Source organism: Eucyclogobius newberryi, unplaced genomic scaffold (genome assembly GCF_026437365.1).
Source record: "Eucyclogobius newberryi isolate DKJ021-1_F unplaced genomic scaffold, fEucNew1.0.hap1 SCAF_13, whole genome shotgun sequence".
In the NCBI taxonomy this organism is placed as follows: Eukaryota; Metazoa; Chordata; class Actinopteri; order Gobiiformes; family Gobiidae; genus Eucyclogobius; species Eucyclogobius newberryi.
Window position 1 is genome coordinate 16,477,430 of NW_027315757.1, and position 141,140 is coordinate 16,618,569.

General features: G+C 45.8%; 9 protein-coding genes and 1 long non-coding RNA gene across 10 annotated transcripts in view; 5 read left to right on the forward strand and 5 right to left on the reverse strand.

Moving 5' to 3' along the window:
- The window catches only part of ppfia3 (PTPRF interacting protein alpha 3), a 41,670-nt gene extending 34,010 nt beyond the window's left edge, over positions 1–7,660 (reverse strand). Inside the window, exons 1-7 of the mRNA XM_072442721.1 lie at positions 7,309–7,660; positions 5,765–5,866; positions 4,707–4,946; positions 4,585–4,644; positions 3,584–3,712; positions 256–348; positions 58–110 (exon numbers count right to left, since the gene is read on the reverse strand). Of these exons, the coding sequence (XP_072298822.1) occupies positions 58–110; positions 256–348; positions 3,584–3,712; positions 4,585–4,644; positions 4,707–4,946; positions 5,765–5,866; positions 7,309–7,635 (1,004 nt within the window). The 5' untranslated portion in view covers positions 7,636–7,660. The remainder of the gene's footprint in view (positions 1–57; positions 111–255; positions 349–3,583; positions 3,713–4,584; positions 4,645–4,706; positions 4,947–5,764; positions 5,867–7,308) is intronic.
- Positions 7,661–19,639: 11,979 nt separating this feature from the next.
- Positions 19,640–32,750, reverse strand: nucb1 (nucleobindin 1). The gene is made up of 14 exons (XM_072442722.1): positions 32,679–32,750; positions 31,063–31,186; positions 30,570–30,677; positions 29,555–29,687; positions 28,677–28,780; positions 28,532–28,600; positions 27,846–27,962; positions 27,590–27,680; positions 24,873–24,931; positions 24,165–24,257; positions 23,824–23,913; positions 23,241–23,411; positions 20,613–20,709; positions 19,640–19,780 (listed from the first exon to the last, which is right to left on the reverse strand). The coding sequence occupies exons 2-14, from the start codon at positions 31,180–31,182 to the stop codon at positions 19,707–19,709; spliced, it is 1,326 nt and encodes a 441-aa protein (XP_072298823.1). The 5' UTR covers positions 31,183–31,186; positions 32,679–32,750; the 3' UTR covers positions 19,640–19,706.
- Positions 32,751–34,327: 1,577 nt separating this feature from the next.
- ccndx (cyclin Dx) lies at positions 34,328–38,006 on the reverse strand. The gene is made up of 4 exons (XM_072443825.1): positions 37,665–38,006; positions 36,442–36,657; positions 35,518–35,826; positions 34,328–34,480 (listed from the first exon to the last, which is right to left on the reverse strand). Exons 1-4 carry the CDS (start codon positions 38,004–38,006, stop codon positions 34,328–34,330), a joined length of 1,020 nt encoding a protein of 339 aa, XP_072299926.1.
- Positions 38,007–46,997: 8,991 nt separating this feature from the next.
- Positions 46,998–62,348, reverse strand: tbc1d17 (TBC1 domain family, member 17). Its single transcript, XM_072442725.1, has 17 exons — positions 62,254–62,348; positions 59,912–60,007; positions 59,295–59,372; positions 59,022–59,133; positions 58,310–58,493; positions 57,516–57,624; positions 56,939–57,106; positions 56,677–56,802; positions 55,604–55,707; positions 54,759–54,853; positions 54,298–54,414; positions 54,120–54,220; positions 53,598–53,697; positions 52,769–52,866; positions 52,398–52,514; positions 49,730–49,816; positions 46,998–48,316 (listed from the first exon to the last, which is right to left on the reverse strand). The coding sequence occupies exons 1-17, from the start codon at positions 62,278–62,280 to the stop codon at positions 48,206–48,208; spliced, it is 1,830 nt and encodes a 609-aa protein (XP_072298826.1). The 5' UTR covers positions 62,281–62,348; the 3' UTR covers positions 46,998–48,205.
- A 2,952-nt stretch (positions 62,349–65,300) lies between these two features.
- Positions 65,301–78,961, forward strand: akt1s1 (AKT1 substrate 1 (proline-rich)). Its single transcript, XM_072442726.1, has 7 exons — positions 65,301–65,445; positions 66,614–67,103; positions 67,646–67,766; positions 69,501–69,744; positions 73,632–73,715; positions 73,778–73,950; positions 75,541–78,961. The coding sequence occupies exons 2-7, from the start codon at positions 66,850–66,852 to the stop codon at positions 75,676–75,678; spliced, it is 1,014 nt and encodes a 337-aa protein (XP_072298827.1). The 5' UTR covers positions 65,301–65,445; positions 66,614–66,849; the 3' UTR covers positions 75,679–78,961.
- A 3,701-nt stretch (positions 78,962–82,662) lies between these two features.
- Positions 82,663–93,038, reverse strand: LOC140358077 (tripartite motif-containing protein 16). Its single transcript, XM_072442727.1, has 5 exons — positions 92,958–93,038; positions 85,030–85,119; positions 84,448–84,587; positions 83,476–83,652; positions 82,663–83,082 (listed from the first exon to the last, which is right to left on the reverse strand). Exons 1-5 carry the CDS (start codon positions 92,977–92,979, stop codon positions 82,849–82,851), a joined length of 663 nt encoding a protein of 220 aa, XP_072298828.1. The 5' UTR covers positions 92,980–93,038; the 3' UTR covers positions 82,663–82,848.
- An 18,268-nt stretch (positions 93,039–111,306) lies between these two features.
- On the forward strand, positions 111,307–112,845 carry LOC140358078 (zinc-binding protein A33-like). The gene is made up of 2 exons (XM_072442728.1): positions 111,307–111,774; positions 111,892–112,845. The coding sequence occupies exons 1-2, from the start codon at positions 111,343–111,345 to the stop codon at positions 112,843–112,845; spliced, it is 1,386 nt and encodes a 461-aa protein (XP_072298829.1). The 5' UTR covers positions 111,307–111,342.
- A 1,420-nt stretch (positions 112,846–114,265) lies between these two features.
- Positions 114,266–116,237, forward strand: LOC140357631 (uncharacterized). Its single transcript, XR_011926657.1, has 3 exons — positions 114,266–114,334; positions 115,057–115,196; positions 115,861–116,237. It is a non-coding gene; the product is annotated as an uncharacterized lncRNA (long non-coding RNA).
- Positions 116,238–117,681: 1,444 nt separating this feature from the next.
- On the forward strand, positions 117,682–124,118 carry elob (elongin B). The gene is made up of 4 exons (XM_072442752.1): positions 117,682–117,777; positions 118,994–119,128; positions 120,099–120,207; positions 120,515–124,118. The coding sequence occupies exons 1-4, from the start codon at positions 117,775–117,777 to the stop codon at positions 120,625–120,627; spliced, it is 360 nt and encodes a 119-aa protein (XP_072298853.1). The 5' UTR covers positions 117,682–117,774; the 3' UTR covers positions 120,628–124,118.
- A 5,355-nt stretch (positions 124,119–129,473) lies between these two features.
- LOC140358080 (armadillo repeat-containing protein 5-like) overlaps positions 129,474–141,140 on the forward strand; it is a 14,424-nt gene continuing 2,757 nt past the window's right edge. Inside the window, exons 1-8 of the mRNA XM_072442730.1 lie at positions 129,474–129,754; positions 130,261–130,474; positions 130,648–130,792; positions 135,473–135,503; positions 137,081–137,191; positions 137,590–138,349; positions 139,038–139,262; positions 139,468–140,180. Of these exons, the coding sequence (XP_072298831.1) occupies positions 130,281–130,474; positions 130,648–130,792; positions 135,473–135,503; positions 137,081–137,191; positions 137,590–138,349; positions 139,038–139,262; positions 139,468–140,180 (2,179 nt within the window). The 5' untranslated portion in view covers positions 129,474–129,754; positions 130,261–130,280. The remainder of the gene's footprint in view (positions 129,755–130,260; positions 130,475–130,647; positions 130,793–135,472; positions 135,504–137,080; positions 137,192–137,589; positions 138,350–139,037; positions 139,263–139,467; positions 140,181–141,140) is intronic.

Below are 141,140 nucleotides of genomic sequence, written 5' to 3' on the forward strand. Positions count from 1 at the left end.
TATTATCCATGAACTGAAACGTCTCGAGTCCGTTTGAGGCGTGAGGTTTAAACAGACCTGCGCTCCAGAGTGGTGATGCGCTCCTCCATGTCCTCCCTCTGACACAGCGCCTGCAAATCACACAAACACAAACAAATTACACCTTCTTCTTCTTCTTCTTCTTCTTCTTCTTCTTCTTCTTCTTCTTCTTCTTCTTCTTCTTCTTCTTCTTCTTCTTCTTCTTCTTCTTCTTCTCCTTCTCCTTCTTCTTCTCACCTCTTTGACGTCGCGCTGCAGTTTGTGGTTCGCTTCTTCCGATCGAGCCAGTTCTCTGCGCGCCGACGTCAGCTGCTCCTCGATCTCGCCGACCTGAAACAAACAGCCGCTTTACACTTCGTCCAGCGAGCGGTGGCGCCCCTAAAGGAGAGGACAGAGCGGTGGCGCCCCCGGTGGCGCCCCCTAAAGGAGAGGACAGAGCGGTGACGCCCCCTAAAGGAGAGGACAGAGCGGTGGCGCCCCCTAAAGGAGAGGACAGAGCGGTGGCGCCCCCTAAAGGAGAGGACAGAGCGGTGGCGCCCCCTAAAGGAGAGGACAGAGCGGTGGCGCCCCCTAAAGGAGAGGACAGAGCGATGGCGCCCCCTAAAGGAGAGGACAGAGCGGTGGCGCCCCCTAAAGGAGAGGACAGAGCGGTGACGCCCCCTAAAGGAGAGGACAGAGCGGTGGCGCCCCTAAAGGAGAGGACAGAGCGGTGACGCCCCTAAAGGAGAGGACAGAGCGGTGACGCCCCTAAAGGAGAGGACAGAGCGATGGCGCCCCCTAAAGGAGAGGACAGAGCGGTGGCGCCCCCTAAAGGAGAGGACAGAGCGGTGGCGCCCCCTAAAGGAGAGGACAGAGCGGTGGCGCCCCCTAAAGGAGAGGACAGAGCGGTGACGCCCCCTAAAGGAGAGGACAGAGCGGTGGCGCCCCCTAAAGGAGAGGACAGAGCGGTGGCGCCCCTAAAGGAGAGGACAGAGCGGTGACGCCCCTAAAGGAGAGGACAGAGCGGTGACGCCCCTGAAGGAGAGGACAGAGCGGTGAAGGAGAGGACAGAGCAGTGGCGCCCCCTAAAGGAGAGGACAGAGCGGTGATCCCCCTAAAGGAGAGGACAGAGCGGTGAAGGAGAGGACAGAGCAGTGGCGCCCCCTAAAGGAGAGGACAGAGCGGTGATCCCCCTAAAGGAGAGGACAGAGCGGTGGCGCCCCCTAAAGGAGAGGACAGAGCGGTGGCACCCCTAAAGGAGAGGACAGAGCGGTGGCGCCCCCTAAAGGAGAGGACAGAGCGGTGGCACCCCTAAAGGAGAGGACAGAGCGATGGCGCCCCCTAAAGGAGAGGACAGAGCGGTGGCGCCCCTAAAGGAGAGGACAGAGCGGTGACGCCCCCTAAAGGAGAGGACAGAGCGGTGACGCCCCTGAAGGAGAGGACAGAGCGGTGGCGCCCCCGGTGGCGCCCCCTAAAGGAGAGGACAGAGCAGTGGCGCCCCCTAAAGGAGAGGACAGAGCGGTGACGCCCCTAAAGGAGAGGACAGAGCGATGGCGCCCCCTAAAGGAGAGGACAGAGCGGTGACGCCCCCTAAAGGAGAGGACAGAGCGGTGGCGCCCCCTAAAGGAGAGGACAGAGCGGTGGCGCCCCCTAAAGGAGAGGACAGAGCGGTGGCGCCCCCTAAAGGAGAGGACAGAGCGGTGACGCCCCCTAAAGGAGAGGACAGAGCAGTGGCGCCCCCTAAAGGAGAGGACAGAGCGGTGGCGCCCCTAAAGGAGAGGACAGAGCGGTGACGCCCCCTAAAGGAGAGGACAGAGCGGTGACGCCCCTAAAGGAGAGGACAGAGCGGTGACGCCCCTGAAGGAGAGGACAGAGCGGTGAAGGAGAGGACAGAGCAGTGGCGCCCCCTAAAGGAGAGGACAGAGCGGTGACGCCCCTAAAGGAGAGGACAGAGCGATGGCGCCCCCTAAAGGAGAGGACAGAGCGGTGGCGCCCCCTAAAGGAGAGGACAGAGCGGTGACGCCCCTAAAGGAGAGGACAGAGCGGTGACGCCCCTAAAGGAGAGGACAGAGCGGTGGCGCCCCCTAAAGGAGAGGACAGAGCGGTGACGCCCCCTAAAGGAGAGGACAGAGCGGTGGCGCCCCCTAAAGGAGAGGACAGAGCGGTGGCGCCCCTAAAGGAGAGGACAGAGCGGTGACGCCCCCTAAAGGAGAGGACAGAGCGGTGACGCCCCTAAAGGAGAGGACAGAGCGATGGCGCCCCCTAAAGGAGAGGACAGAGCGGTGGCGCCCCCTAAAGGAGAGGACAGAGCGGTGACGCCCCTAAAGGAGAGGACAGAGCGGTGACGCCCCTAAAGGAGAGGACAGAGCGGTGGCGCCCCCTAAAGGAGAGGACAGAGCGATGGCGCCCCCTAAAGGAGAGGACAGAGCGGTGGCGCCCCCTAAAGGAGAGGACAGAGCGATGGCGCCCCCTAAAGGAGAGGACAGAGCGATGGCGCCCCCTAAAGGAGAGGACAGAGCGGTGGCGCCCCCTAATATACGCGTATTTTAAACCTTAAGCCAAGATGAATCCTTTCAAGGTTGTATTCACTTGTTATTATAGTTCCTGCACATGTTAGTAGTTCTCTGTGATGGTTCCTGCACATGTCAATAGTTCTCTGTGAAGGTTCCTGGGCACATGTCAGTAGTTCTCTGTGAAGGTTCCTGGGCACATGTCAGTAGTTTTCTGTGATGGTTCCTGCACATGTCAGTAGTTCTCTGTGATGGTTCCTGCACATGTCAGTAGTTCTCTGTGAAGGTTCCTGGGCACATGTCAGTAGTTTTCTGTGATGGTTCCTGCACATGTCAATAGTTCTCTGTGATGGTTCCTGAACATGTCAGCAGTTCTCTGTGATGGTTCCTCTGCACATGTCAGTAGTTCTCTGATGGTTCCTGCACTTGTCAGTAGTTATCTGTGATGGTTCCTGCACATGTCAGTAGTTCTCTGTGATGGTTCCTCTGCACATGTCAGAAGTTCTCTGTGATGGTTCCTCTGCACATGTCAGTAGTTCCGTGTGATGGTTCCTGCACATGTCAGTAGTTCTCTGTGATGGTTCCTGCACATGTCAGTAGTTCTGTGTGATGGTTCCTGCTCATGTCAGTAGTTCTGTGTGATGGTTCCTGCACATGTCAGTAGTTCCGTGTGATGGTTCCTCTGCACATGTCAATAGTTCTCTGTGATGGTTCCTGCACATGTCAGTAGTTCTCTGTGATGGTTCCTGCACATGTCAGTGGTTCCTGCACATGTCAGTAGTTCTCTGTGATGGTTCCTGCACATGTCAGTGGTTCCTGCACATGTCAGTAGTTCTCTGTGATGGTTCCTGCACATGTCAGTAGTTCTCTGTGATGGTTCCTGCACATGTCAGTAGTTCTCTGTGATGGTTCCTGTACATGTCAGAAGTTCTGTGTGATGGTTCCTGCACATGTCAGTAGTTCCGTGCGATGGTTCCTCTGCACATGTCAGTAGTTCTCTGTGATGGTTCCTGCACATATCAGTAGTTCTCTGTGATGGTTCCTGCACATGTCAGTAGTTCCCTGTGACACAGTACCTGCCGACACATGAGGGCCAGTCGCTCCTTCAGCTGCCCGAGCTCTGACCGCTGCCTCTCGATCTCGCCCTCTCGCTGTCGCTCCAGCTCGCCATCGTCCAGCAGCGACGACGGGCCATTCGGCAGGCGCTGAGGGACAATCACAGGGGGACAACCACAGGGGGACAACCACAGGGGGACAACCACAGAGGACAACCACAGAGGACAACCACAGGGGGACGACCACAGAGGACAACCACAGGGGACGACCACAGGGGACGACCACAGGGGACGACCACAGGGGGACGACCACAGGGGACGACCACAGGGAACAACCACAGAGGACAACCACAGGGGGACAACCACAGGGGACGACCAAAGGGGGACAACCACAGGGGGACAACCACAAGGGACAACCACAGGGGACAACCACAGGGACAACCACAGGGACAACCACAGTTACAACACATGAAGAATAAAGAACTTTAGAAATGTTACAGAATAAATATGTCTGGGGTAAAAGGAGGGAGTACTTTTAGCACTACATACTTGCATTACTCTTGCAGTACTTTTGCTGTAAACGTTGTGGTTTATAAGTGACATAAGCTTCATGATTACACATCTCGAACAGTTCACAAGTTCACCATACTTTTAAATACTAAGTAAGTATTTAAGTACTTTGTCCTCATAAGGGGGTCAGAGTAAGAGTGATAGTGCTCATGTTTAAATACTTGTGAGTACTTTGTCCACATAAGGGGTCAGAGTAAGAGTGATAGTGTTCATGTTTAAGTACTTGTGAGTACTCTGTTCTCATAAGGGGGTCAGAGTAAGAGTGATAGTGCTCATGTTTAAGTACTTGTAAGTACTTTGTCCTCATAAGGGGGTCAGAGTAAAGAGTGATAGTGCTCATGTTTAAGTACTTGTAAGTACTTTGTCCTCATAAGGGGGTCAGAGTAAAGAGTGATAGTGCTCATGTTTAAGTACTTGTGAGTACTCTGTCCTCATAAGGGGTCATGGTTCACCTCTTTGCCGTTGTCCAGACCCTGCTGCCTCCGTTTGATCTGCTCCCGGAGCGTCCCAACCTGAAACACCAGATTCACTCAAGAACATGATCCAGATGCTGCTGTGGATCAGGAGCTCGTACCTCCTGAGAAGACGACTGCAGCTCCTCCTCCAGCGCTGACACTCTCTCTAGCGCCACCCGCAGTCTCTCACGGACCTTCTCGTCCAGAGCTTTGTGGTGCTCGAACAGAGACTTTAGAGCCTTCAGGACCTCCACCTCACTGGAGACTCCAGCAGGACTCTGCACCAGCCTCTTCACCACCGTCATCCTCAGACTGCGCTCATGACGCGCCACCAGGCACTCCAGGTGCTCCAGGAGGAGCTGAGGAGAACCAGACCAGGTCTAACACAGGTCTAGACCAGGTCTAAACCAGGTCTAAACCAGGTCTAGACCAGGCCTAAACTAGGTCTAAACCAGGTCTAACTGAGGTCTAGACCAGGTCAAAACCAGCTCTAGACCAGGTCTAGACCAGGTCTAAACCAGGTCTAAACCAGGTCTAGACCAGGCCTAAACCACGTCTAAACCAGGTCTAACTGAGGTCTAAACCAGGTCTAACTGAGGTGTAGACCAGGTCTGAACCAGGTCTAACTGAGGTCTAAACCAGGTCTAACTGAGGTGTAGACCAGGTCTGAACCAGGTCTAAACCAAGACTAGACCAGGTCTAACCCAGGTCAGGACCAGGTCCAAACGAGGTCTAGACCAGGTCCAAACGAGGTCTGGACCAGGTCTAGACCAGGTCTAAACGAGGTCTGAACCAGGTCTAGACCAGATCTGAACCAGGTCTAAACCAGGTCTAAATCAGGTCTTAACCAGGTCTAGACCAGGTCTTAACCAGGCCTAACCGAGGTCTAAACCAGGTCTTAACCAGGTCTAACCGAGGTCTAGACCAGGTCTGAACCAGGTCTAAACCAGGTCTGAACCAGGTCTAAACCAGGTCTGAACCAGGTCTTAACCAGGTCTAACCGAGGTCTAGACCAGGTCTGAACCAGGTCTAAACCAGGTCTGAACCAGGTCTGAACCAGGTCTAAACCAGGTCTGAACCAGGTCTAAACCAGGTCTGAACCAGGTCTAAACCAGGACTAAACCAGGTCTAAACCAGGACTAAACCAGGTCTAACCCATGTGTGTTTATTGTCTCACTCTGGTGTTGTTGCGCTCGGCCTTCAGCTCGGCGATCTCTTCTTCTCGCTCCAGAAGCTGCTCTCGACACAAGTTCAACTCTTTTGTCAGAACTGCAAACTCCTGCGCCGCCACCAGAGGGAGACAAAGTGTCAGTTATATCTTTAAACAGAACTGTGACCAGACAACAAATACTATAAACATAAAAACACACAATGATGACAAACATAAACAGCACAATAAAGTCATAAATTATATTATGGTCTGTTTTTGTGTCACATGTTTAACGTTTACCACTAAAAAGGAGAATACATTTATCACGTTTCATCTCGTATTTAAATCCTAATAATACTTCAGTTATAATAGTTGTTTGGATATTCTAGCCGCGATGGCCCAGTTGGTGCAGCCCGTCGCCCACTGACCACATGGTTGTGTTTACATTTCCCCGTGTCACAAACAGACGAGTGAGAGCGTTTGTTTTGGAGTCGTTCCTCTCGCTCTTTCGCTTCGTGTCTCGCTCTCTCGCGGCAGCAGACGGACTCGGTGAACTCTTTACTGCTCATTTAACAGCACATTATGACACACTTAGCATTTTAGAGGAGGCAAAATCCAGATTTTTAAGTTTTAAAAAAGTGGATAAATGTATTTTTCCATCCTTTGTCATAGGAACACAAACTAAGGGACATTCTAGAGCTTCAACTACAGATTATTTTACCAGTGTTTCTATTCTACGTAAAGACTCTTTAAATAGATTATCATCCAAATACAAGTTGAAATATGGAGACTGAAGGTTTCTGGATAAAGAATATTTACAACTAAAGAATATTGTTGAGAACAACGTGTTTATTCCTTTAAGACAGTTAGATTGTAGTTATAAAAGGTCTTTTTGCTTGTGTTTTAGGACAAGTTTGAGTCTTAAAGTACATTTGGTTTGGTCCCGCTCGAGACCCACTCTGGTCCTACTCCAGGCCCGCTCTAGATCCCACTGTGGCCCTGCTCTAGACCCGCTCTAGACACACTTTAGACCGCACCTGTGGCATTGCAATGACCTCTGCAGACTATCCTTCTCTAGACCCACACTTGTCCTGCTCTAGATCCGCTCTAGACCCGCTCTGTTCCTGCTCTAGGCCCGCTCTAGACCCACTCTGTTCCTGCTCTAGACCCGCTCTAGACCTCACCTGTGGCAGGAGAGTCTGCAGAGGCAATGATGGCAGTTGCCTCTGCAGACTCTCCTGCTCTAGACCCGCTCTAGACCCGCTCTAGACCCGCTCTGTTCCTGCTCTAGACCCGCTCTGTTCCTGCTCTAGACCCGCTCTAGACCTACTCTAGACCCGCTCTAGACCCACTCTGTTCCTGCTCTAGACCCGCTCTAGACCTCACCTGTGGCAGGAGAGTCTGCAGAGGCAATGATGGCAGTTGCCTCTGCAGACTCTCCCGCTCTAGACCTTCTCCTGCTCTAGAGCTTCTCAAGACCTGCTCTAGACCTGATGATGGACAGTTGCCTCTGCAGACTCTCCTGCTCTAGACCCGCTCTAGACCCGTTCTGGACCCGCTCTGGACCTCACCTGTGGCAGTGCGATGGACAGCTGTCTCTGCAGACTCTCTTTCTCGTGGCCCAGCTCCCTCATCCTCAGATGGGCCGTGGACAGACTGTCTTGTGTGTCCCTCAGACTCTCCAGAAGACGTTCTCTCTCCGTCAGCATGTTCACCATCAGCGACTCCAGATTCCCCGTGCTACTGTTGCCCTCCTCGCCTCCTCCTCGGGGACCTCCAAAAACCCCTCCCACACCTCCTCCGCCCAAACCGCCGCCCCCTCCTCCGGCCGGCGACGACTGCCCGCCCGTGCCGCCTCTGCCGTCCTCCGAGATCGTGGGCATCACTTCGCACATCATCTTTGCGACGTTCACGAGTCACAATCCCACTCCAGATAATCGCGATAAGAGTTTGGGTCGACTCGGCGCTCGTTGGACGTTTACACCGCTAAACTAATCCAAGAAGCCCGTGTGTTTCATGTCGAGGTCTAAACTACAGCGTCAGCAGCTTCTGGTGGAGACACAGCGACACTGCAGTGACCCGCAGAGGCCTGCAGAGGGCATCGTCAGCCGATAAGTGGGATTTTGCTTTGTTGAACTTCACTTTGCGCCAACAGAAAGTATCAATGTTGTAATCGATTCAAAGGGTCAAAGGGTGAAAGAGAAGAAATCGTGGGCGTGTCTTGGGCGAGTCGTGGGCAAGTCTTGGGCGAGTCATGGGCAAGTCGTGGGCAAGTCGTGGGTGAGTTGTGGGCGAGTCTTGGGTGAGTTGTGGGCGAGTCGTGGGCGAGTCTTGGGTAAGTCTTGGGCGAGTTGTGGGCGAGTTGTGGGCGAGTCGTGGGCAAATCGTGGGTGAGTCTTGGGCGAGTTGTGGGCGAGTTGTGGGCGAGTCGTAGGCGAGTCTTGGGTGAGTCTTGGGCGAGTCTTGGGTGAGTCGTGGGTGAGTCGTGGGCGAGTGGTGGGTGAGTCGTGGGCGAGTCTTGGGTGACTCGTGGGCGAGTCGTGGGCGAGTCTTGGGTGAGTCGTGGGCGAGTCGTGGGCGAGTCGTGGGCGAGTCGTGGGTGAGGAACAGGAGTGAGAGGAGGAGGAGGGAGAGAAGGGGCAGACGAGAGGGTGAGGAGGGACAGGTCACGTTTTTATTGCGATAAAACCTGCAAAAGACGAGAAAACAAACACATTCCATTAAAACGCAATGAACACGATTATATTTCAGATTTGACTCAACATTTGGCCCGGTTGTCCCAGTTTGATAATTTTCTGTAAAGTTTATAATTGTACTTCCTGGTTGGAGACGAGCACAAATATGACATAGAGGTGATGTCACAGCTGTTACTTAGCAACCAGACTGTAAACAAGAGCCAAACTCCACATAAACTACACAACAGTTCTGATCTGACACACAATAATACCATAAAACACCTTTATTTAGTCCAACCATGGTTTGGTCACTGTGTCGCACACTGATGACATCACAGAGGGATTCAGCTCTACTTCCTGTCATTTTAAACTCTTATTTTTTGTTTTTTCTTCACCAAAGGCCACTTAACAGATGTGATTCTGTGTTGACTGAGTTAGTAATGAGCTGTAAATGTGATGAAATGGAAAGTAGCGGCTAAATCTGGTCAGAAACTCTTTTCTTTGGAAAGATGAATGACTTTGTACAAGTTTAATGACACATGAAGTCAGAACTAAACTTAAAACATCACAGTTGTTGCACCTCGTCATCATTTTGAGGGACGGGAGAAAAGGACACATGCAGAACATGCAAATCGCACACAGACCACCCAACACTCTCACAGTCACATGTTCCTACGGCGATGATAACGAGCTTTCAGCCTCGTTTACACCGTTTCATCGTCTGGCTCGGCGTGTTTGGCTGTTGTCAGCACGACGGGGCGGGGCTTTGAACAGGAAGTGCAGGTTCTACATCTTTAGATCAATGCTGCAGTTTACAACGAAGAACATATAAATAATGGTCTATTTATGTTGTTGTTTCTCACTAAATCCCCAGACAACACTCATATGTCTCCTTTAATGTTTGTGATGAGTTTGGACCCTTGTGACATCACGTGACGTGAGCCCAGTTCACAGCGCGTGCACATGTGATGCTGCTGCACTTCTCGCGAGAGTGCGCACATCATCAGCTTCTCTCACATCATCCATCAGTCACCGCGCGTCCGGCCGCGTTTGCGTGAGGATTCTGTGCGTGTTTCACGGCGCCAGACGCGCGTGAGGCAGCGCGGTCTGCGGTGCGATTCCCCGGCCTCACGTCACACTCTGACGCTGCGGGAGGAACAGGGTCATTACGAGACCAATTTGGCCTTTTGAGCGTGTGTAAACGCGACATAAACGCACATATGCGCGTGTAATCCGGAGCGCGGTGGCGGAAAAGGCCGAATGAGCCGAGATGAGCCGCTGTCGTGGGGGAACACACGTTAAACCGGGAGAAAAACAGGCGTACCGGGAGCGGCACGGAGCGGCGCGGCGCGCGGAGGGAGGCGCCAATCATCTGGAAATGATGGAGGCCCAATTAACGCGCTTTTCCGCTCGGTTCCGCGCGTCCGGGACAAACCGCAGATATGGCGTGTTCTTATGTGTAAAAGGGTTTATTCCGCCGCTCCGCCGCTTCCACCGCGCCCCGCACACCGCCCTGCACCCCCCCCCCCCCCCCCCCCCCGCCCGTCCGCCGCCGCGCGTTAAAACAGCTGTGCCGCTCAGCACCGCTTCCGTCGCGCGCGGATCCGTCCGGGCTCGTGCCGCTTACCGTGGCCATGGCTCACGAGGAGACGGTGACGGCGGAGTCCCGGGTCAGTCCATCGGTGGAAGGAGCGGCTCGGTACAGCCCGGTACAGCCCGTTACAGCCTCATCCTCCTCCCTCTGCGCGCAGGAGCGACGCTGCGTAAAGACGCACTCAGCACGCACGCTCACGTCCGCCTCAGACTGTCACGAGAAGAGGAAACACAAAGCAACGACAGGAAACGCACCGCGGACTCTTCACCAGGTGGAGCCGGTGTCAAACTGTCATTTTCAGGCTGTTCCCAGACTTCCCTCTCCCCAGACAGGCCGGATGTGCGCGTGAGTCCCGCAGCTTCACGCGCCTCTTGCTCCGGCTGACGTAGATGTGTGAACATGAAGTGTTTTTATGTTTATGACAAACACAAAAAGAGAAGATGAAAATATGATGCTTTTATTGTGTCAAAGACGAGAGAGAATTCTGTTTGTCTTGCTCAATAAATCATGATATTTAATAAATGATAAAGTGTTTACTTTGTCATTGATGCAACTTTTGTTCTCAAAGAGATTTTCCTTTTCCGTCTTCTTCTTTTACATGATGAATTTTGTCCTGTTTTGTGCTGTGTGAAACGGGGATGAGAGCGGGAAGGACATTCAGCACACGCTGCGGCTTCAATTCACAGTGACATTTCTGCTACAGTTTCTATTTATTCTAATTCAGTTTGAATTCAATAATTGAATTTCGTTTTCTGTTTTAATTTATTCAAGACTGTAACACTGTGCAATACAACACTGTGCAATACAAACACTGCAATAAACACTGTGCAATAAAACACTGTGCAATACAACACTGTGCAATACAACACTGTGCAATACAACGCTGTGCAATATAACTCTGTGCAATACAACACTGTGCAATACAACACTGTGCAATACAACGCTGTGCAATATAACTCTGTGCAATACAACACTGTGCAATACAACACTGTGCAATATAACACTGCGCAATATAACACTGCAAAATAACACTGTGCAATATAACACTCTGTAATACAACACTGTGCAATATAACACTGCAATATACCACTGCAATATATCACTGTGCAATATAACACTGCAATATACCACTGTGTAATATACCACTTTGCAATATAACACTGTGCAATATAACACTACAATATACCACTGTGTATTATAACACTGTGCAATATAACACTGCACTATGCAATATAACACTGTGCAATATAAGTGTTATTACTGTTCCTCTCACTTGAGTTATATATTGTACAGTGTAAAACTACAGAGTCTCAAACGTCTGAAAAATCCACTTTCTTTATAAAGTTTCTGCACTGTACTAGTTACTACACTGTACTAGTTACTGCCTTGTACTAGTTACTGTCCTGTACTAGTTACTACACTGTACTAGTTACTGCCTTGTACTAGTTACTGCCCTGTACTAGTTACTACACTGTACTAGTTACTACACTGCACTAGTTACTGCCCTGTACTAGTTACTACAGTGTACTAGTTACTGCCCTGTACTAGTTACTGCCCTGTACTAGTTACTGCCCTGTACTAGTTACTACACTGCACTAGTTACTGCCCTGTACTAGTTACTGCCTTGTACTAGTTACTACACTGTACTAGTTACTGCCCTGTACTAGTTACTGCCCGGCATTAGTAGTTACTGCCCTGTACTAGTTACTACACTGTACTAGTAGTTACTGCCCTGTACTAGTTACTACACTGTACTAGTAGTTACTGCCCTGTACTAGTTACTGCGCTGTACTACTAGTTACTGCCCTGTACTAGTTACTGCCCTGTACTAGTTACTACTCTGTACTAGTGGTTACTGCCCTGTACTAGTTACTGCACTGTACAAGTTACTACACTGTACTAGTAGTTACTGCCCTGTACTAGTTACTGCCCTGTACTAGTTACTACTCTGTACTAGTAGTTACTGCCCTGTACTAGTTACTACTCTGTACTAGTAGTTACTGCCCTGTACTAATTACTGCCCTGTACTAGTTACTACACTGTACTAGTAGTTACTGCCCTGTACTAGTAGTTACTGCCCTGTACTAGTTACTGCCCTGTACTAGTTACTACTCTGTACTAGTAGTTACTGCCCTGTACTAGTTACTGCCCTGTACTAGTTACTACACTGTACTAGTTACTGCCCTGTACTAGTTACTGCCCTTTACTAGTTACTGCACTGTACAAGTTACTACACTGTACTAGTAGTTACTGCCCTGTACTAGTTACTGCCCTGTACTAGTTACTACTCTGTACTAGTAGTTACTGCCCTGTACTAGTTACTACTCTGTACTAGTAGTTACTGCCCTGTACTAATTACTGCCCTGTACTAGTTACTACACTGTACTAGTAGTTACTGCCCTGTACTAGTAGTTACTGCCCTGTACTAGTTACTGCCCTGTACTAGTTACTACTCTGTACTAGTAGTTACTGCCCTGTACTAGTTACTGCCCTGTACTAGTTACTGCCCTGCACTAGTTACTACACTGTACTAGTTACTGCCCTGTACTAGTTACTGCCCTGTACTAGTTACTACTCTGTACTAGTTACTACTCTGTACTAGTAGTTACTGCCTTGTACTAGTTACTGCCCTGTACTAGTTACTACACTGTACTAGTTACTGCCCTGTACTAGTTACTACTCTGTACTAGTTACTACTCTGTACTAGTAGTTACTGCCCTGTACTAGTAGTTACTGCCCTGTACTAGTTACTGCCCTGTACTAGTTACTACTCTGTACTAGTAGTTACTGCCCTGTACTAGTTACTGCCCTGTACTAGTTACTACACTGTACTAGTTACTGCCCTGTACTAGTTACTACTCTGTACTAGTTACTACTCTGTACTACTAGTTACTACTCTGTACTAGTAGTTACTGCCTTGTACTAGTTACTGCCCTGTACTAGTTACTACACTGTACTAGTTACTGCCCTGTACTAGTTACTGCCCTGTACTAGTTACTACTCTGTACTAGTTACTACTCTGTACTAGTAGTTACTGCCCTGTACTAGTAGTTACTGCCCTGTACTAGTTACTGCCCTGTACTAGTTACTACTCTGTACTAGTAGTTACTGCCCTGTACTAGTTACTACACTGTACTAGTTACTACACTGTACTAGTAGTTACTGCCCTGTACTAGTTACTACACTGTACTAGTTACTGCCCTGTACTAGTTACTGCCCTGTACTAGTTACTACTCTGTACTAGTAGTTACTGCCTTGTACTAGTTACTGCCCTGTACTAGTTACTACTCTGTACTAGTAGTTACTGCCCTGTACTAGTTACTACACTGTACTAGTTACTACACTGTACTAGTAGTTACTGCCCTGTACTAGTTACTACAGTGTACTACTTACTGCCCTGTACTAGTTACTACACTGTACTAGTTTCTGCCCTGTACTAGTTACTGCCCTGTACTAGTTACTGCCCTGCATTAGTAGTTACTGCCCTGTACTAGTTACTACACTGTACTAGTAGTTACTGCCCTGTACTAGTTACTGCCCTGTACTAGTTACTGCCCTGTACTAGTTACTGCCCTGCATTAGTAGTTACTGCCCTGTACTAGTTACTACACTGTACTAGTAGTTACTGCCCTGTACTAGTTACTACACTGTACTAGTAGTTACTGCCCTGTACTAGTTACTGCGCTGTACTACTAGTTACTACACTGTACTAGTAGTTACTGCCCTGTACTAGTTACTGCGCTGTACTACTAGTTACTGCCCTGTACTAGTTACTGCCCTGTACTAGTTACTACAGTGTACTAGTTACTGCCCTGTACTAGTTACTACACTGTACTAGTAGTTACTGCCCTGTACTAGTTACTGCCCTGCACTAGTTACTACTCTGTACTAGTAGTTACTGCCCTGTACTAGTTACTACACTGTACTAGTAGTTACTGCCCTGTACTAGTTACTGCCCTGTACTAGTTACTACAGTGTACTAGTTACTGCCCTGTACTAGTTACTACACTGTACTAGTAGTTACTGCCCTGTACTAGTTACTGCCCTCTACTAGTTACTACAGTGTACTAGTTACTGCCCTGTACTAGTTACTGCCCTGCACTAGTTACTACTCTGTACTAGTAGTTACTGCCCTGTACTAGTTACTGCCCTGTACTAGTTACTACACTGTACTAGTTACTGCCCTGTACTAGTTACTGCCCTGTACTAGTTACTACTCTGTACTAGTAGTTACTGCCCTGTACTAATTACTGCCCTGCACTAGTTACTACTCTGTACTAGTAGTTACTGCCCTGTACTAGTTACTGCCCTGTACTAGTTACTACACTGTACTAGTTACTGCCCTGTACTAGTTACTGCCCTGTACTAGTTACTACTCTGTACTAGTAGTTACTGCCCTGTACTAATTACTGCCCTGTACTAGTTACTACTCTGTACTAGTAGTTACTGCCCTGTACTAGTAGTTACTGCCCTGTACAATTTACTGCCCTGTACTAGTTACTACACTGTACTAGTTACTACACTGTACTAGTAGTTACTGCCCTGTACTTGTTACTGCCCTGTACTAGTTACTGCCCTGTACTAGTTACTACAGTGTACTAGTTACTGCCCTGTACTAGTTACTGCCCTGTACTAGTTACTACAGTGTACTAGTTACTACACTGTACTAGTTACTGCCCTGCATTAGTAGTTACTGCTCTGTACTAGTAGTTACTGCCCTGTACTAGTTACTACTCTGTACTAGTTACTACTCTGTACTAGTAGTTACTGCCATGTACTAGTTACTACTCTGTACTAGTAGTTACTGCCCTGTACTAGTTACTGCCCTGTACTAGTAGTTACTGCCCTGTACTAGTTACTACTCTGTACTAGTAGTTACTGCCCTGTACTAGTTACTGCCCTGTACTAGTAGTTACTGCCCTGTACTAGTTACTGCCCTGTACTAGTTACTGCCCTGTACTAGTAGTTACTGCCCTGTACTAGTTACTGCCCTGTACTAGTAGTTACTGCCCTGTACTAGTTACTGCCCTGTACTAGTAGTTACTGCCCTGTACTAGTTACTGCCCTGTACTAGTTACTGCCCTGTACTAGTAGTTACTGCCCTGTACTAGTTACTGCCCTGTACTAGTAGTTACTGCCCTGTACTAGTTACTGCCCTGTACTAGTAGTTACTGCCCTGTACTAGTTACTGCCCTGTACTAGTTACTGCCCTGTACTAGTAGTTACTGCCCTGTACTAGTTACTGCCCTGTACTAGTAGTTACTGCCCTGTACTAGTTACTGCCCTGTACTAGTTACTGCCCTGTACTAGTAGTTACTGCCCTGTACTAGTTACTGCCCTGTACTAGTAGTTACTGCCCTGTACTAGTTACTGCCCTGTACTAGTAGTTACTGCCCTGTACTAGTTACTGCCCTGTACTAGTTACTGCCCTGTACTAGTAGTTACTGCCCTGTACTAGTTACTGCCCTGTACTAGTAGTTACTGCCCTGTACTAGTTACTGCCCTGTACTAGTTACTGCCCTGTACTAGTAGTTACTGCCCTGTACTAGTTACTGCCCTGTACTACCCGCCTCTGTCTCCTGGACTCTTCTTCTGGAGGTGCTCTGTTCCACCAGGAGGTGGCTCCACATCATTATCCATCCATCCATCCATTTTCTACCGCTTGGTCCCTTTCGGGGTCGCGGGTGACTGGAGCCTATCCCAGTGACTTCGGGCCTTATGTTCAGTCAAATATAGCCACAGTCACGTGGGCAGGTGCATGGAAATAAAATATAACATTCTGTATAAAATAGTTCTAAATCTGCATCAACATTAAAAGATAAACCTGCTTCATTTAACCACGTGTAGACCGTGTCTTTTTACAGTGTCATATTTCAGACAACTTTATGCCTCTCTCACATTACGTCATCTTTCCTCAGCCCCAGCGCTAGGCCCCGCCCCCACAGTCCTCTCTGCGCTCTGATTGGTCGTTCTCAATAATCATCTGGTTTTCACTCATTTTGACAGATTTTAAGATAAGATATTCCTTTATTGTCCCACATGGAGAAATTTCATTGATACAGCGCAGGTAGATTTTCTGATAAAAGTCAGATTATTTTAAACATTTGGTCATTTCTTCTAAAAGGGAAAATATGCACAACTTTCTCTCAAATGTTTAAGGCAAGGCAAGGCAAGTTTATTTGTAGAGCACATTTCATACACAAGGCAATTCAAAGTGCTTCACACAGCAGGAAAAAATGCATTAAAATCACAAAGAGATTACAGAAACAGAAATACAATAAAATTCCAACTGGTTGTCTAAACTAATAAAATCACACACAAACAAAACAAAAGAGAAGAGTGCAAAGAAAAAATCCTTTCAGTCATATGCGCAGCTAAACAAAACTGTGTCAGAGTAGAAGCCTGTCTCACATCTTCAGGAAGACTGTTCCAGATTTTAGCTGCATAAAACTGAAACGCAGATTCCCCATGTTTTGTCCTGACTCTGGGCACCAGCAGGAGGCCGGTCCCTGAGGTCCTCAGAGTCCGAGATGGTTCATATGGCACTAACATATCCAAGATGTACTTTGGTGCTAGGCCATGGAGAGACTTGTACACAAGCAGAGCTGCTTTAAAGTCTATTCTCTGAGCCACAGGGAGCCAGTGCAGAGACCTGAGAACAGGACTAATGTGATCATACTTCCTGGTTCTAGTCAGGACTAATGTGATAGTACTTCCTGGTTCAAGTCAGGACCCGAGCAGCAGCGTTCTGGATGTACTGCAGCTGTTTTACAGCTCGTTTGGAGAGACCAGTGAGCAGGCCATTACAGTAGTCTAATCTACTGGAGACAAACGCGTGGATAAGTCTCTCTAAATCTGGTTTTCACACTATATTTTTGATTTTGTCAATGTTTTTTTAGATGGTAAAAAGCTGCTGATGTTATTGATTTGACGTGGCTATTAAAGTTCAAGTCTGAGTCCATTATTACCCCCAGATTTCTAATTTGGTTTGTAGGTTTTAGAGCGAGACTCTGGAGGTGACCGCTAACACTTTCTCTTTGTTTCTGTGGGCCAAAAACAATTATTTCAGTCTTGTCTGAGTTCAGCTGGAGAAAGTTGCTTTGCATCCACAAACTGATCTGTTGGATGCAGTGAGTGAATCTACTGGTCCATAGTCACCTGCCGATAGTGAAACATAGATCTGAGTGTCGTCTGCATCATTGTAATAGGACACATTTTCACTGCGTATCAACTGACCTAACGGCAGCATGTAGAGGTTGAACAGAAGGGGACCCAGGACTGACCCTTGGGGCACTCCACAGGTCAGGGTCATGTGGTCTGAGACACAGCTACCAATTTCAACAAAGTACTTCCTGTATTCCAGATAGGACTTTAACCAGTGATGCCCACCCAGTCCTCTAGTCTCTAGTTGACAAGAGCAGTCTCAGTGCTGTGATGAGGTCTAAAACCTGACAGAAAATCATCAAATTAGTTGTTTATTAAGAGGAAATCTGTGAGCTGTTGGTAAACAACCTTTTCAAGGACTTTGCCCAAAAATGGCAGATTAGAGATGGGCCGGTAATGACTCAATACTGCAGCATCAAGACTGCTCTTCTTTAGGAGAGGCTTTATGACCGCAGTTTTCAAAGACATTGGGAATGTTCCAGATTGAAGCGACATGTTGACTATATGAGTGAATGGTGCTAACAAACTGTTCAGCACAGACTTTAGAAATCTGGTGGGTAACACATCGAGGCAGCATGCAGATGAACTCAGACTGGTGATGATCTCATGGACAGTTTTGTCAGTTACAGGTGCAAAGCGAGTTAGCTCTAAGTGTCTAGGTGGTTTTAGGATAATTTTTTGCATTGTGGGATTTCTAGCATTTTTAATGCCCTGAAATTGTCATTAAAGAATAATGCAAACTCATTACACTTGGATGTGAGAATGAGTTCTAACGGCAGCTGAGCTGGAGGGTTTGTTAATCTGTTTACTGTGGCAAACAGGACACGCCAGTTGTTACTGCAGCTTCCAATTATTTCAGAAAAATATCTTTCCCTAGTTCTACATAAGATTAGGTTGTACATGTTCAGCTTCTCTTTGTAAATCTCTTTTTGAACCTGGAGCTTTGACTTGCGCCATTTCCGTTCGGCCCTGCGGCACTCCCTTTTCTGCGCCCTGACCGAATCATCATTTCTCCACGGCGCCTTCTGCTTATTTTTAACCATTTTAGCCTTTATAGGGACGATGGTGTCCAGAACATTCAAAACACTAGATGTAACAGAGTTCAACAAATCATTTACATAAGAACATGAGACATTTTCAAACTTTATCATTTCCATAAACAGTGCACCTGTGCCATCACTTATGTGTCTCCTCTGAACAACTGCAGGACCAACCGGAGGTTTGGGAGAAACAGACAGGTCAAAGAAGACACAGAAATGATCAGACAGAGCAACATCGACCACATTAACATTTGAAATATTTACCCCCTTTGTAATTATGAGATCTAGAGTGTGTCCTTTGCTGTGGGTGGGGCCTCTCACATGCTGAGTAAGACTGAAGGTTTCAAGGACAGCATCAAGCTCTTTAGCGTTTCTGTCACAAATATTATCAACATGCACATTGAAATCACCTGTAATGACCAAACCATCAAAGTCTGTGCATACGACTGAAAGCATCTCAGTAAAATCATCAATAAAACGTTGGCAGTGCTGGAGAGGCTTGTATAAAACAATGAAGAGAATGGATGGAGACCGTTTTAGCTCCATTTTAAAGGATACATACTCAAATGATGAAAACACCCCAAAAGACAACCTGCGGGTAATTATTTCATCTCTAAAGACAGCACAGACTCCACCCCCTTTTTTGTTTTCTCGTGTTTCAGATTCAAACTTAAAGTTGGGTGGAGCAGATTCTATCAGAACTACATTTCCTGTGTTTTTGTCAAGTCATGTTTCAGTTAAAAACATAAAATCAAGATAATAAGTAGAAATAAAATTATTAAGTTGAAATAAAATTATTAACTAACTCCTGACCACAGACCGGGAGCCTAGTCTGTGGTTAGGAGCCTGGTCTGTGGTCAGGAGTCTGGAGCCCGGTCTGTGGTCAGGAGCCTGGTCTGTGGTCAGGAGCCTGGAGCCCGGTCTGTGGTCAGGAGCCTGGCCTGTGGTCAGGAGCCTGGAGTCCGGTCTGTGGTCAGGAGCCTGGTCTGTGGTCAGGAGCCTGGAGCCCGGTCTGTGGTCTGGAGCCCGTCAGGTTGTACTTTGTGTATTTTCCGTGTATAAATACCTGAACACACTATGTTACTGTTGTTCTTGTCCAGGTCTAAAATAAATAGATAATTAATGCCACAACAAGAAGACTTCACTTTAAAAAACTTTATTGACCTTGAATGAAACGCGGCGCACAAACACGACACGACACAGAAACTGAAATCGCACAGATTTTGACCCTCTAAACACAACAGTTTAAACTGTTTCCAGAACAGAAATGTCCGTTTCTTTTTCTATCACAAAGTCCAGGGAACAATCTAGAATCCAGTTGGTCATGTTCACACTTCTGGAAGGACGTTTGAAGGTCCAGATCTGAGCGACTTTAAACGACTCGAACAGAAAACATGAACCTTATTGTTTCAGGTTCTTTTGACCCGTTTAGACTTTATTCATGTGCAACAAAAAACACGCGAGTTCAGCTTAAATGTGACGAATGTGGACAAGGTTCAAGTGTGAAGAGGAAGATTCTGAGGAGGAAGATTCTGAGGAGGCTCCAGCAGGACGTCTGTGCCGTTCTCCACTGGAAGAAGAATAGAAGAAGAAGAGAAGGAAGAAGAGGAAGAAGAGAAGAGAAGGAGAGAAGAAGAGGAAGAGGAAAGGGAAGAAGAGAAAGAACAGGAAGAAGAGGAGGAAGAGAAGAGAAAGAATAGAAGGGACAGAAAGAAGAGAAGAGAGAGAGAAAAGAAGGGACAAGTAGAGAAGAGAAGGAAGAGGAAAAAGAGAAGGGACAAGAGAAGAGAAGGGACAGGAAGAAGAGGAAAAGAGAAGGAAGAGTAAGTCGAGAAAGGACAGAAGGAAGAGGAAGAAGAGAAGGGATAGAAAGAAGAAGGAGATAAAGAAGAGAACAGGAAGAAGAGAAGAGAAAGAAAAAAAGAATGAAAAGACGAAAGAGAAGAGAAAGAAAAGAAGGGGAATAAAGAAGAGAAAGAGGGTTGACAGAGAGAGGGAGGGATGTATAAAAAGAGCGGGACATGTTAGCAAAACAAAAGTACTTGAATTCAGAAAATTGCTCTACAAGTTCTTCTCATCATTATAGTCGATCATTATCTAAATTAGCGCTAAATGCTTTACTGCGGAACATTCCAGTCAACGCATTAACATCTCCATGGAGATGCTAGTTACTTTAACGTTTACATGAATTCTATTAAAAATCAATCTTTTTGTCTAAACTGCCTCGTTTGTCTGGGAATTATTAAAGCAAAATGTCATTTTTTTTTTTTTTAATTCCTATTTTCTGCTAAAATGCACTTTAATCCAAAATATTTTCCATCTAGAATCCTCCAGTAGCCATAGTTACAGAGCTCGCTTAGCGCCCCCTGTATGATAGTGTCAGAGTCATAATTAGTTTGTACCTTTGGGCGGCGGCTGGAAGTGCAGTTCTCCGTTGGGACCAGCAGGAGGCGCTGCGTCCTCAGGCTGCTTCTGCCTGTGAGACATCTCCAGCACGGCCTGAAGAAGAGAGAGTCCCAGCTTTAAACTGTAACTGACGAAGTAAAACACTCTCTGGGCCTCTCTCCTCTTGGTATTCCCTCCTCTGGGCCTCTCTCCTCTTGGTATTCCCTCCTCTGGGCCTCTCACCTCTTGGTATTCCCTCCTCTGGGCCTCTCACCTCTTGGTATTCCTCCTCTGGGCCTCTATCCTCTTGGTATTCCCTCCTCTGGGCCTCTCTCTCCTGTTGGTATTCCCTCCTCTGGGCCTCTCTCTCCTGTTGGTATTCCCTCCTCTGGGCCTCTCTCTCCTGTTGGTATTCCCTCCTCTGGGCCTCTCTCTCCTGTTGGTATTCCCTCCTCTGGGCCTCTCTCACCTGTTGGTATTCCCTCCTCTGGGCCTCTCTCCTGTTGGTATTCCCTCCTCTGGGCCTCTCACCTGTTGGTATTCCCTCCTCTGGGCCTCTCACCTGTTGGTATTCCCTCCTCTGGGCCTCTCACCTGTTGGTATTCCCTCCTCTGGGCCTCTCACCTGTTGGTATTCCCTCCTCTGGGCCTCTCACCTGTTGGTATTCCCTCCTCTGGGCCTCTCACCTGTTGGTATTCCCTCCTCTGGGCCTCTCACTTGTTGGTATTCCCTCCTCTGGGCCTCTCACCTGTTGGTATTCCCTCCTCTGGGGCCTCTCACCTGTTGGTATTCCCTCCTCTGGGCCTCTGACCTGTTGGTATTCCCTCCTGTTGGTATTCCCTCCTGTTGGTATTCCCTCCTGTTGGTATTCCCTCCTCTGGGCCTCTCACCTGTTGGTATTCCCTCCTCTGGGGCCTCTCTCCTGTTGGTATTCCCTCCTCTGGGCCTCTCTCCTGTTGGTATTCCCTCCTCTGGGCCTCTCTCCTGTTGGTATTCCCTCCTCTGGGCCGCTATCCTGTTGGTATTCCCTCCTCTGGGCCTCTATCCTGTTGGTATTCCCTTCTCTGGGCCTCTCTCCTATTGGTATTTCCTCCTCTGGGCCTCTCTCCTCTTGGTATTCCTCCTCTGGGCCTCTCTCCTCTTGGTATTCCTCCTCTGGGCCGCTATCCTGTTGGTATTCCCTTCTCTGGGCCTCTATCCTGTTGGTATTCCCTCCTCTGGGCCTCTCTCTCCTGTTGGTATTCCCTCCTCTGGGCCTCTCTCACCTGTTGGTATTCCCTCCTCTGGGCCTCTCACCTGTTGGTATTCCCTCCTCTGGGCCTCTCTCCTGTTGGTATTCCCTTCTCTGGGCCTCTCTCCTGTTGGTATTCCCTCCTCTGGGCCTCTATCCTGTTGGTATTCCCTCCTCTGGGCCTCTGACCTGTTGGTATTCCTTCTCTGGGCCTCTATACTGTTGGTATTCCCTTCTCTGGGCCTCTGACCTGTTGGTATTCCCTTCTCTGGGCCTCTATCCTGTTGGTATTCCCTCCTCTGGGCCTCTATCCTGTTGGTAATCCCTCCTCTGGGCCTCTGACCTGTTGGTATTCCCTCCTCTGGGCCTCTATACTGTTGGTATTCCCTTCTCTGGGCCTCTATACTGTTGGTATTCCCTTCTCTGGGCCTCTCTCCTGTTGGTATTCCCTTCTCTGGGCCTCTCTCCTCTTGGTATTCCCTCCTCTGGGCCTCTCACCTCTTGGTATTCCCTCCTCTGGGCCTCTATCCTCTTGGTATTCCCTCCTCTGGGCCTCTCTCTCCTGTTGGTATTCCCTCCTCTGGGCCTCTCTCTCCTGTTGGTATTCCCTCCTCTGGGCCTCTCTCTCCTGTTGGTATTCCCTCCTCTGGGCCTCTCTCTCCTGTTGGTATTCCCTCCTCTGGGCCTCTCTCACCTGTTGGTATTCCCTCCTCTAGGCCTCTCTCCTGTTGGTATTCCCTCCTCTGGGCCTCTCACCTGTTGGTATTCCCTCCTCTGGGCCTCTCACCTGTTGGTATTCCCTCCTCTGGGCCTCTCACCTGTTGGTATTCCCTCCTCTGGGCCTCTCACCTGTTGGTATTCCCTCCTCTGGGCCTCTCACCTGTTGGTATTCCCTCCTCTGGGCCTCTCACCTGTTGGTATTCCCTCCTCTGGGCCTCTGACCTGTTGGTATTCCCTCCTGTTGGTATTCCCTCCTGTTGGTATTCCCTCCTGTTGGTATTCCCTCCTGTTGGTATTCCCTCCTGTTGGTATTCCCTCCTGTTTGGTATTCCCTCCTGTTGGTATTCCTTCCTGTTGGTATTCCCTCCTCTGGGCCTCTCTCCTGTTGGTATTCCCTTCTCTGGGCCTCTCTCCTGTTGGTATTCCCTCCTCTGGGCCGCTATCCTGTTGGTATTCCCTTCTATGGGCCTCTATCCTGTTGGTATTCCCTTCTCTGGGCCTCTCTCCTGTTGGTATTTCCTCCTCTGGGCCTCTCTCCTCTTGGTATTCCTCCTCTGGGCCTCTCTCCTCTTGGTATTCCTCCTCTGGGCCTCTCTCTCCTGTTGGTATTCCCTCCTCTGGGCCTCTCTCACCTGTTGGTATTCCCTCCTCTGGGCCTCTCTCCTGTTGGTATTCCCTCCTCTGGGCCTCTCACCTGTTGGTATTCCCTCCTCTGAGCCTCCAGAGCCTTCCCTCGCTCCTTCAGCACTTCCTGTTCCTCGGTTAAAGCCGCCGCCCTCCTCTTTAGCTCCTCCTCCTTGTCTCGTAGCTCCACCTCAAAGTGCTGTAGCTCCTCCTCCGTGTAAACCTGCTTCGTTTCCAGTGTCTGAAAAACACATCGTGAGGTCAAGTTAAACGACACAAATGATGAAAGAACATTTAAGCTCAAATATTTATCTTTATTTGAATTTAAATTAAAGAAAGTCACTGCATTTCAACAGGTCAAAAAATGTGAAGTTATCAAATGTGAATATTGTACACACTATGACGTCATTGCTTTAATGGCATGTTGATTGTGTTTTCCATGACATTTTTCACATGTATGTTATATGCATCATTTTGCTCAGTCATTGGACCGATGCCCAGGACCAGTGGGCCTCAGCCCGTGAGGTCCGTGGGCCTCAGCCCCCCGTGGGCCTCAACCCCCCGTGGGCCTCAACCCCCCGTGGGCCTCAACCCCCCGTGGGCCTCAACCCGTGGTCATTATGAAGTCATCATAACAAACATGGGCATCTCACCTCCCACTCTCTGTGGCTGTTGAACTCTTTCTTCTCTGTGGATTTGAGGAACTCGTCCAGACTCACCAGACGGTCTTTGTTCTGGTCCACCTTCAGACACAGAGAGGAGGACAGAGTTAAGAGGAGGAGGAGGACAGAGTTAAGAGGAGGAGGAGGAGGAGGAGGAGGAGAAACAGGACAGAGTTAAGAGGAGGAGGACAGTCAAGAGCAGGATAGTGTTAGGAGGAGGAGGACAGTCAAGAGCAGGATAGTGTTAGGAGGAGGAGGATAGAGTTAAGAGGAGGAGGAGGATAGAGTTAGGTGGAGGACAAAACAGAGTTAGGAGGAGGAGACAGACTCACGTTGTTCATGACGTGTTCTCTCATCCTCAGACGCTCCTCCTCCATCTCCATCATGTCGTCCTCCTCGTTCTTGGGGTTGTAAACCTTCTCCAGCTGAAACACATGAACCAGAAGCTTCACGAGAAGAACCACGACACGATTGTGTGAGCGCAACAAAAGAGACATGAAGATGAGACGAAGACGAGACATGAAGACGAGACATGAAGACGAGACATGAAGACGAGACACGGAGACGAGACACAAAGACGAGACGACATGAAGACGAGACGAAGACAAGACGAAGACGAGACATGAAGACGAGACACAAAGACAAGACAACACAAAGACAAGAAATGAAGACGAGACATGAAGACGAGACATGAAGACGAGAGACAAAGACGAGACAACATGAAGACGAGACACGAAGACGAGACATGAAGACGAGACACAAAGACGAGACACAAAGACGAGACAACATGAAGACGAGACAACATGAAGACAAGACAACATGAAGACGAGACAACATGAAGACGAGACACCATGAAGACATGACACCATGAAGACGAGACACGAAGACGAGACACGAAGACGAGACATGAAAACCAGAAGACGACGCAAAGAGATATAACGAGACACGAGAAACGACCCAAGGAGACACGAAGCATGAAGATGACACGAAGACAACACGTCAACGAGACACAACGAGACACAGAGAAGCAGAAACACGACCTCTTTGGTGAACAGAGCCTCCAGTTCCTGCTCGTCCAGAACGCCGTCTTCATTTGCGTCTGTCAAAACAAACACATTCAGAGGATCAGATGTCCCTCCAGGTGGACAATGTGGACACGTGTGTAATGTGCTGACGAAGCAGAAGTGTTTTGGACTTGAGGCTAAATCAAAAAGTCGTTTACAGACGCTTTCTAGTAGAGCAAGTATCCTGTCAATCAATCAATCAATCAGATTTATCTAGCAGAGTGAACATGAGATTTGTACTAAAATTGAGTGAGACAAATCTACAGCAATTTTTCTAGGGGAACACCTACACCTACATCTACACCTACATCTACATCTACACCTACACCTACATCTACACCTACACCTACATCTACACCTACACCTACATCTACACCTACACCTACACCTACACCTACACCTACACCTACACCTACATCTACACCTACATCTACACCTACATCTACATCTACATCTACACCTACATCTACACCTACATCTACATCTACACCTACATCTACATCTACACCTACATCTACATCTACACCTACATCTACACCTACATCTACATCTACACCTACACCTACATCTACACCTACATCTACACCTACATCTACATCTACACCTACATCTACATCTACATCTACATCTACACCTACACCTACATCTACACCTACATCTACATCTACATCTACACCTACATCTACATCTACACCTACACCTACACCTACACGCACAAACAGCACTTTAGAACTGGGACTAGACCAGGACTAGAACAGGACTAGACCAGGACTAGACCAGGACTAGAACAGGACTAGAACAGGACTAGACCAGGTCTAGAACAGGACTAGAACAGGACTAGAACAGGACTAGACCAGGATTAGAACAGGACTAGACCAGGACTAGAACAGGACTAGAACAGGACTAGACCAGGACTAGAACAGGACTAGAACAGGACTAGAACAGGACTAGAACAGGACTAGAACAGGACTAGACCAGGATTAGAACAGGACTAGAACAGGACTAGACCAGGACTAGAACAGGACTAGAACAGGACTAGACCAGGACTAGACCAGGACTAGACCAGGACTAGAACAGGACTAGAACAGGACTAGAACAGGACTAGACCAGGACTAGAACAGGACTAGAACAGGACTAGACCAGGACTAGACCAGGACTAGACCAGGACTAGACCAGGACTAGAACAGGACTAGAACAGGACTCAGGGCCGGCCCAGCCTATAAGCGAACTAAGCAGCCGCGTAGGGCCCCGAGGCGTTGATAGGGCCCCCAATCTGGCAACCCGTCTTATGCGAAGTGCAAGCACAGCGTGCGCATGGATGTATTATGAGCGCGCGCCACTAGTGTAGCAGCGCGGCAGCGCACACAGCGGTAAAATATAACGCACAAATCACATTTTTTTTGTAATGACAATCTGGCAACCAAGGCACCAAACCTGCGCTGATTGGTCAACTCCATTGTGCGCGAGGAGATCGAGAGCAAAATATAAACATAACGTGGTCCCTGCGTGGTCCTCATGTCCAGAAGCCAAAAAACGAAAGAAACGACTTGACGATGTAAAGAAACAGCAAACGCAACAACACTTTCCAAGTATTGAACTTATCGTACAAAGAGACGCTTAATTCTGCTGTTTCAAAGTACATGAGTCTGTCATGTTAGTTGCTCAGCCTGGAGGTGTTACGAGAGCTCTTAGCGAGCACCGCGCATAATATGTCTGAATGAATTTTTGTGTAGTTTTATGAGCGTTATCAAGCAAAGCTTATGCCATTTGTTTAATTTAATATAACTTGTTTTGTCACTTTGGCAAGAAGGAACAGTTGGGAACAGTAAAAGATAAATTAGTAAGGATAACTATTACTTTTATATTTCAGTTAAATAGAGAATGTAGATTTTAATGTATGTCATATTTGTAGTTCTGCTGATGTTTGGTCAGTTTTTACTTGACCTTCCTTGTGTTATGTTATGATGAGTGAGCGCTATTGCAGTCCATTCCTCCATGTTAAGTGGTGATTGCTTTAATTGTCTAATAAGAACATTAGTTATCAATGTTAATTAGTATTAACAAATACACTGTGGCCCTCCGGTGGTTCATAGTTCGTTATGGTATTTAACAAATGGAACAAAATTATGTTTTAGGTACATTTATTTTGTTATGAAAACAATTCGACCATCATTATTTTTCATAGCCAATATTGTATCGAATAATTAAGTACACTAATGTATTAATAACTGGCTTTAGTTATTTTAGTCATCTGGCACAGTTTCATCTCATCATCATTTTATAGCATTACAACCTCAACATTTTACTCTTACTTTAGCGGCTGGACCACATTAAAAGGCACCAGAATACACGAAAAAGGTTTGAAAATCTCTGGGGGAGGGCCCCCAGACCCCCCTGTTCATTCAATTAAACTGCTAATGTGGCTGTAAACCCTTAACGCCCACAAACATAACCTAGAATAAACCTAGATGGCAAACAGATGCCCTGGCGTTCTGGTGCTCTTTGTTTGCGTTGAAGAAAGTTCCCATATGTGAATTGTTCACTGACAATGGCAATAAAACTGATTCTGATGACGTGGTGAGGGGCCCCCAAAAATATATTTGCTTAGGGCCCCCTGAAGGCTTGGGCCGGCCCTGACAGGACTAGACCAGGACTAGAACAGGTCTAGACCAGGATTAGAATGGGGTTCAAACCGTGGAGTTTGAAGAAGGTTTTGGGGTTGAACTCTTTGGGGTCGAGTCCGTCCGTCTCCTCCCACACCTCCTTCAGCTGGTCCACGCTGCCCTGGAAACACACCTCATGTTTATACTGACGTTTACAGGACTCAAAACACTTCTTTAAATCATTAGGTTATTAATGGGTCGAAGGTGTTTTACTCCGTTTTAGACTTATTTAAGGTGCATTTATCTTCCTCTCACAACGTAACCTGGGTGACTTGTGTGTTGTTACCGGGGCGTTGACTTTGGGGTGTTGTCTGTGTTTGTCCTTCAGCTCCTCCAGCCTCTTCTGCTCCTGCTCTCGTTTCTCCAGGTCCAAACTCTTCAGATACTCACGCCTCTCGTGCTCCTGTCAAACCAGTCACAGGTTTACTCCTCTGTCCTCACTCTGCCTCCTCACTCTGCCTCCTCACTCTGCCTCCTCACTCTGCCTCCTCACTCTGCCTCCTCACTCTGCCTCCTCACTCTGCCTCCTCCTCCCTCCCTCTGCCTCCTCCTCCCTCCCTCTGCCTCCTCCTCCCTCCGCCCTCCCTCTGCCTGCTCCCTCCCTCTGCCTCCTCCCTCCCTTTGCCTCCTCCCTTTACCTCCTCCCTCCGCGTCCTCCCTCCGCATCCTCCCTCCGCGTCCTCCCTCCGCGTCCTCCCTCCGCGTCCTCCCTCCACGCGTCCTCCCTCCACGCGTCCTCCCTCCACGCGTCCTCCCTCCACGCGTCCTCCCTCACTCCGCGTCCTCCCTCACTCCGCGTCCTCCCTCACTCCGCGTCCTCCCTCACTCCGCGTCCTCCCTCACTCCGCGTCCTCCCTCCCTCCGCCTCCTCCCTCCGCGTCCTCCGCGTCCTCCCTCCCTCCGCCTCCTCCCTCCCTCTCCTCCCTCCCTCCGCGTCCTCCCTCCCTCCGCGTCCTCAGAAGTGAAGATCACCTTTAACATCTCGTATCGCTTGAACTCCTCGTGTCTCTCCGCGTCGTAGTTCTCCAGGTCTTTGGTCGCCTGCAAACAGAAGAGCGTAAACATATAGATTATAATCTTCTACCGTGAGTCGTGTGTGGACTCATGAGTCTGTTACCGTGGAGATGAGCAGCTCCAAGTCTTTGGCCTCGAATGTGTTCTGGTTGTGTGGGTCCAAGTGTTCGAACTGTTTGAGCAGCGACGTGTAGTCCATCTGTAAACCTGCAGGGGAACAGCCACAGCCACGGGAACAGCCACGGGAACAGCCACAGCCACGGGAACAGCCACAGCCACGGGAACAGCCACAGCCACGGGAACAGCCACAGCCACGGGAACAGCCACAGCCACAGCCACGGGAACAAAAGAAACAGGAAGAAAATTGACTTTTCAGACATAGTGAGACCAAGTGACCAGGACTAAACCAGGTCTAAAGCAGGTCTAAAGCAGGACTAAAGCAGGACTAAAGCAGGACTAAACGGGTCTAAAACGGGTCTAAACCGGGTCTAAACCAGGTCTAAACCAGGTCTAAAGCAGGACTAAACCAGGACTAAAGCAGGACTAAACCAGGTCTAAAGCAGGACTAAACCAGGTCTAAACCAGAACTAAACCATGTCTAAAGCAGGACTAAACGAAGTCTAAAGCAGGACTAAACGAAGTCTAAAGCAGGACTAAACCAGGACTAAACCAGGCCTAATCCAGGACTGAACCAGGCCTAAACCAGGCCTAAACCAGGTCTAAACCAGGACTAAACCAGGTCTAAAGCAGGACTAGAGCAGGACTAAACCAGGACTAAACCAGGTCTAGAGCAGGACATCAGAGCTGTCCGGTGACAGTGGAACAAAGGCCCTGCTGTGGAGGCAGCGCAGTTTGAACATTATTGATTATTTGAGCATTTGATTGACAGATGAACTGAGGCCTCAAACAAACAACTCTCAAAGTGTCACATTTTTCACATTTTTCACATCCGTCTGAGAGAATGCTGGAGGAGGTTCTCACTCTGAGTGTTTGTGCTGTCCAATTTGGCCCTCAGCAGCATCCGGAGTCGGGACACTTCCTGTCTCTTGAGCTCATCCAGGCGAGTGCGGACGTGATGACCAACCAAGTCCAGCTCTTTGCTCAGACGCCCACTCTGAAACAACACGCGCATGGCAACGGGTCAGGAGGAGGTCAAGAGGTGGTCAGGAGGTCAAGAGGAGGTCAAGAGGTCAGGAGGAGGTCAGGAGGAGATCAGGAGGAGGTCAGTAACAGGTCAGGAGGAGATCAGGAGGAGGTCTGTAGGAGGTCTGGAGGAGGTCAGGCGATCAGGAGGAGGTCAGGAGGAGGTCAGGAGTAGGTCAGGAGAATGTTTCCTGTCACGAGCATTAGTCAGGGTAAAAGTGGGTAAGCGTGGTAGTCAGGGTAAACGTGGTAGTCAGGGTAAGCGTGGTAGTCAGGGTAAACGTGGTAGTCAGGGTAAGCGTGGTAGTCAGGGTAAGCGTGGTAGTCAGGGTAAGCGTGGTAGTCAGGGTAAACGTGGTAATCAGGGTAAACGTGGGTAAGCGTGGTAGTCAGGGTAAGCGTGGTAGTCAGGGTAAGCGTGGTAGTCAGGGTAAGCGTGGTAGTCAGGGTAAGCGTGGTAGTCAGGGTAAACGTGGTAGTCAGGGTAAACGTGGTAGTCAGGGTAAGCGTGGTAGTCAGGGTAAGCGTGGTAGTCAGGGTAAACGTGGTAGTCAGGGTAAGCGTGGTAGTCAGAGTAAACGTGGGTAAACGTGGTAGTCAGGGTAAACGTGGGTAAACGTGGTAGTCAGGGTAAGCGTGGTAGTCAGGGTAAGCGTGGTAGTCAGGGTAAGCGTGGTAGTCAGGGTAAGCGTGGTAGTCAGGGTAAGCGTGGTAGTCAGGGTAAGCGTGGTAGTCAGGGTAAGCGCGGTAGTCAGGGTAAGCGCGGTAGTCAGGGTAAGCGCGGTAGTCAGGGTAAACGTGGTAGTCAGGGTAAGCGCGGTAGTCAGGTTGAACGGTGATGGTCGCTAAGCACCTTGATGTCCTCCGTGTTGGCCGTCTGGAGTTTCTCTCTGAAGTGAGAGTCCGTCTCCAGGACCTCGATCACCTCGCGCAGATATCGGTCGTAGTACAAACCCGTGTCCTGGAACAAAGAAAACCTCATTTAAAAAGAGAAAATATATGAATCACACAAAAACATGGTTGGTCTTTATTTGGCATAATCAAGGTTTTATGAGCTCTATTTTACAGCCTAAAAATGTATTTATGTCATTTAGACACGAGATGCAAACACCACAGTCAAGGCTAAAATATAATTTAATCTTAGATTGGGGCGTGTCAGATTGGGGCGTGTCAGATTGGGGCGTGTCAGATTGGGGCGTGTCAGATTGGGGCGCATCCCGGTGTAAGGGCGCGTCACGGTGTAAGGGCGCGTCCCGGTGTAAGGGCGCGTCCCGGTGTAAGGGCGCGTCCCGGTGTAAGGGCGCGTCACGTGTAAGGGCGCGTCCCGGTGGAAGGTGTAATGTCACCAGGTTCTCCTCCTGTGGCTCCTCCTTGGTTTCCTGGACCACTTCATTGCGTTCGATGGGAACGGAAAAGACGGCGACAGAAAATGTCAAGAGCAGCAGAGAAACACCTTTACTGACCATCCTCCTGCGGTCAGAGAGAGGAAGGGTCAGAGAGAGGAAGGGTCAGAGAGTGAGGGACGGTCAGAGTCGATTATTCTGTCGACTCGACGAGAAAACACACCATCGAAAGTGTTTGGGCTGAAGATTCTTTATTTTATTAACTTAATTAATTACATTTATTTGATTTATGTATTTTATTAACTTATTCAATTAATTCAACTTATTTTATTTATTTTTTATTTATTTCACTAATTTTATTAACTTATTTTTTAATTTTATTTTGATAATTTAAATTTATTTATCTTATTTAATTTGCTTATTTATTTCACTCATTTTATTAACTAATGTATCTTATTTATCTTATTTGATTTATTCTACTCATTTATTTCACCAACTTATTTTTTCATTTAATTTTATCTTATTTAAATTTATTTATCTTATCCATAAAGTACGGCGCACATTGATGACATCACAGCATTGATGAACAACAAATGAAGCACATAATGGCACTCGCTCTGATCCAGAAAGACGGAAGAAGCAGCAAATTTATGCAAATATTTCTAAAAAAATTGCATATTTAAGAACTCCTAAATGTGTTTTTGTCCGTCCAAAGTGAGAGTTTAAAAGGTTTAAACATCTGGTTCGTCTCATCAAATACAGAAATAAATAAATTGTGTATTTGTGGAATAATTATCTATGTTAACAGCAAATATAATATGTACAAAATAACTGACGGGAAATGTCGGTCAAATCGATCATAAAACTACAACTGAATCTTTATCTACAATTAATCACAAACGTTCAGAAGCATTTCCTTGGGCTCTTATTTGAGAGTTTGCAACAAATCTCTCTTCAGTTTTACGTTACACAGCGCTTTTCATTCAAATATATTACTATAAACGATAAAATATTGAAATTGTGCACATTTTCAGGACAAAATTCACGATATTTCTCAAATTCTATACATTGCAAATCGCTATCTTTTAACGTATTTGTAATTTGATCATGTCTGGACTTAAGTTTAAGCACAAATAAAAGTCCAAACACGTCACAGCGCAAATGGAAATATAAAAACTGAACTTAGGAACAATATAGAGCCAGATTTAGACATATTAAAAGGCCACGAGCTAGTGCAGCGAATGCGGATGTAAATGACGCATCTGCAGAAGAGAAGCCCAAGAAACTCAAGCAGCGGCAGAAATAAGACTTTACAGCGGCATTGGGTCATTTTAAACAGACAAAAGTGAATCTTATAATAGATCTATAAAGTGAATAATAAATCTATAAAGTGAATGATAGATCTATAGAGTAAATAATAAATCTGTGCTGCAGCGGTGACATTAGCGTAACATCCGCGTCGCTGCAGCATCATGATGCCCGCTTCTATGTCCGCCTCTGCCGCTTCTTCTTTTAAAATCTCCGTTCGACCCTCGCGTTCGGGGCCACCGCGGGGGTCGTCGTGGGCGAGCGCGGGTCCGAAACCCCCCGTAAACACGCGCCCGGAGCCGTTTTCGTACCTGTTTACGCCGCTGCCCGATCCGCTGCGTCCAGGCTGCGTGCGCGTCGAGGGATTATGACGTCAGGAAAAAGGTCGACTCGGATTTTTATTATTTATTTATTTGTTTATTTTTGTATGTTTATATATAGTTTAACTACATTTTATTATTTTCTACCACATACATGTTTCTAATATAATGTTGTTTGTCATTCATATTTATATATCTATGTATTTTTTTATTGATTTCATTTTACTTTCATTTAATTATTTATTTATTATTATCTGCCAGAATTTTTTGGTGCAATATTCAAACTCCTAAAATTTGCCTAGAATAATACAATTAAAATAGATAATTAATATATACAAATATATACAAATCAGTTATTAATGTATTTAAACTGCAATATAAGCGAGGCCTAATTATTCAAAAATAAAACCGATAAATATAAAATCTATATAAGCAGGAAAATAGCATATACTGGTTCCTTATATGAAATGTGTGCGTTAAAGCATTAAATATGTCCAAAGTAGTGAATATTGACACTGAAACACACCAACATTTAAAAACCCTTTTATATTATATACAAAACAGTTTATTTATTTTGAAAAATAGATTTGCTGCGTAAAGTATTTAAAACAGAGCACAGACTCAACGCAAAAGGGAATAAATTAACATCAAACCAAACAACAGTAATTGCACATTGTAATAAATAAAACACATAAATAATCATTACGTAAAAAGTCAATTCAAATAGATAGTAATAATAATAATAATAATATAAAGGATATGGCACGTCTCAAAACAATGAACAGAGAATAAATTAAGCACAAAATAATAAATAAACATCACACGGTAAGAAAAGTATCTGAGGCTCTGATTGGTCACACGAGGCGCTGCTTTTGGAAGAAAAATACAAAGTTATGATCCACAAACGTTTGTCCTTCTCATATTCGTTTGGTTTTGACTCCACAAACTCGTCACGTTCACCTCATTATGGCTTTAACGTCTTTAACGCGACGTTCCGAGGCAGTAATTACAGAGATATGAACCAAAAACACCACAAACATCTGCATTTCCACAGTTCAAGGGTAAATTCTCCCGTACAAAAGTCGCGCGGCCCCGACCTTTTTCCGACCGACTGTAAAAAGTATAAATCTGTTCATATTTCAATCGTCTCCCAGTGCAGTAAAAACACTCAAATAATAAATACAAATATACCAGACGAACAAGAAGAGATTACAATTTCGGAAATTCAAGTAGAACAAAAACGTGCCCGAATTTAAGAAAGAATAAATAAATGATGAGGAGACAGGTCTGTGCTCCGGGAGTGCTTCAGTTTTGTCGTCATAAAGATTTTTAAAGGTTTTTTATCTGTCATAAATCAGCCAGTTTAGAGCTTTATTCACTCAATCTAAATGATGTGACTTGTATTTAAATACATTTTCAAGATAATTAAAACAATGCAAGATTAAAAAGCTGTTTTTGGACATTGTTGGACATGGCATTGGTCATTGTTGCTTCACAAATGATCTGCCCAAAAAATAAGATTTGGATGTTCAATTAAAAAACAAGTAAAATAATTTATATATTTCTGTTTAAATCAGGATTAAAATTCTGATTCGCAGTCGTTTCAGCTCGTGCGGATCGTGGTTTTGCGGTTTGGTCCGTTAAAAGTCGATCTCGGTCATGTCGGCGGGCGTCCCGGGGCGAGGAGGCTCCGTCAGTTCCTCTTCCTTCTGCGAGGGGGCGCTCTGGAGCCCGCCGCTCAGATGCTCGCGCAGAACAAACTCGATCATCTCACTGTAGCACTGCAACACGGCCTGAAAGAAGAAGAGGAGAAGGTCAGAGGGGCAGAAGAGGAGAAGGTCAGAGGAGCAGAAGAGGAGAAGGTCAGAGGAGCAGAAGAGGAGAAGGTCAGAGGAGAAGGTCAGAGGGGCAGAAAGTCAGAGGAGTAGGAGGTCAGAGGAGCAAAGGAGAAGGGCAGAGGGGCAGAGGAGCAGATGGTCAGACGAGCAAGAAGTCAGAGGAGCAGAAGGTCAGAAGAGCAGAGGAAAAGGTCAGAGGAGCAGAAGGTCAGAGGGGCAGAAGGTCAGAGGAGCGGAGGAGAAGGGCAAAGGGGCAGAGGAGAAGGTCAAAGGAGCAGAGGAGAAGGTCAGAGGGGCAGAGGAGAAGGTCAAAGGAGCAGAGGAGAAGGTCAGAGGGGCGGAAGGTCAGAGGAGCAGAGGAGAAGGTCAGAGGGGCAGAGGAGCAGAAGGTCAGAAGAGCAGAAAGTCAGAGGAGCAGAAGTTCAGAGCAGCAGAGGAGAAGGTCAGAGGGGCGGAAGGTCAGAGGAGCAGAGGAGAAGGTCAGAGGGGCAGAGGAGCAGAAGGTCAGAGGAGCAGAAGAGAAGGTCAGATGGGCAGAGGAGAAGGTCAAAGAAGCAGAGGAGAAGGTCAGAGGGGCAGAGGGGCAGAAGGTCAGAAGAGCAGAAAGTCAGAGGGGCAGAAGGTCAGAGGAGCAGAGGAGAAGGTCAGAGGAGCAGAAGGTCAGAGGGGCAGAAGGTCAGAGGGGCAGAAGGTCAGAGGAGCAGAGGAGAAGGTCAGAGGAGCAGAGGAGAAGGTCAGAGGAGCAGAAGGTCAGAGGGGCAGAAGGTCAGAGGGGCAGAAGGTCAGAGGAGCAGAGGAGAAGGTCAGAGGAGCAGAAGGTCAGAGGGGCAAAAGGTCAGAGGGGCAGAAGGTCAGAGGAGCAGAGGAGAAGGTCAGAGGAGCAGAAGGTCAGAGGAGGTTTTGTAGTTTTTCCTGGAGGGTGGGTCTAAGGACAGGGGACCCTGGGAAGTCCCTATGAACATTGTTTAATGGAGCAGAGGAGGAGGACTCACTGGGTCGGTCTGGCACAGGTGGGCGATCCTCTCGGTGGTCATTTCCAGGGCCTGGTTTGTCCCGAGTCCCTTCAGGGCGCAGCACAGGGCCCCGGCCGCAAGCAGGGACGGAGGGGCCCCCAGGAACCTGGAGTCGCACACGCACAGAGCCGAGAGCGTGTCGCTGTGTCTGCGCACCGTTGATGCCAGATCTGCACCGTCGCACGATGATGATGTCACCGCCGCAGACACAAAGTGAGGCAGGAAGTCCTGTGGCGTGACGGAGGCCAGGTCCCAACGCAGGGTCGCCACGACAACACGCTCCATGTCCTGAAAGAGACCAGAACCAGGTCAGAACCAGGTCTGAACCAAATCAGAACCAAGTCAAAACCAGGTAAGAACCAAGTCAGAACCAAGTCAGAACCATGTCAGAACCAGGTCAGAACCAGGTCAAAACCAGGTAAGAACAAAGTCAGAACCAGGTCAGAACCAAGTCAGAACCAAGTCAGAACCAGGTCAGAACCAAGTCAGAACCAGGTAAGAACCAGGATTGAACCAGGTCAGAACCAAGTCAGAACTAGGTCAGAACCAAGTCAGAACCAGGTCAGAACCAAGTCAGAACCAGTACCACTAAAGAACCCTCCATCTCATGAAAGAGTCTAGAGATCAAAACCAGGACTGAAGGAGGACCAAAACCACAGCCCTCCACCTCTCTTTAAACCAGGACTAAATCAGGAGCAAACCTGGACCAAACCTGGACCAAACCAGGACTAAAGCAGGTCTAAAGAAGGCACTAAACCAGGACTATATTTGAAACAAACCAGTAGAAACTCACAACAAAATACACTTTTCATTATGTATGTAGTATTCTTAGGCCTATAATACATTTCATACTTCTTCTCTGACCATAAGCTGCGGTCACAGTGAGATGAGAGCGGCCCTCACCCTGAGGCTGTGCGAGCTGAAGCTGTACTCTGCAGCGGCGCACAGCGTGTCCACGGGCAACGTCTCGCACTCCGACAGTTTGGACGCCACCAGAACACACGCCGCCGCCAGGCAAAACGGAGACGCAGGGATGGACAGGGACTCGCTCAAGAACCGGTCCAACAGGGAGACGGAGAGAGGGAAGACTTGCTCCTCACAGCCGCAGTCCGAGCACACCTGAGGAGGAGGAAAGAGGAGGAGAAAGAGGTTATGAAGGAGTCTGAGCACACCTGAGGAGGAGGAAAGAGGAGGAGAAAGAGGTTATGAAGGAGTCTGAGCACATCTGAGGAGGAGGAAAGAGGAGGAGAAAGAGGTTATGAAGGAGTCTGAGCACATCTGAGGAGGAGGAAAGAGGAGGAGAAAGAGGTTATGAAGGAGTCTGAGCACACCTGAGGAGGAGGAAAGAGGAGGAGAAAGAGGTTATGAAGGAGTCTGAGCACATCTGAGGAGGAGGAAAGAGGAGGAGAAAGAGGTTATGAAGGAGTCTGAGCACATCTGAGGAGGAGGAAAGAGGAGGAGAAAGAGGTTATGAAGGAGTCTGAGCACACCTGAGGAGGAGGAAAGAGGAGAGAGAGAGAGTAGATCATTTTGAAAGTTTTTTAATATTTTAATTTTGTTTATACCCTCATTTTAAAGAAAAAAGTTTTTTAGTGTTAGAAAAATAAATAATTGCATATTTTCTCACATTTAAACTGGGAAAACTCCTTAAAAATGTATTTTACACTGCGAAATTCAGTGAGAAAATTGCCACCATTTGAAATTCATAATCTGATGAAACAATACTAGACACTAACACACCATGAGATTAAAAAACCTAAAAAACAATAAATCATAACATCATCACAAAACTATAGAAAAACAGAACATTTCACTGCAAATTCAACAGGTCAAGTTAACTTTTCCCCCCATTTTTTTTAAACATAAAACAACAAAAACAAACCAGAGAGAACAATTCAGGAAGAAAGGACTTTTATTTTGGATTTGTGTGCCTTAACTTCCTTTTCTTTGGATGCTTCACCTTCCAAATATGAATTATAATGGTTTATACATTTAAAATCTCTCTAAAATGAATTTTGGGGATTTCATGTTGTTTACTTTGAAATCAATTCAGTAAAAACACGAGTGAGATGCAAAATATGATTCAAATGTAATAAAGATTTGAAAGTAAAGTGAATGTGGCTCACCTCCATGGCCCACTTGACCAGCTCGTCCCTGCTCTGTGGCGCCCCCTGGATCAGACTCACGTACAGCACCGACGGCAGATACTTCAGCTCCAGCGCCAGGAGCCTCGCCACCGCCCGCTGTCCCAGGACGGACGGATCCCAGGCGGCCGGCACCTCGGACCGCTCCTGGACCTTGAGCGGGGTCTGGATCTGGGTCTGGGCCGGGGCCCGGACCGGGGTCAGGACCGGGGTCTGGACCGGGACCCCAGACGCAGCGTGGTGGTCCTGCTTCTCCTCCAGGAAAAGACAGTGTGCATCTTCTGCCTCTTCACACCAGAGCGACACCGACGACTCCTGAGCCATCTTCACCCAGTGTACTTTTACTGCGACTACTGCGACCAAAACTACTACGACAACCACTACAAATACTACTACGAAAACTACTACTAAAACTACTACAAAAGTTATGGATTTGTGACTCGTCCTGGAAATAAAAAAAAAAAACAGTTTCTACCTAAAGTAAAGTTATAATTACTACTACTACTACTACTACTACTACTACTACTACTACTACTACTACTACTACTACTACTACTACTACTATTTCTACACCTATCACTATTTTTACTACTACTAAAAGTACTGCAAAAGTTTCAAAAGTGTGACGTTTTGGGACATCACACCCTAAAGTTACGGTTATTACTACTGCAAGTTTTACTTCTATTTCTACTACTACTACGACCACTTCTAATACTACCACCGCTACTTCCAAAACTATCGTAAAAGTTTGAAAGTTCTGGCAAAATTCCAAAACTTTCTTCCTTCCGATCTCGCCGAGTAAAGTTAGAAATACCGCGACTTTTACTTCAAAAAGTTAAGTTTAGTGACTTTTCTCGCTTCAAAAATGTCCTTTTTTTGCTCCAACTTGTTGAGCAAAAACTCTTATTTCCATCGCAGTTTCGGATCAGATCCCGCTCTCTCCCTTCTCTCCGGCGGCTCGGGTGGTCGTGAGCGGCGAGTGGCCCGGCGTGTTTTGTCTCTGGGCTTTTATACCGGCGGAGGGCGTGGCCGGAGCGGTGAAAAGGCTGAAAACACTGGGAGGACACTTCTGGAGGCGCGAAACAATGGACGGAGACAGCGACAATGTGCCACAATTGTCCCCGACAGGTGGGGAGAGGAGAGCAGAGGGCGTGGCGGGAGGGGACGGGCGACAGATTGCGCCCGAGGACGAGAAAGGCGAGCCGGGACGGAGAGGGGAGGCGGGTCGGGAGGCGGGGCGGGAGGGGGAGACGGGGCGAGCGACCAGTGGGAAATCAGAACAAGACGGAGACTGTTTAAGCGACCGGCGTCTGAAGGGAACGTTCTGGAACTCGTTTGAGCGACATCGGAAAAACTACGCTGTAAAAACGCACAGGACCGATAAGTTACACAAAAGTAAAGCGCCCCCTACAGGTCGGGCGACTCATTGAGCAAAAATGCAGTTAAGAAGAATATAGTTTGAAGTTTGATTAAAAAAAAACTGTAAAAAAACATAAACAATCCCAGAAAAGCTCTTTTTTAAGGGTTTTTAATTTCACTTCCTGTTTGTAATTGATGACATCACAGTAGGAAATTACCCAGCAAAACACTGGGCCAAAACACATCTAATGTTCTTTTTTTTATTTGACAAATACAAATTCATGAGAGCAATTTGTTGAATTAATGTTTAAAGAGTAAAAAAAAAGTAGTTTCTTTGTGTAAATTCTGCATTCTGGTGTGATGTCACTTCCTGTCATTTTCTACAGATTTCTTTACTTTTCTCCACAAATACCTGCTCGATTGGTGTAAAACTCTCATTTATATGCTCAACAGGTATAAACACACCAAATAAAGTAAAATTTAAAAAGTTGTAAAAACCTGTCATGGGCCCTTTAAATACTTTGATCAAACTGGACAGTGTGAGTCATAGAGTTTATGAGACTTAAACTCATGAGTCTGAGTCATAACTAAATGTCTGCTCTCGACTCACTGTTGTAAGTTTAAGTGTGACTAGAACAGTTTAGTTGTTGTAAATAATAACTGTAAATAAGTTCTTGGCAAAACGTTATTAGTTCACTTTATATACAATTTAGATTTATGTTAAAACAACTCAAATATTTACTTTAGCCCAGTCAGATGTTATTGAAATATTGAAAATTGAAAAATTTTAAATTGAAAAATCGAAAATTATACTATTTAAAAATAGTGTTTTTTGTTTTTATGGTCTGTATTTATCTTTCCTTAGAGCGTTGTACGGGCTCAGATTTGACATGAAATTGCACATTGATGAAACAATAAATAATAATTGACTTTTGCCACGAGATCGTTCCATCTGACCTTGTGCAGTTTGCACACATTAAAATCATCTTTAATAACGTGATTTTTGTGCATCAAAACGCTGAGTCTGTGCCATAATCTGTGTTTAAGTCCAGAGTTAAAGTGTTTGAAGCAGCTCTGACGTCACGCACAGTCCGAGGCTTTCACTGACTCTAAACCACCTGGAAAGTTTGTGATATTCCATGTTTAATCTATAACTTTTAAAAGATTGATATTCTCGTTGAGAACCGCCGCTCTAATGTCATCTCTCAAACTCTTCCAGGTCTAAACCAGGTCTTGAGTTGGAATACACCATCGTTACGGCTGTTTTAACAGAGGAATTACTCCAAAATGTGAATATAATGTACTCTAAACGACACCAGAACTGAAAAGGTGTCGCCGCGTAACCCGAGAACAAGCTAGCGTACCTAAGTTTGAGAAACAGCTTCAATTCTAGACAACATGCTCCATAATCTCTCTCTAAAACAACAGCGGCGACTGTAAACATGTTCTGAGGGTGAGGTCGGGGGACTCGAAGGTGGACGGGGGACTCGGAGGTGGGCGGGGCTCGCGGTGGGTGGGGCTGGTGGTGGGCGGGGCGGAAGGTCATCTCCACTCTCAGACGGTGACAATGGGGTCGGATCACAAAGGCCGGGCTTGTTTACGGCCCCGCTCCGAGTGAAGGGCCGGTTGCCGTAGGTCGCTCGAGGGTCACCGGGGGTCACGCGAAGGGAGGGGGGGCGGGGTCACCGGGGGTCGATCGGGAAACGCTCATGAAACTGTAATAGACACGTAACGGGGCCAACACGTTAAAGAGTAACTCGCGCCGGCTTTGAAGACGCTAATCCCGATTTCCACTCCCATTTTGTCAACCCGAGTCACTCCCCAAAAGGAAACGACAAAAACAGATGGATTAAATAGGGCTAATGACGTTAGCTTTGTCTTATCAGTCTGTTTGTCGATGCAGTGGCAGAGGGTCCGGTTTACAGCGAAGTCTCACTCGTTCAAAGCTTTAAAAACACGGCAAAATCCTGATAAACCCTTTGCAAAACGAATTTATGAATTTTTGTTGGCAATAAATGGCAATTTATCAACGTTCTTGTTCCTTTGTTGGCGTCGTGTTTTAATAAGTCTAAGTTTAGAAAAAGAGAATTGTAACTGGAGGATTTAGTGCAATATAAAAAGTGATCCAGAAATCTTGATAAATCTTCTTTGTTTATGAAAGTTGCTCTTGAAAACTGTTCTTTTGTTCATTGTTTCTGAACATTAAATATTTATTGCTGGAGCAGTGACCCAGAAACCATGTGTCAAAGTCAGAGACTGATGAGTCTCAGGGGAAAAACCAGGACCAGGACCGGGACCGGGACCAGGACCAGGACCAGGACCTGGACCTGGACCTGGACCTGGACCTGGACCTGGACCTGGACCTGGACCTGGACCTGGACCTGGACCTGGACCGGGACCAGGACCAAGACAAATAATTAAGCAACAAGATAAAAGTCTTCTTGTCTCTTCATAAATAATCTAAATTATTTAAATCCACTAAAACTAAAACTGGCTTAAAAATGTGGGTTATAAATCGAAACTTAACTACTAGTGAATCTAAATTTAACTAAACTCAATCCAAACTCAGCCTAAACTCTGACAATTCTGTCTTTACTAAACTCAACTCAATTAAACTAAACTGATTCTAAACTTAACTAAACTGAATATAAACTTCACTAAACTGAATCTAAACTTAACTAAACTGAATCTAAACTCAAATAAACTGAATCTAAACTTAAATAAACTGAATCTAAACTCAAATAAACTGAATCTAAACTTAAATAAACTGAATCTAAACTTAAATAAACCGAATCTAAACTGAATCTAAACTGAATCTAAACTTCATTAAACTGAATATAAACTGAATATAAACTGAATATAAACTGAATATAAACTGAATATAAACTGAATATAAACTGAATCTAAACTTCATTAAACTGAATCTAAACTGAATCTAAACTTCATTAAACTGAATATAAACTGAATATAAACTGAATCTAAACTTCATTAAACTGAATCTAAACTTAAATAAACTGAATCTAAACTGAATATAAACTGAATCTAAACTTCATTAAACTGAATCTAAACTTAAATAAACTGAATCTAAACTGAATATAAACTGAATCTAAACTTCATTAAACTGAATCTAAACTTAAATAAACTGAATCTAAACTTAAATAAACTGAATCTAAACTTAACTAAACTGAATCTAAACTTAACTAAACTGAATCTAAACTTAACTAAACTGAGTCTTATCTAACTTTAACCTAATAACTACTCTGATAATGATTTTAACTCTTGTTGCCGCCACTTTCCCGTCGCGTGCCGATCGATACAATTCCACACATACATTTTCACTCGAGTGGTTTAGCTAATGTAGCTAATGTAGCTAATGTAGCTAATGGAGCTAATGTAGCTAATGGAGCTAATGGAGCTAATGGAGCTAATTGGCTCACATGTTTGTCATTCTCCTCCTGTGGTCTCCAGGGAGCGGCCATCTTGTGTGAACCTGCTCCTCTTTTGACAGCAGACAGGAGCAGCGGGCGCATTGTCTCTTTAACAAACACCAGCCGGGCCCCATGCCGGGCCCCATGCCGGGTGCTCGCACTCACAGTCGGGTGGTCCCTCGGGAGACGCCCCTCCGCACAATGACTCCACAGAGGGAAACACGTTTGGTTAAGTTTAAGCACCGAAAACACAGAATGTCCAGTTAAAACCAGTCAAACTTAAGACGTGTTTTCTTTGTCTGGACACTTTTCTTATTCCAATGACAAATGAGTCCTGGTTTAGACCTGGTTGAGAACTATTTTAGAGTTATATAAACCTAATTTAGTCCTAGATAATCCTGGTTTTGACCAGATTAAGTCCTGTCTTGGTTTTATTCAGTGCCACTTTGACTTTAAACCTTAAATCTGACTCCATCCTGGACTCACAACTGTTGCTCACACTTCAGGCTCGTCCCGTGGGAGACTCCCCCCTCCTCCCCCTGCCACGCCCCTCGGCACAATAGGGCAAATAGATAAATGTTTATTTGGACTGAAGCGTCTAGAGTGCTCTGCAAACATGAATGAATGAACTTAATTTGAATAATACATTTGTAATAGATTTTTGACTTGTTTCAAAGTATTTGGTTTTCTTATTTCCCCATGTGGGACAATAAAGGAATATCTTATCTTATCTTATCTTATTTGTTGTTGTTTTTTAGCCCTGGTTTAGACCCAGTTTAATCCCCTTTAGACCTAATTCTAAAATATATATTTTTTACACCAAAACTCTCAAGCTCATTTCACACACACACGAAAGTTAAAGAGCCACAGATTATATAATATAATATCACAGAGGTTATTTATATATTAATATAACAACATGATCAGATTCAGATGACACACACAGTGGAACCAAAACATGTCAAAAAAGGTTCATATAATTTTCTTCAGTAAAATAAGGTTCATATCATGTTGTTCAGTAAAATAAGGTTCATATAATTTTCTTCCGTAAAATAAGGTTCATGTCATTTTCTTCAGTAAAATAAGGTTCGTATAGTTTTCTTCAGTAAAATAAGATTTCATCTCAGGTGAAAATCAAGTAAACTTGAAATTTAAATAACTCATATCTTAAATAACTACAAAATTATTCAACCGTAAACTGACTATTTTTACTGAATAAGTGAAGGAAAGTAGTGGCTAATTGAGGACTAAACTCATAAACTTACAGTGAGAGTTTTAAAAAGCCCAACTTTGCCGGACATTAGCTGTAATCGAGTACATTTTTAGTCATGTAACTTAACTTTTACTTGAGTACAAATGTTAGTTCTCTTTCTCCACTTGGAAGGGGAAACAACAAACATTTTTTAGCCTTAAAATTGCCTTATAGCCTTAAAAGATATTGCAAGCTCAACATTTCTGTGAGTACTTGTCCAGTGAAAGTTTGTGTCCTAATATGCAAATATTAAATGTTAAATGTCCAGTAAATGCAGTAAATTCTCTGACGTCGCTCACGTGCGTCACATTCAGAGTTAATCCCAGTTTCACATCATGTTCCTCTTCACGTCTTTAACTCAGACCAAAGCTTTGTGTTTGGATCTCTGTGTTACGCCCTCGCCTGTGGCAGACACACGTCGAGTGCTCGGCGTCAGGTGCTCGGCGGCAGGTTCAGTGACGGGTTCAGATTTCAGGTAAAAGGAGTTAAACAATACGTTTAGAGCCCAAAACATCAATAATTCAAACGTGACGAGAGAAACAGCTGCTCCTGATTTAAATCTGAGTCACAGAGACAGAGAGGTGACAGGGGCGACAGGGACGACAGGAGAGCCAGGGTGACAGGAGAGGTAGGGTGACAGGGGTGACAGGGGTGACCGGGGAGGCAGGACAGGCAGGGTGACAAGAGAGGCAGGGGTGACATGGACGACAGAGGTGTCAGGGGCGACAGGAGAGGCAGGGGCAACGTGGGGAACAGTAGAGGCAGGGGCGACAGGCGGGACAGGGGTGACCGGGGAGGCCGGAGAGGCAAGGGGGACATGGGTGACAGAGGTAAAGTAAAGTTTTATTTATAAAGCAAACACCACAAAGGCCCAAAGTATATAAAACACAATAAAACACACACATTAAAAAAACAAGGTAAAATAACCTATAAAATGTTCTGCTCATCTTGTGTTCAGAGCCTGTGTAACAAAAGGTTTTTAAGAAAGATTTAAAAATATTCAGACATTGGGCTGTTCTAACGCTCTGAGGAAGACTATTCCAGAGTCTGGGACCAGCAAAGGCGCGGCCCTCGGAACATCCAAGGCCCAAGTACAGAGCCTTGGGGAACTCCAACTGGACATCCTAGATACGTGGCTCCGGTGCAGATCGCGGAGCCGTAAAAGTGGCTCCGGTGCAGATCGCGGAGCCGTAAAGGTGGCTCCGGTGCAGATTTATGGCTCGTTTGAGGCTCATCAGATTCATGCGACACCAGCTGCATTCACACCACACAAGAGCTGCCGAGGAGTGTGCCACGCCCCTTGTTTTACACGCCATTTACCCCAAAGACACGGGGGGGAGAGAGACGGGGGGGACACAGGGGGGAGAGGACCTTTAAACACATGTCTGTCACCGGAGCAGAGACACACACCTGCTGCTGGAGACACAGACAACTCTTTACACTGCAATAAATCACAAAGCACCAATTTGTCATTTAAAATCATAAATGTCAGTTACACATTGTTCTGACAGGACAATGTGAGTTTAAAACATATTTTTGGACTCATTGTTTAAAGCTTTGTTAATTCATCTTTCAAAAGGCAGAAATTCAGTGAGCCAAGAGCAGACATTTCACATTTACTTATAACTATGACATGAGTTTAAGTCCTCTGTGACATCAGATGAGGTTTTTCCCAGTGTTTGCTGGGTAATTTCCTACTGTGATGTCATCAATTTCAAACAGGAAGTGAAGTGATTAACCTACAAAATGTGCTATTCTGTGATAACATATTTATTAAAAATAAAAAAAATGTTTATATATTAATATATATATATATATTAATTTATTTATATTTATATTATTTTAATGCATTATAGTTCAGTGAGCACCTGTAGGGGGCGCTTTAAGTTCATATAACTTTTTTTAACAGTGTAAAAAGGACATAAAAACGTGTACTGCACCTTTAAACATCTTAACTTTATCTTCATGTATTTATTTTTGTCCACATCAGATGAAAGAAGTATCAAGTTCCTGGGAAGGCAACAGTGGAAGTACAAAAGTAAAAGTACTCTAAGGTTGCTAGTATCTGTACTTACTCCGAGTCCTTTGGCGAGATGGTCCCGGCAGCAAATATTTATTACAGTTTCACGTCAGTCAAGTTGCAGTTTGTGAGGAAAGATTTACAAAGTGAAGTTAAAAAAAGGACACAGGAAGTAGAGCTGAATCCCTCTGTGATGTCATCAAAAAGCGCAACTCCAACGAAAAATGCACAGACAATTTAAACGCAGCAAAAACACATTTTTCTGACATTAATTCAACAAAATAAGTGCGTTATCAGGCGTTATTATGTGTCAAATCATAACCATTGTGCAATTTACAGTGGAGAAAAGTAACAAAGTGCTAAAGTACTGTATGTTTTCAGGTATTTGTATTTACGGTATTTACTTAAAAAGTCCTTGAGAGTGAAAGTTCTCACGTTCCTCTGAATTTGACCTCACTGGCGAGATGGCTCCAGCCACGTTGCAGTTTTTGAAAGGAATCTTTTTTTTTTAAAGGACAATGGAAGTAGAGCTGAAACTGCCATTCCACAATTTAAACATTAATTTCACACAAAAAAGTGCATTATCAGGCACCGTCATGTGTCAAATCATAACCATTGTGTAATTTACAGTGTAGGAAAGTAACAAAGTGTAATAGTAAAAGTACTGTGAGTTTTCAGGTATTTGCATTTACGGAATTTACTTAAAGTCCAGTCCAAAGGTTCTCATGTTCCTCTAATTTTTGCAGTTTTTGATTTAAAAAGGACACAGGAAGTAGAGCTGAAACTGATACCCTCAGTGATGTCATCAAAAAGCGCCATTCCATCAAAAAATGACAACGGGACAATTTAAAAGACATTTTTCTGACAATTTAAACATTAATTTCACAAAAAAGTGCATTGTTATGTGTCAAATCATAACTATAGTTTAATATGTTTATGTTTTGTTGACGGTTTTGTCTTTAATCGTTTGTGTTGGACACGTTTTACTTTCACGCCACTACTTGAGAGCAGGAGCTGTACTTTTTGTACTTAAACGACACACTTTTCCGACTGTTTAGAGTTTGTACTGTTAAACCATCATCACAACAACTGGTTGCTAGGTAACGGCTGCGGCATCGCCTCTACCAGGAAGTACTCACTCAAATGTGACCACGCTGTCATGCAATATATCAAACCTAAAACACATAAAAAATCCTTCAGCCGTGAGTGTTTTTCAGCAGACGTTTATTACGGTGCGACTGGGTGAAATGTTTTTATCACAAAGGTTAAAATAAGAGCGGGTTTGTACGAAGCGTGCGCACGTTTGCATAGGAATGACCTCTCCCTTTTTTCAAACACAAACCGACACGACAAAAACGACAAACAAACAAACAAACAAACAAACAAACACACACACACACCTTTAAATGAACAAACACACCTTTAAATGAACAAACAATAGCAGCTTTAAAAGGATCCGGTAGAAAAGGAAAAATAAAACGATTCTTCGACGCGACACGGCCGGAGAAACAGCACCACCCGGCTGTTTCTGCAGGAACAACAGTCTGAGAGAGTTTTATCTTATACGCAGAGTTTGAGGAGATATTTGAAAGTATTTCGGTCTTATTTCATCCGATTTATTCCAAGTTATTAGTTTTCAACTTCACTAAATCATCTTTTTTCCATCATCAAAGGTCAAATATCTAAACTAGTCAAACCATGAAACTATAATCGAGACACGCTGCAGGTGAAGAGGGTAAAAAACACGTACATTTAACTCGTTTACTCACATAAACGTAAGAAAGAAATGTATTTATGTCCTTGTTTTTCATCATGTCATGTTTTCATTTAAAAATAAGGCATTTTATGTGTAAAAACAGCCAAAATTACACATATTTGGGACATTTAAATCTGAAAAACACAAATGGACAGAGCAGGGTTTAAACGTCTTCCTTCATTTTGTCGACACATTAGAGACAAAAACATTCACAGAGGGGATTTTGGATTTGGACTAAACTCCATCCGACCACGAAAACAAAAAGAAATAAAGAGTTTAAAGATAAATTAAAAAAGGCAGCAAAGGGAGCGGATCGGACATGGAAAGAACACAAACGCACAGTGGAGTTTTACAAGTTTGTGGTTCGTTTCATGCTCCGCCCGCTTTTAGTCTGATGCTCAAATCCCGACAAAGACGTTTAAACACATTTTAAACACATTTTAAACACATTTCCGATGGGCTGCCGTGAGATCGTCTGAATATCGTCACCGGGAGAAGCAGAAAACACGTCCAGTTCTTCATTTGCGTCAAAGCGACACATCACTCTCTGGACGCGTCCCGCAGTCGTCCCGTATGGCTTTTGGCGCTCGTGGCTCGTCCTCGTCCCGCGGCGTCGGGCTCGTTTCTTACCGTTAATTCTTTGCCGGCGATTGCACTTTGGGCTTTAGGGGGGGTCGGGGTGGTTTTGGTAGTTCCCGGGGGGCGGAGTTACTGGCGGAGGAGGCGCTCAACCTCGCTCTTCTCGGACTCGGGGCTGCTGTCGGAGCTCGGGGCGGCGACGCACAGGCCCAGGACCTCCTGCACCTTCACCGGCAACTCCTGTGAGACGGAGGAGGAGGAGAGAGGAGGAGGGAGGAGGAGGACGAGGAGGAGGAGAGAGGAGGAGGAGGAGGAGGAGGACGAGGAGAGAGGAGGAGGAGGAGGAGAGAAGAGGACGAGAGGAGAGAAGAGGACGAGGTAGAGGAGGAGGAGGGAGTGAAGTGGAGGAGGAGGAGGGAGAGGAGGAGGAGGGAGAGAAGTGGAGGAGGAGGAGGAGGAGGAGGAGGAGGAGGAGGAGGAGGAGGAGGAGGAGGAGGAAGAGAGAGAAGAGGACGAGGAGGAGAGAGAAGAGGACGAGGAAGAGGAGGGAGAAGAGGAGGAGAAAGAAGAGGAGGACGAGGAGGAGAGAGAGAAGAGGACGAGGAAGAGGACGAGGAGAAAGAAGAGGACGAGGAGGAGAGAGAAGAGGAGGAGGAAGAGGAGGAAAAAGAGGAGGAGAAAGAAGAGGAGGAGGAAGAGGAGGAGGAGGAGGAGAGAGATAAGGGGAAGAAGAAAGAAGAAGAAGAAGAAGAGAGGAGAGTGTGTGCGTGAGTATTGAACCCAACATCAAACTACTCATGCGTCTGAAGTGATGTGACACACTCGTTGCTACTGCCATCTGGAGGACAAAACCAGCATGTTCACTGTGGGCGGTGCCAACCAAACAAAGGATTCTTCCTCTTCTGCCACGCCCCCAAAGACCCTGTGTGTCCAGAAGTGTGTGACTGTGGCCAGGGGACTCACAGAGGTCACTCCAGACTGAGCGGTTTCAGGTCGTTAGCAGCTAATGTTAATGCTAGTGGCTATGCTAAAAAACGTTAGCCGACTGCAGACAGTTTTAAGGTCCGGGTGTTATATTTTTAGATCAGACACAAAGTCTGTGCTCTTGAGAGCTTTGAGGGCGTGTCCGGTGCAGAGGGCGTGCCCGGTGCAGAGGGGGGCGTGCCCGGTGCAGAGGGCGTGTCTGGCGTAAACAACATTATATAGTTGCAGTAGGACCATAAATGACTAAATGTAGTCCGTAGCTAAGTTAAACAACAGTCAAATATCTACCTAATTACCGTATTTTTCAGAGTATAAGTCGCACCAGCCAAAAAATGCGAAATAGAGAAGAAAAAAAACATACATAAGTCGCACTGGAGTATGAAAAGTGTGAAAATAACAAATAATATCATACATCGGTCGCTCCGGAGTATAAGTCTATAAGTATAAAAGTTTGAATATAAGTTTAAGTCGCACCCCGAGCAAAACTATGAAAAAAGGTGCGACTTATAGTCCGGAAAATACGGTAAAATGAACCAGAGTTTTAGCAGCTTTGATTTACGTCCGATCGTGTCGACAGAACAGCGCAGCCAATCAGAGCACTGCTTTTCCCTCCCGGGTTCACGAGACATAAAGTACTATCAGGATAACATGAGAGGGGCGTGTCGTTACCTTGCAGGAAACCAGCTGCAGGTAAATGGCCTCGGCTCCACAGAGAACGCTCTGGAGGTCCAGCTTCATGGTCAGCTCGTTTATGTGCTGCCAAAAGAAAACACGTGTGACAAAAACGCCCAGAACGCCTCAAATAAACGTTCATATTCAGGATTTATGTAAATCTGCCGTCCTCACACATTTTGATCGTTTTGTCGTGTCTTTAAGATAAGATAAGATAAGATCAGATATTCCTTTATTGTCCACACATGGGGAAATTTCATTTTTGCAACGCAGTTGATACAGAGGAAAAGGACAGATAACTTATAAGAAGTTTAACAAACACTCTTAATAGAAGAACTCTTATAAACAAAAACTCTTATAAACAAAAACTCCTATAGACAGAACCTCTCTTTTCTTAATAAGGAAAGGAGGGGAAAAATAAATATTAAAATAAAATAAAAACAGCTAGCATAAGACAAAATAAAATAATAATAATAATAACAGTCAAATAAACACTATTTACATCGGTTATATGCACTTGAATATTACAGTATTGCACATGGTTAAGTAAGTATTGCACATGGTTAAGTCAGTATTGCACATGGGTATGACAGTGTTTGTTGTAGAGTCTGACAGCAGCAAAAGGAAAGTCCTGTGAAACGTCTCCTTCACACATCGAGGGTGGATCAGTCTCTCACTGAAGCTGCTCTCTAGAGCGGACAGAGTGTCCTGCAGGGGGCGACACTCATGGTCCAGCATAGATGTGAATCTAGCCAGGACCCTTCTGTCCCCCACCTCCTGCACCGAGTCCAGAGCACAGCCCAGGACGGAGCTGGACTTCTTGATGACTTTGTCCAGCCTCTTCCTCTCCCTCTCTGTGATGCTGCTGCTCCAGCAGGCCACACCTACAGGAGCTGATGCCACCACAGAGTCGTAGAAGGTCTTCAGGAGTGGCCCTGTCACTCCAAAAGACCTTCTCAGGAGGTAGAGCCGATTCTGGGGTGGCGTCTGTGGAAGTCCACCACCATCTCCTTGGTCTTCCCCGCGTTGATGAGGAGGTGGTTCCGCTGACACCAGTCCACAAAGTCCTGCTCCAGTCCTCTGTACTCCGCATCACCGCATCATCGTCGTCCGTGATGAGTCCGATGATGGCAGAGTCGTCAGAGAACTTCTGCAGGACACAGCTGTCCGTGTCCTGTCTGAAGTCTGCAGTGTAGAGGGTGAAGAGAAAGGGCGCGAGGACAGTGCCCTGGGGCGCCCCCGAGTGTCAGACACACAGTTCCGGGCTCTCACAAACTGGGGTCGGTCTGTGAGGTAGTCCAGGATCCACTCTTCCAGGTCATACTCCACACCAGCAGTCTCCAGCTTGTCCCTCAGGAGCAGCGGCTGATGGTGTTGAAGGCGCTGGAGAGATCGAAGAACAGGATCCTCACAGAGCTGCCCGGCTTTTCCAGGTGAGAGAGAGAGCGGTGCAGCAGGGAGATGACGGCGTCCTCCACTCCGATGCCAGGCCGGTATGTAAACTGCAGCGGGTCCATGGCTGAGCTCACGGTGGAGCGGAGGTGGTCCAGGACCAGCCGCTCCAGTGTCTTCATCAGGTGGGACGTGAGAGCCACCGGCCTGAAGCTGTTGAGGTCTTTGGGGCGCAGTGTCTTGGGCACAGGTACCAGACAGGAGGTCTTCCAGACCTGTGGTACCACCCTCAGCTTCAGGCTCATGTTGAAGACATGCTCCATAACTCCACACAGTTCATCTGCGCAGGACTTAAGGAGCCTGGGGCTGATGCCGTCAGGTTTGCGTGTTTTGTGCGTGTTTTTAATCATACTTAGTGTCTTTTGTGCGTGTTTTAAATCATACTTTGCGTGTTTTGTGCATGTATTTCATTATACTTTGCGTGTTTTGTGCGTGTTTTATCATACTTTGCATGTTTTGTGCGTGTTTTTCATCATACTTTGCGTGTTACTTTGCGTGTTTTGTTTATGTTTTTCATCATACTTAGTGTCTTTTGTGCATGTTTTAAATCATACTTTGCGTGTTTTGTGCATGTATTTCATTATACTTTGCGTGTTTTGTGCGTGTTTTATCATACTTTGCATGTTTTGTGCATGTTTTTCATCATACTTTGCGTGTTACTTTGCGTGTTTTGTTTATGTTTTTCATCATACTTTGCGTGTTTTGTGCATGTTTTTCATCATACTTTGCGTGTTTTGTTCGTGTTTTTATCATACTTTGCATGTGTTGTGCATGTTTTTTTATCATACATTGCATGTGTTGTGCATGTTTTTCATCATACTTAGCATGTGTTGTGCATGTTTTTATCATACTTAGCATGTGTTGTGCATGTTTTTCATCATACTTTGCATGTGTTGTGCATGTTTTGTTTATCATACTAAGCATGTGTTGTGCATGTTTTTCGTCATACTTTGCATGTTTTGTGCGTGTTTTTATCATACTTTGCATGTGTTGTGCATGTTTTTTATCGTAATTTGCATGTGTTGTGCATGTTTCTCATCATACTTTGCGTGTTTTGTGCGTGTTTTTCATCATACTTTGCATGTGTTGTGCATGTTTTCATCATACTTTGCATGTTTTGTGCGTGTTTTCATCATACTTTGCGTGTTTTGTGCATGTTTTTATCATACTTTGCATGTTTTGTGCGTGTTCTTGACGTGTTTGGGGGCGTTACTTTGAGGATGGTGTTGAAGTCGTGGTCGGAGCCGATAAGTTCCCCACGCTGAGACTCCAGGATGGAACAGGCCACGAGGAGATGGAAGTTCTCGCAGGGGAAACGAGTCCACAGAACCTGAACGAGAGAAGGACGGCGTTACAGTACTCATACTATACTAATACTGCATTTCACTTTTTACCAGTACTACTATTATGACTCTATGACTTCCAAGAGAGAAACAAGCACCCGAGCCACAGAAAAATCAGTTTAAAGAAAAAAAGGGCAAAATTACGACTTTTATGACTAAGTGACGCTTGAAGGAAGTCGAAGAACACGCATCCCGAGACTTTCAAAATAAGATGTGGTTACAAAGCCCCGCCCCCTCTCACCTCCCACAGAATGAGGATGTCCTCGAAGGAGAACTCCCTCTTGAACCAAATGAGCAGCCAACGGAAACAGAAGCAGAGCGAGCCGCTGTCCTGGGAGTCTGCGGAAGACCATAAGGGATAAACATGAAGACAGTGTAAAATAAGGGATAAACATGAGGACACCGAGGTAACATAAGGGATTAAAAAGAGGACACTGAGGTAACATAAGGGATTGAACAAGAGGACACTGAGGTAACATAAGGGATTAAAAAGAGGACACTGAGGTAACATAAGGGATTGAACAAGAGGACACCAAGGTAACATAAGGGATAAACAAGAGGACACCGACGTAACATAAGGGATAAACAAGAGGACACAGAGGTAACATAAGGGATAAACAAGAGGGATAAACAAGGGGACAGAGTATAATAAGGGATTAACAAGGGGACAGAGTAACATAAGGGATAAACAAGAGGAGGGATAAACAAGAGGACAGAGTAACATAAGGGATAAACAAGAGGACAGAGTAACATAAGGGATAAACAAGAGGACAGAGTAACATAAGGAATAAACAAGAGGACAGGATAACATAAGGGATAAACAAGAGGACAGAGTAACATAAGGGATAAACAAGAGGACAGGGTAACATAAGGGATAAACAAGAGGACAGAGTAAAATAAAGAATAAACAAGAGGACACCGAGGTAACATAAGGGATAAACAAGGGGACAGAGTAACATAAGGGATAAACAAGGGGACAGAGTAACATAAGGGATAAACAAGGGGACAGAGTAACATAAGGGATATTCAGATAATCTTAAACCTAACACAAAACAGAATCCATGACAGACCGAGGAAGTCGCAGAGCTCCGGGTCGAGCGCTCGCAGCAGCAAACTGAGCTGCAGCAGCTGCTTCTTCATGGCCTCCTGAGACTCCTCAAAGTTCTGGTGCTGAAAAACATCACGAACAACAGGAATGAGCAAGGATTTCTACAGAATGTCCTTCTGAGTCTGTTCATTTAGTAATGCCCCAGGACCGGCTGAAGCAAGATCTCCAGCTCAAACCTTTCACTTTTTTCTGTTAAATGACGAATTGTAATATTATATTACAAACAGCAGAAGATTCTTTGAGCCACATCACAGATCAAGAAAACGTCACACACCGGAGAGGATGATCTAACCAGGATTCATCAAACTAGTGTGAATGAAGCTAAACGCGACTCCAGGTGTGTTTGTGGCAAGGAACAATGTTAGAAAAAGGATAAAAGAGAGAAAACATTTAAAACAAGAGTTCTGTTTCATCCCTACAGCTGACCAACCAGCTGGCAGAACTTTCAGAGCCAGAGCTTTTATTAAACTAAACCCAAACTCACCACGAGCTCCATGAAGCCATTCAGACACCAGAAAGACTCCACCTCGTTCTGCGTGACGAAGAGCAGCGGAGCCAAGAGGTCACTCATGCCCTGGACGTAACCTGAACACAAGCACGACACAATGTAACTCTAAAGCGCAGCATAGTCACAATCGAGAGCGGCTCGAGTTCAACCGTACCGAGGTCAAAGTTGTACATGCAGTAGGTCATGAGGCCGTCATGGAGCAGCGTGAGGCCGGGATTATCGCTCCCCGAGAAGAACGTGTTGTTTCTGTCCGTCCTGCTCACGTCACGCTCTGAAAAGCACAAGCAGACTCACGCCACGGCAACGGAAAGAACACGCAACGCACAGAAAAGCACATTTCCCTTCGATTCGAGAGGCAGTTCAGTCAGAATCTTGTAAAGTTTGGCGTAGGAGCCAATTTGAGGTCTGATCTTTACGTGTTTGTGGGAGGAAGTGGATTCAGTGGAAGAATAAAACATCTTGAGGTGAAGACACTTTTGTTGTCCACGTGAAAGTATATGTCTGGAGAGAGAAAACTGACCAAATAATTGAAAGAAATGACTTTTGCTCCAGATCCCTCGACTAAAACACTAAAACACGTCTGGTCTGGAGGTCAGCGGAGACATTTGGACTGACCGATCAGGTTCCTGTATCCGCGCAGCAGCGAGTTCCTCATCTCCTGCTCCTCGCTCACCGACTTCCACTGCACCTTCATCCGGAAGTACTCGTCTCTGCGAAACAACAAGAGCGAGTAAAATAAAAAGGGGGATTTGAGCTTCAAGAAAGATATAACGTAGCAAATGATAGTTTCTGAATGATGTAAACTGTTCACTAAGGCAGAGCAAAAAAATATGTCTGTTTGCCGTAACCCGACCGACCCGGTAAAAAACTAGCCGACTGAAAAAAACTGATCTGAATTTTGTCAAAATGATCCCAAATATTTTTTTTCTCTCTTATATCTTGACAACTCACGGACCGTTTTTTCAAAAAAGCGCCGTGTTGAATAATTTTGTATCACTGGAACTCGCTAGAAATATTTTAAAGCCGAAAATGTTGCAAAAAAACGTTGAGAAATGTAACTTAAAACAACGTCTGAGAGAACGTCTCTGACTGTTGAAGCCCAACCCCTGGCGGTCACTGCGGGTCACTGGCAGAATCAAAAATGGCGACGATTTGGATATTTTTTTTTGCCTTCAAAGTAAAAAAAGAAAATAATTTACCTACCGACCCACTTGAAAAATGTTGGGTCGGGTTACAGCAAACATACAATTTATTTTGGGCAGCCTTATGTCTTATACCGTATGCTTTTCTACAACTGTTCAACCCATTTTCTTCTAGAAGACTCTTTACTGAATGTTTTTAACAGTATATTTTGTCATGAACTGAACTAGAATACAGCTGAGACACAAAACGATGGGGGGGAGATCATCAGAATGTGCGTCCTGTAACGATCCAGGAGCAGAAGAACGCGGCGTCCTCACGTTTTGGCCCTCAGGATGTCCTCTCTCTCGGAGCGCGTGCTGTTCCACGGGTAAAAGCCCAGCATGAACTTCCACAGCTCCTTCCTCAGCGGCGCGGCGATGCCCTGAAACAGAGCGGCGGTCAGACGTTTAACCGGGGCCGGACGGAGAGAGGCCGAGGACGCCAGGTCGTTCTAGACGTCGGCGCCTCGCAAACCTTCTACGCTGCAGCCGTTTAAGAGACGAAAGGGTGTCCACGTCCCCCACAGCCCAGAGAGAGTATAAAGTACTATATCTGATGATCAAATATACAGACGCCTTGAACTGCACAACACGGAGACTGTGGGAAATATAGGGGGTGCCACAGGGATCGGTTTTGGGGCCGCTCCTGTTTATCTTACATCGATGACTTGGGTCAAAAGGTTATGTTGTAAACTTTCAAATTAGGGTATAAAGTTATATTCCTGCATTATTATGATTTATTTATCAGACATTGCACATTTGTTCTATAATTAAACCTCAACTTATACTTTTAAACATCCACATCCACCACGAAAACCGCAATAAAGCACACGCCGCGTTCCATTGGTCCCCAAAGGTAGGTACCCAGACTTTGGAGAGACGTTTTCTCAGAGTTGTCGGACAAACAATGATTAGTGAATTACAGTTTATGAACGATAATGACACAAAACACCGGGAAGAGGCCCCGGGGAAGACCCAGGACACGCTGGAGAGACTATGTCTCTCGGCTGGCCTTGGAACGCCTCGGGATCCCCCCGGAGGAGTTAGAGGAAGTGTCTGGGAGAAGGAAGTCTGGGAGTCCCTGCTCAGACTGCTGCCCCCGCGACCCGGCCCCGGATAAAGCGGCAGAAGATGGATGGATGGATGACTCAAAACAAGTCATACAAACCAGGAAAGTGTTTAAATCTGCCAAAATACTGATCCAATTTAGTTTATAAAGCATCAACTAAGAGTGAATGTTTGCGTTTTGACGTTAGCAACATTAGCATCACAGCGATCTCCGTCCACATTTTGAGAAACTCTACAGTAAAAACGAGCTTGGCATCTTCTTTGGCTTGTATATTCAGACTCACCCCTCTGAAGACGCGCTCTTTGAGCTTCTCTGGCTGCAGCACTCGGCCTTCAGGGTCCAGCAGGTCATCCCATCGCTCCAGAGGCTGGCCCCTGGTCACCTGCGGCCGGGGCCCCAGCTCCACGCCCTGGAAGTAAAGACGAGTCAGTCTGAGGTGCGGCTCAGGATAAACGTGAGAGAGTGTTTGGGACGAGCTGGAGACGGCTTCGTGCAGCGGTCGCTCTCTCCATCGTCAGAGATGTGTCAGAGGAAATGACCCTTACACACGTGATGAGCTCAAACTCGGGCTCGTCCTCGGGGCCAAGGCGCTGCGAAGGGTCCAGGCTTCCTCTGGGGTGACGCGCCTCCGCGGGTTTGAGCGCCGCGCGGAAAAAGGTGGTGACTTTGGAGAATCCGCCGAACGTGGTGGCGTAAGGATCGTGGATGAACCTCTGCGGGGACAACGGGGACCTCGTTTATGCAAAGCTCAACGAAACGGGACTGAAACCTGCTTCATTAAAGCCGTTTTCAAATCTAAAATGTACAAAAGCAACAAGTGAAGCCTGGTTTTCCTCTAGGTCTCTTTCCCTCTTCAGGGCTAGTTGTGTTTTTGTCATTTTTAGTATATTTCTTTCACATTTATGCTCTACCCCCGAGTCATTTTTAATCAAAACTACTGGACCACTGGTGTATTCCCGATTTCAACCAGAGTCGGGTTTTTGGGACTTTGGGTTAGTTTTTATAGCACAGAAACAAAGGGCTCCTGTTTTTAAAGATAAACTCCCACATTTGAAAACCAAATAATAACCAATAAAACACTGATTCTTGATGCCGAGTAAATGAACGTCAAGCGCTCCTGACCTGGACGAGATCGGAGCCGTCGTCGAGGAGCTGGAGTCGGTCGAATGAAGGGGAAACGTCGCCCGAGTCGTTTGGAAAAGCCAGGAAGAGGCGGGCGTCGACCGGAGACCTGAGGAACCACGGCGGTCACACTTTATTTCAAGGCATTTCTGAGCTGTGAAAACGGCCTTTAGGTGATTCTAAACTGCTCCAGGGCTTTGTTTTAACACATTTTCTCATTTTGAACTGCAAAAAACAATAACTGAGCTCTGGTTTTCCACTAAAGACGATTTACAGACTTCAATTATCAAATTCCTGTGCCCGATAACCAATAGGCATTCAAAATCGATATGTGGAAGTAGGATGTGTCGCTGCAGAAAAACATATTTTAATCTACTTCAAGCAACTGAAACGACAACCCAAAAGCAGGATAATTCCAGCAAACACTTCCAAACGCATAATATTGTAGAAAAACACGAGTTGCAGTAAATAAATGACAGACTAAACACTTCAGTGCTTGTTTAGTTACAATTATTGTCATAAAAGTTACTTAGTCGGCTTAAATATTACCAGAACGTTTCATTTGTGGGCCGTCTTTCCCTTGAATCACCTGGTGGAATAAAGGTTAATAAATAAATAATAAACTGTACATTAACTAGAAAGCAATGACATGTCACTAAGTTAAAGATATATTTGTTCTCGATGTCATTTGTGTCACTAGAACTCGACTAAAACACTAAAAGATCACTTAAATCTTAACTAAAACCAAGGATCGTTTGTAAAAGGCTAAAACCAGACATAAGTGTGTGACTCACGGGTCCAGGATGATGTAGCGGTGCATGGCCCTCAGCAGCTCTCGGGTTCCTCCTCTGTGGAAGTGCAGCGGAGGCAGAGGATGGCCCCCCCTGCTGGTCAGGACCAGGAAGTTTCTGCCCAACGAGAAGCGAGCGCGACGCAGCGAGTAAAGCTCCGAGAGCGGGAGAGAGAAAGACCACTCCCCTGAAACACAACGAGCGAGCGGACCGGAGGGGGTTATTTAGAACTTCAAACTTTGCACAAAACTGTTTTCAAATTGTATAAAATGAAATAGCAAATACACATATACATATAATTTCTCTGTCATGTAGCAAAAAACACTGCTGGATAGCTGGTGTTTTCCCGCTAAACCAGTGGCGCAATCACCCAAGCACAACTTTTATGTGGTTAAAAGTTGATTTTGCATAACAGGTCTTCTGTAAACACATTAAAAGACAAATATATGCCTTATTGGTTTTGCTTTCAGCCTTTAAACTTGTTCTTAAGTACCTTTAATTTGGCATCTCATGATTTAGAACAAAAAAACAATTGCTTATTAAAAAAAAAGCCATTTGCATCTGCTGTTTCCCATGGCACTAACTGAGTTTTGGTGCCATCTACTGGCAGCAGAGGGATTTACACAGGTGATAATACACAGTGGAACGTTCTCTCTGAGCTGATGGTGATGAGACGAGTCTGGAGATGCTTCTCAGAGCCACGTCGCAGACTCACCCGACGCCGTAGTTTGGACCGGCTCTCGGTTCTTCTTCACGGTGCTGATCACGGCCCAGTCCGGCTCATAACCCGGCTCAAAGTGTGTCTCCTCCAGGCCTCCCTCGCCCTCCTGGAAACACAACAGACAAACGATCAACAGACAGACACACAAATTAACAAACACACAAACAGACAGAAGGACAAACAATAAGTCACACAAACAAACAGACAGGGAGGGGCACAGAGGGAGGGGCACAGAGGGAGGAGTCAGTGTAGGCTAAAGCGTGAGACCTTTTTGCTGAAAAGCACGGCCGGAGCGTCGCGTCCCTCGTCTTCCACTGGAGTCCATTCCAACGCTGGGATGCCGGCCTGGACAACGGCAAACACAACCAGAGTCACGTGAACGCACACACAAGCATGCTTTTAGATAGAGGGCAGTCTTCCCGTATTTTGGACGGGGTATTTTAAAATGTGGACGGGCATTTTCTAGTGCAAGGACGGCTATTTTATAAATAAATCTTGTCGAAATTGTCGACTTTTCTTTGTCACTGTGAAACTACGGGGACTTTCTGTGATAATTAGACAAACGCGAGTCATGAGTACTTTAAGCTAAGAGTTCACACTGTACAGTTCAGGAAATATACAGACAATTAAATAAATTCAGGAGACTTCAAGACATGTAGTTTAGTTTCTGATGAGTGAAACAGCTCTTTCATACTCTTTACTGTTAATAGCGTCATTTGTCTGAAGATTTAATGTTTTATTTTCATGTATTCTGTATTGTGTGCTCTGTTGCGCTGCTCTTTCCGAACCAGAAACTCGCCGTAAATGAGAATTCGTTTTCAATCGACCCGACCAGATCACTTCATTTTACTGCGTTTAAAAATGTGTTATCCCCAGTGACTCACGTGCTCGACGATGCGGATGAAGCCCGGGATGCTCGTGTCCAAGCTGCTCTTTTTGGCGTTTGTGTGAAGGTAAACACCCTCCTTTTCAAATATGAGCTGAGGAAAGACAAACAACAACGCGTCATGACAACAAATGGGGGTTAGAATACGGGACGGCGCAAACAGTCCAATCACAGCCTTTCAAATGACGTGTAACTCTAGAGCAGGGTTTATACTTAGGACCACCTGACAGTCTGAGGGGGGCACACACCGGAGCGTTCTTCACTTCGCTCGCATGAGCCAATCACTTTATTTATACAGCATAATGTATAGAAACTGAAGCGTTGCACACAAAACGTTAAATGCACTTCCTTTACCAGTGCTCTAATCATAATGATGAAAAATATATAAAACAATAACAAATGAATAAAATAATTATATTAATAGTAGTAATAAGAGCATTAAATAACATTAAATACAAATGAAATGAAATCGTAAAATAACAAAAACCCTAAAACCATAAATAAATAATCCAACACAATAATTGTTGGTCAAAAATAACAAATAGAATAAAACTGTAAAAGATTTAAAACAATTAAAAATTATAAAATACATTTTTGTGTGTGTTTTTAAATAGAAAAAACACAAAGAACCACATAACTCTCGGTGTTGATAACCAGAGAATAAAAGTGGGTCTTAAGACGAGACTTAGAACACTGCGGGGGCTGTTCGGAGGTGAGGGGGGGCTTGACACATCTATTTTTAGGAACTGTGGAAGTCACTATTGTTAGTATGGTGTCCAAATCAGTATCGAGATTCAAGTCTAGGGCAGCGATACCTTAGTTAATTCATCACTACTAAACTATACGTAGAAAATTCTCATATTCACTGGCTTCAAACAAAACAAACATATTTTCACCATAGCGACGGTGACACGGGACAATTAAAGTTAGATTTGTTTTCTTAGACATCAGGGTGAGGCTTTAGAAGTGAGGGCGTGTTCACTCTGTCCTGATTTTGTAAAGGTTTGAGCACATTTTAGTCCAGATACTTGGTTTGGTCCTGTTCTAGTCCTGGTTTTGTCCTGGTCTGGTCCTGTTCTGGTCCTGTTCTGGTCCTGGTCTAGTCCTGGTCTAAACCTGGTTTGACCCTGGTCTAGTCCTGGTTTTGTTCTGGTCTGGTCCTGGTTTGACCCTGGTTTGGTCCTGGTTTGACCCTGGTTTGGTCCTGGTCTAGTCCTGGTTTTGTCCTGGTCTGGTCCTGGTCCTGGTCAAGTCCCTGGTCAAGTCGCTGGTTTGGTCCTGGTTTGGTCCTGGTTTGGTCCTGGTCTGGTCCTGGTCTTGTCCTGGTTTGACCCTGGTTTGACCCTGGTCTAGTCCTGGTCTGGTCCTGTTTTGGTCCTGGTCTGGTCCTGGTTTGACCCTGGTTTGACCCTGGTTTGGTCCTGGTCTAGTCCTGGTCTGGTCCTGGTCTAATCCCTGGTCTAGTCCCTGGTCTAGTCTCTGGTCTAGTCCCTGGTCAAGTCCCTGGTTTGGTCCTGGTTTGGTTCTGGTTTGGTTCTGGTTTGGTTCTGGTTTAGTCCTGTTTTAGTCCTGGTTTGGTCCTGGTTTGGTCCTGGTTTAGTCCTGGTTCAGTCCTGTTTTAGTCCTGGTTTGGTCTTGTTTTAGTCCTGTTTTAGTCCTGGTTTGGTCCTGCTTTGGTCCTAAATTTAAATTTAAATTAAAACACTAGATACTTTGAATGTATACACACATCTTATTCTACTTTAAATGTATTTATTTTTTAAACAGGAGTACAATTTTTAGTATATTTTGATGCATGCCCCATTTCATATATTTACTATTATTATGCTATTATTATTTTATATAAGGCAATAAACCTTTGTCTGATTCCAATTCAGGTTAAAAAAAAAAAAAAGAAAACAGAATGAGACGTGAGTGAATAGCAGTGGCATGACTGTGACCTCCAGTAATAGAAATGTAATAAATGTGTTGTTATTTTGTTTGTTTGTCTAAATCAATCTTGATAAACGGATCAGAAACTGTCCACAGTCACATGATTCTGATGTCCCGAGACAAATCAGCGAAATGGAACCATCAAAGTGAGTCATTTTACTGAAAAGACAATATAATAAAGTCCTAAATACTTTATGTAACCGAAAAATAAAAACGACACGTAGAAACTTTATATTCGGGCTGTTTTCCAGGCGCTACGAGCCGAGCTAGCTTTCCCCTTTCTGTCTGAACATCTGCCGATTACCGCCAATTATTTCACTTCACAGACCAAACTTTAACATAAATAACATCAGGAAATGTTTAATCATATTACTGCGGTTCATCTGTAGTGAAATCAATCGCATTTACCTTGAAGTCCGGCGTCATCTGGGCCATTTTACGTCGTTTGTGTTTCAGCTGTTCCAAAACAAACGTTACGTCATACTTCCTGCTCCGAGCCGCGCCCCCTTCTGCGTCACGGTGCAGGCAGCCAATCACAGCCCGCGCACAAAGACAGGGGTTCTATTTAGGGGGAAATTAAAGAAAAAGAAAAGGTTAGTTTATTTTAGCTTTCTTCATAAATCAAATATTTTATCTTGGAATTAAAAGCACCAACTTTCAACGAGACTATATTTTATTCATTTTATTCATTTTATTCATTTTATTCATTTTATTCATTTTATTTCATTTATTTCATTTATTTTATTTATTTTATTTATTACATTTATTACATTTATTACATTTATTTATTTATTGAAAGTCACCAAATTTTGAAAGTGTAAATAATAACCAGCATTTTAAGCAATAATGAAAACATTAATAATAAAAATAATAATAATAAACTTTTGGTCTTTGTGCTATTCTCAGTAGTGAACCTTTTCTGTCACAATGTCGATGCCGCTGCTGCTTTTGTGTAGGAAGTGTGTTTTTTGGCAAATTAAGCACGCATACTCCACACAGGTCGTGGACATGAAGAAGAACAGGATGGACAGGATGGACCTCCACAAGAAGCCTTCACTACAGGAGAAGATGCAAAACACTGTGATCATCTGAAGCGAGAAGAGAACTGCATTCTGTTTGTTTCTGAAGCTCTCGTTTGGCTTTTACCTGATTATTCAACATGTTTGCTGAAAACACCAGATCATTCACTGCTTGATTCTTTACAGTCACAGTGAGTCAGCACAGAGTCAGATAAAAGCTTCAGCAGCTTTGCTCCAGTCAGTGGAGCAAAACACTGAGAATATTTAAATTCAATTATTGTAAGTCTTTTAATGAATCCAAAGCACTTAATAAAGACGGTCCAAGTGCTCATGATTTGATTATATATTGTGTGTGTTTTTATAAATGAGTTTTATTTTCTCTTGCGGTTGTTTATGTGTTTTGTTTCCTACAGGGTATTCATGTCATTCCCCCCTCAAAAAATGTCAAAAAATAAATGTTTTCTTGCTTTTAACACTTTGTTGAGTTGTCGGGTCCTTTGTGTGTGTTTTGAAAAAAAAAAACTCGTTCCCTTTTCGTCACTATTTTTTGGTTTTGCTTTGAATTGAATTGGACAAAAAACACTTATTAAAGTTAAAACTGTTCTGCATCAGCCTCAGGCTCATGTTGAAGACATGTTGGAGCATGTCTTGTGCAATACTGCAATACTGACTGACTTAACTATGTGCAATACCGTCATATTCATGTGCATATAACTCATGTAAATAAGATAAGATAAGATAAGATATTCCTTTATTGTCCCACATGGGGAAATTTCATTGGTGCAACGCAGGTAGATACAGAGGTAGATACAGAAGAACAGATCACTTATAGGAAGTCTGAAAAACACTTTCAGTAGAAGATCTCCTATAAATAAATAAAAACTCCCATAGACAAATAAATAAATAAATACATAAATACCATTGCATGTGATCACGACAGTAATTGCACATGAATATGTGCCACGACAGCACATAGGTTGCACATGAATTGCACATGAATTCCAACAGCAATTGCACATATGACAGAATTGCACATCAGTATTAGGTTAGGTCAGTATTGCGAGTGTTCAGTACTAACAGTTTTTGTTATAAAGTCTGACAGCAGCAGGAAGGAAAGACCTACGGAACCTTTCCTTCACACATCGAGGGTGGATCAGTCTCTCACTGAAGCTGCTCTCCAGAGCGGAGAGAGTGTCCTGCAGGGGGCGACACTCATGGTCCAGCATAGATGTGAATCTAGCCAGGACCCTTCTGTCCCCCACCTCCTGCACCGAGTCCAGAGCACAGCCCAGGACGGAGCTGGACTTCTTGATGACTCTGTCCAGCTTCCTCCTCTCCCTCTCTGTGATGCTGCTGCTCCAGCAGGCCACACCGTACAGGAGCTGATGCCACCACAGAGTCGTAGAAGGTCTTCAGGAGTGTTTACTTTACCATTATTATCATTAGTAGTATTATTTGTCTTATGCTAGCTATTTTTTATTATTATTATTTTATTTTTATCTTTATTTTTATTTTCTTCCCTCGATTCCCTATTAAGAAATGAGAGGTCCTGTTAACAGGAGTTTTGTTAATAAGAGTTTTTGTTTTTGTTTTTAAGAGTTCTTCTATTAAGGGTATTTTTTAAACTTCCTATAAGTTTTCTGTCCTTTTCCTCTGTATCTACTGCGTTGTAACACCAAAATTTCCCCATGTGTGGACAATAAAGGAATATCTTATCTTATCTTAAATTTTTAGTTGATTTGAAGGTCAGGAGTCTGGGACATTCTAATGAACAGAATAAACACAAAACACAATAAATACAAAATGTTGATCTGTAAACAACAAAATACATGATATTTATTGATGTATTCATTCATTCCTCATTCATTCCTTTTCTGTGACATGTTGCTGTGCGCGTGGATAGGAGAGCACGCGCCCACCCCAAACCCAGGTCACGTGCACGAAGAGCGTTCAATTGGAAGGTAAACATGTGACGTCACTGTCCACCTCGCCGGATATTAGTTTCATAAATAAAACATAACAGTGTTAAGTTTTAAACGACTCACTTAATTAAATATTATAGAACTTAAAAAACAACAACAATATAAATATATTTTTGATGCCAAAGCGGAAGCAAATACTAAAAAAACGAAAAAATATTTATCATTTCATCATCTTTTTTGTGACTCAAAGATATCATTGTATGGAATAAATTTTAAGTTTCTTTATTTTGTGTCTTCTTTGTACATGTGAATATAGTCAGTATACAATACAGTAAAATAAATGTATTTCATTTCATATAATCTGTTGTAATTTTATGCATATTTTTTTTGTTATACAAAGTCTAGATTTTGATGCTTGAGATTAGACATCGATTATTAGTTATTTTTGAACGTTTTACAAATGAAATAAATAGCCATGTTTCGTTGTTTTCCTTGTTTACGACTCGTGCTTTTATTGTGAAGTCTCGATCCGGAAGTGTGCTGCAGAGACGAGCCTCGGGGAGAGAAACCAAAGGCAACAGAGATCGCGTTTGGGCCAAGAAAAAGTCAAGTTCTGCACCGAAAAACACCACGCCACGATCGCCACGGAAGGTTAAAGGGTGAGTGCACCGTCCGCCCGCGCCGCGGCGTTTACGCGTGCGTTTTAAGACCTTTTACCGGTGTCTGAACGCTGCGGCGAGCGCGGAGGCGAGCAGCGGGCGAGAGAGCGAGAGGGGCTGCAGCGGAGGATCGCCCCGTCGCGACACATGTGCGCTACGCGGACGGAACACGCGCGCTCTCAACACCGCGGACGGTTGCACGGCGCGTGGGCAGATCGCGTGGGTAAAGCGGGCGGCGTGACAGCGGGCGGGCGAGCCACACGGACGCGTCTGAGCTCCGGGGCGACAGGGGTCGAAGCTAACCGAGGCTAACGCGGCTAACGAGCGTGTTGTTGTGTCAGCGCCGCGGACTGTTTACGTGCGTCCTGCAAAGACAAACCACGTCCCGCGATGAAAACCGACGCACGGGCTCGAGGCGGACGGGGCGGACACGCGGCGACGGCTCGGAGTGTGTTTGACGTGTTCGGAGCCGCGTGCGATGCTGGAATGACACAGATGTAGCGGATTACGGTGCTGGAAGTGCACTATCATAGAGTTTCTTTTGTTTCTCCAAAATGCGAATGGACAGATTGTTGTTGGATTGATTGTTTTTGCTGCAAGTGCACGAGAATTCAGCCTTACTGCGTTTAAAAGTTCGTAAACAAATAATTGAGAGATTTTTCTGCATCAAGACAGCAAAAGCCTGAAGTTTAGATCTGTACAAACATGTTAGAAATACGTGTGATTCTTGTTTTAGTTTGTCAGTTCATATTTCAGCCTTTTTTTGTCTATTTAAATGTGAACTTAGAACGGAGTTCTATCTTTAAAGCTCATTTTGCTGCCTCAAAATACTGCATCATATAAGGTGAAAATTCCAGATGGTTTAGTCACAGTAACGGCTGCTTTAAACACATTTAACTCTGGATTTTACTGCTTATACTGGACATTTAACAGCACATTAATTGACCGACCGTGACTGGTGGGATATATTGAATAATTGTAGTTGTATTTTGATAATTGGATTGTATGTCTAGAAGCCTTCAGGCACCATTTTTCAGCATTTGTTTGTTTAAAAATGTATTTAAAAAGTGTCTCTTTACAATTGAAATAATCGTTTGACCATCAACTCTTTATTATTATTATTATTATTATAGTTGATTATGGTTCCTGTTTGTGTGTTTTGTGGCAGGCATCACCAGCATCGGCGTCATCTCTTCTCTCCCCGGCTCCAAGTCTCTACATTTCATATCTCACGTCGTGCCTATTTCAAACATTTATTTATCTTTTTAATTTGAGCTCACACTTCACCAGCGAAACGCAGAACACAAGCTCGACCGTAATTGTTTAAGCTGACGACAGAACACTAGACACATTCTGCTTCTTTTAGGTTTATTTACTGTTTTTGAAACGTTAAATTGCACCGAAATGGCCTCCATCACTCGACAAAACGACCTGGAAATCCCTGATAATCACAAAGAAAGCTGGCTGGCTCTGCTTTCTGCGGCGGAGGCGTACAGTCAGAAGTCCGGCTGCGATGTGGCCATACTCACGGCTTGTAAGAAGTTTCGGTCGGTGGTGGAGCAGGCGGAGAAGAAGAGGGAGAGCGCCCCCTATCCTCGAGACTGCGACTTCACTTACAGCGTGTGGGGCCCGGGGTTTCTGGCCGAGTCGACGCGCAGGTCAGAGCATGTCACCGACTAATGTGTAGAGGGTGCAAGGTATGTAGGGTGCGTTGCGCAAGGAGTGCAGAGTGTGCAAGGAGTGCGGAGTGTGCAAGGAGTGCGGAGTGTGCAAGGAGTGCGGAGTGTGCAGGGAGTGCGGAGTGTGCAGGGAGTGCGGAGTGTGCAGGGAGTGCGGAGTGTGCAGGGAGTGCGGAGTGTGCAGGGAGTGCGGAGTGTGCAGGGAGTGCGGAGTGTGCGCGGAGTGTGTGCGGAGTGTGCAGGGAGTGTGCAGGGAGTGTGCAGGGAGTGTGCAGGGAGTGTGCGCAAAGGAGTGTGCGCAGCAGAGTAGTGCGCAAGGAGTGAGTGCAGAGTAGTGCGCAAGGAGTGCAGTGTGCAAGGAGTGCAGGGGGAGCAGGGAGTGCAGGGAGTCTGTGTGTAATAAGAAACGTGAAGCAGTGACACATGATTAGATGAGAATTGTGTGAGATTCAAAGTGTTCTTCGTTGTCTAAATGTGTTTTGTGTTAAGTCGACTCAGACTGAACGTCTGGTGTTCCTCAGGTACGTGGAGGACATCGGCGTTCTGCACTCGACCTCGATGCTCACAGCGCATAGACACACACGACAGAGCACAGCAGACGGAAGCAAGATCGACCTGACCTCTGACCCCGCGCTTAGGCCGGTGAGGGAGCGCTTCAACCAACAAACACCAATATGTCCAACTTTGTGCTTTACTTGTTCTCTGAGGGTAGATTGCCGTGGCAACCGTCTCCCGGTGCTGAGAACTGAGTTTGTGAAATAAAAGTTCTTAATTAAAACGGAAATAGTCATTTATTCTAAAGCAGGAGTGCAGATAACGCCAGTGGTTACTGGAAACGCTCTCCGGCTCGTGTCACGTCAGTTTAAAGAGTATTTAGACATTAAACTCTAAACGTGTCCATTGACTCTCACATCTCGGTTTATCTACTTGGAAACTCGGGCAACATCAGCTGCATCTGTGAGTTTAGCTGCTCCCGAGTTGAGCCTCTGCAGTTATAAGTGTGTTGTGCTAATGTTGCTAACATCGACACAAGCTAATGACAACAAAAGTAGAAATTCCCTCTCAAATATTGATGTATAACTTGCCAATGTAATAACTCTGGCCGGTTGGGCTGCAACAAGTGAAATCAATCAATCAATCAATCGCAACAGCTCGATTATTGAAATAGTCATCAACTAATTTAGTAATCGGTTAATGGTTAACTGGTCTATAAGGCTCCAAAATATGCCATGAGCTGAGGTTTTATGACTCAAACAATGTAGTCATAACATGAAAACTAATTGCACTTAGAATGTGTTTTCAGTTTTCATAAACAATGTTAAAAAAAGCCTCCTTCACTTTCACCCCGAGCCTCCTTCACTTTCAGCTAGTCTCCTTCACTTTCAGCTCGAGCCTCCTTCACTTTCAGCTCCTTCACTTTCAGCTCGAGCCTCCTTCACTTTCAGCTCCTTCACTTTCACCTCGAGCCTCCTTCACTTTCACCCCGAGCCTCCTTCACTTTCAGCTAGTCTCCTTCACTTTCAGCTCGAGCCTCCTTCACTTTCAGCTCCTTCACTTTCACCTCGAGCCTCCTTCACTTTCAGCTCCTTCACTTTCACCTCGAGCCTCCTTCACTTTCACCTCGAGCCTTCTTCACTTTCAGCTAGAGCCTCCTTCACTTTCAGCTAGAGCCTCCTTCACTTTCACCTCGAGTCTCCTTCCCTTACACCTCGAGTCTCCTTCCCTTTCAGCTAGAGTCTCCTTCCCTTTCAGCTAGAGTCTCCTTCCCTTTCAGCTAGAGTCTCCTTCCCTTTCACCTCGAGTCTCCTTCCCTTACACCTCGAGTCTCCTTCCCTTACACCTCGAGTCTCCTTCCCTTTCAGCTAGAGTCTCCTTCACTTTCAGCTAGAGTCTCCTTCACTTTCAGCTAGAGTCTCCTTCACTTTCAGCTAGAGTCTCCTTCACTTTCAGCTAGAGTCTCCTTCACTTTCAGCTAGTCTCCTTCACTTTCAGCTAGTCTCCTTCACTTTCACCTCGAGTCTCCTTCACTTTCACCTCGAGTCTCCTTCCCTTTCAGCTAGAGTCTCCTTCACTTTCACCTCGAGCCTCCTTCACTTTCACCTCGAGCCTCCTTCACTTTCACCTCTGAGCCTCCTTCACTTTCACCTCGAGCCTCCTTCACTTTCACCTCGAGCCTCCTTCACTTTCACCTCGAGCCTCCTTCACTTTCACCTCGAGCCTCCTTCACTTTCACCTCGAGCCTCCTTCACTTTCACCTCGAGCCTCCTTCACATTCACCTCGAGCCTCCTTCATTCACCTCGAGCCTCCTTCACATTCACCTCGAGCCTCCTTCACATTCACCTCCTAATCGTTTCCCTGGTGTTGTTCTGTTTCAGTCTATGGGAGTGGGTGAGAGTCCCAGCAGCAGACTCTACTCTCAGAGCTACCCCTCCATCTACAGCCCTACGACAGGAGCGGGACAGGTGCAGGGACAGGTGCAGGGGCCGGACGACGGGGACCGGATCGGCTCAGAAGCAGCTGAGCGCGGGCGACACAGATCCGGCATCGAGGATCTGGAAGAAGAGTGTGAGGAAGAGGAAGAGATGGACGAGAGGAGGCCGTTTGGGAGCGAGAGCGCAGGTCAGAGAGGGACAGGACCTGGGACTGGGACCGGACCTATGAACTGGGACAGGACCTAGGACAGCACCTAGTAACTGGGACAGGAACTGGGACCGGACCTAGGAACTGGGACCGGACCTAGGACCTGGGACAGGACCTAGGACCTAGGACCTGGGACCTGGGACAGGACCTGGGACAGGACCTAGGACCTGGGACAGGACCTGGGACAGGACCTGGGACAGGACCTAGGACCTGGGACAGGACCTAGGACCTGGGACAGGACCTAGGACCTGGGACAGGACCTAGGACCTGGGACAGGACCTAGGACCTGGGACAGGACCTGGGACGGGACAGGACCTAGGACCTGGGACAGGACCTGGGACAGGACCTAGGACCTGGGACAGGACCTGGGACAGGACCTAGGACCTGGGACAGGACCTGGGACAGGACCTAGGACCTGGGACAGGACCTGGGACAGGACCTAGGACCTGGGACAGGACCTGGGAGGACAGGACCTAGGACCTGGGACAGGACCTAGGACCTAGGAGGACAGGACCTAGGACCTGGGACAGGACCTAGGACCTGGGACAGGACCTAGGACCTGGGACAGGACCTAGGAACTGGGACAGGAACTGGGACAGGACCTAGGAACTGGGACAGGACCTAGGAACTGGGACAGGACCTAGGAACTGGGACAGGACCAAGGAACTGGGACAGGACCAAGGAACTGGGACAGGACCAAGGAACTGGGACAGGACCAAGGAACTGGGACAGGACCCAGGGACTGGGACAGGACCCAGGGACTGGGACAGGACCAGTGACTGGGACAGGACCTGGGACAGGACCAGGGACTGGGACAGGACCAGGGACTGGGACAGGACATAGGACTTGGGACAGGACCAGGGACTGGGACAGGACATAGGACTTGGGACAGGACCAGGGACTGGGACAGGACATAGGACTTGGGACAGGACATAGGACTTGGGACAGGACATAGGACCTAGGACCTTGGGACTGGGACAGGACCTAGGACCTTGGGACTGGGACAGGACCTAGGACCTTGGGACTGGGACAGGACCTAGGACCTTGGGACTGGGACAGGACCTTGGGACTGGGACAGGACCTAGGAACTGGGACAGGACCTAGGAACTGGGACAGGACCAAGGAACTGGGACAGGACCAAGGAACTGGGACAGGACCCAGGGACTGGGACAGGACCCAGGGACTGGGACAGGACCAGTGACTGGGACAGGACCTGGGACAGGACCAGGGACTGGGACAGGACCAGGGACTGGGACAGGACATAGGACTTGGGACAGGACCAGGGACTGGGACAGGACATAGGACTTGGGACAGGACCAGGGACTGGGACAGGACATAGGACTTGGGACAGGACATAGGACTTGGGACAGGACATAGGACCTAGGACCTTGGGACTGGGACAGGACCTAGGACCTTGGGACTGGGACAGGACCTAGGACCTTGGGACTGGGACAGGACCTAGGACCTTGGGACTGGGACAGGACCTTGGGACTGGGACAGGACCTGGGACCTTGGGACTGGGACAGGACCTAGGACCTGGGACCTAGGACCTGGGACCTGGGACCTAGGACCTGGGACCTGGGACAGGACCTAGGACCTGGGACTGGGACAGGACCTGGGACTGGGACAGGACCTAGGACCTGGGACTGGGACAGGACCTAGGACCTGGGACTGGAACAGGACCTAGGACCTGGGACCTGGGACAGGACCTGGGACAGGACCTAGGACCTGGGACAGGACCTAGGAGGACAGGACCTAGGACCTGGGACAGGACCTAGGACCTGGGACAGGACCTAGGAACTGGGACAGGACCTAGGAACTGGGACAGGACCTAGGAACTGGGACAGGAACTGGGACAGGACCTAGGAACTGGGACAGGAACTGGGACAGGACCTAGGAACTGGGACAGGACCTAGGAACTGGGACAGGACCAAGGAACTGGGACAGGACCAAGGAACTGGGACAGGACCAAGGAACTGGGACAGGACCAAGGAACTGGGACAGGACCCAGGGACTGGGACAGGACCCAGGGACTGGGACAGGACCAGTGACTGGGACAGGACCTGGGACAGGACCAGGGACTGGGACAGGACCAGGGACTGGGACAGGACATAGGACTTGGGACAGGACCAGGGACTGGGACAGGACATAGGACTTGGGACAGGACCAGGGACTGGGACAGGACATAGGACTTGGGACAGGACATAGGACTTGGGACAGGACATAGGACCTAGGACCTTGGGACTGGGACAGGACCTAGGACCTTGGGACTGGGACAGGACCTAGGACCTTGGGACTGGGACAGGACCTAGGACCTTGGGACTGGGACAGGACCTAGGACCTTGGGACTGGGACAGGACCTGGGACCTTGGGACTGGGACAGGACCTAGGACCTGGGACCTAGGACCTAGGACCTGGGACCTGGGACAGGACCTGGGACTGGGACAGGACCTAGGACCTGGGACTGGGACAGGACCTAGGACCTGGGACTGGGACAGGACCTAGGACCTGGGACTGGGACAGGACCTAGGACCTGGGACTGGGACAGGACCTAGGACCTGGGACTGGGACAGGACCTAGGACCTGGGACTGGGACAGGACCTAGGACCTAGGACCTGGGACTGGGACAGGACCTAGGACCTGGGACTGGAACAGGACCTAGGACCTGGGACCTAGGACCTGGGACTGGGACAGGACCTGGCACTGGGACCTAGGACCTGGGACTGGGACCTGGGACTGGGACAGGACCTGGGACTGGGACCTGGGACTGGGACCTAGGACCTGGGACTGGGACCTAGGACCTGGGACTGGGACCAAGGACCTGGGACTGGGACTGGGACCTAGGACCTGGGACTGGGACCTAGGACCTGGGACTGGGACCTAGGACCTGGGACTGGGACTGGACCTGGGACTGGGACAGGACCTGGGACAGGACCCAGGACCTGGGACAGGACCTGGGACTGGGACAGGACCTAGGACCTGGGACAGGACCTGGGACAGGACCTGGGACAGGACCTGGGACTGGGACAGGACCTAGGACCTGGGACAGGACCTGGGACTGGGACAGGACCTGGGACTGGGACAGGACCTGGGACTGGGACAGGACCTGGACCTGGGACTGGGACAGGACCTGGGACTGGGACTAGGACCTGGACCTGGGACTGGGACAGGACCTGGGACTGGGACAGGACCTGGACCTGGGACTGGGACAGGACCTGGGACTGGGACAGGACCTGGACCTGGGACTGGGACAGGACCTGGGACTGGGACAGGACCTGGGACTGGGACAGGACCTGGGACTGGGACAGGACCTGGACCTGGGACTGGGACAGGACCTGGGACTGGGACAGGACCTGGACCTGGGACTGGGACAGGACCTGGGACTGGGACAGGACCTGGACCTGGGACTGGGACAGGACCTGGGACTGGGACAGGACCTGGGACAGGACATAGGACCTGGGACAGGGACTGGGACAGGACCTGGGACAGGGACTGGGACAGGACCAGGGACTGGACCAGGGACTGGGACAGGACATAGGACTTGGGACAGGACCTGGACCTGGGACTGGGACAGGACCTGGGACAGGACCTGGACCTGGGACTGGGACAGGACCTGGGACAGGGACTGGGACAGGACCTGGGACTGGGACAGGACCTGGGACTGGACCTGGGACTGGGACAGGACCTGGGACTGGGACAGGACCTGGGTCCTACAATCGGCCCTGGAGCCAGGTTCTGCCTCGTTTCAAACGTGTGACCTGGGACGGGACCTGGGACAGGACCTGGGACCTGGGACAGGACCTGGGTCCTACAATCGGTCCTGGAGCCAGGTTCTGCCTCGTTTCAAACGTGTGGTTTTGTGTCAGGAATGTTTTCGATGGACGAGGATTCGCTGTCGCGCGACTGTGAGCCGTTCTTTGAGTCGGACGGAGAAGAGGAAAGCACGGACGGTGAGAGCCTGAAGAAAAGACGAGAATCTGAAAGTACAAAGACCTCATGCTTTTCTCTGCAGGCTCGCTGAGTGAAGAAGCTCCGCCTCCCGTGCTCTTCATGGCCGTGGGGCAGGTGGCGGCGTCTCGGCAGCAGAACTCTCTGGCGCTCGCTCGCTCTCTGCCCGTGTCCGTGCCCGTGTGGAGTTGCCGTGGAAACAGAGGCGGGCAGGGCGAGGGCAACAGCGGAGAACGGGTGAGTTAGAGAGCCCTGCCCAGTCTGTGTCAAACAAGCTAGCACGCTAACGAGCTCCGCTGCGCCACGACTTCCGCGCTGTCGAGGTGGGCGACATTTAACCCGGGGATGTTTTTCACAATTTCAATTGGCAAATATTTATTTTTGATATATATTCATCACAACTATGAGCTTTTAACCCCGTTCTAACATTGTACCTCGTCACAAACTCAGCAGGAGCACTTTGAGCTTCATTCACAGTTTGATGAATCCTGGTTGAAAAGTCCTCTCCCTCCGAGCCTCAAAAACACTGTTCTGAATTTCTCTGATCTATGAAGTTTTCTCCATTTGATCAGGAGCATTTCTATCGTCAAATCATAATATTTGCGCCTCGACTGCTCGGCTGCGATCACGTGTGCGGGATAAGCTCTTATTTATTTCCTCTCAGGTGTAATTCCCTCTGCTGCCAGTAGATGGAGCCATCAGGTCAGTTACTCGCACGGGATCAGCAAGAGACTTGGATGTTTTTTTTTTGTTTGTTTTTTTTGAGCTGCCAAACTAAAGGTACTCTAGAGCTCCAGAGCAAGATTAAATGCTGAAAACAATGTAAACAAAGCATAATATTTGTCCTTTAACTTGCTCCTTAGTATCATTAAATGATAGTTTTAGTGTATCTAAACTAATAAAAGGTAAACCCGCGTGAGGAGCTGAGTTGTGGGCTCCATCTACTGGCACCAGAGGGAACTGCATATTTAAGAAAAATATATATATAACTGTGTTAGAACATGCTTAAAAGAGAGAAAAAGTACATTTAGCATAATATGTGACTATCATATTTCACATTCAGGATTAAACTTGGGTTGAGTTTAGAAACCATTCATTTAGTGAAGATTAGAGCTTTGGGACATGTAATGCTTGTGTCGACCTCTAGAGGGGGTCAGAGTTACACATCAAACTCTTCACAACAAACCAAACAGGAAAGTAAATAAACTCCACACAGACTTTATTTCGATTAAAAGACATGTAATTGATTTTTTAGGGTTTTTACTCGTGTCAGTTTCATTTAACCTGGTGTCAGTTTCATTTAACCTGGTGTACATTTCATTTAACCTCGTGTCAGTTTCATTTAACCTCGTGTACATTTCATTTAACCTCGTGTCAGTTTCATTTAACCTGGTGTCAGTTTCATTTAACCTGGTGTACATTTCATTTAACCTCGTGTCAGTTTCATTTAACCTCGTGTACATTTCATTTAACCTTGTGTACATTTCATTTAACCTCGTGTACATTTCATTTAACCTGGTGTCAGTTTCATTTAACCTGGTGTACATTTCATTTAACCTCGTGTCAGTTTCATTTGACCTCGTGTACGTTTCATTTGACCTCGTGTACGTTTCATTTGACCTCGTGTACGTTTCATTTGACCTCGTGTACGTTTCATTAGACCTCGTGTTTTGACCATTACATGGGTCAAACGCGTCCTTTTAAACTGGTTTATTTACTAAAATCGTCTCTGTGCAGTTTAGCCACCAGCGCCCTCTGCTGTTGAGCACGTTCAGTCACAGTCTTCATCATTCACTTAATATAACAGACCCTCTCTATCTGGAGCAGGTGGGCTGTGCTGACTTGGACCACATCGCCGCCAGCATGAAGGCTCTGCTGGTTCCCGGGGCAACCGACGGCACGGAAATGTTCGGAGGGCTGCCCAGACCCAGGCTCAACACTGGGGACTTTTCCCTCAAGCACTGACCCCGAAGACGAGACCCCGGAAGACGAGACCCCGGAAGACGAGACCCCGGAAGACGAGACCCCGGAAGACGAGACCCCGGAAGACGAGACCCCGGAAGACGAGACCCCGGAAGACGAGACACCGGAAGACGAGACACCGGAAGACGAGACCCCGGAAGAGACCCCGAAGGACGAGACCCCAAAGAGCAGACCCCCTGTCACGACACTAAAACGCTGTAAAGGGAAAAGGTTGAATACCCTCCAGGGCTTCACATTAGACCCTTTAAAAGTTTGTAAACCCCATCATGTTTCTAAAAGTGTGAGTGGAGTGATTTGACTCCGTAAAGGCCTCAGTCCTCCAGGGGGCGCTCACACACATTTTAAACACATTTAACACTGGATTTTACGGCATTTACTGGACATTTAACAGCACATTATGACACACTTTGCATTTTTGATGATTTTTAGCTTTTACTGGACCGACATGTTGAGCCCAAGATACGTTTTTTGATTTTATCCACAGAAATATCACGCACTTTACCACTAATTCTACTTTTCGCGAAGCTCAAACCCACATTTTCTCCACAGAAACGCAAACTAACTGACTCATCCAAACACCCAGCCTTTAGATCGGGCGTCGGTTCATCTTTGAAAATACATCTGGGTCTTCATCATTTCAACCCGTTTTGGACTTTCTGATGACGGAGCGTTTTTAAAGGGTCGAAACGTCACAATTGCGTCAAAATCACAATCTGAGGCATTTCTCTTCTTTAATTCCGCGTTTTTCAACTTCTGTTTCTGTTTCGCTGCACTTTTTTATGGTTGAAAATCCCCCACGACGCACCTCCCACTAACACGTGATCAAAAACGCCAAACGCCATCGAGGGAAAGAAAGTGCCTCTGTCTCCGGTTCTTTAAACGTTGCCATGGTGACTGTTTTTCTTTGATTTTTTTGGCGTCATAGTTGCTCAGAACGCTCAAACTCCGAAACGTAGGCACTTAATTCAACGAAAACCATGAATCGGACATTTCACGTCGTTTTTCTCGGAAACGTGTGGGATTCTCGGATTAGTTCGAGTCGATTGTGATGCGCACAGAATCCACGTATCTAAACCGCGGTCGGTCGACTTTTTCCTCGCTTCCGTCGACGATTGTTCAGAATGCGGGGAAACAGACGGCCGACAAACTTACGCATCGATATTTTTGGTCGTTTTTGATCATTTGTCCTGAATTCTACAGTTTGATTTTACGCCAAACGCCTCCACGGACCCGTTTTTACGCCAAACCGCCGCGAGACGAAGCCGCGTGGACGTGTTTTGTTCAAATTAAGCTTTATATGTCGGCCGAAATCTGCTGAAGATTTAAGCGTAAAATATATTTTTAATATTTTCACGTGGGTTTATACGCGCTCCGATAAAAAACCAAGAAAAGTTTCAATTTCGTCACATTTATAAACGGTGCTGGACGAAAACGTTATTTACAGAATTCTGGACACACTTTCACTTTGTTGTTATTGGATAAAAATGTTAGAGCTTTATGTTTATTTGTCACTGATTTAGAGAAAGAAAAAGAATCACACTCAAAAACCACAAGGGCAAAGGTTTAGTTTTTCTCACTGATGCGGTGCAGTTTGAAGCCGAAATGACAAAAATGCAGAGTTAAAAGTGAAATAAACCAAACTCGCCAAATAAAAGGGAAACGGCGCGGGTTTAGTGACACCAGGCACCAAACCAAACTTAGGATATGAATATTAAACGCTCTCAAATAAACACTACTATTTCAGAACTATAACCTCCACGACTTCTTCCTCAGGTCTGAACCAGGACTAAACCGGGTCTAAACCAGGTCTAAGACGGGCATAAATCAGGCTTAAACCGTTTGAATTGACCACAAGTGCCCCCTAGTGATTAAAAAAACCACACTACAGACTATTTCAAAGCATGATCCACTTTGACTGCTGTTACTCTAAGACCGGACTGAAACAAGTGGTGAGACCAGGACTGAACCAGGGACACGAGCAGGGATGAAACTGGATGGAACGGGGCGAAACCGGGTCTGAAATGGGACGAAACCAGGTCTAAAAACCATTTAAAACCTAAACCTTTTCCTCACTGAGAAACATCTCCCTCCCGTTGACCAAATGTGCCCCCTGCTGGTCTAAAACGACATTACAGCCGGTTCAAAAAGCCCACTCATATTTTCGAGCGTAACCAAAAAACGTAAACTTGTACTACAAACACCGCCGCGATTACGCAAAACATGGGACTAAACCAGGTCAAAGCTTCAGTTTTCCCGCCCTCATTAAAGCGCCGCCGCTGCTGCTTTCTGATTGGCTGTTATAGAAAGGCCTCATGCGCCTCTTGTGGTTTAAGCGCGACACTGCAGCCTCTTTGAAAACCCGCTCTGCCTTAAACTGCTGCTAATACTTCTGCTCTACTAATGGTACTAAACAAGGGTTAAAACCAGACTGAACGGTGCCACTTTTGTTCTCTATTAGTTTAATAACGGCGCTAATATTACAACTATTGCGCCGCGACGGTTCATCCGAATAATTGTGATTGTCGGCTATTGAACTAATGATATACAGACTCTAAACGCACACGAAAACGCCTTTTATAACAAAGACGGCAGCATTGCTACATTAAAAGGTGAAAAAAAGAATAAACAATTTCATATTTTCATAAATAATTCCACTTTTTCTCCTGAATTTTCTCGATCTAAACGCTTTCAATCGACATATTTCGACCTTTACCTGGTTAAAAACTTATTCAAAAAGTCCCGACGTGCAATAGAAATAATAGTTTGACCGCCAACTTCTGAAACCGTCGTCGGTCGCAGCCTTAACACCGCTCCAGAAATCGCCGCTCGGAAAACGCCTCAATTCAGCTTTTTATCTTTTTTCGCCAAGGTATAAACGTGCAATAAAAACTGTGCAAAAGAACAAGTCGACTCCAAAAACGGGAAACACTAAAGCTGCTCACGACAGGGAGGGCATCCGGTTAAAAAAAAAAAAAACGTGAACTTGCCAAACGGCCGAAGCCCGAACGACACTTTTCTTCACGGTTTCTCACGTTGGACTTCTTTTACTGTAGATAAAGTGTTTGTATTTCACGCAGACAGACGTAACTTTTGCCAACGAATGACTGACATGGAAGAGGAAGATTGTAACGTTGTTTTCTGTTTTGTTTCGTTGGTTGTTTTTTGCCTCCTTAAATCTGGTTGAATTATTTTGAATGTTGAAATGAACGAGTGAGAGAGAAAAAACAATTCAGTTTGAGGCAATAAAGGAGCAACTCCAAGACGAGACGGACTGTGTGTCATTTATTTATTTTCAGTTCGGGCAAAAAGGTTTTTAAATTGATAGAAAAAAAAGCTTTTTTTTTTTTTTTTGAATCAAGAAATTGCAGCGTGACATATCATTTTTGTGTAAATAAATAAGGGCAGAATACTAAAACATACATGTAGAAAGTAAAAATATACAGACCGTATTTTCCGTAGTATAAGTCGCACCAGCCAAAAAATGCATAATGGAGAAGAAAAAAACATAAGTCGCACTGTAGTATGAAATGCGGTGTGAAAATAACAAATATATACAAGTCGCTCCGGAGAATAAGTATAAATATAAGTATAAGTCGCATCCCGGCCAAAACTATGAAAAAAGGTGCGACTTGTAGTCCAGAAAATATGGTAATACATTTTTAGATGAACAAAATGAAGTAAATGTGAAATGTAATTTTCTTACACTTCTTCCTGAGTGACTTGATAGTTGATCATTGGATGTGGACCACGCCTCCTCCTGAAACCACTTCCCCACTCTTTAACCACACCTCTAATTACCCAGAAGCCCTTTTTATACAGGCAAACTCTAATGAGACTGGTGTTTTTTTGTAGTACTTCATCTTTGACTAAATACAGCCGAGGGTAAAGGAAGTACTCAGTACATGTACAGATACTGGGCAAAAGGAATACTCAAGTGAAAGTAGCACATAATAACATTTGACTTTATTTAGTGTATTCATACCTGTTGTACATATAAATTATAGTTTTACAACGATCGAGCAGGTATTTGTGGAGAAAACGTTGAAAAATCTGTGGAAAACGACAGGAAGTGACATCACGTTCCATCCAGAGTTTATGCAGATTTCACGCAAAGGAAACTACTTTTTTTGACCATCTAAACATTTATTCAACAAAATGAAAGTTTTCTTATATGTTTTTATTTGTCAATAATAATAAAAAAGACTTTGGGGGAGTTTTGCCCCATTGGTTGCTGGGTAATTTTCCATTGTGATGTCATCAATTACAAACAGGAAGAAAGATTAAAAACATTTTAAAATTGCTATTCTGGGGAATTTTTTTAAATAATTTTTGGCAACATTTAAAATATATTTATCTTTATCCGTTTGGCACTAAAGTAAAGTACAAATACCTAAACAGAACAGAAGAATGACAACAAAAGAACGCGTTTCGGTTTGTAGGAATAAACATGAACGCATTCACACGTTTGACATGATTTCATTTTCAACACATAGAAAAATACAGATTTTAACAGCACAGCAAAGATGCACGTCACATTTCTAATATAGAACAAACTTTAAACGCAATATAAATAGAATAAATAAAGGGAGAATTTCTGAATGAATAGAGGGTTTTTTACCATGCAAAATAAAATATGTCTAAAACTTGTTACCAAACACTTAAACTATAACTTTAATTTACACTTTTCCTTCTTTTTTTCTTCTATTTTCTCACAATTTAAGTTAATTTTGTTGGATTCATTTGATTTGTTTCAGTTCCAATATTATTCATTTTTCAGTTTTGTAAAGTATATTTGAACATTTTAAGTCGAAGTAATAGTTTACGGGTGCGTGGAAAACGGCGTGAATGGCTCCGGCGCCCTCTGATGGCAGCACTGTGGACCTAAGTAGATTAAATGGAGTTCAAAACAGTAGCTGCGCACGTCAGCGTTACTTTTAGTGAGCAAAATCTGAGCGAGAAATTTAGTTTTTTGTTGGTTTCAACACGTGTTTTTGCAAAGTTTCGTTTTATATTTGGATTCAGCGCAGTTCAGATTTTTGTTCTGTTACGAATCAACAAATGATGAACACAATGGATCTTTTTGCTTTGACATTTTGGCATTTCGACGGTGTTTCAATCAGAGGCTGTGAAACGAAGGACTAAAATAAAGCTCGTTCTTAACAATCTGAGCACAATTTTCTGCTTTTCATGGTCTTCAGTAGCTGGACTATTCTTCTGGATAAAGGGAAATAATGAACCTGCCGTAATCACCAAACGCATCGACACTAAAGTCAGTTTGCTCGAGTTTATTCTGTTAAACGTATATATATATATATATATATATATATATATATATATATATATATATAGTAGAAAAAGCTTCAGTTGTAGTCATCTGGACTCAGTTTGAAAAAATAGACGTTTCGACTCTCATCCAAGAGTCATTGTCAATAAAAGAATTTAGGTCGAGAACTCCGATATTAATACTGTTCTGTGGTAAGACCCGCCCATTGGGAGGAGCCTTCCTGAAGTAGAAAGAGTTGTTTGTTTCAACAGAAACTCCCCCCTTGTGTCTACCGAGCTAGCCTATTCAGAATCTTAATGGGCTATTAGAATCCTCTTTGTCTTTGTGAGACCCTGGCTCAACCACCCTGAGTACCTGATTAGCATCTGAATGTCCTCTACCTTTCCAGGGGTTCAGTAACCCATTATAAATAACAGGAAGATTAAACCTTAGCCCTCCATTTCTGTTTAAAGAAGGTCTTTCTTTTTTTTAACAAAAATAGCTTCCTTGACTCCTCTTTCAAACCATCTTTTCTCCCTGCTTAAAACCTTCACCTCACCGTCTTCAAACGAGTGATTAGAGGCTTCAAGATGGAGATGCACGGCGCTCTGTGGTCCTGAACTTGTATTTCTTCTGTGCTGATAGAGCCTCTTGTGTAGAGGCTGTTTTGTCTCACCTATGTACCGTTCTTTACAGCTTTCTTCACTGCATTGGATCGAATAAACTACATTGCTCTGTTTTTGAGTCGGCAACTTGTCCTTTGGGTTGCCGACTCAAAAACAGAGCAATGTAGTTTATTCGAAGAGGACATTCAGATGCTAATCAGGTACTCAGGGTGGTTGAGCCAGGGTCTCACAAAGACAAAGAGGATTCTAATAGCCCATTAAGATTCTGAATAGGCTCGGTAGATACAAGGGGGGAGTTTCTGTTGAAACAAACAACTCTTTCTACTTCAGGAAGGCTCCTCCCAATGGGCGGGTCTTACCACAGAACAGTATTAATATCGGAGTTCTCGACCTAAATTCTGTTATTGACAATGACTCTTGGATGAGAGTCGAAACGTCTATTTTTTCAAACTGAGTCCAGATGACTACAACTGAAGCTTTCTCTACTATGGAACACGCCTGGACGAATGAGGGATTACACCGACATATATATATATATATATATATATATATAGATATAGATATAGATCTATAGATATATCTGTTCTGCGCACGCTGTAGAATAAACACCAGATTTATTTAGGCTCAAAGTTGTGTTGATCAGAAGTTCTATCGTTTCTCACTCAGTCGCGCAGCAGGAGCGGCGCAGCGCGGAGCAGACAGCTGTGGGGCTATGTCACGGGTGGGCGGGGCACACACACGCGCTCTGAGACTACGTCACGGGTTGGGCGGGGGAGCCAGATCGCTCTTCGCAAGGGTGGGGGCGAATATCAAACCAAGCCGTCTGCATTTCCGGGTTGGTGAGGGGGTCCAAGGTCTGGGTGATATTTCTAAACTATTATGTTAAGAGTGTTGCACAACCCTTATTATTATCAAATATACACTTAGGATAGACTACGAAACGTGGAAAAAAGCATGTTATGGCACCTTTAAGCTTGTATGCAGATTATTAGTCCTTAAATATGTGCGTGTCGGACGGATTTGACTGATATTTACGACTGAAATCCAGTTTTGCCGAATTTTTTGCTCTCCCACAAAGGGCAGGACTGCGGAGTGATCGAGGCGTTAGGGGACAAGTGTGGACATTCGGACACAGCCTAGGAAATTTAATATTCTGATTTCAAACCCATGTCTGTTTTGCAGTTGTGACTATTTACACACGGTAGAACCAAACGCAGCGCTCGTTCTTCTCGTTCTTCACGTTCCCCTTGTTCCGCTCGTTCCTCACGCCTCGTTCTTCCGCAGCACGCACCACGAGCTCGTCCCCACCCAGAACGCCGGCAGCAGCTTCTCCTGGGCGTCCGCCTTGAACTTGCTGATGACTCGCACCTCTCTGGCGCCCCCCTCCGGACCCTCCACCAGCAGGAACTTGATGATCCCGGCCGGCTGGTCCACGTAGATGCCCAGGGTCCCGGAGGGCGGCAGGGAGACGTCCGTGTTCTCCGCGTTGTGCCAAACCTGCGCCGCGGGGCAACGATGTCAGTCACACTTTCAAACGCACATGTTCTGCATCGTTTGTATTGTTCTGGTGTTTAAACTTGCGCTTGTGGTTTTGCTTTAAGACGTCTCCGGTTTTAGAATTTGAAATGATGTACGTACCAAGTCATCGTAATCGTAAGAACTAAAAAAAACAATAATCGTGACAATGATAGGAACAATGTTAATGTTCAGTTCATTCTATTATTCATTCAGAACGTTTGATTTAAAGATTTCAATGTTGGTTGGTCAAAGTACCAAAATCTTGGATAATGGTAAAATTGTATGAAGAACAACGTTGAAACGGGTTCGAAAGTGGGTCAGTGTTGCATATGTGTCCTCTGACTGTACCGTGAGAGGGTTTATCTCCAGTACCTGGTAGCAGGAGCCGGCCCAGCCCGCGCCCCAGGAGCAGCTGTTCTCCCCCAGACCACAGGGCCCGTCCTGGACCTTACGAGGAGCGCTCTCCTTGACCACACCCGCAACCACCCAGCCGTCGAAGTCCACCTCCCAGTACGCCCTGAAGCCAAAGACGCCCTCCTTGCACAGCACCTGCACCACAGAGAGGAACTTTATGAACACACGGTGAGCCACAGCCGACACAGGCAAGGCCGCTACAGTATGTGATCGGCCTCACCTTAAATCAAGTCTAAACCCTCCTTATAGTTATTATTCCTGAGGCCGAACTCAGCAATTCTCAAAAATTGGGAGGAGTATTCTAAAGGGGTGGGACTTGCCTGGGGGGAGTGCTCAAAAGGGGTGAGACTTGCCCGGGGTGAGTGGTCTAAAGGTGTTGGACTTGCCCGGGGGAGTGGTCTAAAGGGGTTGGACTTGCCCGGGGGAGTGGTCTAAAGGTGTTGGACTTGCCCGGGGGAGTGGTCTAAAGGTGTTGGACTTGCCCGGGGGAGTGGTCTAAAGGGGTTGGACTTGCCCGGGGGAGTGGTCTAAAGGTGTTGGACTTGCCCGGGGGAGTGGTCTAAAGGGGTTGGACTTGCCCGGGGGAGTGGTCTAAAGGTGTTGGACTTGCCCGGGGGAGTGGTCTAAAGGGGTTGGACTTGCCCGGGGGAGTGGTCTAAAGGTGTTGGACTTGCCCGGGGGAGTGGTCTAAAGGTGTTGGACTTGCCCGGGGGAGTGGTCTAAAGGGGTTGGACTTGCCCGGGGGAGTGGTCTAAAGGTGTTGGACTTGCCCGGGGGAGTGGTCTAAAGGTGTTGGACTTGCCCGGGGGAGTGGTCTAAAGGTGTTGGACTTGCCCGGGGGAGTGGTCTAAAGGTGTTGGACTTGCCCGGGGGAGTGGTCTAAAGGTGTTGGACTTGCCCGGGGGAGTGGTCTAAAGGGGTTGTACTTGCCTGGGGGGAGTGGTCGTAGCGCTCTGGTCTGACGGGATAAGGACACACAGCTTCTGAGGTTCTGGCCACTTTGGAGCCGCCTTCCGAGAGCCACAGCAGCTTCTGAGCCGTGCGATCGTCGAAGGTCAGAGGAAGCCAGTCTGAGGGAGAGGGAGGGTCAGGCCGTGCATTCCATATGTGTCCATCAAACATATTGTGAATAACTCGAACATGTTGTATAGGTTTGATTCATTTCATATGTTTGATCTCTGCTTCGCTCACTTTTGGCTCCATAAACAAACCTGAGCAGATTTCATCATGAGAAGGCGTGTCCAGGTAGTAAATACTTTATAATTAGAAGTTCAGATATGGGTTGAAATAGATTAAGGTTTGGGTTGAGATATACTTTATTGTCCTCTGCATTTGACCCATCCTTCAATGCCGCTGTCGAAACCTGCCCGGAGCAGGTCTTGGTTAGGTCGACTGTAGCTGGAAGATTTGACCTGCTGTGCATGTTTTGGGTTAACGGAGTAAACCAGAGGAAACCCACCAACCCAACCAGACACGGAGTGTTTGTGTGTGTGTGTGTGTGTGTGTTCATACGCTTGATGAAGTCGTCTCTGGAGGTCGGCTCTGGTAGAGCGGCGTCGTACGTCGGTGGCTGAAACTCTGAGGCGGCGCTGCTCTTCCTCCCTGAAACAAACACATGTCAGACTGACCCCATCTACCCCCAAACCACTGTTCAACTCAACTAATCAGCACAGAGGGGCCCCCAGTGCACAAAGGGACAGAGGGCCCCAGTGCACAGAGGGACAGAAGGGCCCAGAGCACAGAGCGGCCCAGTGCACAGAGGGGCCCAGACTCAATGCTATACTTCAGCAGGCGACCACCAAAGGGCCACACTGTGTCATAATCCCACTTCCAGGAAAGAGAGAAGACGTCACATGAAGAGACAATCACACAAAACCTGTGAATGGACCACACCAGAAGTGCAGGCCAACTTTATGCCTGGACAAAAAACACTTGCTTGAAGTCGCTTTTTTCTGCACAATTTGAAAAAAATACATACATTTCAGGTTTGTAAAATAAAAACACTTTTTCATGTAAAAATGTAAAATCTGTTACATCCCAGAACAGATACAGTAAAAGCAGCTCTTTAAGGTCTAAATGAGACCGCTGTGTGTGGTCTGAATTTATTGGAGCGTTAGGTTTTTCACCGTAAAGCATGCTAAGATTTGTGTCACCGGGACAGTAAACATTGCTGTGTATCTGAAAATATATATATATATATGTTTTTTTTTTTTTTTTTTATTAAATTAAAGTGAGAACACAAACTTAATGCATTAAGGACAAGGCATTAAACCTAAATGACCCATTTGACAAACTTATATCAAGGACCTGAGGTCAAATAGACTTATTTTTGGCACAAATGGAACCCCATACATTTGAGACACATAAAATAATGACATCTGATCCAAACCCTTTGAAAGTGGGACGTGCCCTCGGTCAGTTTGGTCTGGACTCTGGACCGGGCCTAAAGCCGAGACTCTTCTGAGAACAACTCGTGTCTAAGTCAAGTTTCATCTTCACATGACTCGTATACATGTTTGGACAGGCGTAATGTGAGCCGCCTCAGCTCTTTCAAACACTCCTACAGCTGTTTAAAGACACATACTGCATTATTCTGAATCAACTTCCATGAGCTTTAAACCTTGTGACAACAGAAAAGTTCATCTTTTTAGCTCCTGATATTTTAGAGAAAAACGTTTTGTAGAACAATTATGGTCTTTTTTTGGTTGAAATGACATTATTTCTCCAATAATTTTGCCTCTCAAAACTGCTTTGGCTGCGTCCCAGAGGATGGAGACATTTCACCACTGTCGCGTTCCTCTACAGATAAACTAAAATGAAGAACTACTTATATTAAGGTTCAACTCTAAGTGCCTGAAAAAAGAATGGTCTACGTCTCTATTAAAGCCGCTGAGTGACTTATGGTCAGTGATTTTGCGAGGGAACAAAGCCGCGGCTCAGATCAGCTGCCATAGAACATCATAAATCAGTTTGCGCTCATCGCTGTCCGTCACCGGAGCAAAGGCTTGTGCCGTGATGCTTCTGCCGCCGACTCGCTGTGTCAGCTCAGATTTCCACGCCATGAATCCTCCGCGTTCCGTCAGCGTGCAGTTAGTGGCCAAAGACAGGAAGAGTGCGGCTAATTATACTCCTGCATCCGCCGCAGAGAGAAGACTGATCATGAACTAACCCCTGACCAACACGACGACCTGAAGAGCGAGAGGGACATTCAGCGCCTCGGCCCCAGGACTGTTTTTAGACTATCGCTGAGTATTAATTAAACATTTAGATGTGATCGGGTAAGTGAGCGGAGGTGACAGGAGAACCACAGAGCCCCGAGGGGAGAACCACAAAGCCCCGAGGGGAGAGGCGGGATGGGGGGAACCACAGAGCCCCGAGGGGAGAGTCAGGATGGGGGAGAACCACAAAGCCCCGAGGGGAGAGGCGGGATGGGGGAGAACCACAGAGCCCCGAGGGGAGAACCACAAAGCCCCGAGGGGAGAGGCGGGATGGGGGGAACCACAGAGCCCCGAGGGGAGAGTCAGGATGGGGGAGAACCACAGAGCCCCGAGGGGAGAGGCAGGATGGGGGAGAACCACAAAGCCCCGAGGGGAGAAGCACAGAGCCCCAAGGGAAGAACCACAGAGCCCCGAGGGGAGAACCACAGAGCCCCGAGAGGAGAACCACAAAGCCCCAAGGGAAGAACCACAGAGCCCCGAGGGGTGAACCACAGAGCCCCGAGAGGAGAACCACAGAGCCCCGAGGGGAGAGGCGGGATGGGGAGAGAGCGGTGTGACGGGAGGAAAATGACCCTGATGGATGAGAGGCAGAGCTTTGGCCTGTGCCAGGACTAAATCTGCCCTGGACTGAAACTGGATCCGGATCTGATCTGGATTTCAAACACGTGTAAACCCCATAGCGCTAATGCTAAAGCTACCGCCGAGGCTAAGCTAATGAAGCTTTAGGAATATCTGACAATTAACAGCACAACACGAGCAGAAAGATGGGAACAGAGTGGAAACGTGACAAAGACAGTCAATATTAATCAAGTCTTAGTAACGAGGAAAATTCTGAAAAACTAAAGTATTTGAAGTAAAAACAAAATACACATTATCATTAAAGTTAGACATTATCCAGGCTTTATGAACTTTATGTGGGCACCTCAGCAGTGGATTTACTTTTGTTTATGTAGAAAGCATTTAATATTAATTCAGCTTTGATTTCTAAAAATAAAACACAACCTAAAGTTTAAGAGAAGCCTTTAAACCTAGAGTGGAAATGGAGACGAATAGCAACGAAGTGTGAATTTTGTTAGATAAAATTTGCCTCAAAATTCTGCAAACAATACACCATAATGGCAATGTGAAGGAATTAGATTTTTTTGCAAATTTATAAAAAAATAAAAGAACTACCTACACATTGGCTATGACACAAATTCCGCTCAGGTACATGTTTTTTCCTCTGATCGTCCCTGAGATGATTCTAAAGCTTGATTGGAGTCCATCTGTGGTACAGTCAGTTGATTGGACATGATTTGGAAAAGCACACAGCTGTCTATAGAAGGTCCCACACTGTGACATTAAAGCACAAACCAAGACATGAAGTCCAAGGAATTGTTTGTAAACCTCAGAGACAGGATTGTATCAAGCACAGAACTGGAGAAGGGACAGAAACATTTCTGCTGCACTGAAGGTTCCTCTGAGCACAGTGATTCTTCTGGAGCTGAGGACAGTCAAACTGAGCAATCAGAGGTGAACGTCAGGGCCGTGAACCTATACTCACCATCCAACCTGATGGAGCTTGAGAGGTTCTGCAAAGACCAATTGGATAAATAGGTGTGACAAGCCTGTAGCATTATACTCAAAAAGAACAAAGCACTGATCAAAGTCACTGGTCTCTGGTGAATCGAGCCTTCGAGCATCGTCACGGTCAGGCCCTGGAACAGGTCAGCTTCTTGTGGTCACTATTCAAACCATTGGCCACAATCCAACGTAACGAGGAGGGGCAGAGATGCAGAAAGGAAGTGGTTTCAAACTGGAGCTGTGATGTCAGCTTGTACCTGGCTGACGGACAGCACTAATGACAGGTTCAGCTTTCACATTAATGAGCTCAGGTTTGGAGCTGTCAGATTCTTGGATGAGTTTGTAGATAAACAACATGTGTCAGTAAGATTTATATTTCATCTTTTCCTTCTCTTCCTCACAAAGAGCTACGGCACATTTGGCGTCAAACTAATTCATCCTGAAATGAAAACTCAAACTTTATCAGAAACTGTGCCTTCTCTCAATAATCCCAGGTCCAGTCACAGCCTGACAATAGGCCCCGGGGCGACAGAGGAATGAATATTAGACTTTTTTGAATCGGAGACTATTTTATTACGTAACAAATTAATCTGTCAAGTGGGACATAAATAACCATCCATCTGCAGCCGTCTGCGCCTGAGGAGGAAGTCTGAGGTCAAAGTGATCAGGGCTGTCCCGAGAGGAAGGATTAAAACACCAACAAGAACAGGACAGGGACAGGACAGGACATGTGGCCAGAGGAGAGGCCAGGGGAGAGGCCCGAGGAGAGGCCAGGGGAGAGGCCAGAGGAGAAGCCAGGGGAGAGGCCAGGGGAGAGGCCAGAGGAGAGGCCAGGGGAGAGGCCAGAGGAGAGGCCAGGGGAGAGGCCAGAGGAGAGGCCAGAGGAGAGGCCAGGGGAGAGGCCAGGGGAGAGGCCAGAGGAGAGGCCAGGGGAGAGGCCAGGGGAGGCAGGGAGAGCGTTTCATTATCATTTATTATGAAGGTTTAAAATATATACTTTGTTAAAGTTATTAACTGCTGTATTAAGGCTAACCCTAACCCTTCAAACTTCCTATAAGTGATCTGTTCTTTTCTTCTGTATCTACCTCTGTATCTACCTGCCTTGCATCAATGAAATTTGCCCATGTGGGACAATAAAGGAATATCTTATCTTATCTTATCTTATCTTAAATAAACAACAAATAGTGTGAAAGGAACAGTTTGTGCAGAACGATGAGCTGAACCTGATCTCACGCTTTTACCATGAATCACCTGCAGATTGTGAATATCACTGTAAAAACACTGCGCTCGATTGTTGGGAAACTTGACTTTAACATTCTGGGAAAGCCAAAAGAGGCACCAAATGCCTGAAAATGTGGTTTGTTCTATTACAGTTTTTTTACGATTGAATAAACAAAATTTTGATTGTTTTGTTTAATTTAGCAAAACCCTGCACACAATTAGCAGAACCACAAACCCAATTAGCAAAACACCTTAGCTCCTTTGCAGAATGAAACACTCTTGTAAAAACTCTACACTAACTTATCAAAACCATATTTTTTTACCATGTGAAACACACACGTTGCATATGACTTAACTATGTTTGCACCAGTTACACACCAGTTACACACCAGTTACACACTGCTGTGGAAAACCTTAAACACTTTTGGCTAATTCTGCTTCTAAGTGCATAGAGTCGTATGGGTGAAGTACACAGTGAATTTGCAAAACATGGCTCGGATTTCACAACTATAAACACAATGTCTGCTCACACTTTTTGCAAACAATACACACAGTGAACACTACACACACTTGTGTGTGTTACTGTAGACACCACACAGGACACAAGACTAATGCTGTTGACAATGTCATTATTTTTTTCCATATACTCAAGCAAACATGGCGAAAAAAAAAAAAAAACATTTCCCAGTTTTCATGAACATTACATTTTATCCAGTACAAAAAAGAACCCCCCAAACTCCTCCCCCTCTTCCTCCTGCTTGAAGTCTTCCTCTTCCTCTACCTCCACCTTGACCTCCACCTCGACCTCCACCTCAGGCACGGCCTCTGCCTCCTTCTCCTCCTCCTCTTCCTCCTTCTCATCCTCACTTTTCCTCGTCCTTCCATTTTGGTTCAGTTTGGTGAACTCACCAGCTGCATTTTTATAGTGCTTAAATCTGATTGGTGTGTCTACAATTAAGCGATCTTGTGTTTGTGCGCCTGATGACAGTGTTCAATGGATTGACACATGGGTGTGGTCATTTGGCACATGGGTGTGGTCATTTGACAGTCAGTGCTTTAGAATTGCAAAGAAGTGACATCTCTATAAACTTCTGTGTCTTAAATTCATACAACTGTGTTGAGTGTTGTAAATCACTGTGTGTGTTGTTTTGCACAAAGTGTGAACTGACTTATTGTGTTTACAGTGGTGCAGATCTGAGGCCGAGTTTTTCTCCTTGAGTGTAAGGTTTTGATAATTGGACTATTTTAGTGTTTATTCAATTGTAAAAAAATTTAAACAAAAATTGAAGTTGCTATAGTAATTGGAACAAATGTGGATTTGTTTGATCAAATTGACTTGTGAAACACAAATACAATATTTTACTGTTAAGTTTAAATACCAATTTCACTTTTTGACTCAAATTCTGACTTCCTGTGAGGCGTTTTCTTTTCCTCTTCTTTGGTGGGAAAAGTCTTCCGTGTAAAAGAGGCAAACGAGTTAGATAACCACAAATGCCAAATCGGGCCGATTGAGAAATCACTCAGCGCAATGACAGTCTGAATGTGAGTATGTGACATGTGTGAGTGATGAAAGGTCAAAGGTAGAGTGCAGATTACACAGAACAAGCTTTTTATGACACTGTTGCATCATTATCCTTTTCATTTCTTCTGTGGAATCACAGAGGGTCAGAGGAAACGCGATGACAGGTCGAGGAGCCGAGGAGCCGGTTTTAAGTGCAGTGAAACCCGAACCTGCCCCAGAGACAGCCCTGTTGACATCATTAATGAGCCTGAGCCGCAGCCAGAGGGAGCGTCCAGGGGAAAGTGAGGATAAACGAGACCACCACAGCCCATAAACGACACATAAAACACGCTATAAAAGACACCTCCATCTGATGACTTGGAGATGTGAAGTTTGAGAGGAAACAAGGGAACAAACAAGGGACGCAGTCGACTAAAGACACACCCTTAATCGACTAAAGACACACCCTTAATCAACTAAAGACATGCCCTTAATCAACTAAAGACATGCCCTTAATCGACTAAAGACACACCCTTAATCAACTAAAGACACACCCTTAATCAACTAAAGACATGCCCTTAATCAACTAAAGACATGCCCTTAATTGACTAAAGACATGCCCTTAATCAACTAAAGACATGCCCTTAATCGACTAAAGACATGCCCTTAATTGACTAAAGACACACCCTTAATCAACTAAAGACATGCCCTTAATCGACTAAAGACATGCCCTTAATTGACTAAAGACACACCCTTAATCAACTAAAGACATGCCCTTAATTGACTAAAGACATGCCCTTAATTGACTAAAGACACACCCTTAATCAACTAAAGACATGCCCTTAATCAACTAAAGACATGCCCTTAATTGACTAAAGACACACCCTTAATCAACTAAAGACATGCCCTTAATCGTCTAAAGACACACCCGTAATCGATTACAGACACGCCCTTGATCGACTAAAGGCTGGATAACTTGAAATGAGCTCCCAAATCCTTATAACTTGAATAAAATAATTTGTCGAAGAATAAAACAAATGGACTTGTGACTAAAGCAGAACGCAGTGTTCTGAAAACTGGAAAACCCACAAATATTTTCCCTGATCATTTCTTTTATCCAGCCACAGCACAACATCTGCAAATTAATAATTAATTTCACTTTCTTTAGGATGTTCAATGACATTTACATTTCTACTAATCCAGAGCCAACTATTGATCATTTCAGCTGAGCATCATTAAAACGTTGTCTTTAAACTATGCACTGCAGTAAATAACAGGGCAGTTCAACTCACAAACGAAAGGACTATTTCTACCTCCAAAGTGATTTAATGTCACAGATTGTTCTAACGGGACAATGTGAGTTATTTCATGTTCTTCTTCAGTAAAACTTTAAAACCTGCCTCAGGTTAAAGTCAACGGTTAAGTTGTTTTAACTTAAACCTGAATTGTACATCATGTTAACTAATGACTTTTGTTAACAACATGTTGTCTTCACGTATGAGAACTTATTATGAGCTAAACATATTGTTCCAAGGTTTGTCAACTCATCTTTTAAAGCAGAAATTTAACTAAAACCTTTTCTTTAAATCAGCTTACAGTTATTAACAGTAAAAAGTCCATTTATAACAAATACGGTGATGTTATTAATGCAAAATGTCAAAAAATATGAAACATTTTTGGTTTTCTGATCCATTAACACAAATATTTTCTATGTAAAAGGCTTCAGTCGCCATATTTCAACATTTATTTGGTTAAAAACATATTTTAAAAGTCTCGTGTACAATAGAACTGTGGTTAGTTACAGCCCTTTATGTGACGAACAAAAGCTTTACATTTAAATCCTGTCACATTTACCACCACCACAAGAATATCACATTGTCGTCTTGAATTGTACCGGTAAAGTCCTTTTCCTGAGTGAAAATAAAGACTTGTCTCACCTCCTTTCTTGGGCACAGGCATGTTTCCTCTGGAGTTCAGTGCGTTTGTGGCTTTTGTCGATCGGACGCGAGGCTGGAGTGACTCTGAGACGTTTGGAGACGTGGACCTGCTTTTATCAACTCCACACGGCCCAGAGGAGGAGGAGGAGGAGGAGGAGGAGGAGGGAGGCGCGAGAGGCTCCAGGAATCACACAAGAGCTCGAGGAACGAAGAGGAGGAGGAGGAGGAACGAAGAGGAGGAGGAGGAATGAAGAGGAGGAGGAGGAGGAGGAGGAGGAGGAGGAGGAGGAATGAAGAGGAGGAGGAGGGACGAAGAGGAGGAGGAGGAGGAGGAATGAAGAGGAGGAGGAACGAAGAGGAGAAGGAATGAAGAGGAGGAGGAGGAATGAAGAGGAGGAGGAATGAAGAGGAGGAATGAAGAGGAGGAGGAACGAAGAGGAAGAGGAGGAACGAAGAGGAGGAGGAATGAAGAGGAGGAGGAGGAGGAATGAAGAGGAGGAGGAATGAAGAGGAGAAGGAGGAGGAGGAACGAAGAGGAGGAGGAGGAATGAAGAGGAGTAGGAGGAGGAGGAACGAAGAGGAGGAGGAGGAATGAAGAGGAGTAGGAGGAACGAAGAGGAGGAGGAGGAGGGAGGCGCGAGAGGCTCCAGGAATCACACGAGAGCTCGAGGAACATCCACAAAGTCGTAGTTTGTGAAGAGAATTTGATAAATAAAACTTTAAAATGACGGGACGTAGTGCTGAGTTCTCAAACCGAATCCCTCTGTGATGTCATCAGCGTGCGACGTCCCGCTGAAAACACAGAGACAATTGACACTTTTCTGACGCTTCCAACGATCGTTTCACCAAATAAAGGTGTTGTCAGGTCATTTTGGGCCTTGTTTATGTTACGGTTGCTCGGTAACAGTAGTGGAGTTCCCAATGTCATGATCTTCTTATGACCAACCAGGAAGTGCAACTATAAACTTTACAAAAAATGCGAAACCTTAAACACTGCCAGTTCTGTCCTTCCCGTGAGATCTTTGTCCTCGGACCAGAACTATATTTGCGTTTCGGACTTTTGAAGCGAAGAGGATCAGAGCAGGTAAACACCGGTCGAATGATCAGGGCTAAAAATGACCCCATGAAGTGCTGACCCCTCCATCACGCCCGCCGCCGGACTGACCCATCCATCAGGGTTTCAGGAGCTCCACGGGGGGCAGAGTAACGGGACAGGGCCCAGGTCCAGAGCTTCAGGGGGGGCTGGGTCAGAGTCTGAGCTGAGGGGAATCAGATTCAGCTCCGTATTCTCACCCTGACAGTGCAATTCAGTTCAAGAAGAGAGAAAATTGCACAATCATCCACAACACACACAACACACACAAGAAAACAATCACAGTGTCAGGTCAATACAAGAAGACGCTCCAATCCTCAGGTTGAAGTACAAACGCCAAGGTGATGTTGCCAAATAAAGACATATTATAAGACATATTAAGACAGCGATACGTGGAGTGGACTTCTTTTTAATTCAATATATTTTTGTTAAAAAACTTTGCCTCGAAGGACAAACATCCTCCGTTCTGAGAGCCTTTAGAAACCTTGAGGAGAACCACAGTGAAGGAGAGACCTGACTCCCACGGACGGACGGACTACTGAAGCCGTATTTCCACTGATGCTAACTTATATGTCGAATCTTAGCAACACAAAGCTAGCAAAGCGCGTTAGCATCAGCTGCTTCCTGTTTATGGCCGCACGGCACTCGCTTTGTCAAGAGCCACAATCTGATATTTCCAGGTCATAATGCGTCTGACATGATCCAAAGCCAAAGCGTGACATAAAGAGAGGTTCAAACGCGGCGTAGAGGCTTTAGCCACGCCCCTCACATGCAGAGAAGTCAAAGAAATGAGGCAAAACTGTTCCTGTACACGCTAGCTTTAGCCACGCCCCTCACATGCAGAGAAGTCAAAGAAATGAGGCAAAACTGTTCCTGTGCACGCTAGCTTTAGCCACGCCCCTCACATGCAGAGAAGTCAAAGAAATGAGGCAAAACTGTTCCTGTGCACGCTAGCTTTAGCCACGCCCCTCACAGACAAAATTCTGTATTACACGCACACGTCTTTTCTCATTACAGCTCACCCTCCGCCATCTGTGCCGCGGCTGTTATTAGCGGAGGCATTTTAACGAGCGCCGCACCTGCCCTGCACCTGCCGCCGGCGCCGGTCACTGCGCGGCTAAACTATGAAGCGGGTCGACCTCTCGTGCCGCCGCCGACCGCCACGAGCTCGACACTCGAAGGCCAATGAGGGGCGCGGGCTAAAGAGAACCCAGGGACATTCTCTCACTTTACAGGGGAAACACGTGAAGTCGACGGTTCTCTGCCCTTTTTCTGGAAAACCATCCGGACTGTTAAAGACGAGGACCGCTGACGACGGCTTTTAGCGACGAGCTGTCAAAACAATAACTCCTTTCGTGTAATTCCCCCATCGATAACGGTTAATGCTGCTGTTTTATTTAGTTTTGACTTACAGTCTTTCTCGGATGGAGCAGGACTTTGTAATTGTTCCTCACAACACATGATAAAACTGGTTGACTTTTGACTTATTTGAATTTGTTTTTAACGTATTCTAAACGTATTATATTTTTCTCATGATTTCAAAGCTAAGTTAGAGGTTCACATTAGCCATGAGAGCACTTTGGAACGGTTCTGTTTGTGGCGGCGCAACTGACTTTTCCTAAACATAAAAATTAAATCTAAAGCAAATCACAAAAAGACGTCGAGATATTCCAAGTCTGTGTGTGTGAGGGGCGTGGCTAAAGCTAGCGTGCACAGGAACAGTTTTGCCTCATTTCTTTGACTTCTCTGCATGTGAGGGGCGTGGCTAAAGCTAGCGTAAACGGGAACGGGTTTGCCTCATTTCTTTGACTTCTCTGCATGTGAGGGGCGTGGCTAAAGCTAGCGTAAACGGGAACGGGTTTGCCTCATTTCTTTGACTTCTCTGCATGTGAGGGGCGTGGCTAAAGCTAGCGTAAACGGGAACGGGTTTGCCTCATTTCTTTGACTTCTCTGCATGTGAGGGGCGTGGCTAAAGCTAGCGTGCACAGGAACAGTTTTGCCTCATTTCTTTGACTTCTCTGCATGTGAGGGGCGTGGCTAAAGCCTCTACGCCACGTTTGAACCTCTCTTTATGTCACGCTTTGGCTTTGGATCATGTCAGACACATTATGACCTGGAAATATCAGATTGTGGCTCTTGACAAAGCGAGTGCCGTGCGGACATAAACAGGAAGCAGCTGATGCTAACGTGCTTCGCTAGCTTTTTTTCAACATACAAGTTAGCATTAGTAGAAATACAGCGCTTTGGAGCAAACCAGGAAACAAGCCTTATGTAACTTCAGTGCTGGTTTGAGACCGCGGCCACTTGCAGAGTTCCTGTTTAATCATCTCCAGTCCACTTTGGTCTGAACAACACACGGATCCTGGTCAGATCTATGTTTCACTGTCGGCAGGTGAATATGGACCAGTGGATTCACTCTGTCACTGCATCCAACAGATCAGTGTGTGGATGTGTGGACCGGCCTCCTACTGGTGCCAGAGGGCCTCCTGCTGGTGCCAGAGGGCCTCCTGCTGGTGCCAGAGGGCCTCCTGCTGGTGCCAGAGTCAGTGTGTGGATGCAAAACAACTTTCTCCAGCTGAACTCAGACAAGACTGAAATAATCGCCTTTGTCCCACAGAAACAAAAAGAAAGTGTTAGCGTCACCTCTAGAGTCTCGTTCTAAAACCTACAAACCAAGTTAGAAATCAGGGGGATAATAATGGACTCCGACTTGAACTTTAACAGCCACATCAAATCAATAACATCAGCAACAGCAGAGTCAGGACTAAACATGGACCGGCCTCCTGCTGGTGCCAGTCAGGACTAAACATGGACCGGCCTCCTGCTGGTGCCCAGAGTCAGGACTAAACATGGACCGGCCTCCTGCTGGTGCCCAGAGTCAGGACTAAACATGGACCGGCCTCCTGCTGGTGCCAGAGTCAGGACTAAACATGGACCGGCCTCCTGCTGGTGCCAGAGTCAGGACTAAACATGGACCAGCCTCCTGCTGGTGCCCAGAGTCAGGACTAAACATGGACCGGCCTCCTGCTGGTGCCAGAGTCAGGACTAAACATGGACTGGCCTCCTGCTGGTGCCAGAGTCAGGACTAAACATGGACCGGCCTCCTGCCGGTGCCAGAGTCAGGACTAAACATGGACCGGCCTCCTGCTGGTGCCAGAGTCAGGACTAAACATGGACAGGCCTCCTGCTGGTGCCAGAGTCAGGACTAAACATGGGGAATCTGCGTTTCAGTTATATCTGGAACAGGGCTGGACTGTGCTCTGGATAAATGTCGTGCGTCGTTTAGAGCTTTGATGTGAGAAAATGCAGAAGCTCGTGAGTTTGATCCTGGCTCGAGGTGTTTAATGACATCGGGCAACTCGGCCTCCATTAGCAACTGCACAGAACATCTTAACGTGTTCAGATCGTCTGTGAATGTTTGTGCGTGTGTGCAGCGCTCTGATGTCTGAGCGACGCAGCAGCTGCAGCAGATTTGTGTTGTGTGTCTCTCATGTGAAGTATGTCCATCGCAAAGTGACAAGTGCCCCTCACCCGCCCCTCACCTGCCTCGCACACCCGCCCCTCACCCCGCAACACGGTATTTAAACCCAAATGAGGCAGCGAGTGGCTTTTCTTTCTGAAACAACCATGTGGAATGACGAATCCCGTGGTCATGGATGTTTGAGAAGGGTCAGATCATTGGCATTGAGCAGAGAAAACAAAGCAAGGAGAAGCAGAAACTAATGTACTAGATCTGTGTGAGGAACAATGACACGCTGAAGATCTGTGTGAGGAACAATGACAGGCTGAAGATCTGTGTGAGGAACAACGACACGCTGAAGATCTGTGTGAGGAACAAAGACACTCTGAAGATCTGTGTGAGGAACAATGACACACTGAAGATCTGTGTGAGGAACAACGACACGCTGAAGATCTGTGTGAGGAACAAAGACACTCTGAAGATCTGTGTGAGGAACAATGACACGCTGAAGATCTGTGTGAGGAACAACGACACTCTGAAGATCTGTGTGAGGAACAATGACACGCTGGAGATCTGTGTGAGGAACAACGACACGCTGAAGATCTGTGTGAGGAACAAAGACACTCTGAAGATCTGTGTGAGGAACAATGACACGCTGAAGATCTGTGTGAGGAACAATGACACACTGAAGATCTGTGTGAGGAACAAAGACACTCTGAAGATCTGTGTGAGGAACAATGACACGCTGGAGATCTGTGTGAGGAACAATGACACACTGAAGATCTGTGTGAGGAACAATGACGCACTGAAGATCTGTGTGAGAAACAATGACACACTGAAGATCTGTGTGAGGAACAACGACACGCTGAAGATCTGTGTGAGGAACAATGACACACTGGAGATCTGTGTGAGGAACAATGACACACTGGAGATCTGTGTGAGGAACAATGACACACTGAAGATCTGTGTGAGGAACAATGACACTGAGGAATAGCGACACACTGTATCTCGTGTGTCTTTCTGTCCTGATGTGTCCCTGGAAGCTGGACGTCTCCTGATTTACTGCCGCTCTTCAGGTTTATGTTCTCTAAAGCGGCTCAGGGTTTGAAGGGTTTAGCCTCTCGTTTTCAGGCCGTAAATCCTGACTGCGCCACATGAACTCTGAACTAAAAACAGTCGTAAAAAGAGTCGACAGGTGCCATCGAGCCGCATTACGTCACAAACATCCACCAGACGCGGAGGAGGATTAGTGTAGTGCTGCTGGAGAAAAGTCCATAAAAACTCTAGAGCGGACAGAGTGTCCTGCAGGGGGCGACACTCATGGTCCAGCATAGATGTGAGTTTAGCCAGGACCCTTCTGTCCCCCACCTCCTGCACCGAGTCCAGAGCACAGCCCAGGACGGAGCTGGACTTCTTGATGACTTTGTCCAGCTTCTTCCTCTCCCTCTCTGTGATGCTGCTGCTCCAGCAGGCCACACCTACAGGAGCTGATGCCACCACAGAGTCATAGAAGGTCTTCAGGAGTGGCCCTGTCACTCCAAAAGACCTGAGTCTCCTCAGGAGGTAGAGCCGACTCTGGCTCTTCCTGTACAGTGCGTCTGTGTTATGAGTCCAGTCCAGTTTGTGGTTCAGATGAACACCCAGGTACTTGTATGAGTCACTCTCTCAATGTCCCGTCCCTGGATGTTCACTGGTGAGGGGGCAGTGGGGTGTTGTCTGCGGAAGTCCACCACCATCTCCTTGGTCTTCCCCGCGTTGATGAGGAGGTGGTTCCGCTGACACCAGTCCACAAAGTCCTGCTCCAGTCCTCTGTACTCCGCATCATCATCGTCCGTGATGAGTCCGATGATGGCAGAGTCGTCAGAGAACTTCTGCAGGACACAGCTGTCCGTGTCATGTCTGAAGTCTGCAGTGTAAAGGGTGAAGAGAAAGGGCGCGAGGACAGTGCCCTGGGGCGCCCCCACACTGCAGGTCCGAGTGTCAGACACACAGTCCCGGGCTCTCACAAACTGGGGTCGGTCTGTGAGGTAGTCCAGGATCCACTCTGCCAGGTCATACTCCACACCAGCCGTCTCCAGCTTGTCCCTCAGGAGCAGCGGCTGATGGTGTTGAAGGCGCTGGAAAGATCGAAGAACAGGATCCTCACAGAGCTGCCAGGCTTTTCCAGGTGAGAGAGAGAGCGGTGCAGCAGGGGCTTGAACTCAAACCCTTTGGTCAGAATGTCACAATGAAGAGCTTAAAATAACCCCTCAAACCATGTGAAAAGTATTTTGTACTTTCCAGTCCTTTCTAAAAATGTAGTGGAGTAGAAAGTATAGATACCTGCTTTCAAATGTAGTGAAGTAAAAGTTGCAAAACGTCCTCAAGTGAAGAACAGACACCTACAAATTTTACTTTTGGCACTTTTTTGTAATTTGTAACTTTCCACCTTCGTGAATTCTCCCTCGTCTCGACTTCGATCATGTGATATGATGTGAACCAATAAGATTAAACCGTATGGATTAAATTATCACTGTTCAATATATTAAGCAAGACGGCTCAAAGGTGTAAAATCTGCTCTAAGAACATTTTTTGTTGTTGTCGTTGTTGTTGTTGTGTTTGTGCTCGTTAGGTGTTGTTGTTGTTGTTGTGCTGGTTTGCCTCGCGTGGGAGACGCATGTGCGTCGAGAGCGACATCTGTTAGCATATAACACACTGGAGCGCAGCGTCGCCGTGGTTTCTGGGTAAGCGGTCATACGTCAGGCCCGATGACAGGCCTCCCATGATGCATTACTTCACACGCATCACGTCAAACGGAGAATGCGAGCGATGCGGCGACGGACGGACGCTAACGTAAGTATTTTAATGATAACGTTAAGACCGCGAGCCAGTGCAATGGGCCTGACCGCGCGACTGCACCGTGTCCCTCAGATTGACAGTGACTTTTCAGACGTTAACTCTCCCGGACGCGTATGAAACGTGCTCTTTGATCCAGTAAAAGCACTAAAATGTCCTGCAGAGCGACCGTAACGCCTTTCTCGCTGCGGCGTGACAGGTTAAAACGTCTAAAGTTACAGTTCACACACAAATGATGTCACGCTGGTAATACAAGGTCTTTTCTCTTGTGGCAGAGTTGTTTAATTTCACGACACACGCTGCAGGACGGAAAGAAAGACTCACAAACGTCCAGTACTGGCTTCCCTGCGGCGTGTGAGCGGCAGCAGCGGTCGAAGTACTTAAAAACAGATGAACTGAAAGCCGGGAAACCTGACTTCATTTTCTTTTTGTAAATGAGTGAATTTTGTGTTTTCAGCCAGAAAATACACTGTAAAAGGATCATTCTATATAAATAAAGAGACCTCTGCAATGAAAAAATATGACTTTATTTCTTGTGCGGTTTGGACATGATGTTCCTCAGGTTTAAATATACTTTGTACTTTCCAGTCCAAAATGTAACGAAATTACCAAAAAAGCACAATACTTTTTTGGGCTTCGCAAAAATATCTAATTGCAATTTTTCTGACTTATTTCATTACAAATATTGCAATTGTGATGCATGTTTTGATCATAGGATTCTACTGAAAGTTTAAATTTTAACCACGTCCTGGAGAACTGACAAAAAGACGGAAATATAAACGGACAAACTCATAAAAGAATCCCACGTTTGTACAAATCTAAACTACGGGATTAGAAACAGGATATACTGCGGTTTGTGGAAGAAGTTAAGACATGTCAAACATTTGCTAAATTGCGTTCATTCGAATAACAATTTGCGACTGGAGGGCGATTAATCGTGGGGCTCCAGCACGTTTAGTTTTGTCCTTGGTTCCGTTCCAGCGTGAGAGCTCAGGGGCCTCTCTTCGCTCTCAGCTGTTGTCGCTCTCGCCTCTGAGCACTTCAGAGCCGAGCGGCCCCCGCGGGACCCTCTAAGGCGGCCGCAGTGTCACCGTGTCAGGGGCAGGGGACGCCGAGGGGCAGGGGGCGCCGAGGGGCAGGGGGCGCCGAGGGGCAGGGGCCCAACAGCAAAGAGCATTCCCCAACCGCAAGAGGAAGACCAGGCTGGAGGTCTGAGGACATTTGGAATCTAAAGTTACATGGAAAGATCTGTGTGAGGAACAATGACACGCTGAAGATCTGTGTGAGGAACAATGACACGCTGAAGATCTGCGTGAGGAACAATGACACACTGAAGATCTGCGTGAGGAACAATGACACGCTGAAGATCTGTGTGAGGAACAATGACACGCTGAAGATCTGTGTGAGGAACAATGACACGCTGAAGATCTGCGTGAGGAACAATGACACGCTGAAGATCTGCGTGAGGAACAATGACACGCTGAAGATCTGTGTGAGGAACAATGACACGCTGAAGATCTGTGTGAGGAACAATGACACGCTGAAGATCTGCGTGAGGAACAATGACACGCTGAAGATCTGTGTGAGGAACAATGACACGCTGAAGATCTGTGTGAGGAACAATGACACACTGAAGATCTGTGTGAGGAACAATGATAAGTAAGACGCCGGAGATATGAACCCATAGACATTGCGATTGTGTGTATCCCAGTCTGATACAGTGGTTTAGCTGCTTCCACTGTCGGGAGTCATATATCTGACGACGCAATTATGGACGCAATTAGCAAATCACAAACCGCACACCCTGTAGTTTAGATCTGTACAAACATTGTTGCTCGGAAACACATTGATTCTTTCAGTACTTTTTCAGTTCATACCATTATTTCAGTCTTTTTGTCCAGTACGATGGATGTGTTTACAATGAGAACTTTGAACAGAATCCTATTATTAAAACTAAAATTGCAAATCTAATCACTATCGCAGTACCGTATTTTCCGGAGTATAAGTCATAAGTCAAACATATATAAGTTGCACTGGAGTATGACATGTGGTTGCAAGTGTGAAAATAACAAATAATCACATATAAGTTGCACCCTGGCCAAAACTATGAAAAAAGGTGCAACTTGTAGTCAGAAAAATAGGGTAATTGTCAGAAAAATAAGCTTTAGATTATATCCCAAATTGGTGCAGCCTTAACTGTCACAGGGGAAATGCTGTTTCCTCCTGTTGTGGGCTCTTAAAAAAAATACAATGGCCAAGTCGAAAATTCTGTTTTTGGTGATTTATTTTGTGCAAACAGTGAAGGAAAAAAAAAAAAAACCTCGTGCTATTTACAAAGTGACAAAAAAGGACCAATTTGACGTCAAGAATTCCAAGTTTTAGGTTTTTCTGTCCGCTGTCCAGGTGTTGCCCACTCTGCCACACACCACCTCTCCTGGCAGCTTGAATGGCCCCGCTTTCCTCCCCTTATGCCCCTCCCACGGACTTACGTTACCCAACCATAATACAGTTTCGAAAAGAACACCATTTCCCCCAAAGTAATACATAAAAAATATACCCCAGATAAACACACGGCTGAAGCAATCAGAGCCTCGCGGGAGGGGCGAGGAAGAAGAGGACGCGACAGCACAGTTTTTGGACTCGATCGTCCCCAACGTTCTGTCCGAGACCTGGACGTGAACTCTCAGAGACGAGGACGAGGAGCGGGTTTTACAATCTGCAGAGGTCGAACGAGACGATGACGAGAAGATTCACTCTTTCAAATGCAGAGATTTGACCGCGTCTGTGAGGAGTTCAAATCAAAGCGCCTTCGACGTGGCTTTAGCTCTTCCAGCCGCTGTGTTGGTGACAAACATCCAAATGTGTCTAGTAAATGTACGACGTCTGGTTCTCTCTTTTTGAATGTGTTTGTTTGATTGGGTTCAGTTTTCACGATGAAGGGTGCGACTTGTAACACTTCTGTTGCCATTGGGTTGATAGTGTTGAACTTGCCGTTGATGATTTTGGAATGTTTTTAATCTCTCAGGTCGAACAGAAGAACCTCAAGAAGATAAGATAAGATATTCCTTTATTGTCCCACATGGGGAAATTTCATTGGTGCAACGCAGGTAGATACAGAGGTAGATCCAGAAGAACAGATCACTTATAGGAAGTCTGAAAAACACTTTCAGTAGAAGATCTCCTATAAATAAATAAATAAAAACTCCCATAGACAAATAAATAAATAAATACCATTGCATGTGATCACGACAGTAATTGCACATGAATATGTGTCACGACAGCACATAGATTGCACATGAATTCCAACAGCAATTTCACATATGACAGAATTGCACATCAGTATTAGGTTAGGTCAGTATTGCGACGGGATAACGTGACGATCTCCGGGTAAGACGACTGTTCTCCGCAGTTTCATGAGTTCCTCCTTTGTGGAAACGCGGTACGGCGCCGGGCGGGGGGCGGAGCCAAGACACATCGCAACGACACGACGAAAACACTCAATCCAGCCGAATAAAGTCAAAACAAGTTCATTTAAAGCGATTCCAGTGCGTGTCCCGATCGTTCGTGAAGTTCCTCTTTCATATAAACGTGTATATAAACGTGTATATAAACGTGTACCGACGACACGCCGTACTTTAGCGCGGCCGGAGGGCGCGGGGGGGGCTCACTCGGAGCTAGCTCACGTCACAACAACACAACGAACGCAACGAAAAACGCTCAAATCCAGCCGAAAAAAGTCAAAAACAGTTGAATTAAAAAACTATTTCAGCGCGTGTCCCTATCGTACAGTAAAATAGAAAAAAATATACTAACTATATTTACAAAATATAGGAGATAAAGCACAATAAGTGTGAGAAAGAAGAGAGAGCGTTTACACCGGGCTGCCAGCTGTACCAGCGCCTTATGACGAACCACAAGAACCACAAGAACCACAAGAAGCACAAGAACCTCAAGAAGCACAAGAACCTCAAGAAGCACAAGAAGCACAAGAACCTCAAGAACCACAAGAACCACAAGAACCACAAGAAGCACAAGAACCTCAAGAAGCACAAGAAGCACAAGAACCTCAAGAACCACAAGAACCACAAGAACCACAAGAAGCACAGGAACCACAAGAAGCACAAGAAGCAAAAGAACCACAAGAACCACAAGAACCACAAGAAGCACAGGAACCACAAGAAGCACAGGAAGCAAAAGAACCCCAAGAACCCCAAGAAACACAAGAACCTGAAGAACCTGAAGAACTTCAAGAACCACAAGAACCACAAGAACCTCAAGAAGCACAAGAACCTCAAGAAGCACAAGAAGCACAAGAACCTCAAGAACCACAAGAACCACAAGAACCACAAGAAGCACAGGAACCACAAGAAGCACAAGAAGCAAAAGAACCACAAGAACCACAAGAACCACAAGAACCACAAGAAGCACAGGAACCACAAGAAGCACAGGAAGCAAAAGAACCCCAAGAAACACAAGAACCTGAAGAACCTGAAGAACTTCAAGAACCACAAGAACCCCAAGAACCTCAAGAACCTCAAGAAGCACAAGAAGTACAAGAACCTCAAGAGCCACAAGAGCCACAAGAGCCACAAGAACCAAAAGAACCAAAATAAGCACAAGAACCACAAGAACCTGAAACTGATGAAAAAATCAAATAGAAACAAAAGGGTTCATACTGAAAACAAGCACTGAACCAAAAACCTGATAATGTAAATGACAGTAAAGAGGAGGGAAGGCCACGCCCCCTGCTGCCCATATAACCTGCTCAAATGACCACGCCCCCTGCTGCCAATATAACCTCCTCAAATGACCACGCCCCCTGCTGCCCATATAACCTCCTCATATGACCACGCCCCCTGCTGCCCATAGAACCTCCTCATATGACCACGCCCCCTGCTGCCCATATAACCTCCTCAAATGACCACGCCCCCTGCTGCCCATATAACCTCATATGACCACGCCCCCTGCTGCCCATATAACCTACTCTGATGACCACGCCCCCTGCTGTCCATATAACCTCCTCAGATGACCACGCCCCCTGCTGCCCATATAACCTCCTCAGATGACCACGCCCTCTGCTGTCCATACAACCTCCTCAGATGACCACACCCCCTGCTGCCCATATAACCTCCTCAGATGACCACGCCCCCTGCTGCCCATATAACCTCCTCAGATGACCACGCCCCCTGCTGCCCATATAACCTCCTCAGATGACCACGCCCCCTGCTGCCCATATAACCTCCTCAGATGACCACACCCTCTACTGCCCATATAACCTCCTCAGATGACCACACCCCCTGCTGCCCATATAACCTCCTCAGATCACCACGCCCCCTGCTGCCCATATAACCTCCTCAGATGACCACGCCCCCTGCTGCCCATATAACCTCCTCAGATGACCACACCCTCTACTGCCCATATAACCTCCTCAGATGACCACACCCCCTGCTGCCCATATAACCTCCTCAGATCACCACGCCCCCTGCTGTCCATATAACCTCCTCAGATGACCACGCCCCCTGCTGCCCATATAACCTCCTCATATGACCACGCCCCCTGCTGCCCATATAACCTCCTCATATGACCACACCCTCTACTGCCCATACAACCTCCTCAGATCACCACGCCCCCTGCTGCCCATATAACAGGATACTAAAACACAAATAAAACAATCAATAAAATTAACCAATACATAAAATACATTTATACATACAATATGGGATGCAATTATATAAAACAAGAGCGCTGCGGGTCGTCCTGGACCAGTGCTTTAGAATCATTAAGGCATAAAATGATTTAATGTAAAAAGTCTCTGTGTTTTGCTCCACAGGAGCAAAGTTGTTGAAAGCCTTTTTTCCTGTCTCTGTGTTGACACAATGGGATTGTAAGATAAAAATGAGACCCTAACTGTAAAAACTAGAATAATCAAAAATGCAAACTAGAGCCTTTAACAAAAACAAAAGGCAGAGCTCTTCACATCCAATGATCACGTTTTACTTTGGAGTATAATTCACAGTGATGCTTGAGGGTAAATACCTAGTAAAGTGTTGTTGTTGTTGTTGTTGTTGTTTTATGGCGGTTGGCATCCGAGTGTTGCATTACCGCCAGACTTTATTCCTCAGACGTTTCGTAGTCCTCAGACTCTGTCGTAGTCCGTAAAAGTACTCCTCCCATCGCTTTGGCGTTACAAAGCCCATGAGGTCATGATGTGTTTTTGTGACTAGAATAGTTGTTGTGTCAGAGACCAACCGGCTTTATTCCAGGGAGACTCTTCTTCACCTTCCTCGCCCTCTTTGACGTTCGGTGCTTTGGAAGTACAAAGCCCATGAGATCATGGGACGTCTTTGTTGTTTTACAAAGCCCATGAGGTCATGGGACGTCTTTGTCGTTTTATCCTTTAGAAGTCCTTCTTCCATCACTTTGGCGTTTCTAGGCCCATGAAGTCCAAGCGCGTTAGAACATCCTCTTGCTCCTCATCCTCGGCTCAGTCTCCACCACCCCCCACCTCTATAAACGTTTACCCAGCCCTGTGCTACATAAGTAAGCAACCACAGCCTGACACAAACCCTGTGACTGGATCGCCAGAACGTTCCGCAGATTGAACTCCCGCCCATTATTCCGAAACCACAAGGCCAACCCGGCCCTTTCCCTATCATAAGCCTCACAGCAAATCAGCACATGCTCGACAGTCTCTGGCACCCGACAGTGACCACACAGACCGGTCGGATGTTTGCCTATCCTACTCAGTGACCAATTGAGTCCAGTATGGCCAATCCTCATGCGGGCGAAGGCCCTTTCCTCCCACGCGTTCCTGCCCATAGACCCGCAAGGACCCACACTACCCTGTATGTGATAGAGATGCCGTCCAGTAACACAGTGGCTCCAAAATTCCTGCCAAAGGCCGACCACATGACTCTTGATAACAGGCTTGATTTCAGATTTGCTTAACTCAACCGCCACATCAATTGATGGCCGCCGAAGGGAACGTTTAGCCAGTGCATCAGCCATTTCGTTACCATCCACCCCCACATGCGCAGGGACCCAAATGAAGGAAACCCTCACATCCTTCCTGGACAGGGAGAGCATCAGACAGAAGATGCCATTCAACACATCCTGTCTGCAATCCGATTTCCCAGATTTAATGCTTTGCAATGCAGAAAGGCTGTCAGAGGCCACCACAATGCCGCAACACTGCAAAGCAGATTCCGCCCATTCCAACGCCAACCGTATCGCTATAAGTTCCAACGTGAAAACAGAAAGGCGATCTGTCAACCTCTTCTTGACCGCTAGCCCCAGGTCAGGCACAAAATAAGCGGCGCCAGTACGCCCACTCTCAGGATCCCTAGACCCGTCGGTATAAATAAACACATCACCTGAGTGCTTATCGATGAGCGCTTGAACGGCAAACTGCGGTGCCCTCCCAGCGACTCCTCTAAGCTTGCCATGCAAGCTAACATCAACAGGAGCCGGGACAAACTTCCACGGAGCTATAGCAGACAAAGCCACCGACGGGCTCACACGCAGATCACCAACCCCCGCAAGCCGCGCCTTCGCATTTCCTACCTGGCTGAAAATCATACCGCCAGCCTCACTCTGCCCCCCATCAACCCTGAGAAAGTCCCTCACCGGGTGAGAGCTCGTATGACCTTGCACATTCACCCAGTAAGCCAACAGAAGTTCTAGCCTCCGGAGCCGTAACGGCAATTCCCCCAACTCAACCTGCAGCGCCGAGACAGGGGAGGTCCTAAAAGCCCTACAGCAGATGCGCAAGGCCTGGGCTTGCTCCACATCAAGCTTCTTTAAGTTAGTTTCAGCCGCAGACATGTAGGCTATACAGCCATAATCAATAGCCGCCCTCATGACGGCCCGATAAATACCCAGGAGCGACCTTCTGCTGGCCCCCCAGTCCTGGCCGGATAGACAACGAAGCAAGTTATTCACCCTTTTGCATTTACCACTGACCTCATCAATGTGCCGACGCCAACTAAGCCTCTCGTCAAAGGTGACCCCCAAGAACCTCACCTCCCTGACCTGTTCGAGCACCTGCCCATGCAGTCGAAGGGAGACGTCCCTATGTCCATTGAAGAAACAGATCACTTGAGACTTCCGTACGGACAGTTTAAACCCCCACTTCAGGGTCCACTGCTCCACCTGCTGTATTGCCCTTTGCAGTTTCGCCTCGTAAAACCGGAGATTCCTCCCTCTCACCCATAGAGCGCCATCGTCAGCATAAAGGCTCCTCCCAACAGACCCATCCACGTCGTCAAAGATGTCCTTAATCATAACATTGAACAAGATAGGGCTACACACACTCCCCTGCGGGATCCCATTCTCCACCCCATAGACCCCAGAGTAAGCAGCGCCCACTCTGGTTTGGATACGCCGGCCAGACAGAAAGCTCCGGACCCAGTTAAACAGTTTACCCTTCACACCACACTTCCGCAGCTTAATGAGGAGCCCATCCTTCCAAACCATATCGTACGCCTTCTCCACATCAAAGAGCACCGCAATAACCTTTTCTTTCTGAGCCCTGGCCAGCTGGATATCAGATTCCAAACACAACACGGAATCCATGGTGTTCCTGCCCCTACGGAAACCACTCTGGTGCGCGGGAAGCAAACCCTGACTCTCCAAGAAGTAATCCAACCGCTCGGTAACCATGCGCTCCATCGTTTTCCCGAGCTGCGACGTCAAGGCAATCGGCCTATAACTTGAAGGGTCAGACGCTGGCCTACCCGGCTTCAGAACCGGCACCACCGTAGACTGTTTCCACGCAGATGGAACACAACCTGAATCCCAAACACGGTTGAAAAGACCCAGGACTAGCCCAAGCGTGTCATCAGTCAAATGAGAGAGCATGTCATAGCACACCTCATCTTTACCCGGGGCTGTCTGTTTCGCCTTAGAAAGTGCTCTCCTTAGCTCAAACAAACTAAACGGAAGGTCAAGGTCATCTTGAGTCGAAGGCTGGTGCCCAATCAGCTCAGAATTCTGGGCCAAAGTACTCTCCCTGTAGTGCCTTTCCGCAGGTGAGAGATTGTCAGAGCTGTGCACCGACACAAAGGTGCTGGCCAACAGTTCAGCTTTGTCAACGTCGCTGACTGCTTCAACACCATTCAGTATTAGGACCGGGGTCCCACGACGGCGCTCAACCCCATGCATCCGCTTAATCATCCCCCAAACATCCCCGAGACGCGTTTCTCTCCCAATTTTGGAACAATACCGCCTCCAATAGGCACTCTTGGCCGTTCTCACAGTTTTCCGCACAACAGCGCGGGCCCTCTTGTAGTCAATGAGGGCACCCTCAGTGTGGGCAACCCTTAGCCGGCGAAACGCCGCATTTCTCGCCCTAACAGCATGACCACATGCTTCAGTCCACCACGGCACCCGCTTCCTATGTCCACTACCACCACTCTTAGGAATCGTGCCTACCGCTGACTGCGTGATGAGCGAGACAATTGCACTATTGAGATCATCCACCTGAGTCAATCCTCCTTCCTGCAGAACCCTAGAACCATCATCAGCTTTCCTCAGGAAAGCCCCCCAGTTCGCCCTTGCCAACTGCCACCTCTGGATCCTCGTCCCCCTGACCACACAGCTCCCAAAGCCAATCACGGTGCGGACTAGATAGTGATCGCTACCAAAAGAAAGATTACCAAGAACCTCCCAACTACAAACACCAGCTAACTCCTTGGACACAAGTGTAAGATCTATTGCACTTTCCGCACCGGTCCCCATATCATAGCGGGTCCCACCCCCATCATTCAGACAAACCAACTCCCTTTGATTGATAAAACCCTCTACCACTGTTGGATTCATGAGAAGAATAAAGCCTAAAGAATAAAGTCTAAAGAATAAAGCCTAAAGAATAAAGTCTAAAGAATAAAGCCTAAAGAATAAAGCCTAAAGAATAAAGCCTAAAGAATAAAGCCTAAAGAATAAAGCCTAAAGAATAAAGTCTAAAGAATAAAGACTAAAGAATAAAGCCTAAAGAATAAAGCCTAAAGAATAAAGCCTCAAGAATAAAGCCTAAAGAATAAAGTCTAAAGAATAAAGACTAAAGAATAAAGCCTAAAGAATAAAGTCTAAAGAATAAAGACTAAAGAATAAAGCCTAAACAACCGCCATAAAACATCAAAGAAGAAGAAGCTGGACACTCCACAAGACAAAACCAAAGCAAACGACACGACCAGACGGGTTCAACAGCATTTCATTTGTATCCAGACATTGGACCAACTTCTTGAAGAAATGCATCACATTGGGTATGGACATTTCTGGTTTGGTCAAATACAATAGAACATCATCTGCGTAACAGGCAATTTTATGTTCCGCTCATCGATTGTAACACCGTGAATTGTTTTTGATTGTCTAATAAATTGGGCCAATGGTTCCAAATACAAAGCAAACAGGAGTAGAGACCACAGTAGGCGGCGGTAATGTAACACTTGGATACCAACCGCCATAAACACAGAAGAAGAAGAAGAAGAAGAAGAAGAAGAAGAAGTAGTAGTAGTAGCTTTATACCACTCTGAGGTGAACCCATCGCCCCCGGAGATTTACTCTTCTTTAATCTTTTGATTGCGCCTTGTATTTCCAAAACTGTTGTTTCAGCTCCTAATTTTTATCATGTTCTTCTGACACAACAGGCAAATTAAGGAGTCCAGGAAGGAAATTATATCATCTTCTTTGTCGCAGTTCTGTTTTTTTTAAACTTTCATACTATGACTTTTGTTTCTTTTCAATTTGTAAATGTGTTGTTTAATCTGTGTGCTCTAAATATTTGCACTTAGGCCCTCGTCACCCTTTGGTCTCAATCTAAATATGTTCTTACATGTTTAAATAAAGGTCAAACAATATAATTTTTTTATGTAAAACCAGCATTATCATATGCAGCAGTTTGCTTTGTGTTAATGTATTTTTTCTTTAAAAGGCTCTGAAAATATGTTGAGATGTTTGACAAATTGTGTTCTCATTTTGCTTTTGAATTTAGAGACAAAATGGCTTCCAGGCTGGAGGAGGACCTGACCTGTCCCATCTGCCATGAGCTCTTCAGAGATCCTGTGTTTCTGTCCTGCAGCCACAACTTCTGTAAAGTCTGCATGGAGAACTGGTGGAAGGACAAACCCAAAAAGACATGTCCAGTTTGTAAAAGAAGGTCCTCAAAAGACTTTCCTCCACTGAACCTGACCGTGAAGAACCTGTTGCAGACGTATGTAGAGCAGAGAGACCAGGCCGCTGCGGAGCCTCTGTGCAGCCTTCATTCAGAGAAACTCCGGCTCTTCTGTCTGGACCATCAGCAGCTGGTCTGCCTGGTCTGTGGAGACTCCAGGACTCACAAAGACCACAGGTTTAGTCCCATTGAGGAGGCGGCTTCAGACCTGAGAGAGCAGCTGCAGACGTCCATCAAGCCTCTGCAGGACAAGCTGCAGGTACAGGCTCTTTCTTTATCTCAGTAACTGTATTAATGTGGAGCTGGTGCAGACCTCCCTCTCCCCAGACACCTCCTCGTGCTTCTGTCTGATTAACTCCGGACTCTTTCTGTGCAGGTTCTGACTGAGAGGAAGGAGCAGTTTGAAGAAGCGGTGGATCATATCACAGCTCAGGCCAAACACACAGAGAAAGAGATCCAACAGCAGTTTGAGAAACTGCACCAGTTTCTGTTGGAGGAGGAAAAGTCCAGGATGAAGGATCTGAGGAAGGAGGAGGAGCAGAAGACTCAGAACATGAAGGACAAGATAGTCGCTGTGAGCAGAGAGTTAGAGACTGTGTCAAAGACCATCACAGAGACAGAGGAGCAGCTGAGGGCCACAGACACCTCCTTCCTGCTACACCACAAGTCTATAGTGGAGAGAGTGCAGCGCTGCCCCCTGGTGGAGGAGCTGAAGATTAAAGATGATTCTCTGATAAACCAGGCCAAACATCTGGGCAACCTGAGCTTCAACATCTGGACGAACATGAAGAGACTGGTGCAGTTCTACCCTGTCATTCTGGATCCAAACACTACAGCCCCTAAACTCATCCTGTCTGAAGATCTGAGCTCAGTGAAGTGTGGAGAGACACAGAAGCTTCCACAGAATAGAGGCAGATTTCCAACTAACGGTGTGTTTGGATCTGAACTCTTTACATCAGGGACTCACAGCTGGGACGTGGAGGTCGGGGAAAATAAAGACTGGAATGTAGGTGTGATGGGACATGTTCAGAGAGGAGAGGGCACTAAGGTTGGAGTATGGTGGATACATTTTTCTAAAGATAAATACTCAGCCTTATCTCTCCTGGACACAGATGTTCCTCTTTCTGTGAAGAGTCTGCAGAGAGTCAGAGTGAAGCTGGACTTTGACAGAGGAACAGTGACCTTTAGTGACGCCGACACAGACACAGACACAGACCTGCACACTTTCACAGACACTTCCACTAAAGGTCTGGTTCCATATTTAGCCACAAAAAACAACATCCCCCTTAAGATTTTACCGTCCTCAGTGGTCCTCAGTGTAAAAGTGTAGATCCTGAAACTGAAGGAGTCTCTTTTACAACGAACCAAATATAATAAAGAGTTTGTTTTGTTGGAATTTGGGAAAACAGGAAAAAGGGAAGTCAAACTGACATAATTTAGTGTCACGATTATTTCTGTTACAAGAAAAGCTGTGATTTTATGATTCTCAATCATTCCTTTTAAATCACTCAAAAAAAATAATCCTCAAATCGACTGTTCTAGTCCTGGTTGAATCCTGTTCGAGTTCAGGTTTAGTTCCGTGTTTAGTTTTAGTCCCAGCTTTGTTCAAAATGTGTTGAAGGTGCAAGTGTGAATGCATCCTAAACCAAGTCCAAACCGGGACCAGATGGCTTGAACCACGGCAAGTACGACACATTTAGTTTAGACGGGGGTTTATCTTGGTTTAGACCTGGTTTAGCTGCAGTTTAGTCCAGATTTAATCCTGTTTCGGTCCTGGCTCAGTCTGGTCCAGCTTTTGTTCTGTTGTAGACCTCTTTGGTGCTGGTGCTAGACCTGGTTTAGTCATAGTTTGGACCTGGTTTGGTATTGTTATTGTAGCATCTCCTGTAGCTGCACCCTCTAACCAAAAGGTGTTTGGTTCGATTCCTGCGTCACTGTAATAAACGGCTGCTCCTTTGGCAACACACTTCACGTGCTTTGTGTGTGTATGACTTACTTTGTGTTGTTATTGGCCTTTAAAGCTGCTCTTGAGCTCCTTTAAATCATCACATCTGTGTTTTTCTTAGAGAAGTTTTAATTTTTCTTTGCTGGTTAGTTAGTCATATTTATATTACTTACTTATTACTTGTTATGACCTGTTGAGTTGTTTGAACCAAAAATATAAATAAAAATCATCCTCATCATATAATCTCACGGGTCTTTTGTGTTCTGGTTCCTTCTGAAACATCTTCATCTGCATCTTTCCATTGTTCCTGCAGCGTTCATGGTTCAAGTCTCGCTCGTTACATGACAGATGAGGCGTGTTTCGAGCGGATCGGGGTGAATAAGATGAGAAAACCTTTATTTGTTTCACAGTTGCAACACACAGTTCAAGAGCAGCAGTCTGAGGAGCTGCTGATGTCACAGGCACACATTATGGCGCCCTCTGTAGGTAACCTGCACTCACAACAGGTCGACCACCTCAGAGGGTGTGACCATGGATCTATTATAATATCTGGATAGGGTACGCCCCCTCTGCCTCTGGCTCCAAATTGAGTAGTGGCCACTTCGCAGAATGCAGCCTTATGGTCGGACCATTTCAAGAGTTCGGCCTCTAAAATTACCAAACATGCTAAATTGTTTTTTGTCTAAAAATAAAATAGAAGGAATTTCACTCTTCAACTGTTTCTAAAATACTTAAAAAATAAATTTTTAACCTTCCGGTGAACGGTGTACGCGCACCGAGCGCGCACGTGACCCTCATGAACGAGCCTCAGAAGAACATGTGACGGAAACTAAACACAAGCAGAAGAATGTGACGAGACGAGACCACGATACACGTAAGTTGTTTGTATGTCATTCCTCACGTTTCACACATTGTTCCATGTGAAGTGTAAATCAACGATTACACAGTTAACACGAGTTAACACAAGCTAACACGAGCTAACGTAAGCTAAAGTTTAGCTACACAAAGATGCAACAACACGTCATGATGGCTCGTGCTTCTGCAAATAAATAACTAATTATTTATCTTACTAAATGTTCTAAGAGACAAAAGGTTAAGCACAGATCAAGGAAAACTAGAGAAAGAAGGGAAATAAAGTGATGTTTGTATTATGTGCTATAAAAAACAACCAATAATTCAAATATAACCTGCTATAATGGGTCATATCTTACATATATAAATGTAAACGTGTTTAAAAGCGACAGTGCTGTACTTACAGGGGCTGAGACCACATTTGAGGTTTTATTACCCATTTAATAATGACGTGTGCTGTGTTTAAACAGCAAAGCACACGCTTGTTTTGTATAGGAATGTCATGGATTTACTTCCATGGAATATGTAGAGATTTAGCAAACATGTCAGTTATGTTCTAACTTCTAAGGTTTAAACTTATGCATAAGTAAATGACTTTTGGTTCTAGCTTTAAAAATTAATGTGAAAAGAGGAACTTTTGTGTTACAGAGCGAAATGTAAATCTGTCAATAACATATTCCAGCTTTTCTCTGTTAAATGTGCAGAATATATCAATGTTCTAATGAGTATCTTTCTCATCTTCAGAGTGCTGACCAGTGAGTTTAGTCTGTCTGTGCTGTCCAGAGCTCTACAGGTCACTGCAGGTCACTACAGGTCACTGCAGACCTAATCACTGCAGACACAGAGTCATCTCAAGTAAACTCCTGACGACTCCAAAGCAAAAGGTATTTTAATAATAACTTGTGCCTCGACTAAAAGTAAACAGTGTAGAATCAGTATTTTGAATTTATAAAATGTCTGTTTTGTTATGACCAAAAAAACTAAATGATAATTGTTCTTCAAAAGAGCCACTGCTGTGTCACATGTGTCTGTGAAGCAGCTTCAGGACAAACATATGAAGTGTATGTTATATGACTTGTATAATCTAAACATATGAAGTGTATGTTATATGACTTTTAATAAATCTAATACATATGAAGTGTATGTTATATGACTTTTATAATCTAAACATATGAAGTGTATGTTCTATGACTTGTATAAATCTAAACATATGAAGTGTATGTTATATGACTTTTATAAATCTAAACATATGAAGTGTATGTTATATGACTTTTATTAATCTAATACATATGAAGTGTATGTTATATGACTTTTATAATCTAATACATATGAAGTGTATGTTCTATGACTTGTATAAATCTAATACATATGAAGTGTATGTTATATGACTTGTATAATCTAAACATATGAAGTGTATGTTATATGACTTGTATAATCTAAACATATGAAGTGTGTGTTCTATGACTTGTATAAATCTAATACATATGAAGTGTATGTTCTATGACTTGTATAAATCTAAAGCTGTGACATGTTCTGTTTGTCCCTCAGTCATACGATGGAGCTGAACGGTGCAGTTACTGAAGTACAGAAGACTGCGTAGCCATAGAAACAAAGTCTTGTTAAATACTGAGATATTCAGTATTTAACGCAATAATGTCACATTCATGTGCATATAACTGATGTAAAAAGAGTGTTTATTTTACCATTATTATTAGTATTATTTTGTCCTACGCTGTTTTTATTTTATCTTTATCTTTATTTTCCCCCTCCATTCCTTATTAAGGTATGAGAGGTTCTGTCTATAGGAGTTTTTGTTTATAAGAGTTCTTCTATTAAGAGTGTTTTTTAAACTTCCTATAAGTGATCTGTCCTTTTCCTCTGTATCTACTGTGTTGCAACAACAAAATTTCCTCATGTGTGGACAATAAAGGAATATCTTATCTTATTCAGTTTGTTCTTGACTTATACAGGTTGTTTTATCATTTTATCATTATTTTTATGTTGCACTGAATCACCAAAGCAAGTTCCACTGTTTGTGGATTCTGTTCTTTGACAATGGCAATACATTTTCTGATTCTATTAATGATGATAATAATAAACAGTACAGACTCCAAAACTCCTTAATAAGGGACTCCCACATTGTAGCTTTAAAACTCACTGTAGCTTTAAAACTCAACTAAAACTGGCTAAAATCAATTTATCATTTGTAGTTATAATCAGATTTACATTTATTGAACAAGTTCATTCATGTTCATTATTCGTATTAAATACATTAATAAACAAATGTGTTTCGTATTTATTAAAGATTGACATGATAAAAAAGACACAAAAGGAAACTGAATATAATTAAATACTGCTTAACTCAATTATGTAACAGAATCGATGATTATATTTTATATTTCTTCTCATCTTATTAAAAAAAATGCATATTGGCCAAATTATATTATGTAAATAAATAACTGAAAAGTTAACAAAATAAATACCCAAACCAAAAACTACAGAAAATGATGAGGACGTTATTCCACCTCTAAATGTAATTCATTGTCATTAAACCAGACTTTTTATCTTAACACTTCTTTAAAATTCTCTTAAATATCAGAGCTTTACAACATGATACATGTATATTTATAGATGGATATAACAATTCATCATTATACGTTACGTAAACAGACTATTTCAAGCCGAATTATTCCAAAAGTCGGTGTTGACTGTTCTCAGTCTGTCGCGCTGCTGTGACGTGCGCGCTCCCGACGCCAAAGCCTCACGGCGATGACGTCACAAAAGTGGGAGGAGATATACCACTGTTCAGGAAGTAATGCGGAACTAAGGGACTACGACAAAGTCTGAGGAATAAAGTCTGGCGGTAATGCAACACTTGGATGCCAACCGCCATAAAACAACAACAACAACAACAACAACAATGCGGAACTAAAAAACTTTTTTGGAACCATGCGCCAATGAGCAGCTCCATAGGTTTCAATGGCGGCCATCTTGGCTTCCGGGGGCTTGGGTGTGACCAACACTCAAGATAATAAAAATAACACTGTGTACAGTTACAGGCTAGTGACAAAGGAATGATCAGATAATACAATAATTAAATACGATTTGTGAGTACAGCACAAAGGAACGCTGGTGTTTTAAAAATACAATTCATTTTAAAATAATATACTTTTTTTTTTTCAACAGTAGATTGAGTCATTGATTGCACCATTTTCTCGGTCAAAACCTGCACCGTGTGAACTATCAGGAATAAATTGGACTAACTCGCATCAGATGGAACTGTTTACACGACTTTTCAATAATCCGATACCTCCAGATCAGATGATTGTGATCAGATTTTTTTGGTTTTCATGTGAACCGTTCTGCTCGTGTAAACAGCGCCCCCCTCAGGCCGCTCTGTGCACTGCGCCTCTGTGCTACTTCGGCTTTTGTCGCTTTTTCCCCAAACACAAACCCAACATCATGGTGAGTACGGCCACGAAACACGCCATTTCCACCACATTCACCGATAACCAGTGCTCTTCCCCTCCTGCGATGTCCCACTACACCTAGAGCCACGCAACGGGCGAGGAAAACCACAAACTTTACATCTAAAACCGACACTTACGCTACAAGTCTTTGTTTGGCTAACGCAGGCTAGCCGGGCTAGCATGTGGAGCTAACTGTTACGATCGCGATTAAACTCTTAAGGCAGGAATAAATCACAAAAAACAAGATGACATTTGTCGGACGAACGGGTGAACAATTAAATAATGTAGTTAATAAGTAGAATCACTGTTTTAATATGGCGAGTTTTATCATGTTAGCGAGGAGGAGCTAACATGCTAAGCTAAAGTTGTGTAGTAGTAGCGGCTAATGATGTAATCTGATCAGACCAACGACTTAAATTATCTTAAAATACAATGTATGGACTTCGGAGGTAGCCGGGTCTATGGTGAATGTCTGCCATGTGTTTAATATTGTTTTATATCGGTGAAAACGTGTGTAAATACAGGCTAAGCTAGCTGCTAAACGTGGCTAAAGCTGTGTTAGCCGCAGCTGTCGCAATATGTTTAAAGCCCACTGCAGCAGACACGGGCTGTGGCGGAGGAATCCCGAATATACGCGGTGCAGAGTGGAAGAACCGGGATCAAAAACAAGCAATAACGCCAGACTTTAGTGCTCCAGGTGCGGCGTGTCCACTGTAAGAGTCGGTGTTTCATACGGAGACTATGGTAACAGACAGTTCCCATTTGAATCATTTTTAGGGGTAATTTTATGTCACTTATTGCTTCAACAAAGAACTGAGTAAAAAGTTCTAAATATTTATGTTAATTCAACAAGCAAGTATACTTTTTCATACACTATATTGATCAGCTTGTTCAGACTGTGAAGGGCCACTGTCATGTGTTCATGACATTTCCAGAAGAGATAACATTAAGGTTCTTTAAAAGCCACTGACACTTTAGCAACTGTTATTAAACTAATCTTCAAAAGTCACTGAAGCTGTTTTCACATTCACCACATCAAAATTGAGACTAAATCAAAGCTAAACTTGGCGATAAATACAAACGCTGATAAAGGGCTAACCTGTTACGACCGGAGTCGTTTACAGTTGAGACTTTTAAGTTTTAAGATTGTTTTCTGAACTTAATCAAACGCTTAATCAAATAATTACATTGACCCTGTTGCTCTTTTTCAGGATGTGTTTCTAATGATCCGACGTCACAAGACGACCATTTTTACAGACGCCAAAGAGTCCACCACCGTCTATGAACTCAAACGCATCGTGGAGGGCATCCTGAAGAGGGCGCCGGAGGACCAGAGGCTCTATAAGGTGAGACTGAACCCGGTTTGAAGACTAGGACTAAACTAAAGCCATGTTTCCACTGGTTCTCTTTGGTTCAGTCCTAAAGTGTGTCTCAGTCTTATGTCTCTGGTCCTTTTTCTTGGATCCAAAGTGGCCCCTGAGAGGTTCTAGCTCCCAAAGCGGTCTGGCTCTTGGGCTCCAGGTGGACTTAAGATCAGGAGGAGCAGCTTCACACCACAGCCAGATGATTGGACAAGAGAGATCACAGACAAGACGGCAAAAAGAAACACAAAATAATCATTTTTCATCAAACTCTGACTTGATCTCGTGCTAAAGCGCTGTATTTCCACTGGTGCAAATTTTTATGTCGAGCCTTCGCAACACAAAGCACGTTAGCAACAGCTGTTTCCTGTTTATGGCCCGCACGGCACTCGCTTTGTCAAGAGCCACAATCTGATATTTCCAGGTCATAATGCGTCTGACATGATCCAAAGCCAAAGTGTGACATAAAGAGAGGTTCAAACGTAGAGGCTTTAGCCACGCCCCTCACATGCAGAGAAGTCAAAGAAATGAGGCAAAACTGTTCCTGTGCACGCTAGCTTTAGCCACGCCCCTCACACACACAGACTTGGAATTACTAAACATCTTTTTATGAATCACTCAGATCGGCCTCAGGATTAAAAAGTATCATTCAGGAGGATTAAGATTAGATTTATGAAGAAAACATTGTTCTATTTGGTTGATGTCGGTTGCAGACTCTGCCCCCGTAACCATTAAAGTACTGTACAAAAGCGCTCCAGGACCAGTTGAAACATGACTTAAGACAAAATCAAGTGTAAATCAGGACTTTACTGGGACTAAACCTGGATTTAAATGGGACTAAAGCAGGTCTGAAAAAGGGTCCAAAATGATGATATTAGAACTCTGCTGTGTTCTCTTTTTTGTGGCCTTGTCTTTTTGTGTTTTGTGTTTTTGATGCGAGTCTGGTCTTTTTCAGGACGATGTTTTGCTGAACGACTCTCAGACTTTGGGAAACTGTGGCTTCACAAACCAAACGGCTCGACCCCAGGCCCCAGCCACCGTGGGACTGGCCTTCAGGAGCGAAGGTGAATAAATCCTCTCGTCCTGTGCATTTCTTCTGTCTAATCACATTTCTAGGTTTTCAGGGAAAGCTCTCCAGTTGTTATCCAGTTATTGACCTGTGTATTTCCCTCTGCAGCCACTAGATGGTGCCAAAACTCAGATAGTGCTGTGGGAAACACAACAATTTTAATTAGATAATTATTTTAGTTCTAAAACATGAGATGCCAAACTTGAGGTACATGTTTATAGGCTGGAAACAACACGGATTTATATTTGTCCTTTAATCTAAATTTGTAAACTCCTCACGTTTCCCGACTTTGTGTTTTTCAGAGGATTCGTTTGAGACGCTCAGAGTCGAATCATTCTCGACTCCTCCAGAGCTGCCCGACGTCATGAAGCCCCAGGACTCGGGCAGCACCGCCAACGAGCAGGCCGTGCAGTGAGACCAGGACCGTAACCAGACTCCAGAGGACGCGCCCCCCCTCTCCCTGCAACGAGACCAGGACCAGGACCGTAACAGGACTCCAGACCCCTTGACTGTGGACCCAGACCAGACCTGGAACTCGAACAGGACCAGAAGGAAACATTTACACTGCAAATTTAAAGGATTTACTTTCAAATTACTGTGACGCGAATTTAGAAAACGAATCTTGATTTGAGCCGTTCCCGTTTGCGATTTGTGCTTATTTATTTGTGTATTAATCAGACTGAAGCCGGCTGCAAACGAGAGGATTTATCTGGACCACGGTAAAAAAAAATAAAGATAATAATCAAATAAAAATCACAACAGAAAGACGTAAAAACAGAAATTTAAAAATGGGACTGGTGATCTCGTTTCCGTGACGTCGACGCCTCGCAATCTGGTCGTTTTCTCTTGAACGAGCAGAACGCGCGTGCAAACGTCGAGGTCCAAGTGCCGCACAGAACGTGAAAAGGGCCATAAAATGAACCACGAAAGTGCAGAACTATCACGTGCCACGCCTCATTTTTTAACCCTTTCAATTGTAGAACAGTTTTTGCACCTTTTCCAAAACCACCATTGCCATATCAGCCGTTTTTTTCCGATACGGCTCCTCCCTCCACATGCGTCAAATCGGAACTGCAGCCCCACGAAAACCCTGCCTTACTCTAATATGCCCTAGAACGACCACGTCACCGACCCGGCCCCAGGTGTCTGTAAGCGTTATGTAGAATCAAGTGTAATTGTACTTTTTCGATGAGTATATTGGTTTTTTTGGCCTAATTTCTTTAAAATATTACGTTTTATATGGATTAAAATTATGAAACACAGTGTCGGGACAAGAGATGAGAAAGAGTCCACTGAAAAGCCCAGTAATGGAAGACAATTCAACATAAATATCGCTCAATTAGATGTGATTAATCCCAACTAATCATTTATATATATGTACATTAATAAGTTGTCGAGTGGCCGGCTGGTCGACACCCAAACACTGAGCAGAGAAGAGGGCGGAGCCGGCGTCACGTCACAATCAAACGTAAATGTTCTCCACCGGGACGTCCTCCAACGGCTCCGCGAGATTAATCGAAAGAGTAATCGATCGCCGAGTTACGCTCGACCAATCGCAATCCGTACAAACTCCTCGAATCAAGATTCTTCTTCCGAGTTCAGGTCATTTGAAAGCCAGACTGACGTTTCCTTTGTCCGTCTTTGTTTGGTTTGTTTTTTTTAGTTTTGCCCTTCGCTTATCGCTGACCTCGGCACAGACGCCGGCCGACACGATCTTTGCATTTGACACAAACTAAACCATTTTGAAAGTTTGCCACGATGTCGCGCGGTGAAAATCAAGCTGGTCAAAAACGTAATTTACACTGAGAAAATGTCAAACGTTCTGTTCTGGTTTTGCACTTTTATTGCATTGCTCTAAATTTGTGAACAGTTGTACCTTGTTCTATGGGGAAAAAAAGAAATCATCTTTATTTGCGGTAAGGTCGACTGCCTTGCTGTTATCATCATTCATTTTTTAAAAATATTTCGCTGGCTTAATTGTGAGAAAGATGTGACATTTTAGGTTTTTATTTTGTGTTCTATTAAAATGTTGTAACGTTTGAGGACACAAGTGTTTTTGCGGCTCTATTTGGTCAGAATTTGATGTCGGAAATAAATTTGCAGGAGAATTCTCGGTACGTATCCCGTTTTTCGGGGTTTGAAGCTGGTTAAAATGTCAAGTTTTTTTTCATTTTGTTTGGGGTTTTTTCTTCCGTGGGATAAAGGAGCTGAATCTGAGGAAAGATGTTCAACGTTTGGCCTCGTTAAAACAATGTCTCACAATCAATTTATCCTCGGTTTAAAGCTGCAATCTTCCGCTAAACGGCCTTTTCTCTCTGTTTTTGACCCTGTTCTGGATATGTTGCGATTCGTCGTCAAACCGCGCAAAACGTGTCACGAAACACGCCCCTTTTTTATCCTCAAAACTAAATATGTCAAACGTTTCTCTGAACTAAAGTGCGGCGTCTTCACAGAATCGCCACGTCGCCAATTACACCAGAAAACGCTCGTCGTAGCGGAAACGGCGACATTGATCGCCGCGTTTACGATGTCGTCAGAGGTGTACTTGGCAGTAAAAGTACTTAAAATGCAGCCTATCGTTGTGTTTTCAGCCGACACTCGTTACTCCGACTCCACAAATGTAATACTTTCTCCTCCACGACATTTCCGAAGTAGTTTTGAGTGAGTTTCGCAGGCGTTTTGTCAGTTTTTTAAAGCCTTAGACTTGATTGGCGCGGATATTTCAGAGGATTTGCACACATCCCTTAACAATATGTACACGTCTTACCAGCTTTTGAGTCGCTTATTTTCGCTTTCGATTTGGAAATAGTAAATTTACAAACTATTCCTTTATCCGGCGTTCCCTTTTATAACCAAATATGACTTTCTAATCTCATTTTGTACATAATTTATACAAGACGGACTGAACAGGAAACGTAAAAGTACTAGTTACATCTCGTCTTTAGAAGTAGTTGATCACAATTAAGCCCCGACATTTTTTTAGAATGTTTCTTAAGAAGTGCAGTCGAATTTCTACAGCAAATACTCCGGTACGTCAACTTAAGTCATGATTAGACCGAGCTACTTCCACTTGTATCGGAGTATTATTGGTGCTGTACTTTTACGCGCGTCCTGAAAAGCAGTACTCGTTTGGAGCTACATGCACCACGATCCTTTGCTCCTCTTCGGTGCAGACGACGACACTACGACGACTCATGAAGCACTTTTACAGCTCGAGTCTTTCAAACGTGGCGCCGAAGTTCCCAGTTCTGCTTCTTCAAAATATCGTGAGTCTCATTTCACCGTTAACGATCAAGCGCAGTGCCAGAAAGCTATTGTTGGTAGCCCATTTCGCTCTCCTCCGCTCATCTGCGCGTCGGCAGCGGGGGTCCCGGCGCCTTCTAGTGGCCGTCCGCACGAATTTCAGGCGTAAAATAACGTGAAATGCCAAGAAAAAACGCTGTAAAACGTCTAATCAAAAACACAAGGCATTCAAACGCAAATTGTTGATTGTAATACACGTTATGAGGCCGGTTTGTTTTGTGTAGTTAATGAAGCCAATTTGTACGTTGATTTTTTTAAAAACGTTCTGTTTTTATGTTAACGATCTTTTTTGCCGTGATGTCCTTTCGGAAGAGCCCGTCGTCGTCGTTACGCCTTCAAAACCTTAATCGAACCTCGCTTTTCCCTCTCATTTTCCCTCTCGCTGCTGCACGAGGAGTTATTCTCAAGCAAAGTCACCATGGAAACAAACACTGGCTCGTCGTTAGTATTATCGAGTATCCTTTGTTATTTATCTAGGACGGACTTAAAAGGTCAATGAGTGAAAATGTCTTTAAGCAAAAAATTAATAAATGACTAAATTGAAAATGTTGAATGGAAGTTGCTCTTGTAACAGATTTATCATTAAAGCAAACTGTTTTTAAACGTCGTGTCCCCTTTACTTTGTCATTTGCATGTTCTGCTCGGGTAAGTTCACACATTCAGCATTTCGGTGAGCGTTTGTCCAGTAAAGCCTACAAAGTGTGTGTCATAATGTGCAGTTAAACCTCCAGTAAATGCAGTTAAATCCAGTGTTAAGCATGTTCTAAGTGGCTCACAGGTGTCTGTTTAAAGGGTGTTAAACATGGTAAAACACACAGCTCAAATGTGACAGAACTTCAGGTCAATGTGTCAAACTGAAGCTGAATCATCTGATGCTGGAAACCTTTTATCAGCGCGTTATGTTCGCTCGGATGTGGATCAGGAATATCAAAGCTGAGGACGTGTTTTCGAAATGAGGCTGAACAAGTACAGAGCAATAAAAAGTTATTTCTGCCAAATACGTTGCCAAAGTAAAGGTTAGTTTAGGTGTTTAATACAGACTTCCAGCTGTGGAAGAAGAAACTTTTCTATCAACGCATCCATGCACTCACGGTTACAACAAAACCTGTATCATAACTATATTCATTTTAGCCGCCGTCCTCTGGCCTATGGAACCATCTGTGTTCAGGCTCGTGTTCAGCTCTTCAGTCTGTGTTCATGGTCGTGTTCAGCTCCTTCTCAATCTGTGTTCAGGCTCGTGTTCAGCTCCTTCTCAGTCTGTGTTCAGGCTCGTGTTCAGCTCCTTCTCAGTCTGTGTTCAGGCTCGTGTTCAGCTCCTTCTCAGTCTGTGTTCAGGCTCGTGTTCAGCTCCTCAGTCTGTGTTCAGGCTCGTGTTCAGCTCCTTCTCAGTCTGTGTTCAGGCTCGTGTTCAGCTCCTCAGTCTGTGTTCAGGCTCGTGTTCAGCTCCTTCTCAGTCTGTGTTCAGGCTCGTGTTCAGCTCCTCAGTCTGTGTTCAGGCTCGTGTTCAGCTCCTTCTCAGTCTGTGTTCAGGCTCGTGTTCAGCTCCTTCTCAGTCTGTGTTCAGGCTCGTGTTCAGCTCCTTCTCAGTCTGTGTTCAGGCTCGTGTTCAGCTCCTCAGTCTGTGTTCAGGCTCGTGTTCAGCTCCTTCTCAGTCTGTGTTCAGGCTCGTGTTCAGCTCCTCAGTCTGTGTTCAGGCTCGTGTTCAGCTCCTTCTCAGTCTGTGTTCAGGCTCGTGTTCAGCTCCTCAGTCTGTGTTCAGGCTCGTGTTCAGCTCCTTCTCAGTCTGTGTTCAGGCTCGTGTTCAGCTCCTTCTCAGTCTGTGTTCAGGCTCGTGTTCAGCTCCTTCTCAGTCTGTGTTCAGGCTCGTGTTCAGCTCCTTCTCAGTCTGTGTTCAGGCTCGTGTTCAGCTCCTTCTCAGTCTGTGTTCAGGCTCGTGTTCAGCTCCTTCTCAGTCTGTGTTCAGGCTCGTGTTCAGCTCCTCAGTCTGTGTTCAGGCTCGTGTTCAGCTCCTTCTCAGTCTGTGTTCAGGCTCGTGTTCAGCTCCTTCTCAGTCTGTGTTCAGGCTCGTGTTCAGCTCCTTCTCAGTCTGTGTTCAGGCTCATGTTCAGCTCCTCAATCTGTGTTCAGGCTCATGTTCAGCTCCTTCTCAGTCTGTGTTCAGGCTCGTGTTCAGCTCCTTCTCAGTCTGTGTTCAGGCTCGTGTTCAGCTCCTTCTCAGTCTGTGTTCAGGCTCTGTGTTCAGGCTCGTGTTCAGCTCCTTCTCAGTCTGTGTTCAGGCTCGTGTTCAGCTCCTTCTCAGTCTGTGTTCAGGCTCGTGTTCAGCTCCTTCTCAGTCTGTGTTCAGGCTCGTGTTCAGCTCCTTCTCAGTCTGTGTTCAGGCTCGTGTTCAGCTCCTTCTCAGTCTGTGTTCAGGCTCGTGTTCAGCTCCTTCTCAGTCTGTGTTCAGGCTCGTGTTCAGCTCCTCAGTCTGTGTTCAGGCTCGTGTTCAGCTCCTTCTCAATCTGTGTTCAGGCTCGTGTTCAGCTCCTTCTCAGTCTGTGTTCAGGCTCGTGTTCAGCTCCTTCTCAGTCTGTGTTCAGGCTCGTGTTCAGCTCCTTCTCAGTCTGTGTTAAGGCTCGTGTTCAGCTCCTTCTCAGTCTGTGTTCAGGCTCGTGTTCAGCTCCTTCTCAGTCTGTGTTCAGGCTCGTGTTCAGCTCCTTCTCAGTCTGTGTTCAGGCTCGTGTTCAGCTCCTTCTCAGTCTGTGTTCAGGCTCGTGTTCAGCTCCTTCTCAGTCTGTGTTCAGGCTCGTGTTCAGCTCCTTCTCAGTCTGTGTTCAGGCTCGTGTTCAGCTCCTTCTCAGTCTGTGTTAAGGCTCGTGTTCAGCTCCTTCTCAGTCTGTGTTCAGGCTCGTGTTCAGCTCCTTCTCAGTCTGTGTTCAGGCTCGTGTTCAGCTCCTTCTCAGTCTGTGTTCAGGCTCGTGTTCAGCTCCTTCTCAGTCTGTGTTCAGGCTCGTGTTCAGCTCCTTCTCAGTCTGTGTTCAGGCTCGTGTTCAGCTCCTTCTCAGTCTGTGTTCAGGCTCGTGTTCAGCTCCTTCTCAGTCTGTGTTCAGGCTCGTGTTCAGCTCCTTCTCAGTCTGTGTTCAGGCTCGTGTTCAGCTCCTTCTCAGTCTGTGTTCAGGCTCGTGTTCAGCTCCTTCTCAGTCTGTGTTCAGCTCCTTCTCAGTCTGTGTTCAGGCTCGTGTTCAGCTCCTTCTCAGTCTGTGTTCAGGCTCGTGTTCAGCTCCTTCTCAGTCTGTGTTCAGGCTCGTGTTCAGCTCCTTCTCAGTCTGTGTTCAGGCTCGTGTTCAGCTCCTTCTCAGTCTGTGTTCAGGCTCGTGTTCAGCTCCTTCTCAGTCTGTGTTCAGGCTCGTGTTCAGCTCCTTCTCAGTCTGTGTTCAGCTCCTTCTCAGTCTGTGTTCAGGCTCGTGTTCAGCTCCTTCTCAGTCTGTGTTCAGGCTCGTGTTCAGCTCCTTCTCAGTCTGTGTTCAGGCTCGTGTTCAGCTCCTTCTCAGTCTGTGTTCAGGCTCGTGTTCAGCTCCTTCTCAGTCTGTGTTCAGGCTCGTGTTCAGCTCCTTCTCAGTCTGTGTTCAGGCTCGTGTTCAGCTCCTCAGTCTGTGTTCAGGCTCGTGTTCAGCTCCTTCTCAGTCTGTGTTCAGGCTCGTGTTCAGCTCCTTCTCAGTCTGTGTTCAGGCTCGTGTTCAGCTCCTTCTCAGTCTGTGTTCAGGCTCTGTGTTCAGGCTCGTGTTCAGCTCCTTCTCAGTCTGTGTTCAGGCTCGTGTTCAGCTCCTTCTCAGTCTGTGTTCAGGCTCGTGTTCAGCTCCTTCTCAGTCTGTGTTCAGGCTCGTGTTCAGCTCCTTCTCAGTCTGTGTTCAGGCTCTGTGTTCAGGCTCGTGTTCAGCTCCTTCTCAGTCTGTGTTCAGGCTCGTGTTCAGCTCCTTCTCAGTCTGTGTTCAGGCTCGTGTTCAGCTCCTTCTCAGTCTGTGTTCAGGCTCGTGTTCAGCTCCTTCTCAGTCTGTGTTCAGGCTCGTGTTCAGCTCCTTCTCAGTCTGTGTTCAGGCTCGTGTTCAGCTCCTTCTCAGTCTGTGTTCAGGCTCGTGTTCAGCTCCTCAGTCTGTGTTCAGGCTCGTGTTCAGCTCCTTCTCAATCTGTGTTCAGGCTCGTGTTCAGCTCCTTCTCAGTCTGTGTTCAGGCTCGTGTTCAGCTCCTTCTCAGTCTGTGTTCAGGCTCGTGTTCAGCTCCTTCTCAGTCTGTGTTAAGGCTCGTGTTCAGCTCCTTCTCAGTCTGTGTTCAGGCTCGTGTTCAGCTCCTTCTCAGTCTGTGTTCAGGCTCGTGTTCAGCTCCTTCTCAGTCTGTGTTCAGGCTCGTGTTCAGCTCCTTCTCAGTCTGTGTTCAGGCTCGTGTTCAGCTCCTTCTCAGTCTGTGTTCAGGCTCGTGTTCAGCTCCTTCTCAGTCTGTGTTCAGGCTCGTGTTCAGCTCCTTCTCAGTCTGTGTTAAGGCTCGTGTTCAGCTCCTTCTCAGTCTGTGTTCAGGCTCGTGTTCAGCTCCTTCTCAGTCTGTGTTCAGGCTCGTGTTCAGCTCCTTCTCAGTCTGTGTTCAGGCTCGTGTTCAGCTCCTTCTCAGTCTGTGTTCAGGCTCGTGTTCAGCTCCTTCTCAGTCTGTGTTCAGGCTCGTGTTCAGCTCCTTCTCAGTCTGTGTTCAGGCTCGTGTTCAGCTCCTTCTCAGTCTGTGTTCAGGCTCGTGTTCAGCTCCTTCTCAGTCTGTGTTCAGGCTCGTGTTCAGCTCCTTCTCAGTCTGTGTTCAGCTCCTTCTCAGTCTGTGTTCAGGCTCGTGTTCAGCTCCTTCTCAGTCTGTGTTCAGGCTCGTGTTCAGCTCCTTCTCAGTCTGTGTTCAGGCTCGTGTTCAGCTCCTTCTCAGTCTGTGTTCAGGCTCGTGTTCAGCTCCTTCTCAGTCTGTGTTCAGGCTCGTGTTCAGCTCCTTCTCAGTCTGTGTTCAGGCTCGTGTTCAGCTCCTTCTCAGTCTGTGTTCAGCTCCTTCTCAGTCTGTGTTCAGGCTCGTGTTCAGCTCCTTCTCAGTCTGTGTTCAGGCTCGTGTTCAGCTCCTTCTCAGTCTGTGTTCAGGCTCGTGTTCAGCTCCTTCTCAGTCTGTGTTCAGGCTCGTGTTCAGCTCCTTCTCAGTCTGTGTTCAGGCTCGTGTTCAGCTCCTTCTCAGTCTGTGTTCAGGCTCGTGTTCAGCTCCTTCTCCGTCTGGGTTAGCCGTGACACACTCTAGTTTGAAACCAAAGCACCAGAGAAACGTGGAGAACATGCAAACTCTTGGCTCGCACCACCTGGGAAAGTTAAACAGAGCTAAAGCCAAACTGTGGAATTTCCCAAGTTATCGATTCATTTAATGCGTTTCTGTGGAAAGTTCCAGGCCAAGCTACATCAAAGAGAAGCAGGAGCCCTCCATCAGGCCAGGCCAAGTCAGCTCTGTGGAGAGGCAAAACTGCTAAAGGCATATTTTGGTTCTCAAGGGCATTACAGTGTTGCCTGAAATGATATCCAATGGAACTTTAACTTCTCTATTTCTTTATTACACTCAATCTTGTAGTTAAAGATTCCAGCATTTGTTTGAATGGTCATAAATAAAGTCTACTGATTAAAAACATAACGAAATAAACCTATTAAATCTTTGATATTTTTATACTGAAATCCATACATTGTTTAATAGTACATTTTTACTCGTGAACTATTTATAAGAGAATACAGTGTTCTACTTTGTGACTTGTCCTACATTTAACCTGTTAAATAAACCATAAACCACAATGCGCACAGTAGGCTACTCTATGGCCACTGAGTTTGTAGTTTTTTAAGGCATCCGTTACGTTACTGCTGCTTGGGATTGGACTACAAATCCCAGCCGGTACTCACTCGCCCCGCCCTTCAAGCCCGTGCTCCCGCCCCCGTCGGCCCCGTGTGTTGTTTGGCTAAAGATGGCGTTAACTACTAGCTTTCGCGATTTCAGTTTGTTTGACCAAAGATTGCGGCCCGTGCCGCCACAACACTGACAAAACAGTTACTCAGAACGACATTTAGGAGCGAAAATATGTCACACTGATGGTTTTCATATGCGAAAAATCATTAGGACAAGAATATCCGTGTTTTTCAGGCTGTAGGCCCGATTCGGGAGTGGACGGAAGCAAAGGAAACTCTATTTCCCAAGAGGCACTGCGGCATCAGCTGGTATGTGTGTAGTCCTATTTGTGTGCGAAAATATTCTTTAAAAAACGACTAAACTTACTTAGTTTACAATGTGTTCATAACGATAACGGCAAATTTAGCAAGATTTAACTTTTTTTGAACAGTTAATTTTTGAACTTTTTAAAATGATTTATTTTTATTAAAGTACCCCATTTACAATTTACCGTCAGTTTTGATATATTGACTTTTTCACTAACTACAAAATGTTGTCAAGTTGTAATAAAAATTAACATTAACTTTCTTATAGAAGATAATTCGTTTCATCAGATTTTATTGTGTTTTTCTCAGTTTAAAAATTCTAAACAAAAAATTGATGTCGGTATTTTTAATATTAAATTCATAGACTGAAATTCAGTGAATTTAGCGTAATTGATCCAAGTTGAATGAATTTTATTATCTTGAATCTTTGCTGAGAATTTATACATTCTGACTTTAAACTTTTCCATACATTTTCATTGCTAATTTGAACGTGTCCTTTTCCCCCTCAGACATTTAAAACGCTTAAAAAATGGCGTCTGTGTCGGGAAGCGATCGCAAACTCAAAACGTCTTCCTCCAAAGACCCGGAGCTGTGTCTGTCCTGGTGCATCTCCAAACTGCACACAAAGTCAGACAAAAGTCAAATGGACCTGGACAAGCGCGCAAGGATGGCCCAGTGGCGCGCCCTGGTGGCCATACGCACGCACCACATCAAAGGTCACAGGTCGGTGCAGAGACACAAATACACACTTTAATTTTGTGTTTGTTGCTGCTCATGTCAAGCATCCGTGGCATAAAGTCGTTTCCATATTACTGTGATCGTTGTATCTACCTTTATCTTGTTTATCCCACTATTTACTCATCAGAGAGTGCTTTTGTCGTGTGCTGCTCCTGTAGGTCGTCGATCTCGCGGTTCCGGCGTGAGGGAGGACTCGGGCCCCTCCTGGAGCTGCTCAAACAGTCCGACTGCGGCAGAAAGACGCTGGACCTGGGCCTGAGCATTCTGGGAAACTGCTGCACCGAGAGGGAGACGTGCGCTCAGGTGAGAAGAGAACAATGCTTATTTCATCCTCTACAGCTCAAATCTTATTGTATTACTGGTCTTTTCGGACTTTAAGCTGCTACTTTTTCCCCTCACGCTTTGAACCTTGCGATCATCACAACAGTCATTTTTTAGATTCTACTGGCTAACGGCCACCGGGGGGCACTCTAGTAGGAAGTATTTGACACACTGTAGAAGAAGAGAACAGCGGATAGTGTTCTCTGTATTTTAAGCTTCAAAACTCTGTGTTTTATTACAGTCCGACTCATATTCACGGAGAAATCAGTCTAATGAGGAGGTGAATCTAGATGAGGCAAAACGTGAAAACACACGATATACGCATACGGCGGTCTGCAGTTTAAAACCTGCTGCAATGAAATGAGACTTTCTTGGCCAGATCTGACCCGTGCATCAATACTCTGGACCATATTTCTGTGTAGAAATCTCATGTTTGTTAAAATATCTCGGGTAAATCGGCTCACACTGAGCAATCAAGGACAGAGGGGACAGTAGGGAAATAAATATTTTATGTTACAACTTGGGCACATGCGGTTTATTGACTTTATTGGCTTTTATTCAGGAGCGCTGTACAGCCTGATAAGTACGGTACAACAACAACACTTTCTTCACTATTGAAAGAAAATGTACATGATAAATATTCAGGCGTTCCAGGGTTCAGAATAAGCGGTATCGTATCGCAAAATGTGACGCAATTTCTCTCAAATGCGATGCATTCGTCAGAAAAACGCGTTTTTGTATCGCAGCGTTTGCAATACAAAAATGTGTGTTCAATTGTATATTGCACTCTTCTGTGCTGCGACTCTCGGCTCTTGGCATCAAAGCTGTAAACAAATAACAGGACATTTAATTTAATGGCTAACTATTTAACATAACACTCATTAACTATTTATGTTTTTAACACAATGTGAGAGTTTCAATATAAATACCTGAAGTGATGATAACTCTTGATCTTTGGAAGCCGTCTGAAGAAGGGACTCAGATGCTTCTGCCAGTCAAAGTTCTTGACAAACACTTTGCTATCCGCCGTTCCAACAAGCTGTGGGATATTGAGGTGAGACTCAGGAGAGCTGTTTTCCACTCCCTGATGACAAGGGCGACAATGTAAAAAAAATGAGAACAGAAGAAACACATCTTAAGCAGAGAGCAGCACTGAAGTTTTGCCAGGCTAATGTTTACACATTACAGTAGTCAAATAATATAAACTAACCTCAGCGATGTCTTCCAAAGTGTCAACCCTGGTCTTCATGTATGCTCGCTTCATAAGTCCAAAGCCGCAATCAGGGGAGAATTTGGTGTGGCCAGCAATGAGGAAGTAGATGTCCATTGTGTAGTGAAGCTTGGCCCCGGCTGCAGAGGGTTGGACGGAAAGTGTATCTCTAGTAGACAGAGAGAGAGAAAGGAGATTAGAATAATACATATGACATTTGATTAAGACGTATATCTCTCTATAATTGCTATTCTGCATTATCACTATTATTAGTACCTGCTGTGCAAAGTCAAAGCTGTAATGCATCCTGATGTCTTTGCTTGCTGGCGGTGAGGGTCCGAAAGACAGCACATTAGATTCTGTTGTAGAGATCTGTGCGTGGCCTGCAGCTTCTGATGTGTTGGAGAAGCTGTTTCCACAGTGATCTGAAGCTTGATGTACAACTGCAGGCTCACCTGAAAAACAGATGTTGCTTATGGTTAATTATACTCTAATCATTAAAACATGAAAATCACCAAAATAATGTTTTACACTTACCACGCTCCTTAGCAGACTTCACGTAGAGACAGGTCATGTCAGTCAGGGTGTCTTTGCCAATTCTGAAAAGGGGAAAAAAAGGATTAGGATTAACAGTAATATGGGAATAACACGCTTCACAGATAACAGTTCACATTGTGACGTTAACGGTGTATTTAAGATGCAAAACGCGGAGATATTGGGACATCTGCCCTCGGCTAGCGATGCTAGCTAGCTCACTTGAGATAACACGGCTCATAAAAGCACGCCTTCCCACGCCGAAAAATAACCCGATAACATAGCAAAGTTTAGCTTACAACTTAGCTCCGAATAGCTGCGTTTAGCTCCAGGCTGTGGGGCTAACAGCCGGTTTAGTGGAAGTTAATTTGTTAAGAGTTTTTTAAAAATAGAATATTTACAAATACATTTGAAATAAATAATATTGTTACATCAATGGAAAATATTGATTGTTAGTCACTTTTGTGTTTTGCTATGCAATTATCAAATTGCTATACAAATTTGAAAAAAATTGCGGATTGTGTAGCAGCGCCGCTATACAAGTGAAAATCCTTACTCTGAACCCTGCGTTCTGTTTACGAACACTGGGAGGGTTTATCTCTATGCTTAAAAAGTTAAGTCTTTATAATATATACTGCCAACCACTGTCACAGCAGCACAGGTGAGGAGTGAGCTGAAGAGGATTAAAGTGAGGAAGGCAGCAGGACCTTACGGCATCAGCTCCAGGCTCCTTAAGTCCTGCGCAGATGAACTGTGTGGAGTTATGGAGCATGTCTTCAACATGAGCCTGAAGCTGAGGGTGGTACCACAGGTCTGGAAGACCTCCTGTCTGGTATCTGTGCCCAAGACACTGCGCGCCAAAGACCTCAACAGCTTCAGGCCGGTGGCTCTCACGTCCCACCTGATGAAGACACTGGAGCGGCTGGTCCTGGACCACCTCCGCTCCACCGTGAGCTCAGCCATGGACCCGCTGCAGTTTACATACCGGCCTGGCATCGGAGTGGAGGACGCCGTCATCTCCCTGCTGCACCGCTCTCTCTCTCACCTGGAAAAGCCTGGCAGCTCTGTGAGGATCCTGTTCTTCGATCTTTCCAGCGCCTTCAACACCATCAGCCGCTGCTCCTGAGGGACAAGCTGGAGACTGCTGGTGTGGAGTATGACCTGGAAGAGTGGATCCTGGACTACCTCACAGACTGACCCCAGTTTGTGAGAGCACGGGACTGTGTGTCTGACACTCGGGGGCGCCCCAGGGCACTGTCCTCGCACCCTTTCTCTTCACCCTTTACACTGCAGACTTCAGACACGACACGAACAGCTGTGTCCTGCAGAAGTTCTCTGACGACTCTGCCATCATCGGACTCATCACGGACGACGATGATGCGGAGTACAGAGGACTGGCGCAGGACTTTGTGGACTGGTGTCAGCGGAACAACCTCCTCATCAACGCGGGGAAGACCAAGGAGATGGTGGTGGACTTCCACAGACACCACCCCACTGCCCCTTCACCAGTGAACATCCAGGGACGGGACATTGAGAGAGTGACTCATACAAGTACCTGGGTGTTCATCTGAACCACAAACTGGACTGGACTCATAACACAGACGCACTGTACAGGAAGAGCCAGAGTCGGCTCTACCTCCTGAGGAGACTCGGGTCTTTTGGAGTGACAGGGCCACTCCTGAAGACCTTCTACGACTCTGTGGTGGCATCAGCCCTCCTGTACGGTGTGGCCTGCTGGAGCAGCAGCATCACAGAGAGGGAGAGGAAGAAGCTGGACAAAGTCATCAAGAAGTCCAGCTTCGTCCTGGGCTGTGCTCTGGACTCGGTGCAGGAGGTGGGGGACAGAAGGGTCCTGGCTGGATTCACATCTATGCTGGACCATGAGTGTCGCCCCCTGCAGGACACTCTGTCCGCTCTGGAGAGCAGCTTCAGTGAGAGACTGATCCACCCTCGCTGTGTGAAGGAAAGGTTTCGCAGGTCTTTCCTTCCTGCTGCTGTCAGACTTTATAACAAGGCCGTGGCTGGAGAGCCGCGGCGCGGTCAAATTGTCGCGCAGTTTCAGGGACCGCGGCATTTCCCTTATAGCCTCATGGCTAATCCTAACCTTAACCCGGCGCGGTCTAAAACGGCGCTGAACCGCGGTCAAATAGAGGCGCAGTTTCAGGAGCCGCGGCGCGCGGCCAGCACAAAAATAACATGGCTTTTTCGGCCGCGCCGTGGCACTGCAGACACTCCCTTATAACAAACACTGTTAGTCCTGAACACTCGCAATACTGACCTAACCATGTGCAATTCCGTCATATTTGCAATTAGTCGTGATTCATGTGCAATTACTGTGAAATTCATGTGCAATCCATGTGCGGTCGTGACACATTCATGTGCAATTATTGTCGTGATCACGTGCAATGGTATTTATTTATTATTTATTTTTATCTTTATTATTTTTCCCCTCCATCCCTTGTTGGGAAACTGGAGGTTTTGTCTATGGGAGTTTTTGTTTATAGGAGATCTTCTACTGAGAGTGTTTTTCAAACTTCCTATAAGTGATCTGTTCTTTTCTTCTGTACCTTCCTGCGTTACATCAATGAAATTTCCCCATGTGGGACAATAAAGGATTATCTTATCTTAAATTGAGTTATTTATGGGATACATAATATTGTGTGCCCTGGATACATATTTTATTCTGAAATTCTTGGCAAATTTTTTGGCAATGATGGTTAAAGTCTGAGAATAAGTTTTGACTGTGGGACGTTTGGTCTCTAATCACTTTTGGACGCTTTTTTCTTTTTTCCCCTTTTATAGCTGGACTATATTGTTTATGGGAAATCTGTCTCTATATCTGAGCAAGACTTTTGATTTATTTGGACTAAAATGGTAGTTTCCTGCTGTTGTAACGATGGTTCTGTTTTCTGATGCAGGTTTGCAAACTGGATGGAATCAACATTATAGGTCAGTGAACTCATGGAACTGTTACTTTCGTTATGGTGTAAAGTTCTTATTTTTTATAATCTTTTGTTGTGAAAGATGCAATGAAATCTACAGAAAGTCAAATAAAGCAAGGATAAGATTAAGCACATCAGAGGCCTCGTCAATTTAATTTATATACAACCGAACCAAAATAATCATGGGCCTAAAACAGAACCCTGTGGAACTCCTCACTCACTTCTCCACAAACAGGACTCACTTCCATTTAAATATCGGAATCTGTTCAATTAAGACCGTCATTTTCTTGTTCTAAAGGTTTGTGATCGATTAGTCATGACTTCTTGACTATAATAAATAATTGTGGTTGTATTTTGATAATCATGAAGTTCACTCTAAAACGCATACATAGACTTAATAATAGGAATAATAGAGGATTTGCCGATTTGAAACCTCAAGAGACTGTTAGTCCCTTTTTTTAAAGTGCGCATAAGCACTCTCACCCCCCCCACACCAGGCTTTTAGCTAGGATTTGAAAACACCCCGTCCAACGGGGCTTAAAAAATTTTCTCTCGCGGGAAAGCTATGGAAAACCAATATGTGTATCACGACCTTTTTTCAACGCTTTTACAAAATAAAGCGGCGCTTTTAACGTGGAGGCGCCCGCACTGCAATCTAGAACGGCGGCCACACGCCTCTCGTATCATATTGACTTTCCATACTCTCGCGCCGCCTGCGCCTCTCGGCCGTGCGGATCACATTCTGCCACTTAGAAGCGGCGTATCGCGCCGTATTTTACATGGTATTTGGCCATGGAGGTTCGGCAAACGTGGAGCTTCGGCATTTTCCTGACCAGCGCGCAGCATGCAAATTTTCACTTGTAAACCGTAAACTGTCATGGCGCGGACCACGGAGGACTATCGTCAAACGCTTCCCGGCCCGATTTAATGATGATTTTCCCTTTTCTAAAATGTATTAATAAAAATTACACCGTCCTTGCCCTCGAAAATGTCCGTCCACACGTCGAGATACCCCGTCCAAAAAATGGGAAGACACTCCTGTTGTTTCCAACAGACTGCCTACCATCAAACCGGATGGTAGGCTGATCGCATCTCTCGTCTCCACAGATTTCCGTCGCTTCTGAGCTCGAACACAGTCTTTCTCTGTCTTCAGTTTTGTACTGTAACTGAAGGAACTCGCTAAACTCATACCGGCATATCAACCACACATGTGCAGCCAGGTAAACGTGCTGCTATCCTGGGAACGAGGCTGCTGGTGTGCAGCAGGACGCAGGGAATGATTGACATGTGGGAGAACTACTCGGCTGTCCACGTCACGAGGAAATGAAACTCAGATTGCTCTCCAAAAATCCTCTATTATTCATTTAACACAGACGGTTGATTATTAGATAGAAATGTCAAATATCTCCTATCTAGAGCGCTTCAGTCGCCATATTTACACCTTTATTTGGTTAGAAAGTCTTTAAAAAGTCTCATGGTGCCATAGAAATAATGGGTTGACTGTGAAACACTAAAATGAACAATGCTCATTATCTAAAAAGTCAAATACCAAACTGACCAAACTGTTCTGTTTCCTGGCTGCAGTGGACGTCATGAAGAGGCAGGTGGCGCTGGTGTCAGTGCAGAACAGAGCGGCTCGAGCTCTGGGGAACCTGGCCCTGGATCCAGAGAGTTCAGCCCTGATCCACGCAGCCGGTGAGAGAGGGAGGGCATCTGACACTAACTAGACCCACTTTGGTTTTCAGTTTAGCGTCACTGACTCTGCAGACACTGCCCTCATGTGTCAACACTGAAAATTACTCCACAAACGCTCTGATGTTTGTAACACTTACATTTGAGTGTTTAATTCTGTACATGTTTTAATAGTAGTTTAATTATAACGGTGTGATTAAAGATAATGGGTATATTCTGTCTAGGAATCACCAGCATAAGAGTTTTGCCAGTTTAGAAATCATTCCTCCTCTTCATAAATCTCTACACATAAAACAATATAAATGACACACATAAAGGTACATGAACCCAGCAGCTTACACACTCACTCAGATGAATACAGAGTGGGAGGGCATCTGACGTTTGTGTTTGTTTGTTTTCAGGTGGTGTTCCTCTGCTGCTTCTCTGTGTCTCTCAGTCAACCTCTTCGTTCTCTCCATCATCTCCTCACTCTTCCTCCAGCGCTTCCACTGCTCCGTCCTCTCCTCCTTCTCCTGCTACTCCCGACAGTACCACTACTTCTACTACTACTATTACTACTACTTCTTCTGCTTCTTCTGCTTCTGCTTCGTCCACTTGTCACTCCAGTCCTCTGCTGGAGTCCAGTCCTGGTCTTGAATGTGCACAGTCGGCCGCCCGTGCTCTGCTTTACCTCTGCGACTCCTCGTCCCATCGCTTGGCTCTACTCTCTCACGGCACGTTCTCGTCTCTGGCGCCGCTCGTCGCCCCCGAGTTCCCCTCCGCCTTGCGCCGTGCCGCCCTCCGCGCCCTCCACGAGCTCACACGGGGCTGCGGCGTTGAGTGTGCACGGCAGGTGGCTCGCTCCGGGATCCTGCCTCAGCTCGGGGCCCTGGCAAATGGAGAAGAAGAGGAGGAGGAGGACAAGGAGATGGAGGAGCTGGCGCTGAAGACTCTGGCTAACGTGTGCGCTCAGGGCTGCCTGCGCCCCCTGGTGGGCTCTCTGGGCGTCATCCAGAGGTTCTGCGACGAGGTGAAGAAGGACGCGCTGAAGTCGGGCGTGTTTCTCAAAGCGCTGTGTCTCTGCTGCAAAGAGGCGGTGAACAGAGCCAAAGTGAAGGACTCTGGAGGCCTGGAGCTGCTCACGGGATTCATCGCATCGCACCAGGACCATCCTCTGTCCAGGTACAGGCCCATGTCTCAGGGTTTAGATCCTCTGTCCAGGTCTCAGGGTTTAGATCCTCTATCCAGGTCTCAGGGTTTAGATCCTCTATCCAGGTCTCAGGGTTTAGATCCTCTGTCCAGGTCTCAGGGTTTAGATCCTCTGTCCAGGTCTCAGGGTTTAGATCCTCTGTCCAGGTACAGGCCCAGGTCTCAGGATTTAGATCCTCTGTCCAGGTACAGGCCCAGGTCTCAGGATTTAGATCCTCTGTCCAGGTACAGGCCCATGTCTCAGGGTTTAGATCCTCTGTCCAGGTCTCAGGGTTTAGATCCTCTGTCCGGGTCTCAGGTTTAGATCCTCTGTCCGGGTCTCAGGGTTTAGATCCTCTGTCCGGGTCTCAGGGTTTAGATCCTCTGTTCATTTTAGCCTGTGTTTCTGTGCCCAAGATGCCGGGTTTAGTCATTCCTTGTTTGTGTGTTTGTGAGACGTGTGAACAGGAACAGTTATGCCTCATTACTTTGACTTCTCTGCAAAACCTGTTTGCCATGTTTAAACCTGTTTTTGTAATGCATTGGCTTTGGATAATGTTGGATGCATTATGACCTGAAAATAACATATTTATTTGCTATGTGGGTCTTGACAAAGCATCGATGAGCTCTTTTGACACATTTTTGACACAGTATTATGTTTTACCCTTTGCGCTCCGTTCAGGCTGGCAATCTGGGCCTGTGTGGACTTTGTGTTTGACGAGGTTGCCATGGAGAGGTTGCTGGAGCTGGGGCTGGTGGCGGTGTTGGTGGTGCGTCTGGTGCGTCTCTGTGAAGGCTCATACCTGCCCCCTGCTGACGTGCCAAAGGACTGCATGGACTTCTTTGACTTTCCTGCTCCTGAAGAGAAGAAGGGAGCGCTGTGCTCGTCCAGCTTCCTCAGCCTCAGGTAAAAGTCGTGTTTAGACCCACGTTTAGCAATGTGGACGCCATTTGAACTGTTTGGCTGAACGGTTGGACTTGTTGACTTGTCCTGAGTGGTCCCATCCGCTCACAGTGGTGTAGTGATTCACAGCAAGAAGGTCCTGGGTTTGATTCCCAACCACTTTGAATCGTTTCCTCCCGTGTTTTACTTAGTTTCCCTTTTATTTCAGGTCCTGGCTGTTGTCTGAAGGCCTCATCTCGTCTGAAGGTGATTTACTCGACTCCTCGTCCACCGCGGAGTCAGACTGGAGCGGGCTGCACCTGTCGTCTGCTTCTACAACTACAGCTGCTCCTGCTGCTCCTGCTCCCTCCTGCAGCCACAAACCTCCTCCTCCACCTGTCTCCTCCTCCACACCGAAACACCTTGACTCCACCCCTAAAAACTCTTCGGCAAGCGCTTCACCTGCTTCCGGTTCTGCCAAAACGCCTGTCTCTCCATCTAAGTTCAAACTGGGCTCGCCACATCGTCGAAAACAGCGAGTGTCGGTTCTGAAGTTCACGCTCGAGACGCCTCCACCGTCTGCGTGTCGCTCGGCGTCGTACCACCCGTACCACCCGGAGCCCTGGACGCCCGAGTCGCCCATCCTGCTGCTGTTGTCACGTTTCTCGCACGTTCCGGACCCAAGTGCGGCTTTGGTGAACACGACGGTGATGTCGGGGCTGCTGCTGTACCTGACGAGCCACCCGGACCCGAGCGCGCGCTGTTTCAGGCTCTTACTGCGGCTCAGCGAGAACCCCAACTGTCTGCAGGCGATGGTGCGGAGCGGAGCGGCCGCCATGATCCAGTATCGCCTGTGTGGAAGACGAGAAGAACGAGAGGAGCGAGAAGAACGAGAGGAGCAGAGGCAGAGCCCGCGAGTGAAGGCCAAAGTCCAGCAACTCGGTAAGAAATAACCACTGCTCTATTTGTTTTGGATTTTGGATATTCAGTTGTTTTGCCAAAGTTTAGTTGTGACATTTATACATATTTTAGGACATAAAATTGACATATCATGCCAAACAGACTTTTTTTCTCTTTTAACCCTGTTTTAACATTGTTCCTCATCAAAAACATGCCTGGAGCACATTCAGCTTCATTCACACTACTTTGAGGAATCCTGGATAGAAAGTTCTGTCACTCAGAGCGTCAAAAACTCTCTGTTCTGAATCTCCTCCATCTGTGATGTTTTCTCCATCTGTGACGTGGCTCTGAGAATCTCCTATTGTTTTTAACTCCATAAATCATCTCCAGACTCGTCCTGAGCATTTCTCCCGTCTCATCACTATCAGTACAACTGTGTGCTTCTTGGCAACTTTCCAGTTAGGCTACCCCAAAATAAATTGTCTGTTTGCTGTAACCCGACCCAACATTTTTCAAGTGGGTCAATCTGGAGGTAAATTCTTATTTTTTTGACTTTGAAGGCAAATAAAAAAGATCAAAATGTTGCTATTTTTTTACTCTGAGTAATCCTCAGGGGTCAGGCTTCAACAGTCAATGACGGAAAACGTCAGATACTTCAAGCGACCCTTTTTACGCCGTTATCCCGCCATGTTTGTTGTGATTACGCTGCTGGGCTCCCAGAATGCAATGCGTAAGTCAAATTTAAATCAATCCACACCATGATGGAGAATGACATGACCAATGGCCACGTAAGGGGCGTCGAGAGAGGCAAACTAACATGTAAGAGGCGATATAGGTTACCTCTTGTCTGTTCTGTTTTGATACCGATGCATATGGAGGACAGAAAATGAAGATGCATATGCGTTTTGAAATGTGTTATTTGTCCCTTGGGATGAAAGATTTTTGGGATGAAAAAATAAAAGAATTTGGCTTATTTATTTATTTTTAAAGTCTGACATTTTT

Bases quoted from the DNA above. Each gene is read 5' to 3' on its own strand.
- nucb1 (XM_072442722.1), bottom strand. From the start codon at position 31,182: ATGGTCAGTAAAGGTGTTTCTCTGCTGCTCTTGACATTTTCTGTCGCC. The intron at 29,688-30,569 runs GTGCTTAGCGAC...GTGTTGTTTCAG, and splicing joins CCAACACGGAGGACATCAAG to AGTGGGCGTCTGAGCAAAGA. The intron at 27,681-27,845 runs GTAACAACACAC...GTGTGTTTCCAG, and splicing joins ACCCCAAAGTCAACGCCCCG to GGCAGCGTGGACCAGCTGAA.
- ccndx (XM_072443825.1), bottom strand. From the start codon at position 38,006: ATGGCTCAGGAGTCGTCGGTGTCGCTCTGGTGTGAAGAGGCAGAAGAT. The intron at 35,827-36,441 runs GTGAGGGCCGCT...GGTCTCTTTCAG, and splicing joins TCAGCTCGCACAGCCTCAGG to GACATGGAGCGTGTTGTCGT. The intron at 34,481-35,517 runs GTGAGTCCTCCT...TTCTTCTTTCAG, and splicing joins ACCTGTGCCAGACCGACCCA to GCCGTGTTGCAGTGCTACAG.
- tbc1d17 (XM_072442725.1), bottom strand. From the start codon at position 62,280: ATGGCCCAGATGACGCCGGACTTCAAG. The intron at 58,494-59,021 runs GTGAGTCTGCGA...GTTGTGTTTCAG, and splicing joins GGTCCAAACTACGGCGTCGG to GGGAGTGGTCTTTCTCTCTC. The intron at 54,415-54,758 runs GTCAGTCCAAAT...TGTGCTTTTCAG, and splicing joins CGGATACAGGAACCTGATCG to AGCGTGACGTGAGCAGGACG.
- akt1s1 (XM_072442726.1), top strand. From the start codon at position 66,850: ATGGCCTCCATCACTCGACAAAACGACCTGGAAATCCCTGATAATCAC. The intron at 67,104-67,645 runs GTCAGAGCATGT...GGTGTTCCTCAG, and splicing joins CTGGCCGAGTCGACGCGCAG to GTACGTGGAGGACATCGGCG. The intron at 73,951-75,540 runs GTGAGTTAGAGA...TATCTGGAGCAG, and splicing joins AGGGCAACAGCGGAGAACGG to GTGGGCTGTGCTGACTTGGA.
- LOC140358077 (XM_072442727.1), bottom strand. From the start codon at position 92,979: ATGCCTGTGCCCAAGAAAGGAG. The intron at 85,120-92,957 runs GTGAGACAAGTC...TGTTTGTTTCAG, and splicing joins GCCTGTGCCCAAGAAAGGAG to GGAGGAAGAGCAGCGCCGCC. The intron at 83,083-83,475 runs GTACTGGAGATA...CCCGCGGCGCAG, and splicing joins GGGCCGGCTCCTGCTACCAG to GTTTGGCACAACGCGGAGAA.
- LOC140358078 (XM_072442728.1), top strand. From the start codon at position 111,343: ATGGCTTCCAGGCTGGAGGAGGACCTGACCTGTCCCATCTGCCATGAG. The intron at 111,775-111,891 runs GTACAGGCTCTT...CTTTCTGTGCAG, and splicing joins CTCTGCAGGACAAGCTGCAG to GTTCTGACTGAGAGGAAGGA.
- elob (XM_072442752.1), top strand. The intron at 119,129-120,098 runs GTGAGACTGAAC...GGTCTTTTTCAG, and splicing joins AGGACCAGAGGCTCTATAAG to GACGATGTTTTGCTGAACGA. The intron at 120,208-120,514 runs GTGAATAAATCC...TGTGTTTTTCAG, and splicing joins ACTGGCCTTCAGGAGCGAAG to AGGATTCGTTTGAGACGCTC.